Source organism: Dermacentor andersoni, chromosome 2, assembly GCF_023375885.2.
Source record: "Dermacentor andersoni chromosome 2, qqDerAnde1_hic_scaffold, whole genome shotgun sequence".
NCBI classification, from domain to species: domain Eukaryota; kingdom Metazoa; phylum Arthropoda; class Arachnida; order Ixodida; family Ixodidae; genus Dermacentor; species Dermacentor andersoni.
Genome location: NC_092815.1, coordinates 48,875,623 through 49,019,801, shown reverse-complemented (window position 1 = coordinate 49,019,801; position 144,179 = coordinate 48,875,623). Strand labels below are relative to the sequence as shown.

At 47.0% G+C, this 144,179-nt stretch overlaps 2 protein-coding genes across 3 annotated transcripts; one reads left to right on the top strand and one right to left on the bottom strand.

The window, feature by feature from the left end:
* Window positions 1-27,941: 27,941 nt before the first annotated feature.
* Window positions 27,942-120,028, bottom strand: LOC129387818 (uncharacterized). Its single transcript, XM_055077394.1, has 4 exons — window positions 119,726-120,028; window positions 99,292-99,392; window positions 32,318-32,501; window positions 27,942-28,084 (listed from the first exon to the last, which is right to left on the bottom strand). Exons 1-4 carry the CDS (start codon window positions 119,814-119,816, stop codon window positions 27,942-27,944), a joined length of 519 nt encoding a protein of 172 aa, XP_054933369.1. The 5' UTR covers window positions 119,817-120,028.
* A 450-nt stretch (window positions 120,029-120,478) lies between these two features.
* Snup (snurportin-1) lies at window positions 120,479-143,700 on the top strand. 2 transcript variants are annotated; one of them, XM_050189372.3, is made up of 7 exons: window positions 120,480-120,756; window positions 120,818-120,956; window positions 124,519-124,623; window positions 127,390-127,486; window positions 135,043-135,140; window positions 137,600-137,767; window positions 143,422-143,700. In XM_050189372.3, exons 1-7 carry the CDS (start codon window positions 120,599-120,601, stop codon window positions 143,686-143,688), a joined length of 1,032 nt encoding a protein of 343 aa, XP_050045329.1. In that variant the 5' UTR covers window positions 120,480-120,598; the 3' UTR covers window positions 143,689-143,700. The 2 variants fall into 2 exon arrangements, with proteins under 2 accessions (XP_054933146.1, XP_050045329.1); XM_055077171.2 differs by lacking the exon at window positions 124,519-124,623 and having other exon boundaries at window positions 120,479-120,756.
* The last annotated feature ends 479 nt before the right edge of the window (window positions 143,701-144,179 follow it).

Genomic DNA, 144,179 nt, shown 5'->3' with positions numbered 1-144,179 from the left:
CCATCGACTTGCAGCAAATTGCACGGAATTGGCGTCACAGATTCAGATGAGCATGCGTAACTTCTGGCCATCCAAGTAAATTCGGACTATACGACTGCATTCGTTTCCATATTATATTGTTACCTGACGACCGTATGTTTCTCTCGCAACGTTTCCTGCGACAGTGATCGCTTACTCGGCAATCAGATCTGGGTACATAATAGTGAAATGCGTGCTAGTCGGCGCCTCTAAATCTATCTTCTTTTTCTCTTTTCTTGAGTTTTATTTATTTTGATTGCTCTGCGGCAAGTTTATACCAGCGCCAATGAAGGCATCAGCCTCTTAACTTAGTATCATTAAAAGAAGAGCTATGTCGCGCCGTCAAGCTCGGCTTGGCGGTTCCTACGTGGGACTAGCCGGGTGGCGCGGGGTCTTCCCTGCGTCTTCTCTGGACCGAAATAAAGTTATTTCACTCATGTCGCGTGTAAACTTCGAACTACTTACGACTTACGAGGTAACCAACCGAGAGAGAGAGAGAGAGAGAGAGAGAGAACTTTATTCAGGAAAAATAAAGTTAAGGGAGCCGGAAGTTCGGTCCTCAGTCCAGGACTCCAGTGGCCACCGCCACACGCCGGGCCTCGTCGAGGAGGCTCAATTGAGTCTCGAAAGCGCTCAACTTACCAGCCGAAAGCAGCATGCAGCACCATATCAAGTTACCATTAATGATGAGTGAGTGAGTGAGTGAGTGAGTGAGTGAGTGAGTGAGTGAGTGAGTGAGTGAGTGAGTGAGTGAGTGAGTGAGTGAGTGAGTGAGTGAATGAGTGAGTGAGTGAGTGAGTGAGTGAGTGAGTGAGTGAGTGAGTGAGTGAGTGAGTGAGTGAGTGAGTGAGTGAGTGAGTGAGTGAGTGAGTGAGTGAGTGAGTGAGTGAAGACTTCATTTGTACCATTAATGATAAGAAAGAAACCCTAATTCAATATCACCGAAATCAAGTTGATACCGCACGACAAATGAGGAGACAAATTGGAGTCTCGCTAATTCTCGTGACATCGCGACCACGTGATGATATATAGCTGCAAGGAGGCGCAAACTCAATACCGGATAAAAAATTGCACGCGCAAGTCTCTTTCAGGTTACGGAAATCTTGCCCGAAAATATATATTTTCGAAGCTGTTCTCGCACAAAGTCCACTGTAGATATATCCGACGGCCTACGACATTTACAATGCTTTCTGATAGTTTTGTCGGGCGTTGGGTTTTACTGTCGCCCCGTGTTTCAGCCCCTGCGCGTCATTTGTTTAGGTATGCGTTCCTCTTGAAGCGGGTGATTGTTTTCGGCGTTTCCGAAGGGAACGGCCCCGGTTTCACGAGAGCGGACAAAAGCTTGTTGCTAAGCAGACAGCTTGCGTTGTGGGATTTCGCGATTCTCGGCAAAGAAGGAGAGCCCTTCTGGGTGCCAATCAGCCAATCAGGAACACGCGATTTCATCAAACTCGTATTACAGAGATCGGAGAGGAGAAGTAAAGGAAAAGAAAGGATAATAGACGAGTTCAGGCCACGTTCGACTCTACCAGGCCTAGACTCAATGCGCACAACAGGCATTTTCGTGGAGGAAGCATTAAAGAAAAAAAAAGCAAGAAGCAAAAAGAAGCAGCGAAAGAAGAACGGCGAACCCGTGAACTGGAGCAGCGAATATTATTTTCGTGGCAGCATATTTGCGGTTCCTTTCCTACTTCGCTTTCCTTCATTTTCTCTTTGCTTTTCAACCAATTTTCGGCGCAGGGAAAGATGGAGAAATCGGGAGAGTAAGGCGAGGAAAGTAATAAATAGTAAAAAACTAACGCCTAAAATAAAATGGGACGTAGGTGGCTGGAGGAGGCTGAGCACTTCGACAGCGATGCCACTTTCACGCAGCTTTTCCGGTGATGCTATAGATTTTCAATCATCGTGATCCAACACCGTTGATCTTTCTCTGAAGAAGAGGGACGCCAAAAAAGACCTGAGAACGTCTCGATCCCCGGAGTATGGTCGCACATGAAAGAGTAGTCGCACAGCCTCAAAGAAAATAGAAAGACAGATGGCAACGTGAATTAGGAGAGAAGAGGGAACGTAGAACGGATACATCTGAAGAAATAAACTCTCGGCTACAAAATTTGTCGCACCGTTCTCTTATTCTTAGACTTCGCTTGAGACTCTACGGAAGCGCTGTGTTTGAAACAGAACGGAAGGACCAAGAAGTAGAAGAAACGCGTTAAGCAAGGAAATCTGGAGACGACAGGCTTAGCCTGGTACACTTGTGCTACACACGCGCACACGCACGCACGCACACGCGCACAAACGCACACCTCCTTGTAGAGCAAAACGTCATATATAGCAGGACTCTCCTGTCACACATAAATAATGCTGCTTAAAGAAATGTTGAAAAAACAGTGGTGCACGTGTCGCTTCACCCATTAATTTCACCGAACGAGAGCTGCTCTATATTTGCGCCCACTTTCTGAGGGCTTTATGGCGATGCAGCCGGTCGCCTTCCCACAGGACCCCCCGCAATGCAACCGCTGCTTTCTTTCACCCAGTAGGCACAGGCCTCCCTCCGCGTGTTGTTTGATTTTGTTTGTTCTTTTTTTTTTCAATTTCTTGTATGAAACCACTTGCCTTGATGCCAGAAAGCTAAGCGGAGTAGAAGCACGAGAAAGGTATAGGGAGGTAAGCAGCTTTCTCGCTACGACTCGACCCTCAGTTCAAAACTTTACGAGCGCAATGCCCCGGAGTGGACTTTTACTCACCAACTAAAGGAAGTGTCAGCCGTGACAGTGTTTACCAATGAGGCATCTACCATTTATCTTGAGGCCAGAGGCACTCCTGGAAGGATAAGTCTTCTTTCTTTTTTTTTTCTTGAGAACCTCCGAAGTGATGCAAGTGACTGCTGACGATGCAGAGATAAAAAAGAAGACGTTTTTCGTGCCACGGCTTCCCCAGCCTATGAGACTCATGCAAGTACTTCGCCAGTAGTGATAAAAGCACACATAAAGCTAAGGTGGAGCACGCATATATTGAGCGCAAGAAACAAGGTTATTCCTGCAATAGTAGTATTGCTATTTCGCTATTGAATAACAAGGAGATGCATTCAGAATCAAGTCGCGGACTTGCTTACAGCATTTAGCGCATTCAGCTTTGATCAAGGAAAGCAGGTCAATGTACAAAATCTAATAGAAGAGACGTCTAATGATAAACTAACATAACATACAGAGAACTAAGGGAGGTAAACATTAGTTTACCTTTTCCGAATAATTCACAGAGGAAACAAAGATTGCAGGAATATTTTTTCTGCCTAATTGTGTTAGCTGTGTCAATCTACGCGGAGCTTTGTAAGCGCAGCTACAAACAAAGTTGAGACGAGCGTGGAAACGAAATAGAAGAGGATAAAATTACCGAAAGGCGTGCGGATTTTCTCTAGGTATGCGGACGATGAAATGTTTCGTGTAAATCACCACCCATACATATTAGCGCAAGCTGGCTGAACAAAGTAGTGTTTGATTATTGCATAGCTGAACTTAGTGTATTCAATGCCCACTATGCCGCACCACCACGTGCCGTTTCCGCAAAAGCTCATGGGCACGAACTTAAGTGAAAACGACACGGGCGTGACACGAAGATGGTCTACACGCCGCACTTCTTACTATCTTCTTCCGCGCTATTTTTGTCTCTCGCTAATTTGCATGTTATGATATTTATCGGGCTCGTTCAACAGTACCAACGAATAAGGCCCACATCCGTTTACAAATAGACGTCCTACGGAACGGCAAACAAATAATAACAACAACGTCATTGTCGACTCGTGGGAACGAATTCTAAAGAAACGAGTCACTAAGGAAGGAACCCGTCGTTTACTGGCGACATAACTAACTGAAAGGCAGATGAATAAAAACTGTCAGAGATACAAGTTTAGAGAAGAAATCACGCTACGTAAGGTAGCGAGGCCACAGTGAAGTGCTTAAATGAAGTACGCCTGCGGAATCCGCATAATCGAGAAGCACGAAGAGAATTTTACCCGCGCATGTCGCTGTGACACCTCGGGCTTTGTATGCGACTGCACTGCGACACTACATCTCGAACCCAAGTTAAATGTAACACGTTGGAGAACACCCCGATCCCTAACAAAACACGACAGTATACAAGCCATATCCGCAACTGCAAGCCTCCAACATCCGTGCTCTATAACCACGTTTAAGTCCGTACTTACCACGAGAAATGTCGCACGGCAGAGTTGTTAATGCAGACGAGCGCATCACGCTTGCTCTCCATTCAGTGCGTAATCCTCGCGGTTCGGTTTATTTTCTCGATCATAAGCGCCGCAATCGCTCATGTCGCGCGGCTTGTCCAGGTCGCAGGAAAACTGCTTGGCAAGGCGAGCGTTACATGTTAAACGTGGAAATATGGCTCTCAATTTTATTGCCGCATATAAGTGGAGAGAAAAACAAGGCAGTGCTTATCAAGCACGGTCATGAAAGATCAGTAGTACGATTGTAGCGTTTACTGCATATTAAGATAGAAGGCTTTCTCACAACGTAACTATGCAATCCCTCGCCCCACTCTTCCCATTGTTTTCGACCCGAGTTGACATTTTCGCAAAAGTGGCAGTTATATTAATGCGTATGGTCGATAAAAAAGAAGCACCTACAACCTTGCTTAGATTTTCTGACGACTAATTCTTTAAATACACGCAACATGTTATGGTACCTGGAGATTAGTTAATGTAGTTAATATATCTGTTGGTTGATCACAAGCGTAGACAACTGTACGTAGCAAACGTAGAAATGCGTTTCCTCGATGTCATCATTCGTAACTGTCGCGAACACGCAAAGTAAGTGCGAGCGTTAATTCGCGACGTCGAGCTTTAGGCAACAGAAGCGCTTTCTACACAACTGTAACACGACGCATGTTGCGGTTCCGCCGTGTGGAAATTCTAAAGGAAATGAAATTAAACTTGCTCCTCCTCGATCAAGTGTTGGCAAATCGCGAAAAACGCTAATATATGAACATAATCTCATAAATGCTCTATCAAAGTTTCTTTTGCCGCTGCAGTTAGTCTGAAGGACGTGTGTAGCCAAGTTAGAGCTAATTAAAGGGGACAATAAAATAAGTCCCGCGCCACAAGAAAACATTACAGTCGGTTCACAGTGTTATTAAAGGAGATAGCAAAGGCCGCCGTTCCCACAAGTTGTGCAGTCTGTAACGAGATAGCTCACCTCAGCACCCTTTCATGCCACGTCCAACGCTGCGTGCTTCGAAACAGCTGAAAAGTCTGTGACAGCGGCGCAGCCCGCACCAGGCAGATGCAGGGGTCTACATGTTGACGAAGACGCGAGGCAACGGCAGTCTTCGCACCAACACAGTCTCCTCAACCAGTTTCGCCTTCGGCGGAGCACATTGTACGACGACGCGAGCACCCGGACCGCGAAAACTTCGCCGACGACAGTTGACGCGCGCGAAATTGCACGACAGTCACGTTCATCTGTCGCAGCTAGCGACCGGAAAGGGAGAAGAATCGACTGGTCCGGCGACCCACTGTCAGGAGTGCTTCAGCCGGCGTCGATGCCAGTGCAAAGAGTGATCAAAGCTACCGACTACTTCCCGAAGAGATCACTGCCGCTCGAGCCCCTCTTCCGAAAACGGCGCTCCAATTCGACCACCGCCACGGTCAGGAGCTCTCGAGAAACTGCAGCGCGGGATTGCGGGCCATGAATTAGAGAGAGAGAGAATGAAAGAGAGGGAGAGACAAAAGCACGCACACACAGTGCGGCCGTCCTCCCGCGATGACGATGCTGCTTCCCGGATGAAGCCGAGGCGCGCGGGAGCGCCGTCGAACGCAGCGGACGACCGAGGCTCTCTGCGCCTGCGTGTCGCATTGATGCGGTGCGTGTGCGGGAATGCTTCCCTCGCCAGCGCCGCCGCCGCCGCTGCAGCCGGCAGCCAGGGAGCTCCATCCCACGCGCCCTTGCGCTTTCCCGTTCCTCCGGACGACCCTTCCTCGCGATGTTCGGGCCCTCTCTACTTCTTCACCCTTTCTCAGCGTGCTGCCCTCCCCGCATACCGGAGGAGACACAGTGCTCTCCGCAAACTGGGTTGCTTTTTTCCTCTTTTCCGTTGCTTCGAATTCCTTCTTCGCAGTTCCGTCTTTCCTCCCTCAATAAGTGCGAAGCCTCCTTCCGTAGGCAATCAACGGCTGGAGAGCAAAAGGCAGCGTTTTATGTCATCCATTCTCCCTGTTTTCATATTCTCTCCTTCCCCTTTTCTTTTTGTCTCTGTAGCATTAGCCACTAGTATACCACCACCTATATCCCCTACCGTACGCCCTACCCCCCAACACACAAACGCACACAATTGTCAAGTTGGAACAGCTGTTTGCTGTACCGAAGGCAGGGAACGCAATCCTTCGCAAAAACCTATAGCCGCCATCCGTCCCCTGCAACAGCAACCCCTCGCTTGCGCATTGCTTCCACACAATCCCGTCACCACGCGGGGGCACTCTCAGGTAATGGCGCTTCGTCACGCTTGTGCACCGTTTCATTTGGCCTGCGCAAGGTCTTCCTCCTCGAACTTCCCCCCGTCACCACCATTTCACAACCCTCGTGATCGTCCTCCGTACTACGATGAGCACGCCGCTCGCCGCAGCGTCAGCTCTCTCTTCCTCGGCCTCACATACTTTCTCCTTGCAGCCCCTATAGTTGGGAGGCCGCCAGTTTGCGCTCTGGCGATGATAAATTTAATTTCAGTTTCGATCAGATTCCCAGAGAGGGTGCGTTTGAACTAGGTCCTTTCCTAGAGGGCGTGTGAGAGGGGGGGGGGGGGTGCTGAGGAAGCGAGTATCTCGGCGGCGAGGAATCGAAACAGAGCGATACGTCGGGGATGTAATGCGCCCTGTATGGCGGAAGCGTGAGGGAAGTGGCTCTACAAGATCAGGCCATGCGGAGCGGCGTCGGCACGAAGGAAGACCGAGTTTTGCGGAGCCATTTTACGCCACAGACGCGGCGGCGGGGTAATTTCCCGGCGACGTTTCCGCCATTTAGCGTGGCTATTTTTGACAGACAGACACGTCATGCGCCTCAGCTCCTCCACCGGCGCCTCTTAGACGCCGCCGGCCGGAAACAAACAAAGCGTTCGCTTGTACACAACCAAATCGCGCGCGCGCGCGTATCGCTGTTATGCTAATGACTGGAACGAACTCTCGGCAAGGAATCACGGCACGCCCCACCGCCACAGGCGTGCGGGTCATAACAATGAGGCTCGCGCACCATTTTGTGCTTGCACGTTGTACTTATTTTCGGCACCGCCCGCAATCACCATTAGGAGATACAAAATGTCGTTTCCGACATGCTATCGTCCATATATTTGCTTGCAGAGAAATGTTTGTTCATTTTTCCTTTTATTACTACAGAGAACAACCCTGGCGCATTAAAGCGATTTGGTGAGCTGAAATCGAGACATTTCGGCAATCTGTCACATCAAGCTATTCGCGCTGCTGCAACTGAGACATCATCATTGTCATCTTCATCATCAGCATCGTCACCATCCGCCCTTTTCTTTTTTTTTTATCTGCACTGCAGGACGAAGGCCTCTCCCTGCGATCTCAAATTACCCCAATCTTGTGCTAGCTGACTCCAACTTGCGCCTGCAAATTTGCTAATTTTATCACCCTACCTAATTTTCTGCCGTCTTCGACTGCGTTCCCCTTCCCTAGGCACCCATTCCGTAACTCTAATGTTACACCGATTATCTACCCTATATTGCATGGCCTGCCCAACTCCACTTTTTTCTCTTAATGTCGACTAGTCGACTATACCACCTTGCTCTCTAATCCACACCACTCTCTTCTTGTCTCTTAACGTTACGACTAACATTTTTCGTTCCATCGCTATTTGTGCGGTCCTTAACTTGTTCTCGAGCTTCTTTGTTAACCTCCCAGTTCCTGCTCCATTTTTTAGTACCGGTAGAATGCAACGATTTTACACTTTTTTTTTCACCGACAGTGGTAAGCTCACAGTCAGGATTTGGTAATGACTGCCGTATGCACTAGAGCCAATTTTTATTCTTCTGCAAATTTCCTTCTCATGATCAGGGTCTCCTGTGAGTAATTGACCTAGATAAACACACTCCCGAACATATTCTAGAGGCTGACAGGCGGTCATCAATTCTTTTTCCCTTGCCACGCTATCGGCAAGGGAACAAGAATTCGATTGATACATACAGTCGCGCAAACTTAGAGGCAAGGTAGAGAAAGCAGAGACTTTCGTGTGTCAATGGGGCAGCAGTAAAGTAAAGTGAAACAGGGGTGCTATGCAGGATGCACTATGTCTAGCGAAACTAGGGATCTTCACGAGCTCTGGCAACGCCCCGAAATGAAAAAGCTAATGGTAACAACACAATGTTTGTCCCTCGGCACGCCTCCAGTTTCACCGGTCTATCTAGATTCGCTCTGTGTGGCTATAATCCCTTGGACGTTGCCTTATGGATGTCCGACAAACTGGGGCTAATGAGATCATACCGTCGGTGCATGGTCGGTGCCTCCTTTCACTTGTCGTTCAGACGAGTGCATTACATGCACAATTTATAAAATAAATGCATTTAGCATTATTAGCCACTTTAATGTGGTTTATAAGCACATTAAAGTTTACAAGACGTACACTGAACCTCTATTAGACCAATTTGTAATTTATTAAGCTTCGCGTTATAACACAAAAGAACACTCCCCCTCCTCTTTTCTTTGGATTGGATTGGCGCGGCTCGCTACGTGCTTGCGCTTACATTTCCGAGCACAGATTGTTGTGCGCCTTGTTTTCACACTGGGCTTTCAACAGATCGCTCATTGCTCGCGCTAAAGTAAGGCTGCGAGATGAAGTGATAGTCAGCTAACGCGAAAGTGATTTGCCCCGCGCTTACTGTGTAAGCACGCAGGAATGCCTGATAACACTCATACAAGCAAAGCGTCAGAAAACTACGCTTTATTTTCTTTTACTTCGCTATGCACCTTCATGCTGGGTAGCGCCAAGCGATGGCTTCTAACAACCACAGGGAAGAGTCTTCATAGTGTATAGCCCCGAGCGATCCATGGCTTCTAACAAACGCAAGGAAGGGTCTTTGCAGCGCACGTGGCCGTTAATTGACTGCCACCACATCCACGTAAGGTGGGACTCCAGTAGCGGTGCAGTTACCCTGTACCCGTCGCTGACGAGGTGGCGCTTCACTTTTTGACAATAACTTTTTATTTTTGAGTGTAAGCGCCCCTGATAGCGTCCACAAAGTTCACGCTGTGGTTGAATAGTCTCAATGCGGATTGAGGGTTGCCCCGTTAGCATCCAATAAATGTGGGATACGGTTGTATGCGGCCCATTCGTCACTGTGAATAATGGTCTGCGGTTGAACATTGTTGGGGCCTATATAGCGTCGCCACGTCTCGTTGGTCGACCTTGACCGCAGCTCCCGCGTGGTCCCGCAGACCATGCCAAAGAATCACGGTTCACGATCTGCAACACCGCCGTAATTTTGGCGCCTCGGAGGAACGTTGTTGCCCGTCATCAGGCGGCCTCGACTGTACTTTCGCTTGCCGCGAAGAAGGCACTCGCCAATTTGCGCTGTCATCCCGGGGCCACCGAGTGGAGGTCGCGCCAGCAGCTCGTCCCTCATGACCACACGGGCGCAGTTCCTCCAGTCGGTGACGGCATGCTCCGACAGAGGGAACAACTCGCCGGTCATCTCCTTCAACAGCCACACGTCTGCGCTTTTGCTCACGCAGTACGTGAGCCATATCACTTGCCGCCTGGAGAGGCGGACGCTCGGACGGCCGAGGCGGTCCGTGCTGACCAAGTAACTTCCTTCGCCTCTCTGCCCGTGCAGTGCAGCGGCACCGTGTAAGTACGACAACTGCCTTAGGCATGCCTGTTGCCCCGGAAGGCAGCCCGGAGTCCATTCTGAGTCTTCCATGTGACCACTTCGCCTTCCCAGGCTGGTTGGTCCGGGCTGAACCCCATGTCCTTGCAGGTGACCCAGTACTCCGATGACGCCGCCGGACCTGCCCTGGCGCTATAGGGCGCGATGAACACACAGCGCTTGAAGCCAGAGCGAGTCTAAGCGATCGCACGAATTCTTCCTCCGCAGCCCAGTCCACATCAATCTGTGCTCGGAATGCATAATTCAGTGCTGGAACAGCCATTTCACCTTTCGGCGCAGGCCCTGGTGCAAGCAAAAAGGTGATTTGGCGCAGCAGCAAGCATTCTTGGCGCAGGGTCAAAGCCATGGGTGCTTCCCACATACCATACAAATTGTAACTTACATAGTCCATATCTTGTGGAGACGGGCTCTCGCGACGTTTACCCTGCAAGCGCGGTCAGGAAATGGCGTAACGCTCTTCCACGCCGCGACGAACGAATAGCGCTACGTCAGGTTCGTCGATACGGCACAGAGAAGGTACCACAGACAGAACGTCAACAAACGTGCGTTTATTAACCCAGGATAGAACACAGTGCAAGAGTCACGGCTTCTGCGCAAAGGCTCACCGCAAGACCGATCGAGTACGCGCGCCTGCATTGAACATGACATGACACAAATTTATGCTGTCTTCTTCAGTTGGGAGGCCAGCTCTTGGCGCAGTTTGGCGCCATTGACGCAGCTCTTGCATCACTACGTAATTTGCCCACCACGCTGTCTATGCAGTCGAGGGTCTTCGACTAACTCGTCACACAGCCAGCGCACTGACTTTTGGGAAAGGCGAAAATGATGCTGAAACTCTACGTCTGTCATGTAGGCGTAATGGTCAAGACGGTCATATTGACGCTTGCTGCCGCTGGATGCGATGATACAGGCTATTGCTTATTATTATTATTATTATTATTATTATTATTATTATTATCATTATCATTATTATTATTATTGTTGTTGTTGTTGTTGTTGTTGTTGTTGTTGTTGTTGTCGCAAGAAAATGAAACAACGTAAAAACTGGAAAAGGACGCCGGCTTTTTTGTGTCTAACACAAAACCAACAAAAATAATAAGAGCACTCAGCCAGGACAAGCACCGAAGCAAATGTATAAAAACGGAAAAGCTTCGTCCGCCAATAGCAACTAAGCAAAAGCAGCATTGAGAACAGGTAGAGAGCACGAACGTGGACGACAACACGCAACAGTCCTGCACTGACGCAGTCCGGCTGTTCACCGTTCCATATACGTTCCGATAGGCCTTGTCGTTAAAGAAGGCACAGGCTCGAAAATCTAGAAGAAGCGATCCCAGACGCATAAATAAGCGCAAAGCCTACCATGGTACTTGTCATCTCCACGCCCGAGGGAGCCGGCAAACGTATAAACACGTAAGCGAAGGAACGAACAAACGAAGAAGGAAGGAAGCAGACTTCAAGTTTGGTCGCCACCATCCCCCGGTCAGCACATTCGACGTGAAGACGCCCTCGATTCGACGTCGACTTCGTGCCGGGGAACAAAAGTTCGATCGAAAAGGATTTGTTATTGAAAACGTCAGGAAAGTCGGCCCCGGAATGCAAAAGAAAGAGAAAGATCCGAACGATAGGCATAAAGCACCTAAAGAACACAACGGCGAACATTTTCGATTCGAGCGCTGACGGAGAGGAAGAAGAAAAAAGAAGAGGCACGAAGACTGGAGTAACAGGAGACGAAGCAATGGCGGAACCCAGCCGACGAAGGACTTCAATACGCCTTGTGTTGTGCATCAAACCGGGAGATTCGAAAAGTGGGAGCGCTGACGAAAACTCCCGTTTGTTTTGACCGAAGGAGCACAGAACTCACCAATCACAAGGAAAACAAACAAAAGTAAATACACCGCTCAGAACTATTCTTGCAGCTTCACAGCAACTCCTAAAATGCAAGGCTAAAAAAGTTGCAAATACAGAAGACAATGTTAGCTAAGAGTTTATATATATATATATATATACCAACGTTCGAGGAACTGAACTTGCAATATCCCTTGCTTGAAAGGGGAAAACAAGAGGGGGAGCAGGGGAGGAGAAACGCGAGGAGAGGCGGAGTGTGGTTCTCTGGTGTTAGATTTCACGGCAAGAAATCAAAATGACATGCGACGAGAGTTTGCGTCCGCACAAGAATACACCGTGGTATTCGCACGCACGCACGCACGCACGCACGCACGCACGCACACACACACACACACACACACACACACACGTGTATAAATGAGTGCAAGTGTTCCTCAAAGACGTTTTCTACAGATTCTGTGCTCAATTACGCGATTCGGGTAAATTACGGTCTGCTGTGGCTATCACACTGCAGTCTGTTCATCTTTCTCGAAGAAACCTTGGCAGTCCACGATCAGTCCCGTGGTGTAGGCAGTTATGAAATACGACCGCTGCAAGCCGCCGGTGGACGTCACAAGAAATAAGTAAAATGGTTTCCAGTCAGGGAATGCGTTCTTTCATGCGTGTCTTCACACTCGTACGTTATCTGAAGTTCTAAATCATCCGATCTAAGCGGCGCCAGCTCCGACGTAATTACTTTCTTCAAACCACCTTGACAGTTTTTTTTTCATTGAACCTTCTGGCAAAATATTTCTACGGCCCACTTCATTCGTTTCACAAGCGCTCAAGAATACGCAGGTAAAGAATTACGTCGTAACAAAAGGGGTAAACCATACGCCCGCTACAAGTTTGTAGGTTGTGCAACATTTCCGACCGGCAGATACAATTGGTTAAGGCAACCTCGTTATTTCAACAGCATGTTGGGACAAAGCCGGACGGCGCTATTCTTGAAGCCACGTGCCGTCTGCTAACAGACAGTACGGTTCGGAGGCTATAGCGAACAGCTTCGCAACCAGAGCCAACGAGAAATTCTCAGGTTACAATACCATCCGGATAAATTTACGCAACCTAGTGTCTCCAGAAAGCGGGGGGAGGGGGGGGGGGGGTATTCGTCAACGCGCGCCTTTCATTCGTCGCTCCCACTGAAAGCCGACCCCGGTAACGGTGAAATAAGTCTGCGCGTCTTGATATCAGTGGCAGACAGCCCGACGAGCTAAGTGCTTTCGGCACGGTCCGGTCCTTTCTTTCGCTTCTTCGCATTTCTGCTTAGCTAGGTATATGACGCGGGAGCTTTCAGGGAGGGGGAGTGCTAAGACAAGCGCGTGTCACCACGAAGCATGACTTGCGGCTCGATGCAACCCGAGACTCTTGGTACGGCTCGCGCAGCAAATACACAGTCGCCTCCTACCCCCATTCACCTTGACGTAGCGTCAGGCTGAGAGCTCCGCACTAAAGAGCCACCGCCGCCGTCGTGGCGTGCGTGAGTGCTACCGTGTCACAAGGCACTCCGTTGCTGTCGGCTATATCAAATATCCCGCGGTCAGCTTTTGCCATGGCAACAGCGGCGGCGGCGGCGGCGGCAGCAGGAGGAGCAGCCGCAAGGGCCGCTTCTGTCACCGTATATAGCGCGCGCTGCCGACTGGTGTCACACAATCTCGTCCCTGGCAGCTCACCGCTGCCCTCGTCTAAACAGCTGTGCTCTGTTACGCGCCGCCTCGGCACGGAAGGCAAAAGTACAGGGTGGCCCAAAGAGGGGAGGAAGGACGTATCTGCCCCTGAGTGCGTCTCCTTCTCTGTAACACAATATGACCATCGTGGGAGACAGGTGCTCAGGAGCCTTCGTGTCGGAGAGAGAGAGAGACTGGCATTACCGCTAAGCACATCTCGCCTTAACCTCGTTTTCTCTTACCCAAGACACAGGCTGCCGCTCTGTGCGCGTCTGTGCGCGTGGGCGTGAGCGCGCGCGCTATTGCGACTTATCCCTTTATGCAAGCGCTGTGCAGCGGGCACGTGTCTGTTTCTCACCCCTTCCCCTTCTTTTGCGTGGCTGTTTTTCTTTTTTTTTTTTCACTGCGCACGCATAAATCGTCTGCAACTCCACACCGACGCACAAGAACGTTAATTATTGTTTTTTTCTGCTCCAGTAAGACTGAACCTGTGCAGAGTGCAAAATGAAATGACGAACAAAAGCAATGTTTCCGCCGTATGTCGGATGTTCACAATGTGGCAACATAACTCTGTCGTTTCGTTCTGTCGTGGAGTACGTACGCGTACACAAAGCGTATGTATAAAAGCAGCAGGTGGCACAAAGATATTTTCACAGCGAAGTTGTTAACGCTAGTGCAACGCCTTACTATGTCTTAAAAAGAAAGAGGGTAGTCAGAGACAAAGAGAGAACGTGTACGAAAATGTGTTAAAAAAGAAAGAAAGAAAGAAAGAAAGAAAGAAAGAAAGAAAGAAAGAAAGAAAGAAAGAAAGAAAGAAAGAAAGAAAGAAAGAAAGAAAAGGCGTCTGTACCGAATGGACAGCTAAAAAGCCAAAAGCTGGACGGGGATTAAAATGTTACAGGAACATGGATGACATTACACACCGAATATTAGGAAATTTTCAAGGGTGTGTGTCAAATAAAGGAGGCACAAGAAATTAACAAACTAATGCGGTGTCCACTAAAACGCCGAAGCCCTTACTAAGGGGTGAAATTAGCTAAACAACATTGCTATAACTAGAGGAATAAGAACCTGGAACTGAAACCTCAAATAGGTATAGCTGAATCCATCTACAAGAATGTAGAAAATGTGGACATTGAAATTTGCCCAACAAAATCGAAAATAGTCGAGTAAACCTGGGCGTGCACTGAGCGGTGACGGAGGAGGAGATATCACATGAGTATCTCTGTCACAGGGTGGCAATTGTGTGCAGAAAACGCAGTACGTCGCGGTAGCGTAGTCTTATGGTAGCATCGTCCTCACTGGCTAGTAAGCGTATAAAGAGTCTTTGATAAATGATTTTGCAATATTGCATAATGTACTGAGGGGCTTCATCTTCTCATTTACGAACACCACACCTATATAGATTGGCTTCAAAGTAGTCTTTTCTTATACATTTAAGCAATATAACATTGTTACCACGCTTAAAAATCCTGCTTTGATGTTTTATTAAAATTTTCAGAAACGAGAGTGGCCGCAGCCCACATAATGGGCAACTATTAATTCCAGGTTATGGTCCATCATTTGCTACTCAATAAAGAAATTGTACTACGCACTAAGCTTCACGAGATGCTGCCCTCAATATGTACTAGAACCAAAACAAGATGCATAAATGAATATCGTTGGCACAACAAGCTTCTGGCGTGTGTAAAAAGCGGCAATCATGGGAAACTATTCAGAAAGAGCAGAAATGGCACTATCTGTTCAGAGAAGTATGCAAGTACACGAAACGTTAAACAAGCAGGCGTCGCGCCGAGCGAAGCAGCTTAACTATAGACGATGCATGTCAAAGTCCAAAACACTCACCCTTTCCTTTGTTCTCTGTAAAGAAAAAGATGTCCACATTAGTCAACACTCGTGCACTTCCTAAACTAAAGGGCGGGGTGGTTAAACTAAATTGAAGTTCAGAGCCGGAAACAGCACGCCTCCATTTACTCAACTTACTCACTAGGAAACAAGAAATATGTACAAAAAATTGGAATCACATAAAGATTAAACGTTAGTTAGTACATGCATGTGCTAGTAAGTGAAGAAAGAAAAAAAAGTATGAAATAACTGTAAAGGACAAGATGAAATAACAGCAGCCGCATCAATCACGTCACTATACATATATGTGCAGTGGCTCGTCCTAGTAGAGCGACGTCACTAGTACTTGGAGTACAGCTAGCGCTCATTGCTGCGCTATAGGCCAGGGCCCGTATTCACAAAAAATTTCTTACGCTATACTTGTTTGCAAGAAGCAATTCCAGACAATCCTAATGCTGGCCTCATCATTAGGATCGAAATATGAAATGAAGAATATGAAATAAAACCACGTGGCTGTGCTCGTGCTCTATCGTAATGCAGCGCTCTCAACCGCGCTTCGTGCGAAAGAACAGTGCGCGCGGACCGTGGCGAAGTGAGCGGTCGCGGCTCTAGGCATCGGCTTCACAGTGCGTCAGCACCTTAGGCGCTGACCATAGAGTTTCTCACCATAACAACTAGAGGGAACTCTGGCGCTACCGTCTATGGGAGTTTCCTAAGGGACGCTGTGCTGCCATGCGAATGACGGTATATGTGTCTGCGAGGATTGTGTTGGCTGGTGTTGTAAAAGGCTTCGTCTAAAACGTGGATATGGCTACACAAATAAGGCGTTCTTAAAGTAAAATCTTCATAAAAGCTTTTCATCCACGCACATTACATCTTCCAATGAAGTTTACTTACCTACAATGCATAACCAGGCGAAGAAAAGCAAGAACAGACGACAAACTGTTCCAAAGCGAGTGCGAATCTCGTGGTCTGTCCTGCAATTTTAGCGGCCCGATAATACTTCTTACGTTTCATATAAATGTGCATGCAATAACAAGTTCTCATAATTAAACAAAACATGTTCTTGTGTCATAATAAAGCTAAAACAGCTTTTTACGTGCTGTTTTAGTAGAACATAAAGCATTGTGAGAGACCGAACGGTGCTTGCCAGGTGCGTTTTCAAGGTGTCTTGGCTCTTCGAGAACGATGCCAATCCGAAGTCACAATATACCGGCACACCCACACATACCACAGCGCAGCAGCGCCATATTTCCCTCTAAGTAATACAGTGAGAAACTCTATGGCGGTGGTACACGGAAAGAAAGCGCCGTTCGTACCTGATAAGCAATAAGCTCGACGCATGGTTCAGAGCGCCGCAATACGATAGCACACGAGCGCAGTCACGTGGTTTTATTTCATACTTCGCAGGCTTTCTTTAAACGCCGAAAAATATCGCCACGCAGCACGTACGTTGCCACAAAAAATTTGATCAGTCCTTTCTGAATTCCCTCTACAACGCAACAAAACGCTCTTGGACCTAAGTGAATATTCAGAATATTGCAATATTCATCTTAGTTCATTAACTGATTAAGCGGAATATAAAAAAATACTTTAAGAAGCCCCACATTACGGCAAACAATAAGCCGTTGATTTCAGTCGGCTGCGGTTAACCACTTATTTTTTTTAAATCCTTGGTTCATGTTACGTGAAACACTCTGTATAGAGACCGTACAAGGTCCGAAAAAAAAAAAATGCGACAGACATCACGCTGGAATGAAAGCGCTGACACAAACGAAGTCAGAAAACAAGGTGACATGTGCGCTTTTTTTTTGTGTGTGTGCATAGTACACTAACATTAGGTAACCAAATCATAAAACCATGCAAAAAGACAAAAAGATTGCGCAGCAACAACAACAAGAAAAGCGCCCAATAAATCAAGCGTTTGACGAACTGTACTCGATATTAGAGAACTAAAGAAGCTTAATTAGTGAGAATTGGAGTGCGTGGAAAAAGGCCGCGGTAGCTCAAAAAGGCGTAATCAGGAATGCAAACGAGGGTCATGACAGAGCCGTTGTCTTCTAAATTGCCTTTCAAAGAAACATTAATGAGACTAGCCAATACAGCTTCCCCTCGCGGGCAACTGAAAGCCAGTTAGAACAGAAAATGGCAGAAAGATCGCCGTAAGAAAAAGAAACAGATGAGCTACACATTCATCGATAAACTTTGCAACGGAGATATGGAGGGACGTGAGTTGAAAATCAAAAGAGAGAGCGAGGGAGAGTGAGAGACAAAGAGAAGCAAAGAAACATTCGGGAATCGAAATACAATACTAATCGCCGAAGTCGTGCATAGTAAATGAGCGCCTTTCCAAGCACAGTGGTGCGCTTCGCCCGAAGAAGAACCGCTTCGGCTTCCCCCAACATCCTGAATTGAAGGCTGCCTCGCCTCGTTTTCTCCCCGCACAGAACTCGATTGGTACCGTGCTCCTCGCTTCCAGAGGAGAGCGATGCAAATTTAAAACAATTAGCGAAGGCCCCCGGTCTAATTTCATTGAGAAGTTCCATCACGCTCCCAGAGCACGCTGCTTATACTTGCAAGTTTCCTACGCGCACCCGCAGGTCTTTGTAAAGGGCGATTCTTTGCGGGGCGAGTTAAGCTAGATGCGATGTGAAAGGCGTCCACGCATTGCTTTATTCTACGGGTCGCATTCTCTAGTGAGTTGCCGGACGAAACACGGTTGCGAATTTAGAGCTTTGCCTCCCAGTAAATTGATCTCAGAGGCGAAGAAGAGGTTGTGTCGTTGTCTGGTAGCGACGCCATGTGCTCCGCGCGTATGAAATGTAGAAGCGAGATTAATGAGTGAGTTGCATTCGCACCACCGTCAAAAATGAGAAAGCTAGCTTCTTTCACCGACGCGCATCAGGGACTGAAGAGCTGTTTGTCGTTGGACGCCTTCGTTGATACGTGCAACGTCACAATTCCCTGGCATCTTTTCCTACGAATGGTTCGCGTAAGAACGTTTCATTTGTGTGTGGGTGAGTAGGGAGCCACAACCCAACAATGTTCTTTTCATGGCGTGAAGCATACGCGGACGAAAGAAAAGTGATATCTGACATAATGACATAGAATGATGCACCCTACTTTAGTAAAAGCGCCTATATACCGTAAGCATCCGCTTTGAAAAGTTTGATATTTGTTGTGCTCTTTCATTTATTCCAAACGTTTTTTTTTCGTTTTCTTGCCAAAAAACCACACATAGGTTCTTATTGCGGCATCTATATTCTAATCCGAGAAGAAAACAGTGGAATTCCATTCATGCCACTGAATTTATGCGTGTTGGAGCCAATGCACGACTTGTCGCAAAACCTATGCACTAGCCAAGTACTGAAGGTTTCGTCCACCTTTCCCGCTCTTCTGAGCCGCAAAGCACGACGCGAGTCATTGAGTCGTCTGATTATCGACATCTTTCCTTTAACTCAAGGAACAAAAATGGGAAATGCTATGTTCGTTTCAGCGTTCAGTCCCGTTGATGGAGCTTCAACAAAGAGCCTCATCATCGATACACCACGAGCCACAAGGCATGCAGAACCGCTCCATATCTTTCAAGCGGCAGACTTCTTGCTGCACAACACGCAGGTGAGGAATCAGCCGCGGTCAACCGGACCAATGTCCCCATCACTTTCTCTTCTCGCCGTGCATCGCGCACCAAGAAGCCTGCCTGCCTGTGCTCCCCCTCCAAGCCGTTTTCGTCTCGAAGGGAAGGACGACAATGTCTCCGCGGGGCCCACCGCAAAGTGAAAATCAGGGATGCCACTTCGCGTACTCCTTGCCATTGTCCACCGACCGCTGCCACCACCCGTGGCTCCATTGAGCGAGGTCGAAACCAATTTGGGAGGCCCACGGCTCCCGATGCAAGAAAAGAAGGAAGCGAGAAGGAACGTTACAGAAAAATAAAAGTGCCACATCCAGAAACAGACAGGGCTCACCCGAAATCGTTACATCCTAGTCACAGTCTTTTTTTTTTCTTTCTGTTTTTTATCCCGGAAACATCCCGAGACCTGCCTTGGTAGCATCGCGACGCAAGCAGCAGGCTGCCTAGGAGGCCCGACACGTCACCAAGACTGCGTTGTCGCTAAAAGCGAAAGGGAAGGAGTTGTCGCTGGAGAGAGAGAGAGAGAGGGCCCGCACGACTACCTCCTGTCTAGTACGTGTGCGTTAGAAAGAAAGAGGAAGAGAGACCCAGAAAAAGTGAGCAGAGAAAGAGAGGAGGACAGTTCGGCGGCGGCGGCGGCGACGGCGGCGGCGGCGACGACGGGGCGCGAATGAATGGGGAGACGGGAACAAAAGATGAGGACCGGAGGAAGATGCTGCGCGCCGCCCATGGGATCAATGCGGGCGACTACTGCTGCTGCAGTGCGCCATATGAGGTCGCCGCCACCGCCAGCCCCGTCTGGATTCCAGTCCCGTGTCCTCTTCCTCGTCTCCTCCTTTCCTGTCCTTCCTTTCTTGCCTGCTTCGTCATTCGCGTTGTTACTCATCGACGAACGACGATACACCGACGACACTTCGTTGCTACTACGGCAGCGGCAGGCTGCCTGGGGCGCACCATTTCGCTCCGCGCTACGCGCACTCTCTGCCACGGGCTATACTCAATTCTTTGTGAGACAAACGTACTTTCCCTCCCTTCAGAGGAATTCGATCGCTTGAGGGTAAACTAGCATCCACGGACACGTTGAACAACACGCAGCTCCGAGCCTTTCCACATAAATCGATTGGGGGAAATGCATGCCTGAAAACTTTAGTTCGAGGAACACTAGGTGCGGACGCAACGCAAAATGGGAGGTGTGTTTTGTAACTGTGATGCCATCCGGTACCCCCTCCTACAGCCCCTACCCCTGAGTACACATAAAAGCGGCAGCCGTCGCCAGATTTACGTACACAAATACGCAAAACGGCATCGGCAGAGTGTGTGCATGCCCATGATTTCTCCTTCCTTATTGCGTAACGACGGTAACAGGGGCGGACAAGCGGTTTCAGTTAACTTTCTCCTATTTTCTTTTTTCCTATACGATCAGCTGGTCACAATGTTTCTGAGAAGTGCAAGAAAGCCGATGACACGCACAACGTATATATTGTTACGTCCCTCTTCTTGCAAAACTACTCAGCGGCCTTTCAGTGGTCTTTCACTCAGTGATCTTTCGAAATGCCAAGCATAAAAAAAAATATTATATAACACATACGGCACATATAAAATAATCTTATATGATCATACGAGAACACATATAAACGATATGTGTTTTCATATGACACTACGAGATTATTAGATATGTGACATATCGCCATATGTGCTCTACATATTATATATATATATATATATATATATATATATATATATATATATATATATATATATATATATAAAGCAGCCCAGGCACGCTCCACGTGAAACAGCCGCCTGTTCATCATGGGCCAACCTTCCAAAGAGAAGGTAGTTAACGAAAATGAGCGCTACAATACTGAGGTCTCTTCAAGAGCAATTTTCGACTGAGGGCGGCGCGCTTGAAGCCCCGGATGAGCCACGGTGGGCCCGTGTTCCGGTCGGCGTAACGACTTCCAAATTGCGAGCGAGGACTCGCCAGTCTCATTACGAGAGCACGGAACCTCCGTTCTCCTCGGACATTCTAAGAAGACACCGCAATTAATGTGCGCGCGTGTCCAGTTCACGCCGCTGTGGCGGGCGCAGGGAGTCACTCTCCACGCATTCCAAGAGGACGACTCTCAGAGAACGTCGAAATTGGGCGCAATTTTCGGGGAGACTGTGAGACGAAAGCGCTGCAGCGACATTATCAGTCGCGGCCTTTAGTGATTGCCAAAAAAAGAAAAAGAGATGTGCTTCAGAAGGACAGAGTGTCCCCTGTATCACAGCTTTTTTTTTAAACGTACTACTTTTCTTTCTCTCCCTTTGCATGGCGCTATTACGTATACGTAGAAATATTATTGTATTATAGATTATTGTTTTATTGTATTATTGCATGTATGCAATGCTGTTTTGGAGAGTAATAGAACGCTTTAAGTTAGAGTCACTATACTCCGCCGTTACCGTCCCAATGCCCACTGCTGTGCTGTACGTCATGTTTTCTTAGCAGGATATATTTTAAAAGCACACACGCACAGAGGCACAAAGAAAGAAAAGTCATGCCTTCGCGTCAAGCCAACGCTGCGCTTTTTGAAATTAAGAAAATAGTAGGATAACAGACGCGAAGAAATAGAAACGAACAAGCAAACGAGTTCCGCTAGGCGTGTGGGATCTATAGAACAAACTGCCTCGCAACAGGGACGCGAACTTGTCGGCAGCATAGAAGAGCCGCGAGGCGGTCAAAATTGAATTTTCGAGCGTCGGAAAAGACAGCGTAGCAACCCGCTTATCTATACATGGTGGAATAGTCGCAGTGAAGGCGTTTTTTGTTTCGGCGCAAGCCACGAGTCAGCCGTTCCTTCGGAAGATCCAGTTGGGAAATCGCCGGCGTCATCTGTTAGCTCCTACACCTTGGAACCATTGGCCTCAGCAGTGGGCGCGAAGAAACAAGAGTTCCGCGTCTGTACGCTCGGCTCTGCCACCAGGCTGGAGCGAGTTAGGGGGGATTTACTTTTGGACAGCGTCTGCCAATCCCAATTTTTCTTGATCCCATACCTTCAGCTCGAGACAAAGATTTTCTCCAGCGTAAAAAAAAAGGAAAAAATTCTCTACCGCAGGTTCTATTTGGAGCCGAAGTATGAAACCTGTGCGCAGTGAAAAAAAAAAAAAAAATGTGCGAACAAGGGAGCGGAAGCCTCCTTCTGCACTTTATTCTAAAATCCAACGACCACAACGCGGCAGACGTGGGATTTCCTTTAGAACCAAATTACTGCAGACTGACAGAATAAAATAAAGAAACGCAGAGGACAGCCTGTTGAGACGTGCTGGATATTCGACTGTTCAGCCGCTAAGGTTGCAAAATAAACCAACTTCTAAATTTTAATTCTACATTGAGTTCTACGTATGCCGAGACCACATGATGTACTCCTCTTCTCGTGGCAAGTTATATGTCGCCCTCAAAGATTTCTTCATTTAATTGTGGCTTTTTTAAAGCTAGAAACTGCTGACAAGGAACCGCCTTCTGAAAGCCTCGACGCTGCATTGGTATCGATTCTGCTTTTCTTTGTTGCCCACAAGGCTCCTGGCACGTGACGGCGCCTCCGTAGCGCGGCCTACAGCCCTTGTGTGCGCAAAGAACTACCCACAATTATACGACTCTTTCTCTGTGTTCCGTTTGTTTTTTCGTCTATCGAGACGATGACCATTTTTTTTTGTTTCTTTGTTAGTACCACCTACCAGTAACCGGTTATGGGACCACTAAAACTAAAGCCAGGAAGTGACTAATTTTGCTCTTCGTTGACTTCTTTTGTTTTAATGCTTTCGAATCTTCTCAGAAGCTCCGGACAAGCTTCGTCGCCGGAGTTCATTTGAAATGCAGGAAACGTTATGGCCCCCGGGGCGCACTACAGCGCAAATCAATCGCCCTAACTGCCTCTTTTTTCTTCCTCCTCATCAGGTAAAAAGCAGAGGAAACTTTATTGAATTAGACCATTTTGCGCAAGCGGGGGTTCGGAGATTTTTCCAGGCGGCTCCAGTGCGCAGCTCGCGTGGAAATAAAGTGGTGAGCCACAGAAATCGCTTACCCCCTCGCCACTGACTTCGCATTAACGATGAATGCACGCAATATGCAAACAACGTGTGCTTCGTCTAATGATCGACTCAAGCGAACGTGGCACACAAAGAAAAAACATACGTGGAGGGTGCGTTTCGTCCACTATTCGAAATCTTTAGAGGCGCCTCACCGGCTCACTGACCACGGCACTGCAGAGGGTATATGGCCTAACGACGCAAAGCTAGAGTTTAGCTCAGGTTGATGTTAACAAATGTGAATCTCGCCAAAAAAGAAAACGAAAGCAACGACTTCCTTACATTAATATCAGATCAAATGGACCAAGCCATAACAAATCCTTAGCTGCCTTTTTACGCCTTCACGCAGCCTTTCTACCTTTTGCCACCTCTGATATTGTGATTCTAATATCCCAGCGATCAACCTTAATAATTGTCAGCAGAACCAATCCAACTCTCTCCTTCGCATGCCTTAAGTCGGTTTTAAGCAACCTCCAACAGCTCGCGGTAACAGCTTGCGATAAAGCTTTCATTTCTGCAAGCGCCCTCAAATGATGTAACATATCACGTGGTCAGCGGAATCTACCGCTCGTTGCAACAATTTGCTTGTCTTCGACAGATCGGTCGTGCAATTCTTATCTATTATCCTGGCGGAAGAAGCCTCCAGCCTACTATATGGTTCACAACGCAACCTCAACAGGGTGCGGTTCCAAGCGCGATCCCCTTGACCTTCGTGTCGTGTTGCACACCGACGCCCCACTTAAGCAATCGAGGACGATGTACAATAAGAGAGTTGTAGCCTGTAAGAGGAGCAATAGCGTTTCTCGAAGTTTGACTTCAATCAGCCACCAGATCATCGCAGCCTGCGAAGTCAAATCGACACACGCTTACTTCAACAGCACACGTCTGGTGATAAAACGCGCCCAGAAGTCGTTAGATGTGTGTGCATGAAAGTGCGCACAGGAGATGAGGAGGGTGTCCGGCTTGCGAACCCAGTGTGTGCGTAAAACATGGTGCAGCAACTTGCAGCAGGCTAGAAACATCAAACTAAGATTAAAATTACCTTTTCCTGACCACTTATCACGTAGCACCGAATCACTTGATTACCGAACTTCATCGGTGCGTTTTCGCAAGATTTCGCTTTGCTTTTTATTCCAATCATGACATAAACTTGCGAACTGAAGACCGAAGCTTCAATTTTAATAAATTAATAAATAAATAAGTAAATAAACAGATAAATAAATAAATAAATAAATAAATAAATAAATAAATAAATAAATAAATAAATAAATAAATAAATAAATAAATAAATGCGCTGTTTCCATGACCCGACTTATGAATAAGCACTATACCCGCACCAGAAAACTTCACTTTTCGCCGTGCGGAATTTTGAGCCTTTCACGCAAATAAAGCGAGAGGCAGTGCCACTGAACGTAACGTCTCCGCCAAACTTATGAGTAGTTGTGCGTGACGCCAGGTGAAATAAAAAAGAAAATGTCGATGCTTCGCACGCGCATTTCCGAAGGCGGCGCCCATATTGTGGACACTGGTGCACGCTTGAAGCAAAAAAATACTAAAAGAAAGTCACGGAGAACAAGATCGCAACGCCATACGCGCAACCACGTTCCTACGCTCCCTGACATCTAGCAAAAAGAGAGATGCCGAAACGAGAGGAAACAATGGCACGTGCTGCATAAAACACCGTCGAAGTTCACGTAAACGAGCAGGGCGCGACAAAGCACTGCGGCTTCACGCAGCATACGGCTCGCTGCTCGCGTGCAGCAACAAAGCGAAGCAGAACGCAGCCGGCGCGCCCGAATGCATGCAGCACGCAAACCGCACATACATAAAACGATGCGGGAAGACGGGAAAAAGTGAACAGAAAAAGAAAGCGGAGTCTGGTCGATATGAGAGCGATTTGCGTGAGTTTGCTGTGCTCAGGCGAGGCCGAAGCTAAACCCCACCGAAGCGTGCGCGCAGTTTCTTTTCAGCCTAGCGCGCTTCGCGAGTATTCGGGAAGGAAGCGCGAATTAACGAGCACGCAGCTGTCGACGTGTCTAGACTCGGAGGGGAGCAATATAGGAAGTACCAGAGAGAGAGAGAGAGGGGGGGCAGGGAGAGAGAGAGAAAAGAGGCAGGATAACAATTAATGAGCGACTGCCTTTCTGTTTCCTTTTCCTCACTCCCAATATGCCGAGCTCCATTCTTCTTCTTCTTTTCTTTTTCTTCAAGGATAGAAACGGCACGGAGTATCCTCAAAACAAGCGTTCTTTCTCTCACGAGCACAAGGAACAGTTCCAGCACGCCACACAGCGCCGGCGACAGGCACTGATTTCACTGCCGGCGTTACTACTTGGCATGCGTAGGGCGGAGGACGCATAAGATGGAGCACATGAAATCGTACACCCGTCACTCAGCGAAAAACTTCGCTTCGATGAAGGAAAGGTCCTGTAGAATTGCACGCTGCGATCTCGCAAGGAACGCTCCCGAAATGCTCGCAATTTGAGCGCGCGTTGCCGCACGTATGCGTATAGTTCGGTGCGCGTCCGCTCATTTTTTCCCCCTATACATTTGCAAGCCAAATACCTTGGTGCGGTGATTTTTCAGCTTAAAGCAACAATGCACCCGGGCGCGCACGCAATAACTCGCGTGGCGATTCGTCAATTTAATACGCACGCTACTTAAACTCGGAAATTGAAGGTAACGTTGACACTCACGTGCATACATGCAAGCAAGCACATGTAGGGCGACTCACAAACTTAAGGCTATCCGCGGACTTGGCTCGCACACGCGTGCCCACCTTGGGCCCGCAGGCACTTTCGAAGCACAACTTTCAGGACACAATGCGCGAAGTTGCTACTCATTGCACTCCCCTCGTCTCGTTAACTCAAAAGTTGCGCACTAATCAGCGTAGCTGAGCAGATGCGTGATAAACGTGAGCGTTTCTTACGAGCGCCGTCGGCCCGGGCAAAGACCCGCATGTAAAGAAAGTGCTGATAGCTGATCTTTCTCATTCTCTTTGAGACACGCACGATCGTGCACGAACGCACAGAAAGAGAGAGAACGCTCCGGTAGCTCCGTTCTTGAAAAACAATCTCCATATTTCAAAGTGGACCCTAAGATACTTGGTGCAACTGTATATTTATATTGTTCTCGAAGATGCTTAAAAAAAAGTTACGAATGCTTAACAAATTACCGAGCTCAGCTTAGGCATTATGCTCTCAGCCCTAAAATTATGGCGAAGGATCGTGGAACACGATGTAATATAGAAAAAAAAAGCTAGAAAGATAAAAACCCACAACGTGGCAACTTGAAAAGAAGGGAGCCCTAAAGCGGTCAAGTGCATTACTAAAGCATTCACAAGATCGAGGGCGAATTGCAAAGAAAGAAAGAAACTGGGAGGCAGGCAAAAGAAATCGGGCCAGATGGAGAGATCCTTAATTGAAACGAAGAACCGCAGCGTTCGCATTCCAAAGGAACGAAGAAAAGGAAGCCAGAAGAAGTTTTCCAGGCCCAAGATGTTTCAACAACTGCGCCGTTTTCCAGAGTTCTTGAGTCCCCGCTGGGGAGAACTCAGGAAAGGGAGTGGCAGAAAAGAGATTGGGAGGGAATGAGTACAGAGAAAGAGAGAGAGGAGTACAAACGGTGCGAGAGCATTCGCGGACGCCATTAGCGAAGAGCCCCTCTATATACACAGCAGGAAGCGAAGACCACGCAGGCACCGTCAGGGAGGAACGCCGCGCAAGGAGCACTGGTCCAACTAAACGGCGCGTTCGTGTCCCCTTTACCACCAGCCCTACCCATTTGCCGTTCCCCGTTACGCTGCTTCGTGCTCCAACTCGCTGTTTAAAGGCAGGTCTCTCCATCCAACTAATGGTCCCAGCTAAGCACTGGATGGGACACGCCAAGCTCAAGAGCGCTTCAGAGGGGCCGAAGCGCGCATTTCAAGCGTCACAGCTGTCGTGTAGAAGAAATGGGAGCGGAGACCGCTGTGCCACATGAACATTTCGACTTGATGAATCGGAAACTAGGCATGCTTTAGCAAGACCTTCAACGGAATGGTCGTATAAAATAGCGTCCGCGGAGAACACTTAACACGGAGGCGTATAATGGTGCTAACTATGACGTACTCTCAACGGACATGTCCTATTGGCCAGCCAAACGTTAACAACTTCTTCAGTGGCAGTAGCGACACATAAAGTGCTTGAGATTAATGTCGAATGAGGAACCTTAAACTGCAAGCACCTGAGAAGTAACCGGCAAGCTGTCCTACGGGCAGCGCACTGCGAATCTGGCTTCTCTGCATACAGACCCTCTTACAGGAAAAGCGCACTTTCAAAAGCAGATTGATTTGGACGGCTTCTTTCCACCACACTAGCTGCTCGTATACGTGGGGCGCGGGCGCAAGTAGTTTAAATGGAGCGTCGTTATGTATAAAAAAGTCCGTTTGAATATCGCAATCACTAGTTCACCAGGGGCAAACAACTTATGCTCATTTCCCAAAGAAGAAGCGTGAGAACGGAGGATGTCGCTATAGACAAACGCTTTTTGACTTCGTAGTTGAAACCTGACAACAATTTGGAAATGCAAGCGGAAAAAACAACGAATGGTAGTAGTGCCCACACACAAAGCACACATACTCGACTCCTTGGAAGCATGCAGACGACGAAAGTTCGGCTTTAGATTGTCGCGTAGACATGCAATCCTGCGTGCTATTTGTTTATGTGTAGCCTAAAGCATGCGCGTCCGCTCTATCCCATCATTTACGGCTAGAATGCAGAAAACTTTACAATGCTGGGAGAGCAAAAAAGTGAATTAAAGACGGATGGACAGCGATGTCAATCAAATAACGTTCCACTAGTTACCATATGTCGCAGTAGAGAAGATAAGTTAGGGGAGAAAGGGAATGTTTGATGATCACGTGAAGGGTCACGCAATCACAGGCGGATCACTCGCATGCGCCGTTCGATTTCAATAAGCACAGTGGCTTCTTCAATGCCTCGTGGGTTGGCGAATGTGCCGGACACGGATCCTGCTAAGGCTCTCGTGGAGCTAAGCAATGCCCGTCGCAACGGCTGTACTAAAGAAAACACAAGCAACAACAGTGTTTTGGAGCAAACAACAACAAATAAGACAAGATCAGGCTAGATTCGACCACGTATGCTAAATTCAAGCGTTACTCAATATGGCGAAGCTTTAGAATAGTGGCTTCAACTTAAAACGGGACCCCGCATCATAGCTGGTGACGCTAAGCAGAGCATTTTTCATGCATACGACGCAAGACCCCTTTTTCATACTCATGCGCATCTGGAGACCTCATTCATCACTCTACGTCAAAACTTTAATTTCAGGGTTGGCGTTTACCGAAGAACTTCATAGGAGACAAAACAGCGGGAAAATCTCTAATCTGAGTGAGGAAAGAGAAGCCAGAGGGCCTCAGAAGGCTGCCTTGCTTCGCAAGGCGATGAAGTTTCAAACGAATTCGAGATAAAGGAAAGCTCTTTTCTTTTTCTTGCTTCCCAGGAACCCGTCAGCCGACTGTTTCAAAATGTTAGTTTTCCTTTTGTTGCAATTTTGGCTGTACCTTGGCAAAGCCATTTTGTTTTATTTTTCTAAACCATATCTGCTTAAAAAAATTCAGAAATATATATTAAGGCATAAAAAGTGGTCCTCCATGCATGGAAAGCGAGAAAAAATTACGCACTGCAAAACTTCAGATAGAAGTCTCTCGGGCTTCAAGCTACGCAAATTTATCTTAATTATCGGACCGGTACTTCAAGCACGTTGCACGTCACTCCTGTTTTCCTTTTTCTTTCACTTTCTTCTCAAGACAGCTATTGGAGGCGCATTCGAGAACAATGAATTCACCGTGCACGCTTTCGTGTTCTTCGGTTTGTTATCGCTGCAGCTGCTGCGTACTCACAGTTTCTTTCCGTTTCGAACAGCTTACTTTTAAATCCCACTAGTGAATCTGAGGTATTTAGCACTTTTATGAACCTTAATATTAGTAAATCTCTTGACATTGATGATATCCAAACAAAACCTATCAAGTATGTTTTAGAATACATCACTCCAGCTTTAACGCACATCTCTAATCTAGCTTTACAGCCTGGGGTGTTCCCAGAAAAAAAATTTAATAAGAGTAAAGTAACTGTACTGTTGGAAGGAGACAGCAGAAACGACGTGTCAAATTACAGACCCATCTCAATCATTCCAGTATTTTCCAAAGGCTTAGAAAAGATAATCTTTTTCTAGTTTCTAGTTAATTATCTACTCACTAAGCTATCTGAAGGGCTAATCGCTAATTGCCTAAACATAAACTGTACAAAAACTAAAGTAATGTTATTTCGCGCAAAAATAAAGTTCTCACCAGTAATCAAACTTTAGTGTATGCCAGTAAAGAACTGCAAATTGTTGATGAATATAAAATATCAGATGTCGCTTTTTCTTCGCACCATTACTTGGGATAAACATATTGAAAATATCTGCAAAACTCTCTACTATCACAGGTATTGTGGCTCGATGTCGGTGTCTTCTTCCACCCAAAGCAAAACATAACATTTATTATGTCTTACTTTCTTGCCATTTAAATTACTGTCGCTTAGTGTGGGTGGCTACAAGAAATACGAATATTATTAAAATCCTTTCTTTGCAAAAGAAGATGATTCGGCACATTGACAACATGGGCTTTCTGGAGACAAAGCGGTCAGCTTTCTTGAAGCATCAAATTATCTAAATAGAATATTTGTACACTCTTCGCCTTCTAAATTCGTTTTATTTCTCAAATACTGCTTTCAAGTATTTTCTAGAGTCTACTGTATCTTTGACGCCAAAATTCATTTCTACCAATACAAGAAATAGTGATACGTGGCATGTTCCTTTTTTTTTCTCTTGGTCTCTATATCATATTCGGCCGTGTTATTGTGCATTTATGTAAGTAATTAATTTATTCTGAGTGTCTAACAATGTTACGATTTTTGATGCAACCACCATGTGTGCGTTGTAACGGACCATCGGCCCAGTGAAACTGTCTTTACAACAGCTTTTAGCCTTTGGTATCCGCCAGAACTCTTGTATTTCTGGAAATAGATCTGTATTGTATTCTAATACAAGCACACAAAAGTCAAGTCAACGAGACTTGCTGTACAAGGAGACCTGGAATGTTCAGAAAACCAACGATATAGCTGGTATAACGAAACAATTCCTTTCGTTCGATTCTATACCGTTCCCATGGTCAATCGTTCACGACTGGCCGATTCACGATTTGAATGCGGTCAAAACAAACTATGGCTATCTTGCTCACCAAAGACAAGCGCCGTGTCCGTTCTATTATTGTTTCGGACGTATATGGCTAAATTATTTAGTTAGAGACGTAAAATGTGTCGGTATACAACACTTCGAACCACTAAAGATAAATACTGCTTTGAAACTCCCAGTACTGCGCAGTTCGGTGCGACTGTCGTTATATGATCTTTAACGTAATTTTAAGCGAGCGCCTGCAAAATAGCAGCAGTGCTTGCACTCTGTATGGACGTCATAACACTTTTGCGTAAATTGCGCCTCCTGCAATTTCCTTTGGACCGTTCCCAAAATGGAGTTTCCTGTGACAACTACGAGTGTGCTTCAGCAATCCACGAGACTACCGTCGCTTGGTGTATGACCTAAAGAGCTGAAGACCTAAAGAAGTTCACTTCTGGACTTTCCTGAGCTCAAGCACATGTACACGTAAAGCCTTTAGTCAAGAACACGCGCTCCACTCGGCATGTGGCAAAAGCCGTCACCGAACTTATAATGGTGCTCCTATTGCATCATCAGAGCTCCAAATGTCGGGAGGCCGCGGAAACTCTCATCCTTGTTTTAAGAGCTCAGGCGGCTGGAGATGCAAATAGGAGAGCCGCAACGCGGAACGAAGTCAACTTTGACCATATACAGAGTGGGCGATGTATACTTGTGACACACGGTGCGTGTCTAATCACGACGTGTAAACCCTAACCTTTTCTGTAGGATACACTTTAGAACTAGAGAAAAAATGTGCTTATTTGGTATCTTAATTAATGATGGTGAACGCAGAAATTGCGGCTGACGATACTCAGGCGTCCGGCGCCCGCGTCACGCGTCCAGCGTCCAGCATCGACCGTCCCTTTGACAAAAAACATTTCAGAGCATGCATACCCAACCACTCTTTTATCATCCAAGTTGCTCGTACCTGGTCTTTCATTCTTTACAAAATTACTCCTCGGAATTTTGAGAATGACAGCCCACACACAAACGTCATGCAAAAAAAAAAAAAAACACCGACAGCACATACCTTTTATGTTACATCTTCTCAGATTGAAATATTAAACGTGCGAAACAGTAACACGAGATCGGCCCACGCAAGAGGCTGCGTTTTTACCGGAAAGCTCGCCTTCGTGCGTAGCGTTCGCCGCCAGCGTTTCCCGGTAAACATTACGGGTACATAAACTGCACTTGCCGGGAAGCGTGAAAAGCAGTCAGGGATCTTTGAATGCTGTCGGCGTTCCACTCTTAAAGGCGAAACTTAAGCGTCCTCCAAATTTCTGCACTGAAGATATTTACGTACTGTATGCTGTTCATAAGTGAAATTTCGTATAGAACAGAGCCAGTAACCAGCGCATCTATAGATATAGTAGAGACAGCTCTAAACTCCACAGACTTAACAAAATCCTTGTGATGAAATACCTTTTAAGGATAGTTCTCGTTGTCAACCGGTCTGTCACGAAACTGGAAAACTACTTCCTTGATCAGATGGCACGGACACATGCTCACGTCATGCATGTAGACAGGTTTAACATCACATGACGGTTTCTCGTGTTCACTTTTCATCCTGGTTTGCCGCGTCATCTAATGAAATTTGAAATGTACGACGCATTCATTTATTTTTCGGTCAGTAGCAACGCAGCGGTACGTCTCACATGAAGTATCAGCCTTCTCGAAAACCAGTGGCAAGAAAAAAAAATTGTTTACACCCTTGAGATGTAGTGTCACGTGCATGTTCAATCAGAATAAGTCAGCCTACTGTTTCACGTTAAATTTTGTAAAGGATGAAAGTCGTCGTCCACGGAAGAGGACAACGACTTTCAACGGCAACGATAACGGGCACGGAGGATACGGCATGCGTACCACATGCCGTCTCTTAGCGATTGCGGTCACAGACCAAGCAACTACCCATTTATTCAAGAATGGGATCGCCGACGAGAAACTAGCGCTTAAAAACAAAACAAAGGAGAACGTTTTCTCCACAAGAAACGTGCACACCTTGCAGATAAGCGCTTTTGCGAAGACGCACACGCACCTTTGGCGGCCGCGGATGGGCGGCTCTGCGTCTCGTAGGGCGTCGAGTAGAAGTCGTCGTCCAGGGTGCCGACGACTCCGGCCGCCGCGGTGGCGAGAGCGGCCGCTCGACGCCGCGCGCCCATCTCCTTGCGGAACTGCTCCTTCAAGTCGGCAGGGTCGCAGTAGTCTGGTACCAGCACCAACTACACCAGACACGAAAATAAAGGCAAGGGGAGAGAGAATCAGCTTTAGTGGGCATCATAAACGTAAATTAACTAGTAGAGAGGATAAATGAAAAAATAAACAAAACGTACGCTCTCGAAATACAAGCGACACACACGTGAGTTTTCCTCAATGTCTATTTCGATCGCTGCGCTGAAAGTCACTTGCTCCTTCTATTCGTATTTGAAGCCAATATTCTGCAGGAGGAGACAAAGGTAAGGTATCGAGGGCACACGTACGCACGCCAGTACCTTACATTTGCTAAGACACGTACAACCGACAACAACGGCATCAAACACAAATGACACGAAAACTAGTACAATACAACTGCGTGCACTGCGATCGGGGAACGAGCTTTCTAGTAAACAAGACCCACCTCGCCGGCAACGACTGCTCTTACAAATCGAAAAGTTGTTTCCTGTGTCCACCGAAAATGATTTTTACGGTCAACGAAACAGCGCAACCATTCCAGCAACTTCGTCAGCGCTGATGAAGTCCGAGTGTAACGATTTATCATTACGCGCGCTCCTCATTGACACGACGGATGAAATTTTGGAAAGATGTGCGCGCATTCTGGCGCGCATTAGCGCGTTGGCACGCCCTGGTGCCAGCACTGTTTTCGTCATCTATGATAGCCCGACGTCCGGCGCTTTTGCACGCAATAATAATAATATTAATTATAATTTCCGCGCGAGCGCCTCTATGCGGTCTCCGTCGCTTCGACGACCACCGCCGGCTGCCGTCAAAGCAGGGGGCGTTCAACGAATGGCGCCCAGCATGCCACGAGCCCAGTAGCGCGCGCAGCAACTACGACGCGCGAAGCGCGACCAGAGGCGCATAAAAACCGGACATCGCACTTTAATTAACGACCGAATCACGGACGCCCGCCGAGCCGTCGTTCCGAGCAAAACCCCCCAGAAGCCAAAAAAATACCCGAATGTGTCTTTCCCTTTCTTTTCTTCTTTTTATTAAAATTTTTTTTTCGATGAGGCCCTGGCTGTACGAAAGAACCGCAAGCGTTCGGTGCACTGTCGGGTGGGTGGAGGGAAGGCAGAGGTGGTGGCAGAAAGGGAGGGATGGGAGGACGGAGGGGATGCAGTGCGGTGAACGCTATAGTCGTTTCGACAGACAGGCATACTACGCTCAGACAGGCGGACCCGTCAGGCGAACTTGGAGAGAAACGTCGCGCCGTTCCCGCGCCTCCTTCCTCTATCGGTGACTGAGCAAGACGCGGCCGAGCTGTGGCGCTGCTTGGAATCTTCCATCATCTCGCGGCGTCGCGCCTGCCGCCAAGGGAGGATGATGGCCTGCCTGCATTACTCAGCTTGATTGCGCGCTGTTTGAGGCAGCCTCCGTTCCTTCCAGCGCCTCACCGGCTTGGCCCCCTTCAGCTCTCCCCAGTAGCCCGTCCGCTGCGGTCGCTTGACACAGACACGCGGTCGGCCCGCGGACCATACGCTCTGGATGAGCGCATCCCCCTCCTCCCCGCATTTATTGATACGGAAGTGCGCGACACTCAAGCAGGCCATGCCGCGAGGCCCCCATGGGTGTCTCTCCCACGGGCGCACGGTGCAGCGCGTGACAGGCTCGTCCGGGCGGACGTTGCGTCGAGATCGGCCCCGAGCGACGGGCAGCCGAGACGGAGGAAGAGGATGTAGGGGCGATTCACTGACAGCGGCGCGTCCGTAACGTGCGAAAGTCGACACCTCTCGATGGAGCGCCTCCATATATGTTATATATACCACCTTAACACGCCTCCTGCGGAAGCTGCTTGAGCTGCGTGCCTCCGGTCAGTTCAGAAAAAAATATACAGAAAGCAACGGGAAGGTGCTGATAATCATTTGTGTTTCCTGCGTATCTATCTATCTATCTATCTATCTATCTATCTATCTATCTATCTATCTATCTATCTGTCTATCTGTCTATCTATCTATCTATCTATCTATCTATCTATCTATCTATCTATCTATCTATCTATCTATCTATCTATCTATCTATCTATCTATCTATCTATCTATCTATCTATCTATCTATCTATCTATCTATCTATCTATCTATCTATCTATCTATCTATCTATCTATCTATCTATCTATCTATCTGTCTATCTGTCTATCTGTCTGTCTGTCTGTCTGTCTGTCTGTCTGTCTGTCTGTCTGTCTGTCTGTCTGTCTGTCTGTCTGTGTCTGTCTGTCTGTGTCTGTCTGTCTGTCTGTCTGTCTGTCTGTCTGTCTGTCTGTCTGTCTGTCTGTCTGTCTATCTATCTATCAAATCTAATCTTCGGCATGCTGACGTCACGTCCAAGCAAAATAGCATTTTTCGTAATCTCGTAAAGAACATGACTGAAAAAGAAACGAAAGAAAAAGTCCAAAAACGCCTTTTTAAACATAAATTAGGCGCATCTTCTACGCTGATCGAAAGTGTTTTCGAAAGTTCTCCTATGAGGCTGGAGATACATTTTATTTGTAGGAAAGACTGAGAGGGCAACCTGAGCTGGTGCTCTCTATATTGGAGCAATTTCAGCGTCACAGCCACTTGTTTCTATCGCAAACAATATAACCACCAAAATTCGTCATAAAATGATTGTGGCACCTTAGGCTAGTGGTTTCAGAGCCTTCTGGCAGCAGCGCTACAAAGGTCAAGTCAGACGGCAACTAACGTTTACTTCGAGCACAAGCAGGTTGTAATGGTTACAAGAAAGTGTGATCATCGTTATTACAGTCCGCTTACTTTCGTTAATACTATTTGTATGGTGTTTTCTCACGACTCTCTAACACGACTAGAGCACTCTGAAACAAGCAGTCGATGGTGCCATTAGTACTGCATACACTCGAGTAAAGGCAGCGCTCGTGTAAGAGCCATACACACGAAACTTGGCGGCCCAAAATTCGAAAAGGTATTGTAAAAAAAGAAAAGAAAGATCGTCGCTGCAGATTGTCGGCTCTTTGACTCTGGGCGCGTGGCATGCGGTGTCTACGGGCATTTTTGCGAAAATATTTAAAGTCGAAGGCACATCTAACGTCATGGATGACACGGAGGACGACTGTATCCAAGAGTGCGTTGCCCAGCCAAGCCTGAGCAGAGGCGACATCGACAGTGACGATGACTACAAACGGGCACCAGGTCGGCGATGCACTTGCGCGAGCAAATAAATGCACTGTGAAAGCAATAGCTTTCGCTCTTTCGGTACAAAGGGACTGCGTGTATTACGCGCGAACGGAAAAATTGGACCAAGATGGCGCGCCGTCGTGTAAGGGCTGCACTTTGTGAAGGTCGCAAAAAAAAAAGCGAGTGCGGCTCCTACATGACTGTATACCACATATCGGCAGAAATATTTCAATCCTCTAACGTGTTCTCCCACCCGGTGTCACCTGTCATTTGCAGGTGCACCAATAGTTTGGCCACGAACCAGCCGAGACGAAAAGTTTCGGAAGACCAACGACAAATAACCGACGAGGCATATTCGTCACTCGAAACGCGCGGCAGCAGTGGACGTCAGCCACAATGTACGTCGTTTCATCAAACGCTCCCGTGGGGCAGAAATTAATCGATGTAGCAGAGAGCAGTACAGCCTCGTAGTGATCCCAATGTTCGGCCCTGGCAACCCTGGCAAGGAACCTGCGCTGTTTCTCTCCGTTCAGTGAGCCTCCCCGAAAAAGAGCATCGCACGATACTTCCTGCCAGAGCGCGCATCTGCGGGCTTCAAGAACGCCGAAGTAATGCGTCGTTTTCCGTTCGCAGAGCTGATGCCTCGCTCGGCTCGATCCTTGTGCTGTGCAGTTGAGAAGCAGCGGCGGCACGAGTACGCGCTCACTCCTGTGCTCGCTCTCTCTCTCTCTCTCTCTCTCTCTCGTTTTCTTGTTCTTTCTACTCAACCGCGTCTGCTACACAAACACTTCGTTGGTCTCTGTCGTCGCTGGCACCATTGTTATTGCTGGCAGCGCTCCACCTTTGCCAGCGCAAGGGGCCGAATCAGCAGTGACAAATGGATCGGAGAACCAGCCGATGCCCTCCTCCTCCACTTCTTTTTCTTCCTCGACGGCGCAGAATCCCACGGCGCGCACATATATACGGGAGCAAGCACCGCGCCGGCGCCCAATCCCTCATCGCCATCGCGAGCGCACTGTTGCCGCGCGCCGAGCCGCCGTCCCCTCCCCAGCCCGCCCTCTTATCTCTGTCCCTTTTCGTCCCTCTGTACCACCCGCCATCCGTCTGTCTGCTTCCTTCCCTTCGCTTTTGCAGCGCCAACGTTTTCCTTTTGCCTGCTCGGACTTTTTCGTCAACTGTTCCTTTCAACGCTCACAGTACTACTGCTATCGCACCGCCTCCGCCTAGGCGCCCCATCGCTGACCGCTCCGATGTAGCGCTCGGGCGAAGGTTCAGAGAAACAGGCTCTTATCAAGAATGAAAACCTGAATTACGACTGTGTTCTTATAGTGCCTACGAGATAGCTGTTCGTCCTTTTTTTTTCTTTTTTTGTAAAAAAAAATGTACTGATGGACGATTGGTGCATTTGGAACAAACGTCAAGGCCTTCAGCGTCCGCGCCAAGCCGGCTCACAGCGCAGAATCAGAGCGCACTTGCATAATCTCGGTGAAGAATCACATCAGGGGCTTGTAATTTAACAAGGAAGACCAGCAGAAACAATAGAATGCTCAGTTTCTTACCTTAACATCCCTCACATCTAATGCGCCCTTAATTAGAATTCTCGAGTTGTCAAAACCACTAATCTGCCCTTACCACCCTGGATTGGTGGCCCATGCCCACATCCAGAAATATCAATTTTCCCACTAACACGGCTATGGCAAGCGAGTTCTCTGCGAAAGCTTCCTATAACGGGATAATAGAGGGACACAATAAATCAGGTTAGACTGGTAGACTGCCGTGCTGGAAGATGGGCAGAGGGCGAAGTAGGGGCGCTGCGCCAACCGCGCACGGGGGCCATCAAGAACGCTCAATTAGTTTGCAACCGCTTTTAGCCTGAGGGACTCCTAATTTCTGTTGGAAATAACAGATTTATTTATTTACGCATTGATTGATTGATTGATTGATTGATTGATTGATTGATTGATTGATTGATTGATTGATTGATTGATTGATTGATTGATTGATTGATTGATTGATTGATATTCTGGGGTTTTACGTGCCAGCTGCACGATATGATTATGAGGCACGCAAATGCGGAGTCTGGATTGACTCCGCATTTACAGCGACAATGAAGGCCAAACTACACTTTTAAGAATTCAGCATCGACAACGCGGAATACCACGTTTTAGCTGTTGCGCGTTGGTCCCATGTATGACATTACAGTACTTTCATCTGTTTTGCGCAAGGAAAAAATTCCACTGCTCTTGTGATATTGGTATCTCTCTCGATTACGTAGATGTGCAGTACAGCACTTTTAATTAAACACCTAACTAGCATTCGTAAGACGTTGCAATACTCTACGGCGACACGGGAAGTTGGTGCGAGATTTTCAAAAGTGAGTTGCAGTCAGCCTTACACTTGTGCTGCTTTGTCTCACACACAGACTTTGCAGTCTCACCAATGGTAATCTAGCTTGTGTTCTAGGAGGGTAATCCAACAACGCATGCTATCTTAATATTTCATTTTGACTAACAACGCACGCTCATTTGAACTACGAAGTACGAAGAGCATGCGCAAAAAGTCATTACCATACACTATACTTTAACAACACCTGCAGACGGGCTAGATGGTGCATTGCAGAGTGACGGAAAATAAGCGCACAGGAAGACACTCACGAACAGCCGAGAAAGACACAGGACAGGCGCTATCCTGTGTTAGCGCGTGTCCTGTGTCTTTCTGGGCTGTTCGTGAGTGTCCTCCTGTGCGCCTATCTTCCGTCGATATACTATACATTTATACAAATCCAATCAAGCACTGCACTTTCTCGAAAAGAGGCTCAACAAAAATACTACAAAGCGTTTGCTATGAGACATCAAGAGTGCAAACCTCACGCGTCCGGATGATAAACGAATGACGACGTCCGATGGTCGTCCACAAACAGTGTCGAGGAAGGCTTCTAAATGCGAAATGCGTAAGGAAAAATGCTTGCACGGACTTTCAGCAAGCATTTCTCTCTTTCTCTCTCTCTCTCTCTCTCTCGCTCTCTCGAAGAGAACGCGCCGTATCGTTGACCGACACCATCCTTCTTCTTTTCCCCGCGAAACACGAGAGGACGCCGGAGAGCAGGACGACGAGAGGCAAGTGTGACACCGCGAGAAAGCACTTTCGCGAGCAGTTTCCGGTTTACGACCCATAAAGCTTCCCAAGGGCAAGGCACAAAAACTTCCGCGAGCGACAGCGAATTCCTTGACCACCACCACGCCCTTAAGAAGGGGACGAGGCTGCGCACTCATCCCAGGGGGAAAAAACTCACGAGGCAAACTCCACGAGGCACACGACTCCTTGGCACGCACGCACGCACTCAGTAGAGGACGATGATGCGCCCTTCCGAACGCAACAGAAAAAAAAGAGAAAGAGAGAAAGAAAAAAAAGCAGAAGGGAACTGAAGCATCGGGCGACGCGGTGCAGCGACACAGAAGCCCTAAAAATCACCCACTCTCCCTCCTTTTCCACCATGCACTATACAGCCGCCAGTCGACGTCAAATGAAGGATGGCAGGCAAAGGACGCATCCCAGGGCGATGCGCACGGAGATAGGTATAGAAAGGAGGATGCCATACGAGTTCTTCTCGGGCCATTTAGGTCCAGCACCTCCTTCTTTCTTCCAGGAGGCTCAAGTGCTACGCGTCGTTGTGCACTTACGTTTTCTCCTTTCGAGACAACGCAGTATAAAGCATTTCTCGAGGTGAAATTCTCTCGACACCATAGACAAATTTCGAGAGCGGGAGCTGAAGCACGTCGCGTCGTTTGATGGCTCTGCCGAGACCTTACCTTCTTCATTTTATGATTATGATTACATTTCCTTGCTTTCGTTTTCTTTAGTTCTTCTTTTTTTGCGACACGCGCTTTCCGAATGTGAGGAAGAGAGCAAATGCTGCGTTACACCTTGAAGAGCATGGAATCGCCAGAGGAATCCAGGCGTCGCGATACTGTAATGGTATGTACGTAGCTACGGGCTGTGGTGCGGGGAGCTATACGTTGCAGTCTGCCGCAGTGTGGCCGTAACGTGGTTATGTTCAGTACCCCTTGAATATCGGGGGAATCTCCTATTGGTGAACGCGCCTACTGACACACTCAAATTTACAGAAATTGTTTGAACGCGGACCACTGCCGAGAATGAAGCTTATTTCACCATTTGGTGAAGCATATTTCGAAAACGTTGTAGTGCAACACACAGGATCACGATAAAGAGAATACGGGCGGGACGGGTGCTATACTTAAGAACTGTGAACCACGAACTGTGCCCATATTCTCTTCCTTGTGGCTCTATATTACGCGCTTCAACCTTCCCCTCCTCCAAACAAGAACATATATAAATATAGTTATATCATAAGAAGCTATAAGAATCTTTCATGTCATTGTTTGATGGCTTCTTATGATTTTACTAATAACTATTGGGCCCCCAAGTTTCCATTCTGCTCGTTCAACCACAGCTATAACGACAACATTAATACACTAACGAATTCGTTACCGCCTTCTAAACGCTCAAAACAATTTTAAAATAACTAACCAAGTGCTACGTTATTCCTTTAAGAAAACACCGCTGCTGAATGCAGGCATTACGATACCATACCTCACTGTATAATAGAAAGTTTCAACAGGACACAAACCGTACGAAAATTGAAACTCGTTAAGCTTGTTTAAAATGAGATGTCTTTCTTTTTTTTTACTGGGTTGTGGCGAGTTAAAACAAACTCAATTTCAAGTCACAGCTGGCGGGTGCAACGAAGACTCCTTTATTCAGCGCGCCCTCAAGGTGTATTTAATTCCACGCAACAATCACTTGGCCAAGATTCCCTCGTGTTTCTGTGCAATTGCCTCCCTTCAGTTCTCCCTTGGTTTGTAATGGACTTGCTCGAGATTCCGAGAACAAACTTCCCTACACGGCAGAGCCCGTCCATCGTATAAAAGAACTGAAAGAAGAAAATAAGAAGTGGGGGGGGGGGGGGGGGGGGGGGGCGGCTGAACTGTACGGAAAATATAGCTGAACTTGCGTCGCGCCCGAACGCGTCGCTATTTATCAAAGTGTGCGCTCTACACTCGGTGTGCAAGCCCGCCTTCACGGTTCATGCGCCTGCACCAGTTTGGTCCCAACGCAGAGCAAAACGGCATCGCGGGGCATCGGTATAAGAACCCTTTGCTACATGCCTTTTTCTTTCTTTTTTTTTTCCTATCCTCTATTCCACGCTTCGGCCCCAGCTCTCCGTTTTAGCCAAGACCGCCCTTTCTTGGCCTGGCTACGAGCTTAGCGAGCTCTATTTTCGAGCGCGAACAACGGAAGGAAAGGTCGCAGCTCCGACAAAAACTATGGCAGCCACTGCGCACCTGCGCCTTTCGTATAAGGCGCCATAGTATAGCTGTTGCTTTGCACTGGCTGGCCAGGGCGATTTTTCACGTCGCAAATCGGAAACGCTGAGGTGTCCCCGCACTAGTATACGGCCGAATTCGACAACCGCCGTCCTCCCGAAATTGAGAACAGTCAAGATTATGTCGAACCTCTTTCTTGCGATGGGCACACAAATCGATGTAACAAACAGCATCAAGTCGGGTTCGGGGAAATAGCTTCTATACAGTTAGCCGTACGCTTTCCTACGTTCCTTTCCTGCTGCAAAAAACCCATCAGTATATACTAGAATAACAACAACTATAGGGAAAGCTCACTTACACAAGTATCGTAACAACATTCCCAAGGAAAAGAATATCACGGCTCCACGGGCACGCTCAATCTTCGGCTTCGATAAATCAACACAGTCCCCCAAGTACGCGTAAGTGGGAACCATTCTTAACCAAAAGACAAATGCTCAAAAACAATAGTAACCACACGCTATATGTACTGTAGATACCAACGTTCGCTTGTTTAAGCGGGCGCCATGTAAAAAATAAAAAGAAAAGAAAAAGAAAGAGAAGGACAGCACGTCGGAATGCGAGCGTAAGTTATTTTTCACGCGTTTTTACGTTGCGTTTGCAACTCCAGTTCAGAGGCTCCCGAGTCATGGTATCGGGAAATTGGAACAACGCCAGCACGCCGTCGCGATTCTAGCGGCTGCTGCCGCCGCCCTCCAGAAAATGAAGGCACATAAAGTTGCGCCACTGCGCCTTTCCAACGAATCGAAGCCGAGGCTGGAAGCAAGGCGCTCGTTCTATATCGCGCCGATTGATTCTGTTCATCATTCACGAAGGCACGGTCCCACAAACCAACATATCGCGAACTCAGAAACCAGAGTAACGCTAACTTATACATACATAGCTGTCTGAAGGACAAACCGAAATAAAAGAAGCTCTGGCTTATCTTCAGCTGGATGTACAGCTGCTATAGGACACAGAAAGAAGATAATCGCGTTCAGCAGCAGTCGCCCAGACGTACCCTGTTGCTTTTTATTAGACGCGCAGTACAGCAGAGTATTCAAGGCGTATTCGTCATAGAGTATGCACACAGATGTAGAAATTTAGCGCTGTATTCTCGCGCGTAGCACACTTTGCGCGGACAAGGATACGACCCAAGGCTGTGGGCTGTAACGAGGGAAACTGTGGGAACACTGTTTAATAATACGCTTCATTCTGAATGGCGCCTGTTCCCATGCAGGTTCCATTGAAACATCCGCAGGATTTCGAATTTAATGGCGGCACCACGTAGACAGACACTACTGCTGCCTGTTCTCGAACCAAGGCTAGAATAAATTTAGCATTAGGTGTATACCCTGTTGATTATATAATCAAATGTGAGTCAACATTCTAAGAGCTCAGCAGATTATAAATTCGCAGGGAGTGTAAACAGACAGGGCAGTAAAGTTATTCAGGTGCGCCAACTTTCCCATCAGGTCTTATAATTTAAGGTATGAGGACACTTTGCAGAGAAAAAATTTATTTTAGGGGATAAACTTATGGCGCTGCTGTCCTTTGTTAGGAAGACCGTTTTAATGCTATTGATGCGTTTAAAGCTACGTAAAAATATTTTATGATTTTTTATTCAATGGTTATCTTCAAAAAGTGCCAAATATGTACCCGTCGTGCCAACATTCGTTCCTTTGAAACCAATAAATGTATCCCATCATGCATTGGAGTTAATGCAGGGATGCTTATGGGCTGTGTAATAAACTAGAAAAAAAACGTGATGCGTGTTTGGGGAGTTCACCATTAAAAACACACAGAAACACACTTTGCCAATTATGATGACTATAATTTTTATTGGCGCTAATTGAAACGGGCCGGCAACAAATAGTCAACCAGCTTGCTTGAGCTAATCAGGTTTTACTATGTCTACAGCGGTCTAGCATTTTGCCTATATTTCCTGGATTTTTTTTCTTTCTTCACTGAAACTTCTATCTATATTCTACAGATAGATGTGCCTGTAACATCACGGTTCTCTCAATCTCGTGCCTCCATTTGTTTTTTGTGCCAATACTCTAACCATCTCCTGTTTATCTCGAACTTTGACGAGTGAATTCTGCCATTCGCTTTGAATCTCGGCGCTTCTGGTGATGGGCCGTTTCCTCGGGATCTTGTCGAATCAGGCCGGCGAAGCGCCTCCTTGTGTGATGTTTATGCCAGAGATTAAACAAAATATTGTAGGATATTACGTCTCTGACAACATAGTATTAATATGAGCAAGAAATAACACTTTACATATTATCGTTCGAAAAAAAAGGAAATATATAAAACGTGTCAGTTTCGGTTTCACCAAGTACGGTGTACGCCACAAATTATCCTGTAAAATTTCGAACGTCCCAATGTAGAGGCCCAATTATTTTTGCTAAAGGTAGAGGAGTTTGCGGGGTCGCACAAAAACAAAAAAATTAGAAAGTCAATTTCATGAAGAACATTGGTATTTCAGAAGTGTCTTAAACATACGATCCCACCTGCACATGCACTACGCGCAAAGCAACATGACACATAACGGGTATCACTTTTCTCGAAAAACAGCGCAGCAAATGAATGTAAACAGCAAAGTCCAACGCTGTCCACTGTTAAAGGGACACATGAGTGTAGAGTAGGTGGTAATTTTTCTCTATAGCAAGTGTGCAATGCACACGTCTTTGTAACAGACGACTTGTGGTTCGCTGCCACCTTTCTACACACCTGTGCAGTGCATTGACCTATAGCTGCAGCCGGGTCTTGCGGCTAGACCGGCAGATTAGTGTGTTCCCTTTAACATTGGACCACACTATATGCCACCAAAGAACCCCCTCCTCCCTCCTTCCCTCCCTACGGCCTCCTCCAGCATTTCTTTTAATTGTTTCGCGCGTTTCAAGGGTCTTTGTGTTCTTCATTGCAGTAACGTAGCTGTAAGCCACCTCTCCCTTCCTTCTATTCCTCTGTCTTCTCCTCATTCTTTTTATTCTTACCGCCTTTATCGTCTGTGCTCCCAGGCTGACACCGCCAGAAGGTTTATTCGCTAAGTCCTTAACCCAAAAAGTGTTTCCTTGGAACGTTGTGTTAACACTGTGGTAACAAACGACAACCTTAAAACAGGACAAAAACGTTCATTTCTCTTCATTACGAGGAATGCGGCGACACATCCGACGCATGCTCGATTTTTATTCTACTTTCACTTGTCAAAAAGGCTTTCATTTGTCAACGCACGCGCACCCGCATACACACACACCTATACGCTTCCTTCTGCTTCCAACATCAAAGGAGATAACAGACCGGGTGAAAGTGTTTCAAACTCGAGTTAACAAGAAAAGACGAAAAAATATTAAAGATGGAAGAAGAAGCAAAAAATTTCAGTCGTGTCGTTGATTTTCTCTAAACGTATGTACACGCTTGTAACACTATGCACAGCAGTCCAACATACGCCTGCCATTGACACATCGCGTTGGTCCCTTACCAGATGAACGCCCATAGCAGGCACGATGAGCATGTAGTCACGGAAGCAAAATGCCCTAACCGGTTGGTCCAGTTGGGTCAAAGTAATTTCTTCTCGCGACGTATTATAACTAATGATCGTCACAATGGGTTGAACAAGCAATGACAGAAAAATGTAAACAAGAAAATTCGTGTTACCGTTTACAGCTTTACCACGAAATATATAAATATTCCCTTCACACGGTAATATGATCTCGACCTGGTGAAGTGGGTCGTCACCGCAAAAACCAGGAAACGAAGACAAAGGCGGGAATCGCGATGATGAAAGAAAGCACGAAAGAATGTACTCACTTCATTGGTACATGGTTGTGACTCTATCCGAGTCTCGAGCGGTTCTGAGTAACGCGGGGGCCAGGACGACCTTAAATCACTGTGCGCCTCCTGCTTTAAACCTGCCAGTTACACGTGGACATCCCAATTGTCATAACGACGCCACGTATAAAACTATACTAATAATTTTGCCTCGTCAGCGGACTCAGCTGTCTTCCATCCCTGTAGACAACTCTGACTTCAGTACGTGGGATAAAAATATGATACGATGCGCCTCAGCAGCTTTTTTGACCAAGCTCTTTGACAACAGCCAGTAAGCTAGCTGTGACAGCGAAACAAAGCCATGGAGTCGCGTTTACAGCGCTTGACATACATGTGTGAACGACCTCGGCACGTTTCTTCTTCTTTCTCGTTGTTTCAGAAGGATGATACAAGAATATATGTGGCAAGGAAAGGGAGCTCTTGCGCTTTAAGCGATGTTAGATGCCTTTCAATAGAGAAGTTACGTCGTCGGTGCCTTCACAGCAAACAATTCAAATATATAACACCAACTTTACAACTTGTAACTGCGACCCACGGAAAATAAAGAAAGAAAAAAAAGGTCGATGCAGACAGATGTAGAGAGATAGAGAGAGAAAGAAAGACTGACAGAAAATACGCAACAATTTCTCGTCAGCCATCCACCTGGGTGCAGTCAACTGCACCAAAAAGCCATTTATAATCATATCGTGAGCGAAAACAAACCGAGAGCGCACCCCTTAATTGATATGCACGAACGCGCAACGGGCATTAATCGTGATCGCTTAATTTCTCATTTCCATTCCACGTACAGTTGTCCCCTTTCTGGATGCAGACGCTCTAGGTCTTGCTTTCCCTTCTGAGGCGCAGCAGGACGAAAAGAAGGAAGAAGAAAACGTCGCCATCAACAGGCACTAATGTTTGCAGCGCCGTCATTACAGCGGCACACGCCGCGAAACCATTACAGGGAGACGCAGTTTTTACGGCTACGCATGACCCCTGTGGGAGCCATTCTCAGAACATCTTTTCTTTTTTCTTTTTCTTCCACATGTTTCTCTGCGCTCTAGCTCTCTTAAAATGACAAATGGTACAAATATAACATGAATATTAATAGTTGTTCCTTGCATGCCGTAATCTGCGAGCACTTTAGGAACCAACCGTGGCTTGCACGGTTCGGAACCAATGCTTCCACACTAACATGTACGCAGTGGGTCATGTATTGCTGAGCTAGTTGGTTAATGAGTTAAAAACAAAAGCTACAGCGCTAAGCGGACGAGGACTAAGTGAGACAAGTCGTATATGCCGTTTGTGTCTCGCTTCGTCCTCGTCTGCTTAGCGCCGTAACTTTTGAAATATCACCAATCACGACTTTTCTGCTCAGTCAGAACCGCGCTCCACGGCACGTATGCTGCCTTTATTCGAGCGGCGCCTTCATCGCGCGAAAGTGAGCAGTTGCACCAATGCCAGCGTATAATGCGAAAGTGTGCAGCCAGTGCAGCACCGTACGCGTCAACGTTCTAGATTCCGCTGCTGAATTCTTATCGCGATGATTGGTTACAAGGAGAATTTATTATCATTACGAGCCAACTTCCCTTTGCAACCCAATGGAGGCCAATAGCGACGATCATCTGGTGCTCCTGCCACATCTATACGGGGATATTATGCCTAATCATTTCCTAATGTCGCGACAAATTCAATTGGATACCGCCTTTTGTGCTGATTTTCTGAACATAACGATTATCTCTAAAATAAAAAGACTGCAGGAATACAAAACCAGTCCCGACAAAATGCGATCAGCGCAACTTACTGTTCGCCAAGGGGAAGCAGCAAGAAAAAAAAATGATTTCCCGAGAACCATCTATAAACCAGGATAAGAGATCACAAAAACCGCAGTTCTTTTCAAACGCCAATATCGTCCATCGTCGCCAAAGGGCATCGCAGAGCATTGAAGCTCATTCTCGGACAACCTACTTATTGCCACACGGTTCAAAACAGCCATTTATATATCATGATGTTTCTCCCCTTTCTAACAGCACTATATGACACACTTGTTTTAGCATGCAAAGGCCAACAGCATCGGCCCCGCGGATCTCGCCTAATTTATTCGAATGTCCCCGCCCCCTCCCCCCGATTCGAACGACGAATATCTGGCGTTTCATCCCCATCCGCACTCCTCTCCATACTTACACGCCGCTGTTTCTGCACACAACCATTGTATTTGCCGCGATCTCCCCATAACAGCGAGGACTATGTGGCAGCCCAGGCGCATTTGAGCCCAATGCGCGTTCAGCCCAGTAGCGAGCGTGGGAGGGGTCCAGCAAGGCGCCTACACAAAGTACATACGCAAGGCTTGGAAACATACACGTACGGGTTGAAGGCGAGCGCACAACGCAACGTTGTCTGAAGGCACGCGTGCAACAAATGTATTCAACCTCGGCGGGCTATAGGCTTCGATGCCCCCAGGCCAAGCTCCCACACGCGTATGCATGCAGCCGATTCGCGCGACACGAGCCGCTATTCATTCGGAAACACGCGCTCTCCGCCCGTGCAGTACAATGGAGGAAACGTCCGCAAGCAGCGAGCGTCATCCATTCAATGGAGGGGAAAGGCGCGGCGACGACGGGCGGCGACGACGGGCGCCGATTGAAAACAGGAAAGAAAAAAGAAAAATCCCCACTAAAGCTGCAAGAAATGCAAGGCGACATGAAGGTGATAGCGGAAACAGCACACATAAACGGAGGAGCAGCAGATGCAAATAGGCAACCAGTCGAGCTGCGAAAGAAAACTACCCCTCGCCCCCCCCCCCCCCCCCCCAAAAAAAAAAAAGAAGGACCGTATTTTTATGCATCCCTGAAGGTGCAGTCAAGGGATAAACAAGTAAATAAAAAAAGGAAGAAAGAAAAAAAGGGTGAACAGGATGAACTTCTGCGAACGAGTATCGAGCTCAAAAGCGCCCGTCACTCTCTCTCTCTCTCTCTCTCTCTCTCTCTCTCTCTGTCTCCATGGAGGCTTGACTCGCCGGAGGCTTTGCTTCAATCCTACTCTCGGGTTTTGAGAGCCTTCTTTGAAAGACTTTAATCCCCATTCGCATCGATGAGTGCCTGAAGTCACTGCGCCTCTTACGGCGAAATCGCATTCGACACGAGTGCAGTATGCCAATCCATGAGCGAAACACGCGTCGCTCTTCACGCTGCTAAAGAAAGTAAGGCTGGCTTCCCATAAGGCGCCCGACGACAACTGCTATTAAGATACATCATCCCGCTTGTATACCACGTTGTATATGTGCAACAAGAAAAAGGAAGAAACAACGAGCTCCTTCCCGTTTGTCACCTCGCATTATGTAAGAGAGAACGCAGGTCCCCTCTCATCTATCCCAAGAGCTAGGGTTGAGCAGCCTATATTTCGTCTCTTCTTATGCAACTCCTGAAATGTTGTGTTCACACAAACCGTAGGGGGAATGTCGGGCTGGCGGGAATGGTTGTTGCGAGGGAAAACATTTCCACAAAGTCCGCATTCTTCGATCGTTGCAAGAGCCTAAGCCGGCGCGATCGCACTCTCCCGCTCGTATTACGAGGACGTTTCCTACGCATGCACAGCAAGCGAGTCATAGGAACAGCCGCACCTGCTACAGCAGAGATAGAGACTGCCCCTGCGGACAATGCGAGCCGCTTCGTACAAGTGTGCGTCCGCATACGCCTCCTACATCATCTCCCTTCCGTCCCACGTCGCGACCCCTTGCCGTGCCTCACATACAGCCCAGCATACGCCGATGACGGGCAACAAGAGAGCACAGCGGCAGGAGCATTCGGGCATCCGTGCGTGCAGAAGACGGCCGAGCTGTTTGCGTAAGCACGCAAGCGTGTGCGCGCATTGCCTATGTAATCGCGCTGTGCACAGGAGTCCCGGGCTCGAGGTCGAGACCCTCCTTTTACAAGGATCGAACTGCAAGCGCAGGCAACTGTCTTTCTTAGGGAACCCGTTGTCTTTCAGCGTCAGTGTCGTTTTCTTTTCCCTTTTCCCCCCTGCCATCCAAGTTCTCCCTCTCTCATCTTCCTCATTTTGATGCGCTTTCGTTTCTCCTTTTCGTGCCCCGGGGTTTCACGCAAGAGCATCTCGGTGGCTCGATACAGGCTGAGAGTAACAGCCAGCTTGCTTCGTATCCGCGATTCTCGAGCTGCTGCCCTGGCTGCTTCCTTGCGATGCGGAGCAAGCGGGCGTGAGCTACCGGGCGTCGGCGAAGCGAAAGCCACACAAACACGCTCGGGCAAGCAGCAGAGTACAGCTACAGGGACAAGAAAGGTGCACTCAAATGCAGGAAGACTGGCAGGGAATATGTGTAGGTATATATATAAACAAAGGAGGAACGACGACGGCTAAGTATATGCCCGTCTCACGAAATGAGTTGGCCAGGTTCAATTTCGCTGGAAGGAGCGCTTCCAGCAGCGAGACTATTGCCGAATGTGAGGCTACGGAACAGTGTCCAAAGTTGTTAATTCGTTAGACCGCTCGCGTTAGTCAACGGTCTGTCAGCGCGATCATGAATAAGGACGCGAAAGAGGCTATAAGCGCACATGAGATATGCACTCGTAAATAGAAGAAAATGAGCGATTCCATTGCGTGACAGCAAGCTGTTCAGCAAGGAACTTGGAAGATATTTAAGCTTCACCTTTAAAAGTAGAACGCCCGATAGCATTCAAACATCCCTGACTGCTTCTCACGCTTCCTGGCAACTAAAACTTATGTAACCGTAATGTTTTCCTGGAAACGCTGGGGCCGAACGCTATGCCCGAAGGCGAGCTTTTTGGTTCTTTCTTTTTCCTTCCCCCCACACACAACGGGCGCCGCCGCTGTCACGGGTGCATGGAGACGAGCGCCATCTGGATGGCGTTGCAAGGAACCGAGCGGGCATGCCACTCCTGCTAAGACATACCTCAAACGGCAGCTGGAAAAGGGGTTTGTGTTTGATTTTCTGCGTAACAGAGTCTTGTTTTCTTGTATAACAAAATTACAATCCAACGCTATCACGTGTAGGTTGTGTGTAAGTCGTATTTCACGAATTTTCTGACGCATATTACTTCGAGAAATTCAACTAATTCAGCAACGCCTCTGGCCACGCGGACGGCCTGCGTGGTTCGGGATGATTTTTCTCCAACGGACAACGCCGACACCGGAATTTCTGCGACACATGGCCCTAACGCTATGGTGCTAAAAATGAATATTAAAAGCCCATACGCGAGACAGAAAGAAACGGTGACTGCATATATGCTTATCTTGGCTGATGGCTAATAAACTCTGTTGGCAATTATCAATACCTTGTCCGAAGCCTCCAACAGCAAAGATATCATTCCAGCGCACTCAGGTATGTCAGCAGAGATCACAAAGACAACGCAACATAAATGTTCATTCTCGTTGTTTTTTCTTTCTTTCTTTTTGCCGCAGAAGGCGATCCAACAAGGCGTCTCGTTCACGCCCTGTGGACGCGCCGGCGCCTCACTAAAGCGATATTAATAATAGGTCTCTCTCACTGATTTTGAAAACTTCCAAACAGTATGCGAAGTCCAGCTGGCACCCCAGTTTTGTACCCTTTTGAGGACCGTACAACGCGTAATAGCCTCCACCATCCAAAGGAGACCATTATCAGCGCTAATCCAATGCAGAGAGAACTGCCTCATTAACAGCGACCCCTGAAAGAAACACCTTATCGGAGGAAAGCAAGCCCCGAACAACGCTTCCCTTAGGAGATACTGTAGCACTAAAAGCAAACAAACAAATAAGTGTCGGGGCAGGAGGCAAAATAAGGCCTCCTAGAACGCGCCAGGGTTGGGCGCCAAAAAAGAAGTTCCCCGGCGCCAATGCGAGAGCTGGCGACAGCCGCGGGACGTGCCCGCCCGACCGCCTTCTTCGTGCGGCGAGGCCTGAGCACCGTGCCACGGAAGGCCTATGCGCGGCGCCTATCCGATGCACGGGGTTTGCCGTATACCGATTGTTGGCGCACGGGCGCGAGCGCCAGACGGGTCCCGTTATCAGGCTGGCGCTCCTTAATTGACGGCCTTTCGACGGGCCCGACCCTAATGGGATGGGCGTTTAAGGGCAGCGCCAGGTTCGGCCGCCTCGGCTAATTGTTACCCGAAATTGCCCCGCGGACTGCTGCAGAGTGTCGCGTACCAGCACACTTGCGCGTGCCTTGTGCGGCGGACGAGGTGTCTGTGCGTGTGTGTGTGTGTGTGTGTGTGTGTGCGCGCGCTGCTGCCTGTATGTGTGTGTGCGTGTGCAGCACTGCGCGCGCGCAGTTCATCCTCCAGACACCATCTGCTCGATGACTGCGTGCTTGGCTCTTTGCTGTGTCGTTCTTTGCTTTTAGGCGAAACTCTGCAAACCGCTCTCGCAGCGCGTGTATTGCGGCGATGGCTGCGTTTATGGCGGCTGCGATGACGGCGGGAAGTTCTTCGATGAGCCAAATTGCATGATACACGTCGGGGCTGGGCCACCTACTTTTACTCTCAATATAGGGTAAAAAAAAAAAGGACAGCAAAAGAGGACCAGATGCTGACATTACAAAAGTACTCAAATACAAGAGGGGCGAAAAGACCGCGCCACTGCTGTACCTATTGCTTCCACTCCAGACAAAGAATTTTGCAAAACTAAGAAAACTGTGAAGCTTTAATTTGATTGTCGGAGAATATGGTCCTCGGGACGAAGCGACCGCCTTAAATTTCGGCAACGAAAAAGCAGAACAGAATGAACAAGAAAGAAACAGTGAAGACGGAAAAAAAAAAAAGATGACCGAGAAGAGCAAAAGCGACGAAATGAATTCAACCGTGTCTTGAAGAGAAGAGATAACGACTGTGGGCTGGAGACTGTATACACTGATGCGTAGGCGTGAAGTCGACACAGTGTAGTAAGTTTGCGCCAGACATAGGTGACACACTTCCGACAGCACTACCTTAATTAACGATGATAAAAAAGTAAAAAAAATGTACAACGCGCCTTCGCCCCCCAGACGAATTTCCGCAGACGCACCGCTGAAAGAGCCAATCACTGTCTTCCATATCTGTGTTGTTTTATACTCCTTGAGGAAAGAGGGAGGGGGTGCCTTAACGGTTCACTGAGTACGGGGTCATATTACGCCCTCTAGCGCCATTCGCACGCATCCTTATCTCTTCGCGAGCCAGCTTCTTCCGTTTATTTTTGTCACCGCTCTGGCAAGCAGAGGATTTTCTTTGGCCTCTCGCAGTCCCCATTTTTCATATCGTGCGGGGAACTGTACACTCACTTAGTTTTTTATCTGTCCAAGTCGAAGAACCAGCGCGAAAAATAAGCGAAATAATTCACCGGCAGGGGATAATGGAAAAAGGAATATACACGTGATCTCTCGGAGGCCGCAGGCGAAGCAAGAAAAGCACCAAAAAACGAAAGACGAGGCGTTCGTACCGTCACGCCATAGTCTCCTCTTCCTCAGTCTATACTACGCGCATGAAAAAGGGATGAAATGGAGGGAATTCTAGCACCCACGTGCACAGACAAAAAGCGTCATTCAGGAGCGCGAATCGAGGAGGTGAAGAAGTCGGGGGTGCCGAGCGGCGTCGTCTTAATGAAGACGCCGACGTTCTCCCCTCCTTCGAATTTTCCGGCCCACTTCGCGTCCCTCTTCTTCTTTCAGAGCCCCGCGACACGCACGGGAAGAAAATGGCGAGGCTGCAGCGCGAAGGGCGCAACTCGAGCGGGAGGCGGGAAACCGTATCGCCTTGTCTCTCGACTACGACCTGCCCCGTCCTGGGCGAACAGAACACAAAAGGAAAAGAGCAGCCCGGAGATAAGAGGCTGTCGCAACCGCTTGGTCGCTGCGGCATTCGAAGCGCGATAGGACGGGGCCTTGCCGAAACCGGAGCACCGCAGACTACGCATACCACTCACTGTCTTCATATCTTTACACGCTCTCGTGAATACGAACCAAATGGAGCAATAGTGTCTGACGGACTTCGCATTGTCACGAGGCGTATTGTAACGCGGTGTCGGGTTGCCTATTGCCTTTAGAATGCACTGAAACGCGACCGCAAGAGGCCACATAGGCGGACGATGTTTGCGATTTCACCGCTCTGCAATACGCAGTCTTCAAATAAAAGTACGACGGGCAGCCTTTGCATTGGTAGATTACCGTCACTTTCAAAGTTCTCCCTCATGCATCGTTACGAAACACAAAGCGCATTCGACGGAATGGAGTATTGGAGAAGCTAGGCGGAGATCGATATTTAGACGGGGACTCGCTGGGATTACACGCTGCGGGGTATTATTATTTTTCTTTCGTGGTGGTTAGTACTGAAAGAGCAGCCAATCAATCAATCAATCAATCAATAAGATAAATCCTGTCTGTCTGTCTGTCTGTCTGTCTGTCTGTCTGTCTGTCTGTCTGTCTGTCTGTCTGTCTGTCTGTCTGTCTGTCTGTCTGTCTGTCTGTCTGTCTGTCTGTCTGTCTGTCTGTCTGTCTGTCTGTCTGTCTGTCTGTCTGTCTGTCTGTCTGTCTGTCTGTCTGTCTGTCTGTCTGTCTGTCTGTCTGTCTGTCTGTCTGTCTGTCTGTCTGTCTGTCTGTCTGTCTGTCTGTCTGTCTGTCTGTCTGTCTGTCTGTCTGTCTGTCTGTCTGTCTGTCTGTCTGTCTGTCTGTCTGTCTGTCTGTCTGTCTGTCTGTCTGTCTGTCTGTCTGTCTGTCTGTCTGTCTGTCTGTCTGTCTGTCTGTCTGTCTGTCTGTCTGTCTGTCTGTCTGTCTGTCTGTCTGTCTGTCTGTCTGTCTGTCTGTCTGTCTGTCTGTCTGTCTGTCTGTCTGTCTGTCTGTCTGTCTGTCTGTCTGTCTGTCTGTCTGTCTGTCTGTCTGTCTGTCTGTCTGTCTGTCTGTCTGTCTGTCTGTCTGTCTGTCTGTCTGTCTGTCTGTCTGTCTGTCTGTCTGTCTGTCTGTCTGTCTGTCTGTCTGTCTGTCTGTCTGTCTGTCTGTCTGTCTGTCTGTCTGTCTGTCTGTCTGTCTGTCTGTCTGTCTGTCTGTCTGTCTGTCTGTCTGTCTGTCTGTCTGTCTGTCTGTCTGTCTGTCTGTCTGTCTGTCTGTCTGTCTGTCTGTCTGTCTGTCTGTCTGTCTGTCTGTCTGTCTGTCTGTCTGTCTGTCTGTCTGTCTGTCTGTCTGTCTGTCTGTCTGTCTGTCTGTCTGTCTGTCTGTCTGTCTGTCTGTCTGTCTGTCTGTCTGTCTGTCTGTCTGTCTGTCTGTCTGTCTGTCTGTCTGTCTGTCTGTCTGTCTGTCTGTCTGTCTGTCTGTCTGTCTGTCTGTCTGTCTGTCTGTCTGTCTGTCTGTCTGTCTGTCTGTCTGTCTGTCTGTCTGTCTGTCTGTCTGTCTGTCTGTCTGTCTGTCTGTCTGTCTGTCTGTCTGTCTGTCTGTCTGTCTGTCTGTCTGTCTGTCTGTCTGTCTGTCTGTCTGTCTGTCTGTCTGTCTGTCTGTCTGTCTGTCTGTCTGTCTGTCTGTCTGTCTGTCTGTCTGTCTGTCTGTCTGTCTGTCTGTCTGTCTGTCTGTCTGTCTGTCTGTCTGTCTGTCTGTCTGTCTGTCTGTCTGTCTGTCTGTCTGTCTGTCTGTCTGTCTGTCTGTCTGTCTGTCTGTCTGTCTGTCTGTCTGTCTGTCTGTCTGTCTGTCTGTCTGTCTGTCTGTCTGTCTGTCTGTCTGTCTGTCTGTCTGTCTGTCTGTCTGTCTGTCTGTCTGTCTGTCTGTCTGTCTGTCTGTCTGTCTGTCTGTCTGTCTGTCTGTCTGTCTGTCTGTCTGTCTGTCTGTCTGTCTGTCTGTCTGTCTGTCTGTCTGTCTGTCTATCTCAATAATTGTATAATCTCTGCAGAGAACGAAGAAAGACGGACAGCAGTGCCCCGTTACTTCGTATGTTTTGCAACATTACGCCAAGTGCGCTTCCCCAACTGCCGTGCGGTGTTACTTTCTGCGCATACTGCACTAATGAGTGTTCTAACGCAGGATAAATGTCACCTGAAAGCAAGGACGACGCATAATGTCATGGGGAAAATGAAAAGATTACGAACGCTTACCAACAAGTCCGACGCAGCTGCTCGGGGTTTTCCACCAAGCATGCACGCCGGCGAGGCCAAAGCGCAGAAAATAACATGGCGGGCGTGAAATCTTCCGACCCTTGCACCGGGCATCAGAAATTTATTAGAAGCCGGCTCTGACGATGAGCATTTGCGCAGCAAAGAAGAAGAAAAAGCGGCCGGAGAAGGCGCAGTGACCGTAGAACTGCGCGCGGATATATTGCGTGCGGTTTTCGCAACAGCAACGAGGAGGCTGTCGCGAAGGGCCGCGGTAAGAGCGAGAGAAAACACAAACAGTCCAAGAGGGAGGCCAAGGTATACGCGTTCGTTAACGAATAAAACATGTCGGCGACAAAAGCGCGCTGTTGCCGGAGCGAGAACAACCCATAAGAAATTCATTCCAGCGAGCCTGCCTCCAGCGTGCGCTTTAGCAAGGCTGCTGCTGCGTTGTCCCGACCCCTCTAAGCGTTTGGCGCTCGGCCTGCATGGGGCATCCGCTCTTCGACGAGCCCACATTTCGCCAAAACGAAGATGTTACACGGCAGATACCTCTCTCTGAGCTTTTCTTCCTCTGATCTATTCTGCCCCGCTTTAAAAAAGAAGGAAAAATGTGTTTGTAAAAACAGAAATAAAGAGCAGCTATACCAAGAAAACACTTACGCAACTAGGGAGGACCCGCAGGCCTCAGCTAACATGAGCAAAATAAAAAAAAGAAGACATAAGAATGAAAAAGAAAGAAAGAAAAAACGTGGATACGCTCTAAGAAAATGACCCACGCAATACTGAGAGAATAGAGAGGAAACAACAAAAACCGAAACGGCAAAGGAATCAGCGGACAAGCAAGCGCCGCAAAGTGGAAATGGCCGCAAATCCATCGCAGACACCGACCGCTTCGCTCGAAGCCCGGCGCGGCGGTCGTTTCGCGACGACGAGATGAAGGGGGGCCGAGAAGCCAGCAGCAGAAGTAGCAGCAGTTACAGCGCGGGTACGAAGCCGCAGCGATGTCTTCAGAGGCCTGCAGTGTAGAGGCGATATAGCGCTTCCTTCCTCCTTTTTCCAGCGCCCGCGAAGCGAGGAGGGCGACCACCGATCGCCGCCTCGCGAGTGAAGAAAGCAGAAGAAGCGCGCCCGTGCCAGAGCCGCCGCGGTCCCCTTCGTCCATTTCAGGGACGGCTTTTAACGTGCTCCACTATACGGCAACAGACCGGCCGCTTCGAGGACGAAGGCGCGTGGGCCAAGCTCGCTACTACAGGAACGGCGGTGACCGTCGTCGCGGACCTCGTTTAAAACAATGCCGCCTTTTTCATGTCCTGAGTGGCCGGCAGGGCGAACGGCTGGCTTGCTGGCTGACCGGCACGCGGTGCGGTGGAAGAATACAGCACGGTTGGTGGCCGCAGATGTTACGCAAGACGGAGGAGGAGGAGGAACAAGGGGATGAACAAAGGGCGTGTGTGGGCGCAGAAAAGAAGCGCGCTTGATGGAGGATTCAAGAATTCCCACGTCGATTCTTTTCTTCCCTTACTTTGGCCAAGGAGGGCAGCGTGCAGGCCGCACTTTGGCGTCATGCAAGCTGCACCTGCTAACTTTCGTTTCCATCTACCGATTTCACAAAAAGAGAACACAGAAACAAAGGCGCGCACAGACCATTTGAGGAGGAAAAAAAAAAGAAAACTCGATGAGAAGTTACGTTTGTCGGTCTAGGTTGGACATCGTTCTCGCAAGATGCTCTCCATAGGTGGTAAGAAGAATTAAGACGCAAGGACGGACGAGGATGCTACAAGTCAATGTGAGGCTGCAGACAGCGTGGAACACGGACACGAACCGGGGTTTCTCCAAGCTGCTACACGGCTTCGTGCCCACGCGGCGGATCACAGAATGGCGCACCGCAAGTGCACAATTTCTTTCCAACTTTTAAGCAGGGCCCTGAAGTTTCCGATCAGAATCTTAAATAACTGAGAGATAGCTTACTGAAGCCCCAAAACATGGCTCAACATGAATTCGGAATATTATAAAGCCACTGATGTATACACGACATTGCGAAATCTGCGTTAACGTGCGCCTCCCTTCGCCGCGTGAGCAGCCGCACTAAGCAGCATGTTCTTTGATAAAAGACTCGTGAAAGGTGTTTCTTATTTTATTGCAGTTACCGCTCTCGGCCCGAATGGTATCGCGAAATTCGCGCAGGTTTCCCTGAGCAGTGGGTTTCGGCAGTGAACACTGAATGCTCGCATGAAAGCATGCGCAGAAACAATTGAAATATACGACCGCAGTTACGCGCGCACGTTGAAGAAGGACTGAGATAAAAAAAAAAATGAAATCTGCGAGTACAATCGTCTCCTTTCTGCGAGCTTGCACGAAGGATTCAATTAGGCACGCGGATTTCGACAGCGTTTGGTGTCAATGATCATTGAAGGCAAGCGTGTGACTTTGGTGTAAAGCAAACAAGAACGACAAAAACGTTACCCTTTTAATTTCACCAGTACACGTACGGGACGTCTCCCAACACTCCTGCGATATATCCTAAAAAGGAAAACTCTAAAGGAAAGAGAAAAGCCACAAGGACCTTCAAGATATCCTAGGCTTCGCACAAAAGTTTCCCTCACAAGCGCATAGTACACCTTCTATTTTCTCACTTCAGCTTCTTTCGAAAGACAAGTTCAATTTCACCGGCATCGCGTCGCCTTTCACGTAAAAGAAGAAAAGCGAAAAGGCTCACAAACGAGGGCACGGAAATTCGCTCAGCGCCCACACGGCCCCACGTGGACATTTGATCTCGGACCTCCATTATGAAGACGTATATGTGTGGACGAAGACGGGTCTTTTCCAAAGGCGCTCACCGCGCCGTGACGCAGTGGGTGATGAAATTTGAGAACCGCGAGCCAGGCAAAACTCGCCCCCATCGTCGTCGTCGTCGCCTCTGCATGGTCTAGCTGACTTAGCCCCGCGGACGCGAGCTCCGAAGCCTGTCGCCGCGCAAAACACGCATGCCATGGGAGCATACGTGACCCATAGGAAATATGAAGCACGCGAACGGGCAAATAGGAATAAACGAGGCGCAAAATGAAAGTGCGTCGAAGAAGATGAAGTTGGGAAAGACACACAAAGGGGCGCCGACCGCGCGGACACAGAGAAACTGAGAAAGGACAGAAAGCGCCGAGGCTGCAGAAAACTTCTCGATAGAATGAAGCGGGTAAAAATAAACGCCCCCGCTATATAGCCGACAGGGGATACTTGTTTGCCGAGGAATGGAGTTCCGAAAAGACGGCACGGAGGCAAACTCCTTTACGTCCACGTATTGCGATGACGAGAAACAACTTATAAAAAGATCGTTTATACACCCACAAGCGAGCGGGTAGAAAGAAAAAAAAAAGCGAAACAGTAAACGATAAGAAAAAGTAATACGAAAGAAAGCAGGTCACTGTCCTAGTTCTTATTGGATCGCCGCCGTTGCGGGATACGACATGGCGCGAACTCGCTCTGGAGAGGAACACAAATTCTTGCGCTCACGGTAACAAAAACCACACGAGCAAAGCGATGAAAAGAACGGACCGATAGAAAAAGAAAAGAAATAAAACTTTGAACAAGCACGATTCGAAATACGTTTCCGGCGTTGTTTGCGATATGGCACGCAGTCACCCTCCCACATAGGACAGACAATACATGGTTACTACGTTCAGATCACGTCGCCGCTGTCTCGAAAAAACGTGGCGTCAGGACTATAAAAGGCTGGCGCGAGGAAGATACGGGCTGCCGACCGCGGTGTAGCCAAACTTGTTGCTCTTGCAGTCGAGTGCTGTAGCTATTGTTAACTCCGCAGCTGCTGTTGCCATTGTTGTTAATTCGTAAGCGATAATAAATATAGGCCACCTTCAGAGTCTTCTTTAGAAGACGCATCGCTAACGAAGCAACATTTGGTTAGTGTGAAGTATGAAAAAAGCTTACGGAAACGTACAAAAATAAACTATAAACTAAATTGACATACGTCACATAATTATCTATTAATGTTCGATAGCTAACTAATGAACTAAATCATTGTATTTCAAACGGTCACTTGATCATGCAATAAGTCGCGTCCATGCCACTTGAATAGATACGACGAGTACCTATATATAAAAAAAAAGATGCTTGTAACAAATAGAACATATAAGAACAAGAGTCAGCCAGTATACACATGTAAAATAATCGCAATACGTGAACAGCCCCGCGCCCCAAGAGATACCAAACGCACTCTGAAATTAATACTAAGGAGGGCGAAGAGATCGTGCCACGGAGATAGATGTAGAAAAAAAAAAGGTTAAGTATTATCAAGTCCGGCACGCCATGCCCACCTGTAGTTTACTCACAAACCGACCCTCACCCAACACATTTTGAACGTGCTGTATAGCGCTCGCATGAAAATACGGTTACGTTTGGCGGTAGAGCGAGGCAGATTATCCGAGATGGTGGCTGGAAGTTGAAGGGTATAGCGTGGAAAATGCGGATAGCAGCTTGAAGTTTATTACAAGGTTGTAGTTTATTTGGAAGTACGGTTATTTGGACTAGTTGTTTAGATACAGCAATGGGGTTCATAGCGCTAGAAGACACGGACAAGAGCGAGACAACAGGACGAGGGCTAACTTTCAAGTGAGTGTTTATTCCCAGAAAACCGCCGCATTTGTAGAGCCGCACACCGAAAAGGCCCAATCCCCGCGCATGAAAACCATCCGCTTCCAGGAACGCAAATTCATTTGTGGTCAGAGCAACGGAAACGGAAGTGACGCAGTTATGAGCGGCCCTCGCTATCCATGTGTTCTGTGCCTTCCTTGTCCGTGTCTTCCAGCGCTATGACCCCCATTGCTGTAGTTTATTTCCTTACTTTCTGCTACGAAGGCAACAGGCAAGCAGAATATTCGCCCAACATTCATAAATACAATCCAATTTTACTTTAATTTATCATGCTTTCAAAAGCCACGTGCGCGAAGGAAATAAATGCACCCAAAAAGACAAAGTCTATGGCTGTCTATTATCCGTTTCGTTCAATTAGCGAGCACGGACAGGAGGGCGGCCTAACACTAAAAGACAAAAAGAATGAAGAAAGGCAATAAGATGATGGTATCAACGACTGTGTAAAACAAATAAAAGAGAAGACAGAGGAGCCGAAAAAAGAAAACAAAAAGAAAAACAAAGAAAAAGCAGAAGCACCAAACGGGCTCCGCCCTCAAATCACGACGGCGAAGAGACGGTTGATTAAACGACCCGCCGAGAAATGCCGACACCGATGGCACTGAAACGCGCAATTTAACTGCGCGATTTGATTAACACGCCTCATAAGGGACCCCGGCGGCGTCTGCACGTTCCACTGCTGCCACCAGCCTAACGAAGTTAGCTCTGAAAAATCGCTCTCCTCCATTCACCTCAAGATATCGCGCGGAATATATCCGCTCCCTTTAATATATTAAGGGAGTAAAAGTGAAGCGAGTTACCAATAAATCACTTAATCACATAACAGGCGTCGTCAGTGCGATCTGTAATCCCCATAGAAGCCTGCGTATAATATATAAGCTCAATCAACGGAGGGAAATTGGGAGGCAGCCTTTTCGAGGCCGCTACAGTAGCAGCGACACTTAGCTTCCGCGTCCCTTGTGTCCCTTATGACACTGATTTTCAAGGCGGCATACGCAATAGGCCGAATCTCAAACCACGCAGTTTATTCATCTCACAGAGAGTGAAACAAATCCAACGAATTCTACATTCTAAATGATATAATCAATGCACTGGATAATGGGAAGAGTCGGCGCACATTACAAACGCAGGACATGCGCAGGCAAAAATTTCGGGGCACGCTCTCCGATCCAGCACGTAAGAAAAACGGCTTGACGGTGTGTTGTATGCTATATCTTAGCCGGTGAGTTGCTACACATGCTACGCCAGCATGCGATGAATGCCGCACGAGTTATGACACCTTTGTATACGAGGAATAGCTGTTCAGTCAGAATCATTATGCAGCGAACAGGTTAAATTGACGCTCGGCATGCATTGCAGCCACACGGTTACAGCAATATATCTAGATGACCAGAAAGCCTGCAATACGTATGTATACCGCTTTGACGTCAATGTTATCTTATCGTATGGCACTTATGTAAAGAGAGGCTATGCGTGGGTAACGTTCCATATGGTGAAGAGACAAGCGTGGGGTCAGCGCCAGTAAAATAATATATTACAGATGGCGCACCGCATCGAAGGGGTCGTCCGGATTTTTAGGAGGCTCGCATGTGCTCTCTCACACCCGATGAATACACGGTGCAGCTGAAAAGAGGCTTGTGTTTGAAGTATGTCGCACGACGCGGGGCCAATGTCACACCGAAAGTGCATTCGATACATGCGATAAAGGCTGCAACGTCGTATTAGAGTGACACATTGGCGGATACGAGACTCGCTGCTATCACATTCGTGCGAACGCGGCTTGCGACAATGGTAAAAGTTAAGCTTATAGGGCTTTACGTGCCGAAACCGGCTTATAACCGGATTATAAGGCCCGGCGTAGTGGTGGACTGCTGATTAAGTTTTACTACCTGGGGTTCTTTACGTGCACCCAATGCACGGTATACACGGGCGTTTTTGCATTTCACGCCCATCGAAATGCGGTTACCGCGGCCGGGCTTTGCCACGCTTCGTGCTGTTACGATCGGCCTGCAGGAGTTCCAACCTGCAAAATTTTCCCGGCCCGCTGCGACGACTCGCTTTGTAAAAACAACAGTGCGCAGCCTCAATAGCCCAACGGCGCCGGCATGTATAGCCACGTTCGGCGGACCGAGTATTGTTGGTCGATTCACTGTCGCCTTCACGGTTTGCTTGGAGCGGGGGAACTCCTGGAAGGGAATGTTTTGCGGTGCTTTTCCACGGGCCCCAGAGGTCGTCACACTCAATAGACAGACGTGGCGGCTACTCACTGCGGGGTCAGCTCTGGGATTAAGAGGCGCCTGCTCGGGTCAAGACCCCTGTCTACAAGAACCTTCTCACCTCGGTGTGTTCAGTGAAACCAAAGTGCGGAAGTGAGTGTGTGAACCCTCCCCCTGAAATGCGGGTCGACTACGATGACTTTGGACGCTTCCACTGGTCGAAGATTGAACGGCTGTTTTCCCTCACCTAGGGATCTAGGGAGGACAGAGTTTTTAAGCAGCCGTTGTTCAGTGTGTTTTCTTCCTCAGTCAGGCTAGACTGATGAAATGTAACGTTCTACACCCTCATGTAGATTCTGTAAATAAATTCCATATTCCTCGTTCTCGATGAGAACAAGTCCCTTCCTTCAACAACGTCCTCAGCGTGGATGAGTCAGATGACGGCATGGGCCAGCTAGCATCTATTTCATGCCCGACCCCAACTCTTACAGTGCTTCGTAGCAACGACGCCGCTAGCAGCAACGCCAAAGCCACTAAGCAACCACGGCGGGTGTGATAATGCTCATGGCAGCAATTCAGTGAGTGCCCAATGGTTATCGCGTTGTAGAGAACAAATGGCAAATGGTCGAAATGAAATAGCGAAATAAGACGCCAGAAACAAATGTAAGCAACGAATCGCACGTGCACGAGACAAGCACGTACACGTATGTGCTTAGAAAACATCCTTTAGCCTGTAACTTGCTTCAGGCGCTTACACAGCAACAGGACACGACGTCTCTTGTCTACATACCACAACGGTGATGGAAACAAGACACGCGCGGAACTTGGCAGCCATGGACTATACCCACACATACACCCGTCACAGTGTTTTCAACGAAGCATTGATTGCAGGGAATATCGTAGTAAATAGTATATTTCGGGTTACAAGTTTCTTCTCGACAGTAGGCAACCATAGAACCGACGCAGCGAGGCTCAACTCGGACACGAAACAGCTGGCTGCATATAGCAGGGCGCACTACATCAGCAGAACCGAACTCCCATGACCTGCCCTTAAAAACAAACAACAAAATATAGTCGAAAGTATAGTGGCTAAGAAAACTCGCAAAACCAGATGCGAGAGTTCGAGGGTACATAAAAAAAAGGAAGATGAAGAAAAAAAAGGACGCAAATGAGGCAGGAGTCGTAGCAATGCCCCGGTCCCCCTAACTGGCCGCAGCTTCCATTCCGCGCAAAACCCACACGACACGCAGACTCGCCGCCAGAAGGGGACACGCGCGCGCGGGCATAGTGCCGCGACTGCAAATGTCTTTTCGCAACGCCCAATCAAGCGGCGCGGCTGCAATCAGAGCTCGTCAGAGAACGCGGATACACACAGCACGCGCACGCGCCCACAGAAGCATGGGCGTGCGCCGCACTCACGAAACTGCGGCCGACCGCTCTCTACTTTCCACCGGCTTCCCCAATTCGGCTTCCCCGAGATAGCGACACAGCGGGGGAGAAAGGGGAAAGGAACGAATACCGAAGGGTCTCTCTCTCTCTCTTTTCCTTTCTCTGTCTTACTCTTCAACTTACCGGTGCACTTTTACCTCATTCCTTGCTCCTTTTGTTTTTCTTTCTTCTTTTTTTCCCTCGATTATTTCGATACGAGCAACAGCAGTCACAGGAGGGTCAGCGCTGGCAAACTGCGTGCTGTCGCCGGTAGCGGGAGTGGGCAAACAAGTACGCGCGCCACACACACATCGTCGCGACAGACCCGCCGCTGGTGTCGAGCGGGAGCAGAGCTGAACCGCTATGTGTGTGCCGGAAAAGTGGCAAACATCTCTTCCCCTCCCCAATTTCTCCCTGCGAGTTAGGTTTCAGTGTCGCTGGAGCCTGCGATCTTTTCCAATAGGGGCCATGGGACTCGGGGTTCTGCGACAGCGAAGGAAGGTCTCGACCGGCCCGCTCCCACGAAAAAACAACCGCGGGAAGAGGAGAGAAACCGCCAGATGTCCCCCCAAAACGTCACCGCAGTTCCCAACCCATGCCGGCCTGCCAGCGCAAGCAACGTAAACAACACTGCCGAATTGCGTTGCTCGCCCTGGCCGGCTCGTCGGCGCGGCCCCGGCTTAGCGTCGTCCACCGTGCTCTGTGTTTCTTCTGACACTCATTGACTTTTCCCGAAAAGCCAGTACCGAGCGCAATCTGCTGTCGTGTTCTCCTTTTCCTTTCTTCGTTTCCTTTTCGCGCTGCGGCGTTCCTGTTGCTCTTACTGTCATTGGCTTCTTTTGTGTTTCTTGTGCCAGCTCAGACGGCGCCTGTTCGACAGGCTTCAGCTCCAGAGTAACAAGCACTAGTTTCTTCGTTTTACAGCGAAGCTGTTAAAGGCAGTGTCGCAGCCATTCTCGTGCGGCGAAGGCCGGCGTGCGGCGGCGTGCTCAGTATCTATGAGCAACGCAACCTGCGTTGGTAACTCAAACGTTTGCTTTGAAACAGGATTATCAACTATTATAAGATAAATGTTAGCTAGCGCATATACACATCGCACGAATAGACAACACCTCAATGCGTGGTTTCTTTAGCCGATAATCCGTCATTTTTTTTCTCCCGTAAGTGTTTTGCCAGCTCCATGTTGGAAGCCAGCAGGGAATTTGTACGGCTGCGGCGACGAAGGCTGACGGCATGGTGTTGCGTACTCCAGGGTAGCGTATCGTACTGCTGCCGAGTTGTAGCGACGCCTCCCTATCGAAGCTCGACCGACGTTACTATTGGGTAGCGTGGCGTTGTCGGCGGGCTGCAGGCATCCGGTAGACCATGGCGACCGGGCAAGGACGAGACGATTTCTAGTGAGAAACTTGCACGGTTTATTCAAAGGTTGATGAAAGATGAAGAGAATGAAGTGGTCAAAAGTACATTTCGGAGCCCCTAAATAGGCTCCCTACAATCGTGGGAGGGATCTTGATTCCGTCGACGTCACGTGACCGGCACCGAGTGTGATTGGCGGAAAGAAGGCCCCGTCTCCGGTTATACCACGCCTCGGTTTATACCGAGCCTCCTGGAATTGTAGACGCTTGTCCGCCTCTTTTGCGCGTTGCTGGTTCGTGGAAGTTCTCCTGTAGAGTTTGACCATTCGAGGAAAGGGTCCCTCTAAAGTCGCACACACACACGCAAAAGAGGCCTGTAAACACTGCGGGGCTTCCGCCAGACCGGCAGACACTCGAAATGGTCACGGCGAATTAGGAAGTCACGCTTCATTTCGACGAGGCATGGAGGGTGAAGGTCGGGTGAGAGAAAGTCCTTTCTGCACAAGGTGCGGGACGCCAACCTTAGCAGGAGAAGTCACGCCTCATTTCGACGAGGCATGGAGGGTGAAGGTCGGGTGAGAGAAAGTCCTTTCTGCACGAGGTGCGGGACGCCAACCTTAGCAGGAGAAGTCACGCCTCATTTCGACGAGGCATGGTGAGAGAAGGTCGGGTGAATTTCCTTTCTGCACGTGGTGCGGGACGCCAACCGTAACAATGGTCAAGCAACGCAGTCAGCGTGGGAGACCCGAAGCTTCCGTAAGACCGAGGCATTGGTGATGAATCATCACTAAGAACACCCAGCAGACAGACCTCCAGAACTTCTGAAGGATGCGAGATCTCGCTAGTACAGCTTCGCTGTCTCCTGATGTGGTTCCTCAGATTGGCACACGTTTGCAAAGGATTTTCTTGTTCAATTTCTCTTTACTTGGTGTAAAAATTGCAAAAAAAAACTAAGAAAGAAAGAACGCCTTCCAAGCAGTCTAACACAGACAAATGTTGTTTTGTCTACAACAACAAACTAAGTAGCTACTTGCTTAAAACTCACTCGTGCTCATATTCGTAGCAGAGCAAAAAACTTTTGAAACACGCACATTTATACGTGCACCGCAAAAATTATTCGCAACCAACACCTGCCATACTGGCATGCGTCACATCCCCGAACATGCTCCAGTTTCACAGAGGTCAATCGTCATGCATTTTAAGGTGTTGCGTATTTCTCCAAGCAGGCTATAACTTTCGACTTTCCAAACTTCCACCCCTCCGTTCCAGCCAGCCCATCGTTTCATCCTATCAACAGGCTGAATTGCAGCCTAAATAAACATATGAATGCCTCATACGCAATTTGCATCGTGCGCAAATGTATGCAGATTTGTGCGGTGGCCACTATAGTACACGTGCATGCACCATGCGCGCCCTGTGCGTGCGGCGAAAACACACATATCGAGAAGCACGGTGGCCTTCTCGCAGTTATTACGGGCGGCGAAGACAGGGAAGAGACTAACACGCTCCCACCTGCAATAACGGTGCAGACAGAGGCGTACCACGTCAGCCCGCAGAAATACATGATGATCGGGGGTGGGACATGCGCTTATGCTTTCTAATCTCCCCTGCCGCGATACTTCCCAACTCGTAGCGTACCGCAGAGCGCCATAGCGTACAATTATCACGGAGACAGATGCTCGTTAAATTTAATTTACGCGCGAAAATTACGCCGCGTTCCAGCCGCGCGAGAACGCCGTATACGCCAACAAGACCAGCCGCATTCCTTTATCCAAATTACACATTCCCCTCTCCGAACACGGGCACAGGCGCGCCCTCACCGGGACGAATCCCATAACCCCGCATTGCCGCACAACGCCGGATCTAGGCGGCGAAGCGCAGCGTACTACACGAGGATAAATTGTCTTCGCCTCTCGCGCAGCCTGCGCACGAAGCAAGGCAGGGATAGAGCAGGAGGAGGAAACAAAGTCGGAGCCGGTTGGCTGTGCGAAGCCTTTTGGCTAGACTCGAGTTTGGACAACAAGGACGGCGAGGGGCAGAAACAAGCACAGGAGAGGGGGGAGGGGGGGCAGGGATACGGGGAGCCAGAGCTGCCCCGGAAGAAAGGCGCTGCAGCACGTAGCGGCCTGTGCGGCCCATCGCTCGCAGCGATTTCTCTTTGCGAGCGCGCGTTCTTAATTACACTGTTCTCGCGTAATTAGGTAGCTGGCTACGGGACCGGCCGGTCGGCCAGCAAGCGACAGAGGTAGGGAGCAAACAAGCAACCAAGCAGTCAAACGCCGCCCGGGCCTTTCTCCGGCTCTCATCGATCGGATCGGCCCACGGTTTGCGCCTGGCGGTGCGAATGCAGAGTCCGCCAGTGCCTGTTGTATGTTTCGCGTGTGCAGCTGCAGCGAGCCAAACGGACTTGCTTCTTCTTCGCAGGCTCCGGGTGGATAGGAATAAGCTTGTATATGCGCCGCCAACATATATAACGGTGCAGGCATAACCACGGTGAAGGATACTGAAGAAAAATATTTGAGCACGCAATCTCCGCTGTACGTACAGGTATGATGTAACGCCACGCTATAAGGCTGCAAATGTTCGGTCTGCCACACCTGTTCTTGCGCCTCTCACGCGAAACGTTAGATGTGCGCGGTGTACTTGTTCGTAAGGTTACCTACGAAAGACGTAAGCGCGCTTTCTAACCATCCCCGAGTCCCCCACTGTAGGAATTAAACTGAAGAAATACCGAAATGGCTATTTCTGTGCCGCATGCATGGTCGAAGGAAAACAGGTGCTTTATGACAACATGCAAAAAAAAAAAATTATAAAGGAAAGCAAGATACAAATATTGGAGGGAACATATAAGAGTAACATACCATAATTTAGGATCAATTATAAGTGTAATTATATAATACAGGCCTCCTCCGGTTGCGTTTTGTGATCCAGTTACAACGAAACTAAGTGTGCTTGCTTGTGCGTGCGTACTGTGTATGCGTGGACCACTCCATGTATCACCCATGTCATTTGGAGTAGCATCCTAGAAATATAGCATGGAAAACATTTGCACACATCAAAAAGCGCTTCTCTCTCTCTCTCTCTCTACGCCGCGGCAAAGGCACCACCAGAGAGAAGGAGAAAGAAGAGCTGGTAGCTGTACAGAACGCCCCGACAACATACAAGGACAACAAAAGTTCGCTTACATTACACCATCATGCAGTTTTAAACCGCACATGTAGTCGTGCTTCCCACCATGACAGCGCCACGCACGTACGCTGTTTATGTCGTCGTAACGAAAGAGAGGAGCACGTCACAGGCACTCAAAACCGGAGCTTCGTACAGCAGGCATGTTCGTGATGGACGCCTTACTACACCGCGGCACTATCCTACATCCGCAGCACCGAGTATTCGTCTCGCTTCTCTCCACCAGCCCCAACCCATCCAAAGGCCGCCATGACATCCAACATCCCAAGCAAAAGCTTCAAACAAGCCAAAACGTGACAGCGCGACAGGCGGCCGTAAGTAGATAGGTATTCGGGTCCATGCGCGGCGCCCATATACAATTCCGGGACTGCCATCCAGAAATCCCTGCTCCTTCGCGCCAATGATTTTTCCCAGCGTGCGAAGCGCTCGCTTCCCGCATATGACGACCGCGCAGCCGTAAGCTGCGAGGCAGGCGCCGTCGTGACCGATGGTCCGCGCGGGCGACGCTCTCTCGGGCAAGTCGCCTGCCTACCTCCGCGCGCTCTCTCGTATATATACGGCTAATCTCGAGACGAGTTTGCTCAAGGAGGGAGAGCAAGAGCGAAAGAGAGAGAAGGGCTCGCCAGCGGCATCCGTGACAGTGATCGAAGGGGATCAACTCCACGGAACTCGGGCGACCGGCTGGAGGGACACGTCTACGACAGCCATGGGCGCCGACGTGCGCCGCATGCGCGAAGCCTCGCCACCGTCGCCGTCTTCGCTTGATCAACGGGCTGCGCTCAGCGAGCTCCGGGGTGCGGCGCCGGTCCACCCGCGCCAAGAAAGTACCTCAGCTAGGGGAGAGGGTGAAAGGGCGTGTGCCGCCGACGTCCGGTAGCCGCCGCGGGTGCTCACATGTTATGGAGCCGCGCAGTGAAGCGTACGTGTGTGTTTCGTGTCGCCAACGGACGCCGTAATGCGGAGCACTAAATGCCTCCAGGCTTGAATCTTCTTTCAATCTCGCCCTCGTTTTCAAAGGGGAGTATGTGCCGGCTCATACTCGGAACAGCGCTAAACGACAAACACGAGGCAGCGCTGTTTCGTCCCGCCCTTCCATACGCTCGATCTCCTGGCGCTGTTCCGAAGATGAACCAACACCAACCCGTCCAACTTCCAGTACTCATGTAGAGGCTCTCACGGAAGTTATGTGAGCCATTGCTGTGATAGATCGAAAGCCAGAATATGTTATTTTACCACATATTTATTTGTTCCCAAGCGCAGGCTCTTGTAGTGTTCCCTGTAGGAAGGTCGTGCGCGGTGAGAGCTGTCAAGTGACTAACAATTAACAAGGAAAGCAAGCGATTTTGTAAAAGCAAGTAAACTTGTCTCAAACAATCGCAGTGTTTTTGTTTGAAGTACACTTTCTGCGGAGTCAAATGAAATGTTCGTGTTTTTCATTATCTTGTTTCTGTCAGTTTACATTCAATACTTTCCTCTTTCTTTTTCTGCCATCCGTTTCATGGGCATCGACTCATAATCGAATCCGGATGAGATTCGAACGAATACGATATTATTATCTGCAGTGCAGTCATCAGAAACAATCAGAAAGAAACAAGAAAATGCGAAACTCTGTTTGACAAATTACTTGATACCGCGGAGAAACAGCACGATGTCTGCCTGCTGTAGAGCAAATGAAAGAGACGGAGAAGAAATAAGGTTATATAGATACGTATCACTCCCCAAACACCGCCTTCGCGCTTAAATAGATTTGTGCTAAGAACAAAGAGAGCTTTCTTTACATGAAAGCACGTCTCACGGTTAAGATAGGCGCTAAGTGTTGTTCATTCTTTCATGACCTGGGCAAGGGGGTTGACGCTTATTTTCAAAGCCAGCTTCCGGAGACCACCACGCTTGTGTACCGTAAAATACAAAACGAAAACAACACGCCCCTATCTACCTTGAGAGCGCGGAGCGCGTTCATTCACGCAGGTGCCCGCAACGACAGAAGGGCTAAGCGAGGAAGGGCAAAGCACGAAGTCCCGTATGAGCCTTCATTTTCGAGACTCGCTACTGAGTTCGCGTACTATCCTCTTGATGAGTGCACAGCACTTACTGCCCCAGCATGGGCGCCCATTAGTGCGCTGCTCGACTCTCGCGCGCCCTCGCTGCGGACATTTGGCCGCCTCGCATTATCCCCGCAGTAGCACAGTCCACGACTGCAATCATCGTGACGGGACAGCGCGGTCCCACTCCGCCCAGCTCGTTTTCCTCGTCACGTGCTCCAGGAGTCGTGCGCGCGCGGTACACATGCGGCCGATAGGGAACTACGATTAAAAAAAAAATCAACATATTGTAGCGAAAGAAACTGCCCGGCCATAAGACGCCTAGACAGCATTGGTCGTACGGGGCAACGACAATGAAGACGACGAGGGTCCACCTCGAGGCACGCGTTCTCCAGAATGATGAGCTCACGCTTCCGCGCCGCATTTTCGATGCGTCGCGCACGATAACGTGTCGTCTCCGAGCTCCGAAGGTGTCATCGTTTCTTCCACCACTGGTGCACTGGAAACGTGGATGTGGTGAGGCTTAACTGCTTGAAGAAACACGCATACGCTACACGAAGGACACCCTGCAATGACGTTCTTCGTTCGAACCTGGAAGCGTGGAAACTTCAAGCAGTTGTTGGACACTTCAGCTCCTCCGAAGTGCCGCAGTCTGTGCGGCATGCTAATCAACGTACAATGCGTTCTTCTGCCGTCGAAACCAAAATCATAGGCAGAAAATAACAGCAGACAAAAAGACATCGAAAACACAAAACACTGTAAATAGTGTATACCATAATGTATATGTATATATCATAATGTATATCATCAGTAGGAAAGTAACCTATTCGACGACCTCCACTAAAACTCAGTTAGGGATATATACGAAGATCACATACAAGGGCGAATATATGCCGTAAACAAGGCCTTTCGAAGCAATATAACGAAGTCTGTGGCGTCTGCATAATGACCAATAGCAACACTGAAATTCACATTCGGTACGCGTGTCAGCCAGGGCAGTAGCTTCCTTATCAACAATATATAGATCTAGCTCGGCTTTGACTGTAGTGAGCACACTGACACAGATTAGCAGGGAGGGAGCTGTGAGGGCGAGATGCATAGAACTCTGCATAAGCACACCTTCTGGAGTTGGTGAAGACGGATACTTTCTGTAATATTCGTAATCCAGTCACAGAGAGCAGCTATACCTCATAAATATCGGGTGTTGCCAGAAGACGTTTTGCAGCGCTTGTAACCACGCATCAGACAGAGTAATGTTCTTGTTGAAATCCCTGCTGCATCAATTAAGACAGGAAGTTGGCACACACGAGTGCTCACAAAGCCCCCCCCCCCCCTTTTTTTTTTTTGCTTGATTTAAGTGACTTAATAACCTGCAACGCTGATCGTAAAGGCTGCCCATTTTTTATTTTAGTGTTAACGCCCTTGCAAAGTGAACAGTTCAAAAGAGAAATACTTTCTTAACCGGAGTCCAAGGCATCCTTTCCAAGGAAGCGTGGTAAAGTTGAGCAACCCCAGAGCCCCAGCTCCCGTTTTTAAAGCCAAAGCTAGCAACGAGGAATCGCGCACAGAAGCATAGACACGTTGGCGCTCAAGTTCAAGCCTTCCGGGGCGCCGAGCGTAAACAAGGAAAACGGCACTCTCGAGATCGGAAATGCATCTCGAAGAAGCGACAGAGCGAGCGGAAGCAGCAGAGCGCTCCAAGCGCTTTCAGTGGACTGTCGCGTGTCTAATCAAGGAGCAGACCTTTCCCCGTCTCCCTCGCCCCCCTTCCTCCCCTTTCGCACAGCGACGCTCCTGTCACACGTGGTTCCATGTTTCGCACGCAAGGGGACGTGGGAAAGATGGAGAGAGAGAGGAGAATGCACACAAGACGGGAGTAGGATCGCGTGTAGTCTCTATCGTCCAATGCTCAAGTATCGCAAAGGATTCGCCCCTTAATCTCGATGGGGTAGCTAGCTGTATCAGGCAGGTTTCTCCCGGAGCCGTGAATGAAGCCGAAGCCAGCGGGGTCCGGCGATTAGAAACGGATCGAAGGAGAGACGGGTCACCGTAGATTGCGCGAGGTTCCCGATCAGACACGCACCTGTGCGACACAACCATGCACTCCTGTGCTGCCCCTAATGAGGATGGATCGGGGTATCGGATAGGGATAACAAACGCAGGGAAACTGCCGCCGCAGGAAGGAAAAGTGGCAGGAAGGGTTTTAAGTCTGTGGATTAATTCATTTGGTGCACCGCGACGCCAATATCGGTGCGAAGGGCCCACCATAAGAAGCGAACGATGGACCTTCCAGAGAGCTCCTGCTGCGCGCTGCCTGATCTCGCAACGAACACTGGCAAGCGACATCAAAATCCGATGCTTTCGTGCGATCGCCCGCTTGAAAGGGCAGCAACTGCATCTGCAATATCAACATCGTTAGAATCATCACCAGTAACAACAAGAATGCCGGTGGGTTCAAAATGCAGCAAATTGGCAGCTGCGACGCTAAAATGCTTGCATCATTTCTCTCGCTCTCTCTCTCTCTCTCACACACACACACACACACACACACACACACACACACACACACACACACACACACACACACACACACACACACACACACACACACACACACACACACACACACACACACACACACACACACACACACACACACACACACACACACACGCGCGCGCGCGCGCGCGCGCGCCTATGTGTGTGTGTGATATACTTACCAATGAGCGCTGCTTTGAACGCGTACTCTTGTCGACGATTCCCACAAACAATTATACTTATATATATATATATATATATATATATATATATATATATATATATATATATATATATATATATATATATATATATATATATATATATATATATATGGTTTCAGCCTAAACTCTACTCTAAGTCATGGACTCCGATGTGTGGCTCCACCGATAAGCATTAGCGGCAACGATATTCAGGGGATAAAATATAAAATTGTAAACATGCGTAAAGAAGGCCTCGAGTCTTCAATTTGTGAAAAAAAAAATCATGTACTAGTTCGAGGTATATTCGCTCATTTTACTATAGCCCATTTTTTTTCTGCTTTCTAGCACAAGAACTATATAATTAAAGAAAGAAGAAACTACTGCAGACAACGTTGAGGCGGGTAATTAAAAACTCAACCTATAATAAAGAAAGGACGCTATAGCGCCGTATTTCTCTAAATTAACTCTGTAACATATCGTTTTATAGCGCCTTATTTTTCGCTGCTGACTGAGCTTTAGCAAATCGAATTAGCGGTGGAATATTGAGTTTCTCATACGAACAAAAAATTATCATTACAAGGCCTCGCAAGTGCGGGAAGTTAATTAAATGGCTCGGAGCATTCTATTTGTAAAGATGAGCAGGGAAAGAAAAGAACAACGAAGCACTTCCGTTTCTCATACGCCACTTATTCGCGGTGCCCTTATGGCTAATTAAAACGTTGCATATAGCGCGCAATGAAAGAAGTACAACAAACAAGAAAGTATGAGCAAGAGCTTTAAATCTAGAAAGCCCTGGGGGTGATGAGAACTGTACAGCAGTTAGAGATCCACACGGACACGTACCTTGGGGGTTCAGCTGCTGATCTATACGGATGAAAACGAACAGGGCGGCAACCATTGTGTCCCCGGCTTCTCCACAAACAATAAATTGTTCAATAATTAAGGGACGACAACATGAGATAATATGAGAGCGTTCCGGCAATACAATCCTCCTCGAAAACGTGCTTGAAGGGACAATAAAGATGAGTATCGAGTGTAGCTAGATTAAAAGGTTATGCTTCTGGGGAGAAAATGACGTAAATGGAAAATAGGAGTGGCGCCACCTGCTGTGGGCTATGCTACCTCTCATGTGACGTCAGGACCGAGTGATTCACAGTGGCATAGAGGGAGGTCACGCGGCGATTGCGTCAACTCATCCGCTTTGGCGCGGGCACTTCAAATTGATGAGCGGCAGCAGGACCTTCGCTGGCGTTTCAGTACGTAACAATGTGATCTACTGGCACACAGAAAACAATGATAGACCTCTAGGCAAATAATCTATCGAATTAGTTCGACTTAGCGTTTTGCTTTAGTGTGCCTTCGAAGAGTCAATGTAGAAATATAGATACATATATCGTTTTTCCTTAAGGCATACACATGCTGCAGAACACAATATAGATACGAAGCCAACACAATCCGAGAGAGGCATTCCGCCTGGAGCAGAGGACGAAGACAGATCTGTCTGGCGTGCAGGCTGTCCACCACCTTGGTTGCTGCAGTGTACCTCAGTGTAATACATAGCCTCGTGTCGTTTTACGTAAAAATATTATGTGAGTTTCATCAGCAGTCGCCACGGTCTCGGTGACCACAGCACGTGCATTGACCATGCCATGCGATTTTGGTGCTCGCTAAACAACCATAGACGTGCTGAAAACTACTCAGCTACGCTCAGTTAAGGTGTCCTTCGGAGCTCAGGAATGGCTTTAAAAACTTCCATTCAACCAATAATATCACTCGGCATTCGATCACTTGTTATTCTGCTCAAGAGTGTCATCGACCCGACAGTAAAAAGATGCCCTCTAACGCAGAATTTGTAGTCTTGACCTATCGTTATTTATGTTAATAATGACGCATTCGATTAATCAATCCGTTATTTGATTAAAGGACGGTGATCAATCGGGTTAAAATTTTATTCGACGAAGAATTGTACTCTCAGTGGACTTCAAAAGAAAGAAAGAAAATGCACACAGTGTACAGTAAATAAGTACATATAGCGAAGGATATGACGTGGGGTCTAGGTGGGAACTATGCTGCAAGACATAAAACGCGGGATCGGAACGTTCTACGGGTGTTCAGAAATAAAGGCTTTGCATTCACTTCGCTTTACCTTCCCGAGCTTAAAGTACGGGCGCTCAATTTCAGACAGGCAATATATACTGGTTGCTCAAAAAAAAAAAAAAAAAGAGAAAAGGTTGCTCAAACATGAGCGCAATACTGCGGAGCAAGATGCCAAAATCGTCCATTAAGCAATCAGGCAACGATTAAAGTGAATACCAATTATTACGAGCCTTGCTTAATTATGAGTGTGTGTGGGTATTTTTTTTCTTTTTTTTTTTTCTTTTTTTGCTAGGTTAGGGCACATTGCAGTGGAGCTTCTTATCGCCGTCATTGACTCGGAGCCGCCGAGTCTGTGCCCTCTTTTATTGTTTTTAACAAACAGCACAACCATTAATTTTAACATAACTTAAACAACAATAGTCGCGAAGCAAATAGCTGAGTTGAAAAAGCGACGGCTTGATTTTCAGCGCTCATCTCCAATGACACTTGCCAGTAACGCCAAGAACTCATCCAACTCAACTTTTACCCCTCTGTATGTTAATTGCAGTGCCACTTATATATAGTATAAAACATATGTACGAACTTTGACGCAGACGGAAACGTCAGGGGCTAAATCCACATGGCTTTCCGTTCGTAAGTTCTCCTCGTCATTGGTCGGGCACTTTCGCCGGGTCCATCATCAAGATTGCCTGGAATTCGCTCTTAAAATTCTGGGGGCTTACGTGCCAAAACGACGATACGATTGCGAGCCACGTCGTAGTAGGGACTCCGGATTGTTTTGACCACCTTTATTACGAGCATTTTTTTTTTTTTTTTTTTGCATTCCGCCCTCATCGGAACGCGGCCGGGATCGAACCAGCGACCTTGAACTCAGCAGTGCAACGCGTGGAATTTCCTCTAACGACGCATTCTAGCGTAAAAGCATTTTGCGAATAAGGGCCAAGGTTCAACTGCGCGTTTTTTTGCAAAGCGGCCTTTCTGGCGTCACTCCACCAACACGAGGCGCGGCAAAAGCAGAGCAAGGGGGCACACATGCAGAGATGCAGCAGCAGCAGCAGCCAAATCACAGAGCCGGGCAGGCTTTTCCCCGCGAAATCCTCAGCCCGCAGGCGTAGCAGGATAAACACGTCGTGACGCACATACATCATCATCGCACGCCGCGGCGTCGCGCCGGGCGAGCTGCGAGAAAAAAAGGCCCGTCGGTCTTTAGGCCTCGCAGAGCGGCAGAGGCGTGTGCCACCACGGAGCGTTATGCGTGCTAGCTTCTTCGTTTTTTTTTTACTGTCAGCCAACAGGACATAACCTGCCGGTCGCTCGCACCGTAACGACGCTCTATAGAAAGAAAGAAAACGAAAATGGGACAGACGCGGCACGGTGGGTGGACTGGCCATGCGCGACACTGTTGTCAACAACACGTCCGCCTGCCTACGCAAGACGCGCAAGCGTTAGCGTGAGCGTCCGCTCGCTCGGAGCGGGCGGGAGAGCACGCCCCAACGGATGCGACTCCGCCCTAGTGAGCGTGCCGTGGCGCCCCGGTCTTCGGTTCTGTGCGCCTCCTTCGGCGCGCGCATTCAATCAGCCGGAAAGGAAGCGTACATAACACGCTCCATTTAGAAACGCGCCAGACGTGAACCGAAGCAGGGGAAGAAGGGGCCTTCGACGACAACGATGACGGTGAACGAAGCAGGGAGCGAAACGCTGTGGTCACAGACAGCGTGTGCGTGCGTGCGCGCGTGTGTGCGCGTGCGTGTGTGCATCTGGTGCAGGAGTGCTGATTGGCTGTGGCGCCTCGCTTCCACGGATGCGCAGCCCAGCCCTGCCAATCAGAACTTCAATAGCAGACGAAATTGACATGTTCACTAGGTGGACTCTTACAGAATACCTCCCCAGTAGTCGGTCTATTTTGGTCCTGTAGTCTATAGTAGCCGGTCTCTTTTGGCTTCACGTCAAAATAGACCGACTACTAGACCGACTACTACAGTATATAGAATCGGAGCTACAGAAGTTGCTCGCGGAAGTTTTCAAATTTGTTTCCCGCGAAAGAATCTCTGCTACAGGTTACTCTGCCATAACGGATCGGCCCCCCTCTCTACAGGCCGCCAAACATTCATAAGCCCGACGTTCCGGCACAGCCATTCGTGGACTACACACGCTCGCCGCTGTATGAACTGTCCGGCTACCTGCACCGCATTCTCCGGCCGGTTGTAGGGCTAAGGCCCACCTTCATCGAGGACTCCGCTTATTTCATTGAACAGCTAAGAAGCGTCCGCATTCAAAACGACGACGACGACGTTATGGTCTCTTTTGACGTGAAGTCAATGTTTACATGTGTGCCCATTGAGTATGCGGTTGAGTGCTGCAGGAAGCTTCTCGAGGCTGACTCTTCATTGCCCGAACGCACGCCATTCGAAACCCACGACGTGTGGCGCCTTCTAAAAATCTTCCTTGAGAACGCGTAGCTTTACAAGCAGGTGTTCGGTACAGCGATGAATGCATCTGTGTCCGTCGTTTGCGTCAATATTGCTCTGGACGATCTGGAAGGTGCCGCCTTGTCTTCATTCGGGACGCGACCAAAGCCTTTTCTAAGATACATTGACGACTGCTTCTGTATTGTACGTCACCGGCACGCAACACATTTCCTCGAGCACCTGATTTAATTCAAGCCGAGCGTATACAGTTCACGGCTGAAGAAGAAACCAATGGGCGGATTCCCTTCCTGGACGTCCTTGTGGAGAGAACTTCTAGCGGCTTTAAGATGTAGGCAAAAACTGCAGGCTGAGATAAGGTACCTGTTAAACAATGGCTACCCTCCACAACTGCGCAAAACACGGGAACGCGACACAGTTAAGCCTCGTTTACCTTACATTTATCTTATCCTTGTCGAGTGTGCCTTTCCACCAGTATGTTTCCTTGCCAGACGAGTTTTCGCCAAACGCTTGACTGGTTGTGCTATTTCTAACTATAGAACTATAGAAGCAAGAATAATCACGCCTGTCGGGGCAAGGACGAGACCTCGCTTGAGCGTATTTATTTATTTATTTATTTATTTATTTATTTATTTATTTATTTATTTATTTATTTATTAACGCAGCGAGGTCCTGGGAGCAAGTAGCCGCAGTAACAGGACTACTACAGCAATACGCGCAGTGACCACCAAACTTGCAAAAGCATCAGGGAAACGTCAATGGCAAAGACATTTGGTACATGCAACTGCATCAAATTTTGTGGAGCGCCTTGCGAGTAGACGTCATACGGCAGTTGCATTTGTTTCGCCATCTATCGTGAAATGATTTAGCAAACAAGGTCTGGTACCTTTCATCTTCGACAGGCGGTCTCACAAGTGCAGCTTGTCTAATGTGTTTCGTGTGTATCTAATTATGACATTGCTGTTCGAAGTCCTCGTTTTTCAACATACCCATACTTAACACTATAACTGGCAAGATAAGAAATAGTTTAGCTAGAATGCATAAGACTGCGAACCATGAGCGCATTTTGTAGCTTTTTTATTTTGTTAGTGCGTGCCTGTGTGCATGCATGCCTGCGTATGCAGACCGTGACGTGCAAATGCTTGCCTATAAAACTCAAAAATATGTTACGGTCGTGGCATTGCAGTTATAAGCTACATATGCCAGTTAACCAAAGGCCTGCGCGCTTTCAGTCTTGACGTCACGCGGATCACAGGCCCATTATGCTACCAACCTTGGACAGTATTTCCCCTGGCGTCGATAAAAATATTCCCTAGACTTCCCTAAATTTCTGAAAATGTTGTTGTTAGTTTCTCAACAAGGTTTTCGCAAAGATAAATTGTTTGGATTATCATTCTAATAATGAAGCCACCGACCCCAAGCTGGAATGATGGCTCAGTAAGAGTTCGTATGATAACAAAAAGAACACCTTCTGCTTCACGTTTTCAAAAGATAAAACGACGGCAGGTTTATACTTTGTTGTCGTACAAACTTGTTTTATAGGTAGAGCGAATTGTCAAGATTACACGGAACTTTATTATTCGAATTGTAATGAAGTTGGGCACCGGACCTCGCTTACAAAATGTAGCAACGTCAAAACAGTATGCCACTTCACGACACCAATGTGTGTGTATGTATATATATATATATATATATATATATATATATATATATATATGCATGCCGTGTACTGACGTATCCCCACCAAATCACCAGACTTACGCGTTGGCCGTAAATGTCCCTGCCTCTCTTCTGTTATATCAAACACACTCTACAGCATCCCTTTGTACTGAAGGCCACCGAGAGAGAAGGAGAGAGAGAGAGAGAGAGAGAGACAGAGGAAAGGGGAAAGGCAGGGAGGTTAACCAGATGGGAAGATCCGCGGTTTGCTACCCTACGCTGGGGAAAGAGGGGAGGGGGAGGTAAAGCGATAACAAAGTAGAGATAAAGAAAGAAAGAAGCACAGACATACAATCACAGTGGTCACTCTCGCCGCGCACTGTCCCCGCACAGCAAAGTAGCACTTGCAGCACTATGAACATCTGTTCATGCTACAGCCTCTTGTCCAATTCTGTAGCCCTTAAGAACTGCAACAGTGCCCTCGTCGCCCTCTGCTGCGATGGCTTGTGATGACGGCATTTCAAAATAAGTTCCTCTGTTAGAGGTCTTCGGTCGAAGCGCGCTATCGCGGTTGCGAGCGATCGTCTCTGTAAATTATAGCGAGGACAGTCACAGAGAAGGTGCTGAAGAGTCTCCTCGTTACCACAGTCATCACACGAGGCGTCGTCGGCCCAAGCAAGACTTGGTGAACGCCACCCCTAGCCATATTCGACAAAGCAGGGTAGCTTCGCGGCGGCAGAGTCTAGCTGGAATGCAAAGACGTAGAGAAGAGTCTAGATTGTGCAGTCGGTTGTTTTGAAAACTTCCTGCGTTCCACAAGGAGAACGTGATATCACGGCTGAGCATTCGAAGTTTTCTTGCGGCATCCGTCCTTGATAACGGTATCGGCTCTTCTTCGTCGCCTTGAAGAGCCGACCGAGCAGCGTTATCGGCGTGTTCGTTCCCTATGACGCCGCAGTGACTTGGAAGCCACTGAAACGTCACCTGGTGTCCTTTAACTCGAATACCAGTTGTTCGTGTGGTCCACGCCGCAGGGCTGATAGCAAAGACTGCAGTGCTGCCTTCGAGTCATTGAATATTGACCATCTTCGAGGTTGTTCTTGGCTGACTAGACGAAGTGCAGCGCGAAGAGCTGCAAGTTCCGCAGCCATCGGTGTCGTTGGGTGACATGTCTTGAAACTGATGGTGGTGGCTTTCGCTGGAAAAATCACGGCTCCAGAGGAACACAGGAGAGTTGCCGATCCATCGGTATAAATATGCACGTGGTCGGCGTACCTCTCGTGCAAAAGGAGCAGAGTTAGTTGTTTAAGAGCAGGTGATGAAAGCTCAGATTTTTTTCCTGATTCCTGGTACGGTGAGGTGCACTGCAGATCGAGCTAAACACCATGGAAGGCCCCAGACTCCCTTCTACAGCTATTAGCCGGCGAAAACTAGCTCAGTATTTAAGCACAAGCCCTCATCCCTCCGTATTTAGTGGTCGTCCCTCGTGGCTCGACCAGGAAAGATGGGGTAATGCTACGCAGGTTTCGTTTGGGCGGCGCGCCGTAATAGCTCGCCCCGCGGAAAAGCGAAACAAGCGAAACAACAGTCCTGGTGAATCCTGCAAAACGACCTTTAGTTGCCCTCTCTACACCTGCAAGATGATTAGCCCGTAGGCGTATCATACTTAAAGGTAGAATTACAATATAGCCATGCCTCGTTATAACGAAGCCACGTCTGACTCGAAAAATAGTAACTATATATACAAAATTGCAAAGATTACAATCTAAAAAAATAACAACGCTACAATGGAAGCTAAAGATACTAAAATTTGGCGAAAAATACTGCAAATTGTTCATTATTCAATATTTCTACTGTTTATTAAAGGTTCGCAGACTTTGTTTCGTAGGGAGGGGGGTACGGGAATAGAGCAACAACATACGGCAACAAGCGAGAATGTTTATGAAGTTCATTAATGCAATATTCACGTAACTGTTGTCGACGATTCGGTTGCCATTATACGTACTGGTTCTGTCAGTTCTGCAGCTGCTGCGTGGATAAGTTCACCTAATCGACGAGTTAGAAAAAAATGGCCAAATAAAAGATCACTCAGCTATACTCTATCTGTCATTCTTTCTGAAATAGGTTTTGCCAACCCAACCGCAAACGCCGAATCCGCAAACGAAGAATCGTAAAATACGTGTCAATAAGACAATCGTAAACGAGTGCTAAAAATTCGGGCATTTTTCGATAAAGTCGTAAAGGTTGGCAGGTATGTAGATATTAAACATAGGCTAGCTATACGCATCAGTACGTTACACGATAATATTGGCAAGAAATTTTTCACTGCTACTTCGTCATATCAGATAGCCCGTTTTATTCGTGTTCGTAATATAATGGTTCGACTGAATTTTGACGTTACCAAGTTATGCCGTACTTGTTGCGGACTTGCTCGGCTATACAGCAATTATTATCAAATTGCAAATGCAAATCAAAATGCAAGATGAAAACGTGCTTTCGAAGAACGCTGTAAACGGAACCATGCATCGCATGCTCGCTGCCCCCTTTCATCTCGGGAGGCCCGTTTGGACTCCCTACTTTGAACGGATGAGCGTGGCGATATTTTTACCCAAAGCCCCCGCAGGCCCTCAGGCCATCCCCTCAAAAAAAGACGTTTTTTGTTACTTCTATACTTTCTTTCTTTCTCTCTCTCTGTACATCTTGTTTACGCATATGTTTTAATTACGCTACGCGATGAAAAGCGCCTGACACCCCTCAAAAGCACCAACATCTTCACAGGTATAATTAAATAAGGAGGAGGAGGAGGAATCTTGTTTATAGAAAGGCAGAGAGCTAGGTCGGCCTGAGATTATGCGCGCTAATCTGCTACTCTGACCTGAGAAAGGAGACAAGGGCACGAAAACGGGGTGGAGGATGATGGTGAGAAGAATGCATTAAAAAATACAAATGTTTAAAACTGTCGGTCATTCAAACTTATTCCGGAAACGATTTGCGCTGAAACGTCCGTTCATTTTTGCACCTTTAAGCGCGAAAATGTATCGCATCGACGTCGCGTGTTTAACGGCTCGTTTCTGGCTTGCCTACCGAGGCAGCTACCTTGAAATGACCGAGGCCATCAAAATTTGATTCGTTGGAGTCGTTCCAAGCGATTTCAGGACAGACAAACTGGGCCGAGAAGGAAAAAAAAAATTCATAGGTAAACAAATCACAGACAGGCTGGTACAGTCGAGACGAATACAAACACAGAAACGAGTGCCCATTAACGCGACACATAAAAACACAGCTCCGATCGTTCCACAGTTACCCATCTGCAAAGAATTGTGCGCAACAATCTTCGCGCCACCACTGCCTTGCGCCAGGTTCACTCCAGCCGCGTCGCGACACTGGATGCTCGACAAAAGAATCAAAACAAGATTTACACAGTTCCGCGGTAACGCCTCAGCACTCAGCAGCCCTTTTAAAAACGCTCGCTACAGCCCATTCTCCTCTCGAGTTCACCGACCTCCGCTAGCATGTTTGCAAGAAACAACGCCTAAGATACGCGTGCTGCTCGCCAATTTTTATTTTCTTTATTTTTTTATCCGCTTGAAGCAACAAGTAAGCAGCGAGGAGAAGCCAACTCAAGCGTTATTTACACGCTCACCCCATTTAAGCAGGCATCACTGGTCAAACAAGCTCACGGGTCATCGGACACGTCACGGCATTTGCTCCCCACTCCCTTCCTGGTTGTGTTAAATTTGTTTTTGTTATTTCTTCTTTATCGCCTTTCATCCAAGACACAGAAAAAAAAAATAAACGCCGCGCGGCGTTTCGCTTGAGCTACGACCGCAATCTTAAGCAAAGCATGAGCAACTCTTAACGACAAAGGCGAAAGAGAATGACTCAAAAAACGCTGGAGATACAAAACGCGCTTCGAGAGCTCGGTGCGGGTAAAGTCGCGTAGAGAAGAAGAAGAAAAGAAAAAAACGATCTCGACAAACATCCTTCACTTGTTGACTCACGAGCACGGCACACATATTCTTCCTCGCCAGCGGGAGCTTTTAGGATAACCGCTCGCATTGAGTGCTAGAAGAAATAACAAACAGAAAGAGAGAGAGAAAGAATACCACTGAAGCCATCGTGGCTGCCCAGCAGCGAGCGCATCGCAACGAACATACACGGCGTGTTCAGTAACGAGGCAATCTCCCTCGCAGGGCCCCGGGCACGCTCTTCCAGGACTAAGCCCAAGTACTGCGTTATACTGTACTGTGTAAGGCACAAGCTCGCTGCGGGGTGCTTCTCCTACCCACGCGCACGATGGAGAAACGGCACCCAGTTTGCGCGCGCACAAAAGCCGAAGGAGGCCGCGAGTTGTTCCGCAGCCGACGACAGAAACAAGAAAAACAAACAGCCTTCGGAGAAGCGGACCGGCTGAATGCGCTGCGTCTTCCCCAGGTTCCGCAGCAGGCCGACCACACGCGGCCCGCTTCGCGGCGTCTAGAGGCCAGCCTCGCAGTTGACGCAGTTAAATGCCATACAGCGCTACGCGCGCAAAAGTCAAAGGGAACGCGCTCCTGCGATCTAAGTCTATATATACAGGAGCGCGACTCGAAGCGGAGACTGGAAGGCGCGAGTTGGCAGAACTATACGCACGGTGTCTCGCGAGGGCCACAGGCCTCTTGCATTCGGCACGTCTCAGGCCTCTTGCATTTGACAGGCCTCTTGCGTTCGGCATTCAGCACGACAACGCGCGTATTGTTTATTTATTTTTTAATCTCAGAGCCTTAATGCGTCTACTTCAGGCGAGCATCGCGTGTACAAACACAGTCGAAACACATTCCGGCTACATCATGAAACACGCGCGCACTGAAAACATCGTACATTAGAAAGCTGATTGATTGATTGATTGATTGATTGATTGATTGATTGATTGATTGATTGATTGATTGATTGATTGATTGATTGATTGATTGATTGGATTTAGCGTCCTAAAGAAACACTGACGTTACATAAGACGCCTAAGTGAAAGGCACGAGACTAAGCTCGGCTGCATGGGTTTCTCAAACGTGCACCTAAATAGCGCACCATGACGTTCTTGCATTTCGCACCCATAAAACTGCGGCCTCCGGGGCCAAAATTCGAGCCCGTGACCTTGTGCTCAGTAGCAAACTGTCATAGCCACTGAGCCACGCACGACGGGTGATGAGCCTAACAGCGCTGCCTCATTACTCCATAAGAGTAGTATTTGCCAAAGCATCATTAACGACTCCTGATGAGTATATTTCTTAAATTACTACAAAAACAAGCTCTTACTACTAAACTGACTCATTAACCACACGAACCAACATTTACTAGCGGACAGTATGGCAGCCAATATCCATATTTCGTTCCAGAAAGGCTCCCGCTGTGTGACAAACACATGAAAATGTAATGCGGCTCGCTTCCCGGCAGGGCCGACATAATATAAACAGCAGCGGCGCGTGAGAATAACCTCGCTCTGCGAGCGTGTACATAAGTGCGGACGACAAAGTGGAACAGTTTGCGACCTCGCGGCGCTACGATCAGCGTTGAGTCAGGGCTGCTAAGCTCACGAAATCGTCGAGTATACGGAAAATCGCAGTCACGGCCAAGCGACAGCGCGGAAAACAAAGAAACCGTTGGCATCAGGCATCACGATCGGCTAGCTTGAGAAACGTACGACAGCTCCTGATGCAGATGTGTTATTAACGCTGTTGTTACTTTCCATTCGTTTTGCTTCCTATAAAATTCCAAATAAAGTTTAAACAATAGCGGCATACCTCATGCCAGTAAGCGACCGGCTGCCACACCGACAGGGTTTGCTGCTTGCAGATAACAATCTAAATTGCACTGCTGGCCTTGTATCGATAAAGTTAAGAGGCAACCATTACGAGGCATTTCTTCTCTCATGCCCCTGTGAGCTCAACCCGTCGCGGTGGCCTGGCTGGCTTAGCGGCTATGGTGCTGCGCTGCTAAGCACGAGGTCACGGGATCGCATCCCAGCCGCGGTGGCCGCATTTCGATGGGGGCGAAATGCGAAAACGCCTGTGTCCCGTGCATTCGGGGCACGTTAAAAATCCCCTGGTGGTCAAAATTAATACAGAGTCCTCCACTACGGCTTGCCTCATAATCAGATCGTAGAGTTTTGGGACGTAAAACCCAATAAATCATTCATTCTGTGAGCTCATTTTTTTTCCTTTTTGCCAGATTCATCTTTTTATTTCATCGCATCTTTGCCGTAACTATCGATCCCTAAGCGTAAGATGTGGAGATTACAAGGGTTAATTCGCAATTGCGACTGCAGTCGACGCGCTGGTTTCTTAATATGTTTGTAAATAACCGAAGATGCTATATCATGTGCTTGAAATTAGAAAGGGTCATCCTGAAACTGGTATCGGGTTTCCTATGTGTCTGGTTACATCAAGCGGCCAGAATTACCCCATGAAAAAGTTAATTAGCAAATATTTGTTAATCATTTAGCTTGCGAGAGTCACACACTGACGTTCGCCGCCACTGCCTGTAAAGCTCTCTGCCGATGACATCATTATCTCCACAGCACAGTATGTGAATATTTTGGCTCTTCCCATTTGAAGCACATGGCGTACGTTTGCTATGTAAAGACAGTCCTTCAACCGAGATACGGTCCGTAAGACGGACTTGGGAGTACATCGATAATACAGATTGGCTATTTTCAACTCCCCAAGGTTAGCTTCACACATCACATAAAATCAAGATGAATGCTCGTGATTTACTTTTATTTGAAATTTCATTAACTATTGCGTATATATCCTCATAATGTTTGGATATACACGGCATCATAAGGTCTATTTTATGACTGTAGCATAATTTTGCGGGATTTGTAAGCGGAAAATTTAGTTTTTAAGGTGCCCGAAAAATTTATGATGACCTTGCGTGACCTTGCTGAGAGCGTCCTATTTAATTATTCGCATTAATTACATTCTGGAGTTTTACGTGGCATAACCACGATATGATTCTGAGGCACGCCGTGATGGGGGACTTAGATTAATTTTTATAACCTGACGTTATTTAACGTGCACCCAGTGAATGGTACACGGACGTTTCTGCATTTCGCCCCTATCGAAATGCGGCCGCCGCGGCCGGGATTTGATCCCCTGCCCCGGGCATAACGGCGAAACGCCAAAGCCACTGAGTTACCGCTTACAGCCTGTGGGTCACTGTTCAGTCCCGCCCGACTTGCTTTTACGCATCTTTCTTCCTTATTTCTTGTGTTAAAGTCCTCTCCTAGCCGTACAAACATGTCCGTGACATTGAAGGTGCATTCCCGAAGAACTGCATGCGTACAGTTGTACACGCATCTCCTGGCCGTCTGATGCTTGTGTAATCTAGAGAATTGCGCGCGAGGAGAATAAAAGAATATTAAAAAAAAAAAAACTTCTAGTGCAACGGCGCGGCCGTTGCGGATGGATGGATGGATGTGAATGGATGTTATGAGCGCCCCTTTGGAACGGGGTGGTGGGTTCCGAAACCAAGGTCTTTTTATTTTATTACCTAATGTCATACCTATGTTAAAAAACAAAAGAAAAGAAAAGAAAGAAAACACGATGAATTAACCTAACCAAAGTTTCTGAATTCCTATTGTGAACTTTGTTTTTGTACGCCTCTGTTGTTTCTCGTTTCCCTACTTTTATTGCCACTAATCCTCCAATCGCCTTTTCCTAATCTCTTCTGCGGACATGTTTACTTTCGCCCTGCTCTCATTGAACTCAAGGGGTTCAAGGAGGCCAGTGATTCCCAAATCGACCGCTGGGCAGATATCTTCACATTGTAATAACACATGATCCATCGTTTACCTATAGCTTTACCGCAGCAAGCAGATGCTTCTTCCTTCTTATATCTCGCTTTATAAGTGCGTGTTCTAAGGTATCCTGATCTCGCTTCGAAAAGTAATGAGCTTCCCTTTGAGTGATCATAAATTGTTTCTTTCCTGATTTCGTTTTTTACTCTTAAGTAGTTACTCATGGCAGGTTTCTTTTCCATTGCCGCCACCCATGAGATTATCTCAACCTCTCTGACTTTCCGCTTGACGTTCTTTGTTGTTCTGCTGCTCACGATACAAGCCGCATGCTTGCTGGTAAGCTTCCTAGTTCTTTTCCTCCACAATGAATCAATGTTATTCCTGTGCAAATACCTGAACACTCTCCCGGCCCATTTACTTTCTTCCATATTCCTCAGTCGTTCTTCATATTTAATTTTACTGTGAGCTTCTCTCACTTTAAAACTTGTCCAGCCCATATCACCCTGCACAGCTTCATTTGTAGTCTTCCCGTGAGCGCCCAATGCGAGGTGTCCTACTGACCTACGGTCGCCATCGAGTCCTGACTGCACACCTGAATTCAAGAGAGCAACCGTATTTCCAAATGTAGATCCTGGGACCATTATACCTTTATTAACACATAGCGCTCTGTGTTTCATTATGGCCGCATCTCTCTCCCCCTTTACTGTTATTGTTTTTTTCCTCTGTTTCCACATATCCATTGCCTTCGTTTATTCATATACCAAGGTATTTATATTCTTTTACTCGAGGTATTTCCTCGCCCTGTATTGTCGCTGTATTTTCGCTGTTTTTATTGAATACCATAGCATCTGATTTTTAACGCTAAATTTCAGGCCTAACTTATCGCCTTTCTGTCTGCAGATATTAGCCAGACGTTGCATATCACTTTGCTTGTTAGCTAGCAACACAATGTCGTCTGCATGAAACAAACCTGGAAGCTGCTCTACTACCGTACCCGCCTGTTTGGACGAGAAATTAAACCCGATATTACTTCCTTCTAGCGCCCTCTTCATCATCACCATGTACATCATAAACAGCATAGGGGATAAAGGGCACCCCTGCCTCAGTCCCTTGTTGATATCAACTTTGTTCTCGCTCCTCACCCCTCCCCATTCAACGCCAACGGTATTTTCTAGGTAAATCTCTCTCGAAAGCTATAGACAATCGAAGCCTGAGCCTTCCCTTTCCTGAATATCCCACAAAACGTTGCGGTCTACGTTGGCATACGCTCCTGCGGTGTATAAAAAGGCCACATGTAACCGGTCTCCTTTCTACTCTTGATATTTCAATACACTGAGTAAGGACAAATAAGTTATCGTCCAAACGCCTACCTATTCTGAAGCCGTTCTGAAGTTCTTCCAAAATGCCATTATTCTCTGTCTATGCTTGCAGCTTTACCTTAATTGCCTGTATTGCTAACCTGTATATTACTGATGTAATGGTCAACGGTCTATACGAGTAAATTCTGTCTTTCTCCCCCTTACCTTTACAAGTTAAATTCATTCTACCTTGTCGCCGACTGTCTGGTATTCGTCTAAGACTTCTTTCTACTGCTTTCAACAGGGCTTCCTTACTTTTTGGTCCTAGTTCATTAATCAGCCTAACGGGAACCTCTTCTAGCCCTGTGGCAACGCGAGTCCAAAGACGCGCATCGCCATCTACCGCGAGAAGCCGAAAACGAAATGTATCGATCAGATGCTGCGCGTGGCGTGAGATTCAAACGTTTCAAGCGAACTAAGCGCTGACGCGCCACGACCGAGCGAGCTTCGCAGTGAAAGAACAGCAATCACGAAAAGCGATGAGGTCGCTTTCAACGCAAAATAACATTTCACCAACAGCCTCCCTTTCTCCGTGGTAAGCAGAGCACCGGTTATTGCATGTTTCAGCGTGAACCGCGCGGACACAGGCATGTATTTGAATCCCTCGTTGTTAAAATTACGCAAATAAATGTGAGAGAAACCCGCACCACCAAAGCACGGAGACAGGGAGTTTCCGTCCAGCACGTAAGCTACTGACGTATATTTTGCGTATAGACAAACTGCATGTTTGTAAGGAAACGGGCACAGTATATATAAACAGGCAAAAAGGGCATCTGATTACGTTGCCACTGCATCGTGGTTGCCGCTTCGAACAAGTCTATATAAAGTACCTTTGTACACTTGGCCACGTGTATAAATCATGCCTGCAACCAAAATTCGGGTCAGTACTGTATGTGAAAAAAAAAGATAATTTTTTCCTGTTCACGAGGAATGTGACGGCAGCGCCGCAGCATGTTTGTGGAGGCACGCAAAGCAGTTCGCCTAGATATATACTTAAAGGGACACCAAAGAGAAAACTGATTTGAGCTATACGTAAATTATCCTTGCACAATGCCAAAAAGCTACTCTTACGGCAAGAGGACGCATTACGAAGCCAGACAAGAAGCAAGAAGGAAATACGGGTGGCGGTATACGCCGCTTTAAAATTCCTTCTTCAACACCTCTGCTCGGGCCTCGTGGCTTTTAGTGGTAAAGGTGGGCTACATCGCATTATAAGGAGGCCAACGAGTGAACATGGAAAGTTTCAGAAACTTTTACTGAATCACAAGGGCTGAAATAAGAGATGGAAGGAAGGAAGGAAATCAACTTTATTCAGGTCCTGCAGGCCACGAGAGCTTTGGGCTCTCATGGAGTGGGCGTCTCCCACGACGGAACCGGGAGGTTGAGTTTCCTGGCGGCGTCGTGGACCTGCTGGACGGCCCAGAGTTGGGGAGCGAGTTCTTCGCTCCGGATTGCCTCTTCAAACTTGCGCTTGTCCTGTTCGTAGTTTACGTGAGCTTGCGAGCACGGCCAGAGTAAATGATAAACGTTAAGGGATGTATTGCAATTGGTGCAATAAGACTTGTCGTAGAGCTCAGGCATGTAATGGTGTAATCTGTTTTGAGTGGGGTATGTGTCTGTTTGTAGCATTCTGAGTGTAACCGCTTGAGCTCGAGTGAGCGTGCGGTGTGGCGTGCTATATTGTCTGCGTTGTAGGTAGTAGTGTTTAGTGACTTCGTTGTATGTAGTGGGCGCGTCCTTATTCTCCGAGTGGTCGGGTGAAGCCGCGCGGTCAGTGAGCGCGCGCGCAGCCTCGTGTGCCGCCTCGTTAAGGTTGGGGACGTCGCCGAGCTTTGGTCCTAAGTGTGCCGGGAACCAGTATATGAAGTGTTTCTTAATCTCTTTCTTTGAAACAATTTTGAGAGCCTGTGCGCAGACCGTGCCCTTCTGGAAAGCTCTGATAGCGGCTATGGAGTCGCTGTAGATATGGGAAAGATTGTCGTCGGTGAGCGCAACAGCGATCGCAACCTGTTCGGCCTGTTCAGGCTTCCTTGCAATTACCGTGGCTGCATATCTTGTGGACCCGCGGCCGTCCACAACCGCCACTGCGGAAAGCTTTGTTTCCCGTGTATGCCGCCGCGTCCACAAAAGCTGAGCGTTCACGGTTCGCCAAGGCTTGGTTAAGAAGGAATTGTCCTCTCGCTTGTCGTCTGCCCCTGTTGTTTTCGGGGTGTATGTTTCTGGGTATAGGGCGGACCGTGATCCTGGCGCGTATGTCCCGTGGGAGGTCCGCAAAGTCTTTTTCTATGTGTCCTTGTGCAAAGCCTAGCTTCTCTAGGATCGTGCGCCCCGGAGGCGTCGTCGAAAGCCTAGCAAGCTGGGCGCGCTGCTGGGCTTCGGCAATTTCTTCCAGGGTGTTGTGCATGCCCAGGTGCCCCAGCTTCTCGTTGCTGGTGCTAGTTGGAATGCCGAGGGCTTGCTTGGTGACCTTTCTGATTTGGGCATTCAGTCTGTCTCTTTCGGATCGTGTCCAATTGAGCATTGCCGCAACGTATGCGAAGTGACAGGTGACGAACGCGTGTATGAGTTTGATGAGATTATGTTCCTTGAGGCCCCTGTGTCTATTGGCAATTCTTCTGATGAGCCCAATAGCGTTGTTGGTTTTGGTGATGAGCTTCTGAACTGTAGAGGCATTGACGTCTTTAGTCTCTACGATCATAGGAGATACTTTGCAATCCATGACGTCACTATGACGCGCCGGCGCTGGGGTTTCGGCGCCAAATTCAACAATGAAACTTTGACCGCAATTTTTTTTCTTCAAACGATTAACATATTACTGTGAAATCAACGAAAGTAGAATTCTTAAATAACACTTTATCAATCTAAACTGATGCACTGTTTCACTTTAGCGCTCCTTGAACTATGGCTGGCTGCTACATTTTTTTCTCATCTGCACGCGTCGTGGTTGTGCCAGTCGTATTTCACTCGCATAATGATGTACTACTGTACACGTCTGTACGATATTATATTACTTCGCTACGTGGCCGTTAAAACCGTGTTACGCGATCAGCGCTGCAGTGCTTCCGCGCGAACAACACACGGTCGCAGTATTATTGGTTATATTATAAGTGGTTTTGATTGAACTCGACCACTATTTCTCCTTCCAACCGCCTCCTTCTCCTCTAGCTGCACTCTCATAACCAGCTAAACAGAGCAGGAAGCAGTAAATACACGAAGAAAGAGAATCGAGACTATTTGAAAAACGCAAGAAACGCCTCTGGCGTGCCACTCTGCAGCCCCGCGACCGCAGCGTGCAGTTTCGAAATTCTCTTCGCTCGCCTGCGCTCGTTGCCACAGCAGGCAAAAATGTCACGCGTCGGCGCCACGACCCCGCCCAATCGCAAGGATCGAGGTTGTGCCGCCAAATGCGGAAAGGTTTGTTCGTACATATGTATAATAACGTTGCTTCCGGCAACACGACACAGCTGTTAGACTGACACGCGGACTTTTTGCTCGTACGGCGACGCCAGGACAGACAAGCATCCGGTTTATTTTGCAGGGCAAAGGTGGCGAGTAGCGCGTGGGCGCGACGGGTGCATATACGACATTTAGGGCGCGATTTTTGGATATGCCACATCAGAAGCTTATAGTTGGTTTGCTATAGCTGTGATGCCAACAGAGACAGAAAATGAGGAAAATCGCCTTGTCAACACGCAACAGCGAAGTGTCGAGACAAGGCCGGCACTCCACATGTAGTATAAGTACTATCGCGCTCGGTACAAGTAGCAACACGGTTTAACCTACCGTTTTTATTTCGCTCAGAACAACGGAATGTCTACACACTTGCGATTATTCTCGTAAACGGGGCGCTATCAATAATTGGAACGGCGTTTACTGCACCAATTAATGTTTCGTACATTATTACTGTGATGCAGTCTAGGAGCTCCTAGGGTAGCACGGGCTCTTGTGTTGCAGTTGATACTGAGCGCGATAGTACATTCCATGCAGACGGTACGGCTAAATGTTCATCTTTCTAGAGTTGCAATAAATTTCCTATTGGCGCCATAAGTTTACAAGCTGGCATCTGCGAGAAACAAATTGGCAGAACCCCTCATTCCAGGACTGTCGACGGTAATGTGTGTAGCACTGAGTCAATATAGAGATACAACGCATTGCCACTGTAGAAACTAGTTATTTATGAGGCGTGTACTGCAGCGGGACTCCTCTTTCGCGATTCGACGATGATGGTTTATTGGCGTCCCTCTAAAATGGGGCGGTGACAAGTAGTCACCTGGCCTGCTTGCCTAAGAACACTGAGCGCCATCTAGCGGCGCCGCCACGAAGTCTGCGCGTGGCCTCCGAAATGCATGGCGCGCCGGTGCGTCAGAACGCTGAGAAACGCGTCATGCGACATCCGGGCTCCTATCTCGCGCTTCTTTCTGGACACGCTGTGCCATTTGGTGGCGCTGCTGAGTAGTCAGCGCGAGCCCTCCACGACGAGAAGCCTGGAGCGCCGATGTTTGCGAACGCGGATGACTGTTCCCTCGCTTGCCGCACACACAGTGGCACATACTCATATATATATATATAGAGAGAGAGAGAAATAGAAGAGGGTAAAACATAGAGGCATATGCAAGCTGGCAAGACGTTCAATGAAAAGCGGCACATATCCAGTGCACTTGTGGCGCAGCCTGCTAAAGTGCCTTTGAGGAACCCGTGTGACGTGGCTTCGATTCCGCCCAGCATCGGAGAAATTTAAATGGTCTTCTTTTGTCATGGTAGAGTGGTACGTTCCTAGTGACACATACCTATAGCTGCCCAAGTTTGCACCAAAGACGTTCATTGAAGAGCGGCACACAGTTAATGGCTCCCACCTAGTTACTCAAGTTGTCATTTAAAGAGGTCCATTGAAGACCAGCACATACCCAGTGCTCCGAGTCTGCATCAAAGGGTTTCATTGAAGAGCGGTACATACCCAGGCTCATGTGCACACATTGCCACGCACTTAGTGACCCAAGTTGGTCCGACGATTGGTTTCAAACCCTGTTCCCTCAGCACAGCGGCATGATGCGCTGCGCATTCGACCATTAACTACCCAGTGACCGAGGTAGGCGAGAAAACGGCTAGAGACATCAAGTTAGCCCCCGGAAAGTGCGTGAAGTACCCTAAGAATGCTAACGCTTAAAAACTGCATTTCCGCAAAGCTTGGGCGAGCAAACTGCCATTCGGAGATACGCGCGCATATGCTAATACACGCATGTACGACGAACAGAGTTATCAACTGCTTTAGAAGATACCACACCCAAACCGCGCGAAAAGTCAGTTCCTTCGAAAAACCGGCTGCTGTATAATCTTTCAGCGGCAATGCTGCACTCCTCAGCTGTCCTTCATCACCCACCCACAGGGCAGAACTGTAGCTGCACATGCGCAACGTAAGAAAACTGTTACAGCCTTCAACTACGACCGTATCGTATCAGCAAGAAGCAGAGGGCACTCTGTCGGCTACTCGTTTTTTTTTTTTTTTCTTACGTCTTCAGAAACTCGCAACCGATAACCTGTGGTCAGAACGCGCCCAAAGCTAGTTGTTACGCGGGAGCGCTGCAACGCTGCTGCAATTACGTCTGAACAGCAGCTGCCGGCGATAAGCGAACGTAACCCAAGGACGTCATGCTCAGCTAGCGACCGCGCAGTTCGCTTGGACCGAAATTTTATGCAGATCCGGGAGAGGACAGACACGAAATGAGCGCTGCTGCAGTAGTTTCAAAAGGAGCTCGCAAAGCGAGAACCGGCAACAGCGCGAGCGACAGCGACCTTGCGAAGGTCACAGGCGTGGAGGCCGACGACGCCTGACTCATGACCCTGTCCGAGAGAAGCTAGAACAAGAAATCCGGTCCCCCAGATGAGAAACCAGCTGAGGCGGTCCACGCGACCAGCGAATAACCGGGTGTACACAGAACAGAGGGGGGAAAGGGGGTCGTCCGTGCCGTCTGTGCAAAGAGGGCTCGCCTGGCTAGTCGAGGAAGGCACCTTACAGCTCGCCTACGCTGCTCTTCGCAGACCGGGGGCGCGATAGCAAGAAAGACAGAAAAAAAAAAGGGAATCCGGTCTGTCTTTCCCTCGCCCGAGTGTGGAACACCGAGACAGGAGCCGACTTGAAACGGTCTTAATCACGCAGATGCAAGAGAGAGAGAGAGAGAGAGAGAGAGAAGGGGAAATATGAAGAAGAAGAACCAAGAAACCGAGCGGAAAGCGCCAACACCTCTCGGGGGCACCGTACTATATTATAAAACAACAACATGAATAAGCGCGTGCGCAACACACACACAAACTCCTGCACGGGCGCTCCGTTCCTGGCCAAGTTTTCAACGTCACGAAGCTTCGCCGACAGCGCTAGTGTCATCGAGCCGCTGCTTGCTTCCCGACTCCCATCTGCTGCTGTGGTGCGACAGCTTGCTATTTTCTGCACAAGTTTCTTTTCTACGCAGCCCTCTCCGCATCCTCCCTCTGCGGCTTTGCTAGCGCGTCTTACTTGTTCTTTCTTTCTTTCTCTTTTAGCCGTGGATTTCCCGTTGCCTCTCGCCTTTCCCCTCTAGTCTGCGACCGCCTGGCCCCGTCGTGGCGACAGCTGCAAATCATTAACGACTTCGAGGAATACGGGCATACGTGGTCTGCTCGCCACACCAAAGAAGGAAGCCACCCGCAGTGCGCAAGCGCTGCCGTGTCTCTGCTGGCCGAATGCCTGCGTACTCGACAGCGTGTTCGACACCACGAGGAGAGGAAAAGAAAGAAAGAGAAAGAACATCTCTGCGATGATGCTCCTCGGTGGGCGACAGTAGATACAGCTGCGAATGAGCCGCGCATCCATGGAGGCACCCCCTTCACCCTGTTTTTGGGCCCTGCCTTTCCTGGCAACGTCACAAGGGACGGGAGCTCGCTGAATTAACGCTCCATCTGCTACCGGCCGCCGCTGCGATGGTGTAGCGAAGATTAAAATCGCCGGGCGGCCGAAACACACCTGCCGTCGAACGCGTTCAGAATGCGAGCCACGCGGGAGACGGCGCCGCGAGATTGTGCGTTTCCAGAAATGCGGAGCTGCAACTGAGAATATTGCTTCTGCTTCTGTGTAATTTCCCGTTTTGTTTCTTCTCGGGTGCACACAGTACTGCACCTTTAGTTTGGTCAGGTCGACTCATCGTGATTCCCCGGAGCGAACAGAAACAGTCACATTTGTTTAAACAGCTACGGCAGTGAATTTCGACGCCTACGAGACAGCTCAATGAAAGAAAAAAAAAAAAGTGCGAAGAACGTTAACCTGCCGTTTTGAGAGACCTGCCAAAGAGTGATAAAGAAATCATGCCACTCGCTGGCGCATATTATATCTTAAGAATAGTAACGCGAGCCAACCATGGTCATTAGCAGAAAGAAAACACGCGCAATTAGCAACGATTTAAACTATAGGCAAGTTTTAAACGTGTTTATATTCACACATTCACGCAAGGAAATTTCACGTCCTTTACTTGCGCGTGAAAATTCATCAGCCGCATCTCGTGCTTCCTGACCCGCTGACGCCACAAGCGATTGCGAGGTCTGACCTCGATTGCGCATAGCTCGAACAAAGCGGGTCTCCCTCGAGCATTGAGGTCAAGCACATGAAAACTCCGTGTGTGGCTCCCGTTCATTGCATTAACATTGAGAAATATATTTTCTGCGTTACGCATTTACGTTGTTCAAAGAAAAGGTAAAAAAAAGATCTCTTCCTCGCACAATAGTGGCTGAGTCGTCCATTGATGTCGAAAGGAATTTTCTCGTAAACGCGTGATGCTTGCCTGGAAGAATGCCCAAAGGCATTCGCGTATTTCGCGCCAATGCGTGCGTTCCTGCAGCGTCGTGTCCGGATAATGAAGAAATGCTTGCTCTCGCTGCCAGTCGTGACGAGCGCGATGATGGCCTTTTCGTGCTAGCGAGTCGGCGAGGCCTCGGTGTATTTGATCTAGCCTCAGTAAACGTAGGTGCCATCTCTTAAGGCTCCCACTGGGGATGGCGTTTCTCTTTTTTTTATTTCTTGGTTTTTATCATTTTGTGAGTATGCATACTCGCCCAGTAACCCTGCACTACGAACGCAGGCTGGTTCGTGCGAATAATCTATAGCAAGACCTATTCGTTATTTTTCTACAGCCTGAAGTCATCGCGTACTAACCTCAGGCGTCTGTAGTACAGTGCAACTCAACGGCGAAGGCATATCGCATGTTACGCGTGATACCTGAAAAAGAAGTCTGACGTTTTCGTAGTACACGTTTTCGTCGTCATTCATCCGTCTGGTTGCAAGCTAAAGTATACAACCATGCACAATTCTTCGTTTGTTTGTTTGTTTGTTTGTTTGTTTGTTTGTTTGTTTGTTTGTTTGTTTGTTTGTAGTACGATACGAGAGGAAGGAGGATTAGTTTTATGCTGACGTCGTTTGGGACCCGCATACCAAATCAGACATTAACGCACTCGAAAGTGTTCATAGAAGAGCGATAAGATTCATCTTCAACGCGTACGGCAGGCACATATCGGTTAGCAATCTCATGAGAAGAAACGGCGTTCCAACACTCGAAAAGCGACGAAAAATTCATCGGCTACAAATGCTCTACAATATAATCAACAATAAGACTAAACTTCAAAATCTGTTCACAGTTGTGCTCAGTAATGGTGAGTAATTAGTTGCCTTTTTTATGTTTGTTCGTGCATGAGTGCTTTTGCTTACTTTTTGTAAATTGTAATTGCTGTCCTCATTGGTGAATTCTCAAGTGTTGCTTAACTCCTGTCAACGTTGTTTGCTCTGTGTCATGGACAGTATTCATTTTGTAACTTTATGCTATCGCCAGTAGTGTATAGCCCGGAATACATGGAGCGAATAACCGGCGTCCGAGCGACGAACTTCCTTGGGCGGCGAACGCCCGACGGCCGGCGTCCAAAAATTTGACGGCCGCCGCCGATCTGCCTGTCCAAACATTTTCGTCGGGCCGCCGGAAGCGTCGAGCGCGCAGCGGCGGACGACAGCCAATCGGGAGGCGCCAGTTCCGGTCGCTAGGCATGCTGGTCTCTCGCGCGCGGGCCTTTGCTCGTCTTCTGCAACCACGTTGGTGTCTGCGCTAGTGTTGGTGTATTTTTCAGTTATAAAAGCGGTATATGCCACCTTAAAAAGCGCTTATATTTGTTTCATCATTTACCACAACGCGTATGCACAGTCTGATAACACTGGCGCCAACACGGCGAACTCGCGGCGGCGTCCGCCCGCTGTTCGCCTCATGTATTGCTATGCAGCGCATCTTCGACGTCTTGCCGCCGCGCCCCTGTTCGCCGCACCCCGTTCGCCGTGACAATTCGCTCCATGTAGCCCGCGCTTATGTTTGCTTTTGCTCTGCTTTCCCCTTGTATCCACTCCTGCCTTGGTCACTAATGGGCAGCCGGCAATATTTGATTTAAAAAAATATATACTTGCGCTGCGTCACTAAGCGTGTGCGTCCGTTACATCGCCCCGTGATGTAAAATGTAACTTGTTAAAATACCCAGAGCTTGCAACAGAGAACACGTCTTTTCTTTACCGTTTGAAACGAACAGCGACGGCTTGAAATGTACAGGGAAACGAGGAAAGAGCTGCTGACCGCATCGTAAATGTCTAACCTTGAGATTGACCCGTCAAGAGCGGCCAGCAGTAAGGATCGCACGGGCTATGGAAGGAAAAAATTAACAAATAGAAAGAAAGTAGAGGGCGATAAAACGGAGAAAAACAGAAGGACTACAAAATTGAGTAAGGTGCAGAAATATCTATAAAGACGTGACTGCGATAAGGTTACTGAATAATTCGCGTGTCAATGACGCCTTGATTGCAAGTAAGGCAAAAATTAAATGTACAAGACCTGCAAGACTCGGGTAGCACTCTCGATCACATTAGGTAACGCCTCTGAAAAAATAACGGCATGGGTTTTGATTCCAGTCGCATAATCTCGACAGTTGTACGAAACGCTCGTCTCTTTCCAAAGAGTTAGCGCAAGCGTTCTAGCGAAAGTCACTCGGCTGCAGGAGAAGTGTCAGGATTAATATGTGATACAGTCCGCATGGCCGCTGGCAAAGCAATTAAGTTACCGCATAACACGGCGCTCATCTACCGGCAAGCATAGCGAACCCCCCGCCCGCTTTGGTAGGCGGGATGTATACATATGCGCAGGGGTGCAGCGAGGCAGCGCGACCACACGAGTAATAACACATGCCAACATGGCGTGCGTACCAAAGTGCAACCGGGAAGCTCAGTTCCGCGATGCTGAGATGTAAGGCACGCGCCAAGAAACGAACGCGGCGCGCTGTATGTGGCCACATGCCTGTCACGTCGGCGAGATAAAAGGGGCGCGCGCTCGGGTAGTGCAAAGGCCACATCACCAGGAAGGCACGGAGCGGAGCAGATAGCAATGGCCGGGAGGGGTGCGGTCTCGTGGTCGTATAACATGCGCCATGCCGCCTCACCCTGAGAGTGTGCTGCTAAAAACTGTGCACCATCGCGAGAGCTGTAGAGGCGCGCCTGTCCAACCAGCCCCCGAGCTCAGAAAGTCCACGTTCGGAAACAGTGCGCGACTGGCCGGACAGCGTGTGAGTGCTGTCCACTCACAGTAACTGACGGCACCATCATAAAGGCACCGTATAGTTTACTTCGAAGAGAACGTTCGCGGGAATAATAAACTATCGTTTGAATGCCAAAAGAGAAAGTTCAAAGCTGCAAGGAATTCAGCTAAAAGTAAAGACCTTACTTCTCCGCATCATTGTTTCCGGTGTTTTCATGTGAACATATGCCAGTTATATAACTCCACCAAAGCTTAAAGTTAAGAGAGTAGGTGCATTACTGCAAGAAAGAAATCGTCTAACTTGCACGAACACCGTGTCATAAAAATACAGACTGGCGCTGTACTTTCAGTTAAAGCCACAATTAAAAAAAGAAAGATACAGACGCACTGTAACATATATAAGACTGCAGAATCCAGCGTCGTATTCCCCCACTCCCTGTTCCCGCGTGTTGCACGTCACTTCCTGCAATTTCCCAAGTGGTTATCCATGCACTCACCCCGTTGGCGTGTTAAACAGATAACAGTTTGGACTATTTGACTTACGTTTAACAAGGATGTTCTCTTTGCACTTGTCCGTCGTATTCTAAGGTGATAAGAGCCCCTTCCTATCTACGCATTTTCTTTATTCAAACTCACTAGGTCATCGACCTATAGCGCCGCCCTTGGTTCTCTTCCGCTAGTTCTATGCACGCGTGCATTCATTCCTTTCTCTTCGCGCAATTATGAATTCACGACACTGCACGGATTTATCGAGATGACATAGCACACACAATGTGGGCGTTTGCCGGCACACGACGCCACAGTCTATAGGAGGACGCTAAACAAAATGAAGGAAGTGTGCGGGGAAGGGTGGTGTCGCCAAGGCGACACCGTCTTCTCTGGGCCACTGACCTGAGTGTCGTCCTGGGAACGGTGAGTCATCTTGTTGATGGCACGCTCTTCGGCCACAGCTTCCAGCAAGTTGCTTTCGCTGTTGCAACGGATGGGCATACCTGCACGGAGCGCAACAGGAAGTAGAAGGGCATCGTTAACGACGTCGCACGGTCTTTTACTCGGCCCGTGTTGGCAGCGGGCTCCATTAACTAAATGGTGACAACGCTACCTTTGGCGGCCAGAGGCGCCCTGCAGGTCAACGAAGGCGAGCCACAGGAAACAAATGAGCTCCGTCAACAGAGGGTACCCGCGGTAGCGCGACACGATTTAGTGCATGCTTACGCATGCCGTTCCCAGGGGGCCGCCTGCTTCGGTCGCGGAATTAATCAGGTAGAAACTGTCGGCGCATTCATAGAAGATTTGCAGTCCGTAACAATACCTATACGTACAGCCTTTGTCAAAAGTGTACGGGTTAACCCGTGCCTTCGTTATAGAGTCGACTATTGTTAATTCGATCCTTGGGGGACAGCGAGATTTGCCCGAATTATCCGAAAGATCGAATTAACGAACGGCACCAAAGTTAACGAATTCAAATATTTCTTTATCGCTTGAAATAGTCTGTATTTTCATTTTGTTTCTAGCACTTGAAGCGAGACTCGACCAGCACGAGGCCAAGAGCGCCGACATGTTTAACGCTGTTTCAGCGTGACACGACACGAAACAAGTGGGAATGGGTGCTTCGTGGGTGGAAGGAGCCTCGGTGCCTAATCGATAAATATAAGTTCAAATAAAACAGCTCCACGACTAGGGAAGCTGCAGCACCATCTGCTGAGTCTGTTGTGTGTAAAACTATCAGCAATAGCTGCGCGCATCAGGGCGCACTGGTCGGGGTCGAATTAACCGAAGCTACATGCTTTCGAGTTAAAACTAAAGATTTTCTTCCCTGTAGAAAGGTATGGTTTTTAACCTGGACATTCCAGTGCGTTCTAATTAAGCAAGAAGTCGAATTACCCGAGGTCGATCTAACTGGAGTCGACTGTATATGTCATTCGGCTATGTGGTGCGATTTCCTTGGTGCTCCTGACAATACAGGCCTCTGGATGGTAATTACAAAAGCCCTTTTCATTCTTCAGTGTGTTGGAAATTACGGCATACCACAAGAACTGCCTTAAACAGCCTGTAGTCAACCTAGCGGTCACTGGCAAGGTAGCCCATATACTTTTGAGATAGACTGACATTGAATTAACGCAGCTTTAAATGAAAAAAAGGAAGAAAAGACTGATGAGCACATACTAATGAATGATCGATAAAGATGGCATGAAAAGATGGCATGACATGGCATTTGCCTATACTGCGGTTAGTGGTTAGCAACACGAGCTGAAATGAAGTTTCCGCTGGTTTTTCTGCTCAAAAGCAATGACATCGAGACCCAGTTTAAAGCGAGCGGATCATAAAGAGCACCGACATACCTATAGTATACATGCATAAGCGTTTCGGGCTCCTCGGTAAGAACGAAATCACCTTATTCGAAACACCACCTTGATCAAATACTTTCATGGAGCAATCAGCACTAAATCAGCGTTTGTGGCACACACGCTCATGCCAGAACACCGTATATGTGTGTGAAATATCTGACTTCTTGTTGTCTTTTTATTGTTTTTTTTTTTTTTTTTGCGGCGACTAATATCTCTGACTTACAGTGCGCGCGAGATGACTGTAAAGTATATGAGAGCGCCCACACATACGCTCTCCTCGACGATTTGATTCATTGATGGGCTTCAAGGTATTCTCAAAGCAACGCACATGCTATATAACAGACGCCTTAGTTAGGGTGAGACCGGATTATAATTTTGACCACCTGAGGCTGTTTAGATCCTAAGCGCCCTACACAGTCGAACGCTTTGGCCTTCCGTTCCATGGGAATGCGGCCGCCGTCAGGAACTGAACCCGCGACCTCGTACTCAGTAGCAGGACGACACAGCCAGTCGAGCCACCACGGGAACATACGCGCGATCACGTGTTTGCTTGAGTGCACGCTGTTTGTTTTCTTGTTTGTGAGTGCGTGCGCTAAAGGAGCAGGAAATTATGTTAATGCTCGCAGAGCATGCACTATGGTAAGGGGGATATCAACCGGCTGGCCAATGACGTATGCGCTATATAACAGGAAGTGCTTCGACGAAGAAAGTCCCACGCTCATTCAGCGATGGCATGAATGACGTCTCGTATAGAAAGAGACATCCTTCAGGGAAGGGGGGAAGGGGGGGGGGGGCTCTTGAAGCACACAGGTATACGATTTCCAAAGAAAGAAAGCACAAGACAAACTGCAGCCACAATATATACACGTTCCCGCTGGAGGCGCGGTGATTGTCGGCGCGTATCTGTGTGCCATCGATGGCCGCCCCGAACGCTGTTGTTACGCTGCTGCCTGATTTTTCGGAACACGCCCATTTGTCGGCCTCTATATAGCATAATAGGTGCGTGCGCCAGCTCCCGAAGCCCAAGCGCGCAATTCAGCCAAGTGGGTCCCTGAGCTGCCCCGGTTATTTTCGTCCGTTAGACCCGAGGCAACGACGGCGAACGGATAGGCACTCGAAAGGTTGGGCGACCGCGCGCACTGATATAGAAGAGGGTATCTGCAGCAGAACGGGCGCCTTCGCGCTGATCGGCCTTGCGCACATAGCTATTGCGGAGCGGAGCGATGCGAACGGATTTAATGACAGAGACCGAAATACACGAACAAAAAGAAAAGTAGGAAACGAGAGATTGTCTATGCAGCTCGGAGTAAGCAGCAGTTTCTTCCGCCCCGCTTTATTAATTTTTTTCCCGCTCGCACCACGTAACACCGACGCGATGTATAAATATTCCAGCCGACATGCATGCGGAGTTTCGCCGCGAGTATGAACGCGTATGTGTGATGAAGTACAGCTCATATTTTTGTTGTCGCGGTTATTACTTTGCGCCACGGACTTACTTATATAGGTGAGTGTGCTGGAGTCGATACGAACATGGGTGGCTTTATAGCGGCACGTTAACAGAGCTGTACTTTTGTCAACCGCGTACACAGACAGGAAGAAAAAATAAAGGAAAATGAAACATTCATGTCTGTGATAGAAGCACAACTGCAATAGAGATTACTACACGTTAAGAAGGCCATTAGCTTCAGCCACATACGGTCAGGAGAGTGGCCTCTTCAAAGCAAACTCCGTATGCTGGAGGCTCTGATGAAATGGTGTGGCACCGTCGCGGTCTATACGGGTGGAAAAGTCTGAACAAAACTTTACTGAACGAAAGAAGGCTCATGGCTTATTAGAAAGGAAGGGGACTAAAATGGGTAAAGATGTTTGTCTCTCTTGTGAAGAGCCAGACGGCGCTGGGTCAACTTATCTACTTATTTATTTGGTGGCGAGCGTACCTACAATTGCATAAGGGCGTCTCTTTCCAACCGCGAGGCACACATCAGTATTGGCGAAATCACATCGGATACATTTAAAATGCCTAGCAAAGGAACACCTCAAGGAGCGATAATATCTCCACTGCTCTTCAACATGGCGATGTGTCGTCTCGCGCGCGATCTGGATCGAATACCCGGCCTAGGTTACACGCTCTACGCGGACGAAATCACGCTGTGGCCGAGCAGAGGTTCCCTAGGGAATATAGAATGTGCACTCCAAAGCGCAATATTAATTGGGCAGAAACTTTCCCGAGGAAGCGGGCTGAAGCGTGCGCCCAAAAAATCCGATCTCACCCGGATACACGCGAAAGGCTACAAATCCAGAGGGTCGATTCACATCGTGGTTGACGGCCATACGGTCCGAGATACCTACGATGCGAGTCCTGGGTTTGTGTCTTCAGACCGACGGGAAAGCAGCACAGACGCCCAAAACCCCCAAATCCGCAACCCTCAAATCCGCAGCCCTCAACACAGCCCAAACTGATACGTCGAGTGCCATATCGAAAGGTCGGCATGCTAGAAGACACCGACACATGCCTTAGTAATTCATCGAATCACGTATGGCCTACTTTACCAAATCCTGAACAGGGAAGAGGAAAGGCAGGCCAACACGATAATTCGAACCGCTTTCAAGGCGGCTCTGGGCCTGGCTAAATGTACCTCCACGAAGCACATGCTAGCTTTGGGAAGACATAATAGTTCCGACGAACTCAGGCGGGCCACTCTGATGCGACAGGTGGAACGCATCAGCTTCACAAAAACTGGTAGGGTAGGATAAGAGGGTACAGACCGTACCTCTCTTTCCTTCGGTGAGATCTAAAATTACGATAGCTCCAGTTCCTAAGAACATGCATCCCGAGTGCAACAAGGAAAGGCGCAAATCATGTACGCGCACAATATATTCAATTTATATATTCTAACCTTAGGTACTATACGTACGACACCGACGCAGCTACACCGACGCAGCTGCGTATGCAGAGGTGACCGGGCAGCGCTACCAAAGGAGTTACACCCTGCATGGCAGTCGTGAACACGACCTGCCCGCAGCAAATAACCGTGTCGTCCACAGCGGGATTGGGGGCGAGCATATTTGGAAACTCTATGGGGGCGAGGACTTACGGAGTCGCCATCTGTCGGAAGTGCCTCCCTTGCGTAGTATGAGGAGTAACGCGGCGCGTTTTTCATAGGTTTCGCTTACGGCGCTCAATAAAAACACCACGCGGCAGCCCTCCTGGACATTCATGTAAGTATACTCCCAAAACGAGGGAAGTTTTTGACTGTCGATATAATAATCTTGGGCAAACTGAAAGCACAGAATCCTTTACAGACGCTATCTCTTTACCGAATGCGTACAGTGAACGCCACTGCGCGCGGTCGTCGCGATGGGGTCTCCCGAACCGGCTTCTTGCGTGAAAGGTAGGCAAACGCTGAGAGTAAACTATGTGAAATATGTTCTTATAGTGGGCTGTCTGTATAACTAAATGGAGCATAACAGAATGAAGCCTGAATGCAGCGATCGCACGGGTTCGCAGCGACCGACTGCGCGTCTACATGCACGTCCGCAGACAATGTTTTGCTTTCGCTGTGAGCGCGTTTTCGCACCGTGCCGTCAGCTTTAGGCCGCAGCATATGAGCATTTGACAGTACACTAGCAACCATTGTTGCGTGGACGCTGTCAAAACTGTTCAAAAATAATTTCATTGAGGGACTTCGACGCATACGGCGACTGTGATGTACCGTCGCAACGATTCAATTTTTTTTTTTTGTCTTCTAAATTCTTGGACATTTCAATATTATTTTTCAAGTTGCGTAGCACTGTATGCTTCTTGGTCTTCTCAGCGTGCGAATTTCCTCTGCTTCTTTTTCTTAGTCCAGTGCATTAATTCATCACACAAATATGACCATATGCCATGCCTTTTTTTAATGTGCGTCTTACCACTCCCTTTCCGTTCCAGTGAACTTGCCAGTATCTAGCATCAACAAGTCCATAGACCAAACCGTCATGACATTAGCCGGGCAGCGGGCGCGGGCGACCGTCTCAGTGCGCGTTTTCTGCTACTCACCGAACATCGCAGTCCCGGCGCCGTAGCAGAGATCTCCCTCGCGTCTGTGCTTGTTGCATACCCCAGTTATAGCCAATGGCTGTTTACCGGTTCTAAGTTTCGCGAGCCAAGCTTCACGCAGCTCCTTGTCCTGCGGCTACGTGTGAATAAGGCTGACACCGGGCTTCGTTGCGTACGTCCGGCACTGCGGCACCGAACAGTAGCCTACCCTGCTGCACGCCTCCAAAGGCAGCCACTAATTATTATAGTGCTTTAAATCTTGTCAAGCAGACACCCAAGGCGGGAAAGCCTCACCACTTAATCAGAACCGAAGTGCAGGTGGGACTTTACACTTTCGTTTTCAGCTCGCTTCGGCGCTTCCGAAGCAGCCGACGCGGCCACTGTGTCCACGTGATCCCTCATGCCACGTCACGCCGACGCTGGCGACAGCTTTTCCAGTGGTGGATCTCGTCCCCAATACCCCACCTCGGCCGAAATGTTAGCAGTGGCGATCGTCCTCGCTCACGCAAAGCGTTCGCAAAGGGACTCGGCCGTGGTCACGGAATCCCGGGAAACATGTCGCATGTTCTTCTGTGGGCACGTGACTGCGGTTAGCCTTGCGGTAATCCCCAAATCCTTCAGCCACCGTCGTCGCCTACTCTGGTGTCCGGGACAAGCGGAGGTACAGGGGAACCAAGAGGCTGACGCGTTAGCTCGAGGGTCTACCAACCGAGCGACAGCGTCCTCTTCTAACCCCAACCACTCGCACTATCCCTCACAAAATACCATCCCTTCAAAAGCCAAAGATTTCCTTGCTCGTCAGCGCAGAGTCCGCGGAAAATACCCACCGTCTCACCCACAACATAGCGGGGAAGAGGCCGTCGATTGGCACAAAATACAGACTGGAGGTATTCCCCCATCTAAAATTGCTAAACTACATGTATCCCACTCGCTATAGGGTCGAATTCTCTTGGTGCAGTGGCATACTCACCCTAATACATGTAATCTGGGAGTGCACTAAGCGTTATCATAGGCCAAATAGATATAACACACACACATATTCTATATATATATATATATATATATATATATATATATATATATATATATTGTAATGTTTATGACCGCGAACACACGGCGCCTTCGTCAACACATCGCTTATCAACTCAAGGTCAGGCCAAGTGCGAAAATTACAAAGGCCCTCCGAGCGGTGTTCATGCACACGAAGCCACCGTTAGCCTCGTTATCCTCTCAAAAGCAAACGCCAGGAATCAAAGGCGCGGGAGAGAAGCAGCGGCAGTTGCGGCTTATAGGGGCCTGTTGCTGTCCCGAGGCAAGGGTCTAACGCTGCCACGCAACCTGATACCGACCGAACGAAGCGGCGACGCCTTGCAGTCGCGACGCATCTGCCTCCTTCGTCTTATCAGTGTGCCCAGCACCGCACCCGCCAGATCGGTTTCAGTCCCCACGAAGTGGCAGAGAGAGAGAGAGAGAGAGAGAGAGAGAGAGAGAGTATGTGTGTGTGCGTGTGTCGCGCATCCTTGTGCTTCCCTCCACTGCATTTCCGCGTCCCAGTCTTCGGCCCGAGTCACACGGTGTGCACTCAACAGCGCTTTAGCTATATAGGTCTTCTTTCCCCGTGCTTTACCGAGATCTATGAGGTCAAAGGCTGAACGGAAACTGCACAGCGATTTCTTTAAATAAGTGGCGAAGGTCCTCGGCTGTAATCTTGCGTTGGGGCCCGGCTTACACAGCGCAGGCCTTACACGGCCCACCTTTGACGTTCACAATCGCTTACACGTAAGCGTCTGTTCTGTCGATATTCTGTCTTGTGCGAAATAGGACGGAATGCTGCTTCTGGGCTATTTCGTAATATTGCAATTGGTTTCCGTCCGCTCATCTGACTACTGGCAAGTTCACTGCACTGTACCAGAATCGAAAGGGGATCCGGGGTTTTCGCTTAATTTCCTAGGTATACTTGATTGTGGCGCGAAATACATTTCGGGCCATAAAAAAGGACAAGAGGGCCCTCACAGTACAGGAATGCGAAGTCGTACTAAGTGACTCGCAAACGGCAGTAAAGAATTATGCCAAAGGTGGAATTTCCAAGGAAGCCCTGTCCATTCTGGCCAAAGCGGGCAGATCCAAAACCGCGAGCTCGAGGATCATATGGTTCCGCGCGCACGTCACCATGGAAGGCGACGCGCTCCCGAACCTAAACGAGACGGCGCACCGCATGGCGCGAGACATGACCCGCCGCGCCGAACAGGGCAACGCCTCTCGCACGACAGCGAACGCTTCTCGAGCAGAACGGGAAAGGCTCACCAGATACAACGACATAACCAGTGCATATTTGAACGCCAGAAGTATATACCCACCGCCGAGTCCCCAATTGAACAGGAGGCAGGCCGTCGCCTGGCGACAACTCCAGACGAACACCATCCCTAATCCATTCCGTCTGAAACGTATCTTCCCAGATAAGCATAAGGACGACACGTGCAAATTGTGCCAGGAAGGACCAGCAACACTCAAACACATGCTGTGGGAGTGCAATGTAGTTATAGGAGGGATGGCAGTTACTCCGGAGACCCTGCCGTCGAGGTGGACCACCGCTCTGCGCAGCTCAGACCTCGGAATCCAGACGTGGGCAGTCCAGCAAGCCCGTGAGGCGGTGTTGAGGCAGGGCCTTGATGTTCCCCCGTGGGAGACCTGAGCCCGGGTCGCGTTAAACCTTGCCGGACGTACAAGAAAGTTGAATCCATCCGTCCATCCATCCATCCATCCATCCATCCATCCATCCAAGGGGACAAAAAAGGACAAAAGGGGACAAAAAAAATGAAGACAGCGAAGCGCCAACTGGCGCTTCGCTGGCACTTTTCGGCGCTTCGCTGTCTCCTTTTTCTGTCCCCTTTTCAAGAAATGCATTTCGCACCACAATCAAGTACCTACGGAATCTGAGCACCAACTTGCCCAAGAATAAGTCCTCTCGGTTTTCGCGTACTGTTGGTTGTAGATCAGGCTACATATTGATACATGTGCGCATGGCTTCCGAAAGATGTAGCGCGTTAATTGTAGGGTTCATGAATGATACCTGGCGATAATAATCGGAATGCTTCAAGTTTATTCACCGCAGAGACACAAAAGATAATCGTGGGTAAAACGCGCACTGGCCAACACGCATACACATGGTATGAGCACGTGCATGCGAGGCCCTATACTGTAGGCCGGCATGCCATCTGGTGTTAGTGTTGGCGTCTGGCACCAAGTGCAGAAAGGAATTTCATCCGACCATCTTCGTCGAAATGAGGCGTGACTTCTCCTGCGATGGTTGGCGTCCCGCACCACGTTCAGAAAGAACTTTCTCGCACCCGACCTTCTTCCACCAGGCCTCGTAGAAATGAAGTGTGACTTCCTAATTCGCTATGACCATTTCGAGTGTCTGCCGGTCTGACGGAAGCCCCGCAGTGTGCAGGCCTCTTTTGTATGTGTGTTTGTGTGTGCGAGTTTAGAGCGACCCTTTCCTCGAACAAACTACAGGAGAACTTCCACGAACCCGCAACGCGCAGAAGAGACGGACAGGCGCCTACAATTCCAGGAGGCTGGACGGCCTCCTCCTTGCATCAGACTCGGTATAACCAGAGGAGGAGGGGCCCTCTTTCTGTGCCGGTCACGTGACGTCGACGGAAGCAAGATCCCTCCCACGATTGTGGAGAGCCTATTTAAGGGGCTCCGAAATGTAATTTTGATCACTTCATTCTCTTCTCTTCATATTTCATCAACCTTTGAATAAACAGTGCAAGTTTCGCACTAGAATTCGTCTCGCACTTGCTTGGTCGCCATGGACTACCGGATGCCTGCAGCCCGCCGACAACGCCACGCTACCCAATAAGTAACCTCGGTCGAGCTTCGATAGGCAGGCGCCGATACTACTCGGCAGCTGTACGATACGCTACCCTGGAGTACGCAACACTGGGCAGCTTGAGGCATCGTGCTACAACAGGCCAGTATCGATCAGTGCACCTAAGTATTCAGGTGTATCGAGCAGATTTCGCAAGCATCATGCTAAATAGTGTGTACCTTTTACCACTAGTAGAAACTTGGCAAGCAACAAAAAAAAAAAAAGAAGAAGAAGCTGTGCAAAAGTGAGCACATGCCATGGTGACAGGTACAACCACTGGACTCCTGCAACAGCTTCAGATTATGCCATAGTATACGGCGACGACGGTCGAGGCAAGTTAATTGTTCATATACATTATAATCATAATTTCAGTGGATTAGAAAAAAAAACACTAAAGACTAAGCCTGACGACTCTGGTTACCTTAACGCACGGGTGCATTCAAACGCTAAAGATTACACCGCGAAATAGGTGACGACACACTGAGGTCACCGGCTAGGCCGTCCTTGCGGGAAATTGGATCAGGAAAATTTTACCTGTAGGTTTTTCAATGGTAGTAAGCCGTGTTTACCGTTCAACAAATTAGGATTACGTTGCGAGAAAAATCATCTACCCAACCAGCCTAAAAGCGTTCTTTTAGAATTCTGCTGTGCATAAATTGCGGTGTGTTTCACTTCCATTGCATGCTCTAGACCCCCTAGTAAAGGCACAAATTGTTGTCCCATGTGGAGGTTTTCCCACCATCACATAATTTTTTGAAAATCTGTATACGACACTGCTTCAATCATAAACAGAAAACTATCGCGCTTGTCGTGTTGGCTAAAAACAAATAGCCTCACACTGAATAGTTCCAAAAGAAGATATATCGTATTCCACTCCCCCCCCCCCCCCCCCCCACGCATTTATTCTGATAACTGTCTCTTGGAAGAGGTTGATTCTATAAAATATGTAGACGTTACATTATATTTTAATTTAAGCTGGAAGGTCCATATCGGTAACGTCTGCTTAAAGCTGGCGTCAACATTATTTGCACTTTTGAGAAGGCGAACGTTACTTCGATACCCAGGTCTTAAAAAAAATATATTTATTACTGTCTTTTTCGCTGTCACTTAATGTTGCAAATCCTGTGGTTCTAAATTTCGGTTTCATGTAAAAGTCATCATTCGACTGCAAAAATGGACTTTCCGCACCACGTTTTTCCGTACAAAAGGTCATCGCAGCCAACCACTTTTTCAAGAACTTCGAATACCACCATTCATGTCTGTCTTTGAAGTAAAAGCTTTAATAGCAATAAATGACACCATATACAGAAATCATCCGCTATCTATTACCCCGTTTACTGTACCAGCAATTGAGTAACACTGGGAACGCAAACAGCCTTAATTTTAATTTGTCTGCCACGCGTAACGTACACTGCGAACGCCTTATACAACACCATGGTGCAAAAAATATGGAATGCAACACCACTTGAAATTAAAATAGCTCACAACATTTCTCTAGCAATTAAAAGGTTCAATTCCGCAAACATTTTACACCACTGATGTTATTTCATTGCTTGTCACTGTTTTTCTTCTGCTTCAACTATTATTTAATGTCATCCATATGATATGAGCGTAATTATAACAAAATTGCCGTTTTTGTATATGTGACTGTTTTATTCATCTGGCTTCGCTTTTTACGGTTTTTGTACACATACTTTCTTGAAGATCTCTATTTTTGGCTGCATATTACTGCACGTGCCATTAGATTGATTGCTTAAATGTGATCTCATAACTTAAATACTTAAATGCGTTACATACTTATTATGTTACATAATCTTATATGTGTTGTGCTGCAAATTAGGTGTGAACATGAGCCTCGATTAGCTTCGGGTTTTGGCCCAACAACTTTCTGGTGTACTCTGCTTTTGGGGTAACCTAACAAAATGAAATGCAAATGGAAATATCTGACCATAAAGGATGTAACTACGGTCGTAGGCGGCGGGAACTTGCATGGACTGCCGGAACATTATCCGTGCAATCTAACTTAACCATTTCCTCATAGTAGTGCGGTTTTTCCATGCTCATACTGAACTTGTTTACTTGATCAGAACACCCAATCTGCCACACCCACTACGGCATAAGGGGGCTGGGTTGCTAGATAAGCTAGCGGCTCCTCGCACCATCCCTTGTGCACCCTGGAATGAGCCACAAAACACTTCACCAGCGTTCCACATATGCGGGAAAGCTAGCTAAAGCGATAAAGTTACAGCCTGAAGCTCCGAAAGGCCGCGTCATTCAACGAAGACGCGCCATACGCTGACGCGCTCAAGGACGAAAGCAAAAAAGCGGAAACTCTTTCTTGTTCTTTATCACGCGACGCCCTCCACACGACGAAAGAGAGCAACCAGCGGCAAGCCGGCCAACTTCAGGAAAATACGGAGGAGATAAGACGACGCGAACACACGCTCTAGGGAATTCCGAAGCCTAACAATAAAGACAAAGTACGGAGCAGTCACTACGCACACACACACACATACACACACGGTACAAAGAAACAATAGAGGGATAAGTAAAGGTTGGAAACCGCGCGAGGTGCTTGGAAAAAGTTCGAAGAGCAGCCAGCGAGCATAAGAGTTCGTAGAGTCTGACATTGCCATCCGTTGACTCAAACAACGTGTAAAGAGTGCCTCGAGACGAAGAGAACATGTTATTTTCTGGATTCGTTAACGCAAAAAAGTGTTTCGTCTACGTCGGCTGACCAGTGCATAGCGCAGAAGTGATCTCACTGCATGTGCGCTCCTGAGCAGAACCGTCGTCCCGTTTCGACTTGGTGCACTCAAAATGCCTCAAGATGGCTCATCACCCCACTGCTTCTGCGTCCATTGACTCTGCTTTGGGGGAAAAAACCAGCCACAAGCTTTCTTTATTTTTTTTCTTCCTTTTGCTCGGCTGAACGAAAAGCGCGTTTATTGCCGACTTCCCTTTCAGCGAAGTAAATAAGGAGGGCAGGTCCCGTACTCAGATGTTGTGTTTCCAATGGCACATGTCGTTACTATGAAGCAGAATATTAATTCAAACGAAACTATTCATCTTCCTTCCTTCCTTCTTTCATTCCTTCCTTCTTTCCTTTCTTTCTTAATTTCCTTTAACGTTTCTCAACCGGCTGATCTTGATTTCTGGGAGACATCACAGGCTCGTGGCGGTAGATCTAGTATTACATGCGGTCATTAAACGAACGGTCTGAGAATAGTCATCCGATGATGGTACATCAGCTGCAAAGCCTGCGGTGACAAAAGCTTTCAACGTAATCATCACTCCTCTCTCGCTGTTCCCCTCGGATGTATACATGCGCGTTGTCAGCGCGATGTCAGAGCTCCGACTTTGCGGACCGTACGCATCTCCCGTAGCTGACACATTTCCATGTCCCATTCGTGTCATGGGGGTAAGTTTCGCGCGCTTCGGCACCTGCCCTAATACTTCCCGTCACTGTCTGTTGCAAGAAGTACGATATTATGCGATATTGTACCAGTTTGAGAGAGCAAGAGAAAAAAGCTCGCTATCACTTTATTGCTAAGCGTTTCTTATTCTTCGCTGTTATTTACAGCGAGTGATTTCAGCTCGAGTATAACGTGACAGAAACGGCGGCAGAAAATGTTTGTGATCTGTCAAGACGACAAAATACAATTTCTTAACATGTTCAGATACAGCCAGGCTATACTTTGTTGTGGTTTTCCGTCTGCCGTGTTTTAATTCTCCTTCCTCGGGTGAAAGAAATAAAAATAATATAGGAACGATTCATTGTTGCGCACGTTTGTGGTTATAAAGTAACCAGTACCTAATACTGAACATGTGCCATGCAAACGGGTCATTTTTTTGTTTTTCTGAAGCCTGTAAGCACCACCCGACGTCCTTTTGGCTCTAGGGAAAGTCGAACCTGATAAACGCCGGGCGTCCATTCCTCCTCCTGACCTTACTGGTCAGTGCCATCTCTGTCATGCCCGGGGAAATAAATAAATAAATAAATAAATAAATAAATAAATAAATAAATAAATAAATAAATAAATTTAACAACTCTTTTGCTTTGTGGATCAGATTTGTGGATAAGAGCTTCCTGAGCTTGCACAAGCACTTGTGCTTGCTGTAGGACAACGTATAGCCTTGCATACACGCCAGCAGCGATTGCTTCTACTGAGACATTGCGCGGCGGCTCGAGAGAGAGACGGGAGACAGCTGGGAACAGTGCGGCGCTATAGTGCGGGCGGCAATCAGAATATTGAAACGGGGAAACGCGACGTCTCGCATCCATGACGTCACTCCACGCCTAACGAAGCGCCGATGACAACAAAAGAGAGGGGTCGAGCAGGAGACGGTCCGGGGAAGCGGATTTCACGGCGCAGAGGGGCGTCAGCTAACCGAGCACTTGGGCAGCCAAACATGAAAGCAGACAGAAAGGCAGATGAAAAAAAAAAAACAGAAAGAAACGACAAGCTAAACAAAGTAAGAGAGAGAGTCAGACGCAGGAAACTGTGGCGCGCGCACGGGACGGAGACGGAGCGTAAATTAAAGCCGGATCTCCCTTCTGGAGAGTCAGACGCCGCGTGCTACCCCGCCTGCTCACTCGAAAATAGACTGAGACCCGCCGCTAGCCGGGCGAGTCCGCGTTCGGAAGAAACGAACGGGGTGCTGCTGCTGGCAGACGGAGCGGAAATTGGAAGTTTGCGAGCGAAAGGCGCGTGACAGAAAATGGCAGCAGCAGCAGCAGGCAGGAGATCGCGCCGTCGGTTCCGCTTGCGCCGCGCATCGCAACATGCGAGTGCGGGCGTGGGGCTCCATGTTGCCCGCTTTGGTGAGCGTCAGTGATCGTTACGTTCGTAGACGAGAACGACAGGACGCTGCTGGCCTCCGAAGACATTTCACCTGGTGTGATCTTACTCGCTCGGTGGATGATACGGCGGATGATGGTGATAAGCTCGTCTCGCGGTCACATCTGCCCCTCGTCCCGCCAAAGGAAAGGATAAATAAATAAACAAAACAAAAAACTTAGGGCGATGATAGGAATGGTGTACGACAATTAAATTACCAGCGAAGAAAAGTCACCGTGCATCGACAAACAGAGCATTGTGCGCGTGTTAAGCAAATGGTTGATCTCTAACCAGCCACATAGACCCGTATATGAAACAGTTCGAATGTCCACATTGCAACTCTCGCATAACGGGACTACATTCTGTAAAAGTGCATATTCTGTAAACTTCACAAAACTCACTGAAGAACTGGAAATTCTTAATCTGCTCTGCAGCTCCGTGAACGCTTTTCATTATTCTGAATATGCAAGAATATGGCGAAACTATAAGTTTTCTATGGAGAGAATTAATTGACACCCGGAGGGGATATATACATGTATGCTCTAGTGGATCTTAACTTGGCTTCCCCGGAGATATAAAAAAGTGTATATATATATATATATATATATATATATATATAAATTCTCTAAAATCTGGGCCCTGTGAAGAAGCCATAGGTTTTAATTTACCAAAACCAATTTTTATTATATATGACAACATACAGCGACGTTCCCGCGTAACGCTTCGCGAATTTCACAACATAGTAAAAATGCCATGCACGTACGATGCAGACAATTTCGCAATATGATAGATGTATATGTATAGAGTATATAACTCCACAAGTACAATAAAATTATAAAGTAACAGTAAACAACCGTCCTATTTTGCCAATGACGAGAAAAATCGCGTGCGTGCGTGTGTAAATGAGATGCAGGTACCCCTGTATATTATTCTTATATTAGCTGTGCGCCGTAAAAGAAGCAGAACTTGTAAAAGTAGCGGCGGGAGCTCAGCTGGCAGGTAAGGCGATGACATCGGCCAACACGGCACGCTGAACCATTGGCCTCCGAAAGTACGCGCTGACTGGAAGCCAAGGTTAAGCTCGCTTTCATAAGTTCAAGCAATGTAAATCACAGGTTTCTCTTGCTGTTATTTATTTCGTTTCTTCTTCCTCTCTATTCCTTTTTTTGGATGCCAAGCTTGTCAGCACACAGAACAGATGACGAAATCTATTATATTATCTGCGCGCACCCTAGCTTTAGAAAGGCATTCGTAAACTGCGCGCGCAGTTTACGAATGTGCGCGAATGTGCGCGAATGTGCGCGAATGTGCGAATGTGCGCGCAGGTTGCGAATGTGCGCGCACACACACACACACACACACAAACGCGCGCGCGCGCTCACGCGCCGACATGCACACATAGATGCGGTGACTCAGGGGCTGTAGCGTTCCGCTGTAGAGCACGGGTTCGATTCGCATGTATAGTATATTATGTCGCGCTATTACACATTGGACGCGATTTCCTACCAGCCTGTTGCGTGCGCGCATCCAACACCGCCTCAGTACATACAGAGCAAACACAATGATGCGACCTACAGTCCGCACGCTTGACACACAAACGCATGCGTGTTTCGTTCAGCGCAACAGCATCTACGGTCGTCCGTACATCGCCAGCGGCGAAGACCCAGGACCAGATGTCAGAACGCGCGGCACGACAATAGAACGGCCTCGTTCTGAAGACGCTGACAAGGGTGCACGGGATCTGACTGTAGAGCCCTGCCCAAGATATAAACCACCCGGCGCGCTTTTGGCTTCTGTCCAGGAACCGAAAGGGGTAGCGCGTCCGCGGCTGTAATAACGGACGAAGCATGGTATCGGCGAAATCTTGAGATGCATACAGGGGAGAAAAATTCTACCGACTGTCTTGAGAGAAACCATGGCGCTCGCCTTGTTTTCGCCGAGTTGCACGCAAAAACAAAATAAATAAAGAGAGAGAGAGAGAGAGAATTAAAAAAAATACAATAATAAGACGTCACTGACGGCAGCCGGCCGTGAGCAAACATATTTCAATTTTTATGGTTTGCTTCATTCATAAAAGACGTTGCAGGTGCACACAATTAAAGATAGAAATAACGCTCTCCATCGTATAGTCGTTCTCTGTTTTGTCTAGAGATGTGAAGCATCCGAAAATATTGAAAGCGCGAGAAGAAATATTAAAATTACAATACAAGCCAAGAGGCCAAGCCAATACAAACCAAGCCAATACAAGAAAGAAATACATGGAAGAATATAAATGCGATATCCTAGCATATTGTTACATAAAAGAAAACGCTGACGACGACACATGCAAGAACTTTTTTACTGACTACGAGTGGGAGTAAACTAAGTGTGAGTTAGCGTGGCGTCACGCAGCCAGCATTCGCAAGTGAAATCCCCGTGAAACAGACCCCTTTGTTTTTTGTTTTGTTTTTTCTTCTCTCTCTTCCGTGCCTCCAAAAGTTGGCCCGGCACGTGACCCCGCGCGCTCGGTGTACCATGTTTTGCTTTCTGTTTTGATTTCTCTCCCCCCTCCCACTCCCCTTTATATGCGGCGGACGAGTGTATGGGATTCCCGCTACGTTTTGATCGGTGCGCATATGTTCGGGTGTTTTCCAACCGCGCTGTGCACATTTTCTCCCGACGTGTTTGTGCAACTTCGGTTTGCTCGTTGCAACGTAAACATTTATCGGCTGCCAAGCACGAGGTCGCGGGCTCGAATCCTGGCCATGACAGCCGCATTTCGATGGGGGCGAAATGCGAAAACAGGCGTGTACTTGGATTTTTAGGTGCACATTAAAGAACCCCAGATGGGTCAAATATCCAGGGAACCCCCACTACGGCGTGCCTCATAATCAGATCGCGGTTTCGGCACGTAAAACCCCGCAATGTAATTTAATTTTAACGTTTATCGTCTTCGTTGCCACGTGCGTGTTCGCCAGCGCCACGTTTATCTCGCACCTGTTGCGTCTACTTGGAAGATCGCGCGCCGACTGCGGCACTGGAAGACGCTCAAATCTATCGCATCATGATCACACGTGTCGGGTCGATTATTTAATGCGTTCGCTTCATTGCTACAGTGCGACGAGAAATGTGCCGAAGGCGGTGTAGAGGAATTAGGGGGATGTGGTGATTCTGGTGAAGGGGTAGTGAAGAAGTGGGACAAGCAGTCTAGCGAGGGAGTGGAGGAGGAATCGCACGCCTGCCAGCGGCGCGCGTCCGCAAATATACCTACATTCTAGACCTTTTCACTGTTTACAAACATAGGCCCTGGACGACTTCCGGTTTTGCTCACCGACGTAGCCCGCTAAATATAGCGAGCAAGAAAAGAATAGGCCGCTATGTCGAGTACTGAGCAGTGCGTTAAAATCTAAGCCCGCCGGTTTTCAACACTTTAACTGAGTAAATTACGACTATTTTACGAGTCAACATTACCGCAAGCTATACGAGAAATTCTATGTATTAATATTAAGGCGTTATGCGCATGTCATTTATCTCGAAACTTAAAAAATAGACTTTCCGCACAGTGGAAGAACTTTTATTAAAAACACGCCTTGTGTTCCGGCGAAGCAGACTGATGAGGCCCGTGACCGGAAGTTTTTAATGAAGCGTGAAAGTTATATAGTGATTATCGATGGTTTCTGTCAGAATTTTTTCGGCTTCACCCTTATCACGAGGGGCTCCTTCCTAATATTTTTTTTTTCGCCTTACCTCCACGCCTTTTGCATCCAGCCATGAAAGCTACTCTCTTTCTTTTCGGCAATGGAGAAAGAGAGAAAAATGGATATATATATATATATATATATATATATATATATATATATATATATATATATATATATATAAATATATATATATATATATATATATATATAGAGAGAGAGAGAGAGAGAGAGAGAGAGAATGGCGCGCTGCCTATTAGTCATTCAAAGCAGTTTACACGGACACTGTGTGGCCCTGTCGTGAATTCCATTCAGGTTACTGTCGTCAAGCATCCTGGCGAAATTCGTACCTGAACGGCGGCAAACAACGGCTAGACATAAACAAAGTTCATGTTACCGCCCCGCTTGCGGCCACTGTTGTAAGCATATGGAACTAAGAACCAAAGGGCTCGTCTAAAGCATCATCATCATTAAAAGGAAGAAGTTCGTCAGCTCAAGCTGCGCAAACGCCGCAGCCGCCATGGAAAACGACAGCATGAATTGTCTTCAAGAGGAATCACGAGTCAACCGAAACAAAGAACTTCCTATGGAACTTTTCCTCGATAGAATAAGACCGAATGTCAAGGCAAGATTGATGAGGCGTTCGAAAGTGCGATCTATGTCACCTATGATTTTATTTATTTATTTATTTATTTATTTATCAATTACAGCTAGCCTGAATACCAGGCCTGAGGAAGGAATGTGTGTTACAGAGGAATGAGTACAATCTCATCAAGAAAAAGAAAGGAAAGCATCTGCAAGGACAATTCCATACATACGCTTAGTAGCATTGTAAAATAGCAAACATCGACATAATTAAGAAGAAAAAAATGTTAGTGGTACGCTTTCGTCAGTTACAAGAAAACAACCACATGCGAGATTTTTTCTTCTTTTTTTTTTCTACTTCCAAGACACTTTTTTTTTTTTTTGTGCCAGCACGGCGGGTCAAAATGAAACTACAAAAGAGAGTGCAACGCTCTGACAAACAGACGGAAGAACAACACAGCATACATTTTCCCGATGTCTCAGCTTTTACGCTGTGTAAGGTCAAGGATTAATTCTATTCTTAGCTCCAAACTAAACTGTCTGAGGCTTTCTTCCCTTGTTACATCCGCAAAACATCCCTCCCTAACAAGTGATGGGTGTCGAGCTGGGTACTTAACTGCATAGCGGAACAAATATGCAGATATTGCGCACCATATTACCTAAATAATATTACATAAAATTATGGTAGTCATTTCATTAAAAATCGCGAAGTGTGATATCATAGTAGATATTGTTTTTTTCCTTCGCTTTTTTTTCTCAAGAGGAAAAAAAGTAGTTTCCTTTAATAAATTCTGCTCTTTTTCCCCAAGCCCTCGCCTCTCTAGTCGTATAACACAAAATGTTATTAAATTCGTAACGCGAGTATTGGGTCTCTAAGCGCTACGCGTTCTACGACGACCCATTCATTCACTCGTGATAGATCGAATGTGCACGATATCTTTAACGTGTGTGAAAACTAGAGATTGCAGGTCTCTTGAGTTGTAAATCGAAAAAAAAAAAAGCGACGCTAAATATTAAAACGAAGAAAGCTTAAAAAGAAAGAAGGAAAGAAAGAAAGAGAAAAATAGGAGCGTGCGGCCGTTCAATGGTGCGTTTTCGTCCTTGCCATTGCCTATTTTAATTTTCATTTCGTTCCTTTCATTTTTATTCAGATCTTTTAACCCAGCATATGACAAAACAAACGCTTAATTTAACCTCATACTGCAAAACAACAATACGAATGGATAGTGTCCATATTCTATGGTGTACTAGTAATACATTTACAAACAAATCCACGCCCTCTCGAATCGGATAGGCGAGTCGACGTTTTGTCGAATGCCAGTTAGTTACGCAACACAATCCCTTCTTTTGGTAGGCGCGCAGAAAGCACTCACTTTAATTTATGCATAAATTAATGTTTTGAAGCCTTATGAAGTCCCCTAATCTCGTTTATTTTTATTCAATTGCATTCCTTCACATCGCGCACTTATAGCGGCGCAGGATAACGAACGCTAGCTTTGACTTGCGGCAAAGGTAAAATAAGCGAGGCGCTGTGATAGAAGGCGACCGCGCGAAACACGCGGAGAGAGCGATATGGAGACTCCGCATGTGCAACGGGACCTGCTGTTTACGGAGGGGGCATCGCGAAAAATATACAAGTGGGTCGCGGTTATGCCGTTGCATGCATATCTGTGTCACGATCGAGGAAAATTTGGTCTCCTCTCGATGAGCGCACGCATCAACTGAGGCTGGCCGGTGCGGAAGATGACGGATAATCGTGCCTTGCTCGGAAGTCACTCACCCCTCCCGACAAAATCGAAGATACGGACGCGCGCTCCTCCAACGCCGCATGCGCGGAAGCAGCAAGCGCTAAGAACCGCGGCTCCATTCACTAAAGAAAGGAGAGGAACCACATGCTTCTCTGCGCCGATGGAGAATGTTATTAGTACGAATACACATTATTAGTACCGCACACTCACCTAATCCCAAGTACGACCGCATATTGTAATCCACCCGAGGAGGCATCGGCGGCTTTTTGCCGAAGCCGAGGTGCTTGAGGATTTTGGCCATCGCCCGTTGTTAAAAAGGGAGGCCGGTTAGAGGTGCACAAATAGCTTACAGCCGCCGAGATCTCACAATGCACACGCGGCCATCGGTCACACAATCCGTGAGAAGCCCGGTGCCAAGCGCCGGTGCCCGATGCGTTCTCTTTCAATTAAAAACACGACGGGATGCACTTGACAGCTCCAGCACACGCACACACGGGATCGCGTACGGACAGAAACAGGATCGGATCCGCTGGTTCTTGTTTTGGCCGCCAGAGACGCAAGACTAATGAGTGTTTAGTTTGTGTAAGCTTCCCTAGATGGCGCGTACAAACATACCAGTGGGATACCTTAGTTTACATTTGTAATGGTCCAACTTCGCAAAAATAATAATAGTGCATAAAAAACTGAACTTTTGTGAATACAAGTGTTTTTTACACAAGAAGTTATAATTATCGTTTATTGAAACAAAAGAAAATTCAACATTTTTGTATTTAGCTGTTTTCTAATTAAATCAATTGCTAGCTTACTGCTGAATAAATTTTTGAATGTTTTTGAAGGGTTTGGTATTACTATTTGCGCTACTTTATGTCTTCGGTGTCTGTGACAAGTTTGTGTATTATGTTTGAAGACAGTGACTCGAGTGCAAGTCGCTCTAGCAGTCACTAGATGTTTTGTTTTCATTTGTCTAGTGAGTCTATAAAGCATTCGTTTAATCATGGTGGTTTCGTTCTTCGCTCGTTTTCTCATTGAGCGTCTCAACTGTTATCCCTTTTGAATTGCATTGAATTGTGTTAGTCTGATACTATGGATGGACTTTTGGATAGTCTGTCGGCAGGATTAAGAGTCACTCTTGATGAAACTAGTACTTTAACTCCTCATCCGAGGTTTGCGTCATATAAGTTGAAATACAGCGCATCATCGCAAGAAGCGCGGAGGCTGAAGTTTTTCGAGGACCAGAAAAAGTGAGTTTGACATGCACGCTCGACAAGTACGCGAACTTACGTTACTCTTTCGTTGTAACAGGAAACGGTCCGACCTCTTCGAACATGCACGCCGGCTTGCTCTTGGTTCTGACGATCGGGGTCCCTCGAGGAACGATGAGCAAATGGACTGTTCCGTATCGCGGCCTCGGAACAGCGCGCCAAGGATTTACAAAAACAGGGTGTGTTCTTTGCTTTCCACTGGAGACGTGCTTTAACAGCAGGCCTAGCGTCATAAAAGGATCGCACTGGTCTCCGCGCGCACGCTGCATTCACTGCAGGTAGGTGCGCGAACTTCACAGGCGCACGCTTATGCATTTGCAGTGCTGCTCGAGTGTGGCGCACGCAACAACACGATCAAGCGTTGCCCTGCTCAAAATCTAGTGAGTTCCTGTTAGTATGAAACGATGATACGGCATGCTTTGACAGCAATGCATTGTTTTGAACTTTCAGTCAAAGTAGTCAGCACTTACCACGGAAAACTGCGATATTTAATGTGTCAATATATGAATGCTTGAGTAATGCAATTTAATGCCCCAAATTAACACCTTCACCGTGACGGGTGCGGTAGTGGAGGGCCCAGGGCAAATTTTGACCACCTGAGCCACATACTCGGTTCATCCCTGGTGCAATAAAGGTGTAATGCAGACACTTAGTAAAACCTATCAAATAGCTCATATAAGTAGCACTCGCACTGCTTTTGCAGCAATAGAAATAAATTAATAAGCTCCCTGCCATGGGCTGTCTACTAGATCGTCATTGTCCAGAGAGGCTGTCTCTCTGATAAACACGTACACTGCTGCTTCGCATAAAAGAACATGCAAAGTAGGGGCAACCAAGCTAAGGTTGACAACGTGCACACAAATGGTACTTAGTGTCATCATACACATTTCAAATAAATGTGCGTAACATACAAGAAGCAATTTTGATTAATTATTTCATTGACATTGTCTACTCACTGACTAGTCACACACAATTTGTTTTAACTGCTGGCACAAATTCGTAACCTCTGTGCAGCCAAGCAGCTGCACTGTGGGGGTAAATTTAGACCACCTGGGGTTCTTTAACGTGCACCTTCTTATACGTAGGCGCACGTTAAAGAACCCCAGGTGGACCAAATTTCCGGAATCCCCCACTACAGTGTGCCTCATAATCAGATCGTGGCTTTGGCACGTAAAACTCCATAATTTAACTTGCGTTGCTAAAAGCTTGCTATTCGGTGTGTTCACAAAGAAATGAAGCTACTTGCTGTTATGAAAGAGTGCATAATTGCAGTGAGTTGTCTCTTTTGCATATACACCATAGCACTCTGAATTGAATTCTGGGGTTTTACATGCAAAACCACAATTTGATTCTGAAGAACACTGTAGTGGAGGACTCCGGATTAATTTAGACCACCAGGGGATATTTCATTTGCCCCCAATGCATGAGACATGGACATTTTTTCATTTCGCCCCCAACGAAATGCGGCCGCCGTGACTGGTATTTGATCCTGTGGCCTCGTGCTTAGCAGCACAGCACCATAGCCACTAAGCCACCCCTATACAGTGTTGATAGCAAGAAATTTGAAGCCTTTCACAAGATTCATGCTGCCTTGCACTTATGCTTCATCTTTCTAGCTCTTTGCTACAAATATCTTTATTTATTATTATTTCTTTATTTTGCAATGCTGCTGACACCAGCAGGAGTTGTTACAGAGTAGGTAACAAATGATGAGTACATACACTACAACAGTCTCTCAAATAGAGAGCAGTTGTGGTAGTATCAAGAAAAAAAGAACAGGCATGTGCAAGGCAACCAGGTAATAGATGTTTGGAAATTTGATATATCTTCTTTCTCAAATGTGGCCGAATCGAAGTTATCTTAATCCATGATCATTCATGAAGAGAACAAATGCTTAACACATTGTTTTTCAGCTGAAATGGAGCTATCGAATGACTATGTTACCCTTTAACAGTGTAACTTGTAGATAATTTCATGCAGTTAGATGTAGTTAAATGTCCTTTAATAATTTTTAAACATGGAGCGTAACCATGCAATTATATTCCTATCTGACGTGGGCTTTAGACCAGCTTCTGCCACCAATCTTGAAACTGATACTTGGCCATAGTGATTAAAAATAAATCTCACTGCTTTATTTTGAACTCTTTCTAACCTATCCATATTAACACCAGTAAAGGAGTCACAACTGTAATGAAGAAGAAAAGCGCACGAACACGGTCAGCCAAATCGTCGATTCAATGCTTGCAGTACAGCCACTGAGCCAGCCGGATTGCCAGTGCATGGTGTGAGTCAGCAGCTGGGGCTTCCAGCTGTTCCTGCTCTGCACCTCTTGAATGCTTGCTTACTCGTGATGCTACCTGCTTAACTGTTGAATACGCCCATATACAAATGGTCTATGTGCTGATAGAGTCAGGCATTGACTGATGGCAGAGTCCGAGACCAGAGTTCCAGTGTGGAGATGTCCTTGAAGACCCAGCCCTTGTAAAGGAGTATATTCAACAGTTCAGCAGACAGCATCAAGTATAAATGAGCATTCGATCAATGCAGAGCAGAACAGGTGGTAGCTTGAGCAGCTCATACTCACACCAAGCACTGGCGATTCAGCTGGCTAAGACACTGCACAGCAGGCATTAAATCAACGATTTGGCTCACCTTGTCTGTGTGCTTTTCTTTTTCATTACACAAACAATATTAGCATACTTAAGAATGCATAAGAGTCTTCTATGCTGTAAGTTTTGTTTCTGGTGGAAGAATTCTGAATGGAATGTTTCAAGTAATGTGGTTAAGGGATTGCTTGGTTAGTGATTTAGGTAATGTGATCATCGCGATGCAAGATATGTTTCCATTCCTTATGCTGTCAAATAACAGTACACACACTGTGTTTTTTTACAGACATCACAATGCTTTTCTTATAGTTTACTGACATTTATGATGCATAACACCACTCAAACAGTTCATAAAGTTATCTTCAATTAGAGCTGATCGTTAGTTGGGTACCCAGCAGTAGAGAGAGAGAGAGAGACAAATGGAAGCAAATGTGAAGTTGCCTGGGTTTAAATGATATATTGATACCTCGATGCCGAGTACAACTGAATCCAATTACAAATCATACTATTCTTTAAATTGCGGCAATGTTTAAGTAGTAGTTTGGGGTTTGAGAGCTTGTCAGATGCCTTGGCTAAATCCACAACAGTAATGTAGACTTGATTATTTATAGCTAATGCAAACTCATGAACTACTTCACAACTAGCTAACGGTGAAAAAATCATGCCTGAAGTCATGCTGCACCGTTCATATACTAGCGAGGGGAGGGGAAGACATTGCACTTCAGGCTTTCTGATGGCATGGAAGAGCCACCAAAGTAGAACATGTTCATGGTGCCCGATACTTCTGTCCGATTCGGTTGTGTTTGCCTGAGTGTACCTGCCCTGAAGGACTTACCAAAATATGCACATGATAATTCATCTGGCAAGAGTTGTCACAAAAGTGTTTGGATGACAGTGGAGAAAGTGAAGTATAAAACCTGATAATATGAATCCACATGATTGCATATAAATGCCTTGTAGCTGTAAGAGTATAATAAGCAAGTCCCATTCACCGACAGTTGAGGTTATAACTGATTGTAGACATTCAGGACATGCATTCACCTTAACAAAGACCAAAATTTTGCTATTCATGGTCCATAACAGAAAAACAGAACAAAAAAACACGTGATGTCTTACTCATATTTTTTTGTTATAGCTGATGCTGTCAGAATGGCTTGTGGATGTGCCAGAAGACTTTGCTGAAAATTGGCTCCTGGTTCCTTGCCCAGTTGCCAAGCGCTGTCTTGTTGTGTCATCAAAGGTACATTATTCCTTTTTTAGCTTTGCAATCTATGACCCGTGTACTTATATTTAGGTGCACGTTAAAGAACCCCAGGTGGTCGAAATTTCTGGAGTCCTCCACTACGGCGTGCCTCATAATCAGAAAGTGGTTTTGGCACGTAAAACCCCATAATTAGCTTTGCAATCTATGAGTTAACCTCCAAAGCAGTCTACTGTTGCACAGTATTGCCACACCCAATAAGTATAGAAGAAAAATAAAAATGAAGCAGGAATACATCTCTGAGTGTGGCCCTTGTGTTACTTTAGATCTCGATGGCTACATGTGCATTGCGCATGTGCTTGGTTCACCCTTAAACCAGTTTGCTTTCACAAATAAACAACCTCTTGCAACAAGCAACAAAGGCAAAAAGAAAAATTGATGATTTGAGGCCCATACAGGTGCTTCCTTTATTTGTGTAGGCAACTTTGAGCACCATCTCAAACAGCACCAAAATGGCGTGCCCAAAAGGCACATGGCTGCTAATGTTCTCACTGAACTTTATGCTAACACAAGCCATACCATTGTGTGGCTAGCGGTGAGTATGATCAATACGAAAAATCGGGGAGAGTACCCCTGAGGGTGCTCATAAAATAACACAGAGCATATTGATGGTGTCGACGAGAACACAAATGTGCTTAGAAAGGAGCTCTTCTATCACTGCCCCAGTTCACAATTGCTGGGAAACAATTAGTTTATGAAGAAAGGAAGCAGCTACTGGCAGTTGTCATGCTTGGCAGCTGCCTTTAATGGTTATGCAGCAAAGCAAGCACCTCAGACTTGAAATTTCAAACATGCTGCCCAAAAAGAATGGAAGTGAGTGACCTGTAATATTACAAACACACCCTTTAAACGTGTGATTATGCATATAAAAACAACAATAGAGAGCAGGTTCCTCACATTCACAGGACATAATGGCGTAAAAATCACTAGTATTGTCTTTGTTGCTATTGGCACAGAGTTAAGCTGGGAGAAAAAGTGGCAATCGCAAGGATGCCGCCATGTTGCTACCTCTCATTTTTGGAACACCAAAAATAATCAAAATATGATGCAAAAAGAAGCATTTGCATGTAGCACATGTATAGACATTGTGTAAAGTTCTTTCGGTATATTTTTGAGAAAGATCTTATGGCTACTTATAAAATTCCTATGAAAACTTACAGTGTGTGAAAGAATGCATTTGAAGTTGTTTGAAGGCGTTTGAACTAGATGGTGCCATCATACTGAGGGAGGCTTGGGGCTGCTTTTATTGTGTGTGTTGTCAGAACTGCGTCTCGTCGTCTGCTCCTCCACTCCTGTCGAGTGTAGCAACACAGCAGCACCTTTGCTGTTGCCGATTTCAATGCATGGGCGCTATTAGGAGCTTTGCCTCTAGCTTCGTAATATTAACTCTATGGGTAATGGTAAAGCTTGATAGCACTTGCTCTCAACTTTATTCTTACAATTTTACAATGTTCCTGGCCTCTTCTACTACATGCTGTTCTTTTTGTGTGTTCTTGAGGGCCCTGTAATTTATGTAAAATGTGTGTTTGCTTGAATTTAGTAAGCTCCAGCATGAGTTGATGGGCATCTTGGTTTGACATATTAAGGCAGCAGTGCAAGGACAACAAAGGACATAAGAATGTAGAGCTGATGTTACAACTTCAGTGTTGGAGAAAGCTTTTCCTTGGATTGAGTAGCGGTTTCTTACAATGCAAATTTCTTTAAACTGCAGAATTTTCCAGGAACATTTCTGAAAAGTGGTGCATTTTCCCTTTCCTAAATATAAAAAATTGTAGAACCTTTTGTATTTTTCTATCACTTAAAAGGAACCGTGCTCTTTTGATTCGAACTATAGCAGGCAACATGAGTTCATTTCTCAAGTGGTGCATTGTGCTTCTCCGCAGTGCACCAATTAATGTGTAATGTATACACTGCTTCTGAGAAATGTCCCGATTATAAATCACATTGATGCTTGAAGTACACACCGCGAGGTGAGATCAAACAGACAGCATTGAAAGTTATTTCGAACTTCCAAGCCAAGTTGTGTTTATCAAGGAGCTTATCGAGGCCAGAAAAAAATGTATCAACATTATTATGTTTCTTTTTTTTTCATGACAGCCTTTAGTCACGCCATAGACACGACAATACGTTCTCTAGCGTTTATCACATTGCATTCACTTTTAGAACCGGCCTATGTTGCGGATCTATGCTGCAAGTATGCCTTGCAAAAAACCCAGTAATATTTTTAGCTAGGCTGATTTTCTACATCTGTGTGAGCTGTCACATAAATATTCAATGTCAGCATTGTACTGTACCATACAGTCAAACATTAAAATTTCGTAACTTTTCTGGTGTCATAAGCTTTGATTGGTGGGTTTGCAATGCAGTGTTTCAGGATTTCAGTTAGTCAAACAATTGCACCACTCTTGTCATATGCAATATAAAACCAACATTCATTAACTTTACCATTATGGTAGCTGTGGGACATGAAAAAATTGGTTAAAGTTAGCCTGAGTTCAGATTGAAAGAAGTACTGGAATCTTTTTAAAATTTCAAGGTTAATTTAGTGGAAGTTAACGTTCAAATAATTTATTCCAAATTTACAGAAACTTTCTTGCTGTGTAACTTTTGACTTTTACAAATGAACTTTAATCTCTTTATTCATTTATTTATTTTTAATTTAGAGGCTTCATATTGTTCATTATTGCAGCTACTTTGCTGCTTTGGTATCTTCTTATTGTCTTTTGTTCTACTTTATTCTTTTAGGGCTCAACAAGATCCTATGCAAGAAACGGCTATCGTATTGCTGTCTTTTCATCCCTACTGCCTGGTGGAAGCAAATCTTCAGATGGGAAGCACTCAGGTTAGCACTGTGTAGTTAGGTATTTCTTTTCTTTTTTTTTTGTGCGCTTTTGTGCAAACTGTAAGCAGCCACTGAAAGAGCGTATGAAATAATATCGAAAAGAAATGCCAGGCACAGAAAAAGAGTTACTGTTGTGTACAGATGTTAACGGTAGCTACAGCTTATGCCACCAGACATCTACACTGCAAAGCAGAGTCTTCTAACACATTTTTACATGACTAAAGGAAATGTAGCTGCCAAGAAACATGATACCAAACATGCTGTTATTGTCATTTCTCTAAAGCAGGAGCAACATATTGATCAGGAAAATATATCAGTGAGGACCTAATTTAGTAGCTTCACTTTTCTGCAGATATGCTGATGGCACATGTGTCAGTGCGGCTAAGCTATGCTGCATCAGTGGCTGAGTTGCTATGACATTCCTTGGCTGTGGATTCAATGCCTGTTGATAGTGGGGTGGCCGCATTCCAAATTGCACTGCTTTGTGAAAATGGTCTCTGCGCCAAAACTTCACTTCATGGTAAGCCACCCCCGATGGTCAAAATGAGCCTGTAGCAACACGCTGCACTGCTTATAGGAAGCACAGCTTTTAGACAAAAAATGACTTATCTGATTGAGTTATGCTGCCCCCGTCATAGTGCAAGAAGACTATCATCACTAAAGTTCCATGGACTGCCTCGCTTAAATCACATTTGCCTGCTTGATGCATATTTGTCTGTGAATTCTTCTGCAAATCTGATTGCAGGCTGAGCTGTTGTTGGTTATTGTAGGATTTTCGTTTTAACGTATGCATTATTAATACTATGTCTTTTGCAGTTACTATATGAGTTTGATAGAGTGCACTTCAACAGCAGCAGCATCTAACAATGCGAAGTTACTATACACATGACCATTCATTGGCTGCAAAGGTGAATATAGTGATATCATTATTCTCAGGATGATGAGCTTCCGTAAGTACTATGCTTAGAGTACATTAGAAAGCATCTGTGTATCCATTCATGATGCCAGCCACTTGTACTTACATCAAAATGAGACTCCACCACCAATGACAAGAGATGCACAGCTGCATTGGTTGTTGGCTCTGTTTGGCTTCAAGTACAGCCAAACAGAATCTGGGCAAAGAGTTGCATGCACTTTTGCATTAAAGTGTGTTGCTGTCCAGCCATGTAAAGAACATGCTATTGGCTCTTTAGTTGAAACAGGACATTTGTGTTTCTGTCAGCAATGAGAAGTGGTGCCTCAAAACAACAACATGTACTATTAGAAGGTACTTCCTCCACTCGCTGCACTGTGTGTTCCAGCAATGCTGGCAGCAGGAAATTTTATCTCTTTTTCTGCACTACTGTTCCATGTGGGAGCATATCTAGTATGCCTATAGCAATTCATCTGTAAGCTAAGTGAGAACCTTCAAGTTTGACAAGCCATTGGCACCAAAACTGGAAGTAGTGGCCATTATAATTTCAAGAAAAACTTGACAAAACACCACATCACACTGATCCACAATTGCAGCTAGTCAATTAGGCCCGATGGCATGCCCACTCCATTGACTTGTGCATTCCTCTAGTAGGAGGAGTGGGGACACTGTGGAGGGGTTGAAGGATTCTTTGATTCCTGGTGGATAATCATAAAGTAACGCCTTCTAATGCCAAATGCATTCCACAACATTGTCAGAATATGTTTTTGATTGTAAAACAGCACAGAAAATGAAGGCAGATGGGAGAAATGAGCGCACACCACGAAACACTAACTGAAGGACTTATTGCATTGAGAGCAAATAAATAGCATTATCAACTAAACAAGGGAAAGCTAGGGCACATTGTATGAGAACACACTGCGTGATTAAACTAAGGAGGAGGAATGCTTAACAAAAGAATAACAAAATATGTACAACCTTTGGCATGCTGATTTTACTGTGCACTGTCAAAGTGTGCGATCTTTTTTTTTTTTTAGTTAGTGCTAAGTATCTTGTGCATACTCAAACATCATCACTTTTGTTAATTACCTGCACTTCAGCAATATTTCATCTAATGTAAGCAGTCAGGCAGGCAAGTTCATTAAATAGTGTTGCAGGGCTTTATGACATGACTTAGGTGGTGTAAACCAGCTTAGCCATGCTATCACAATGTCTCCTGAAATGCTCTGTCACTTGATCCTCAGCTCACAGAAGTGGGTTGGAAGTGGTTGCTAATGGTGATGGGCATTTCCTGCTCTGGAAAGCATAGTGACTGACTCACTCAAAGCGGGCATCTTCCATGGCAGCAGGGTACCCCTGAGTGCTCGGCATTCCCAGGTGGGGGGGGGGGGGGGTCTTCCTCCTAAGGACTGACTTAGCTCAATGCTGCTAGAAAACTCGCAAAAAGAAAGGAGCAGGACATTACTAGTGGCCACAAAATAACAAATAATACTTCTAGTTCAACTAAAGGTGCAAAATGCTTCTGCTAGAGATGTAGATGGAAAGCAAAGTGCATTTTGCAGCTCTTGTTGCACTGATTGCACTGGTGATCAGGCACTTAAACCTTTTAACTCTGAAAAGGCTACTCTGGCAACTAACCCATTCCCTGTTCATTGCTGACGTGCTGTGAATAGCGGCACCATAACTGATGAACAAATAAATGTAAATCAAGGACAGCTGAGTGTATTGCAGACACAGTGAGGATAACAGAGTGCGGCATAGCAAATTGCCACTTCTTTTTTGGTGATGCAGCTGGTAATGATGAGCAAGAAAAAGAAAATGAGCCCATTAGACATACATGATACATTATACTGGAGTGAAGAGGAGAACAAGGACCTTGACGAACATGGCAGATATGCATTCGGATATGTAGTAAAGGAAGTTTTGGTGCTTACATAGTCGTCTATCACCTTCTGCATGTACATCTTTAGCACTACACTCAAGCTCAATTATAACATTATTGTTTAGAACAATATATCCAATGTAACAATGGTAGACCATAAAACTATGGCACCGTCAACTTCATAACATGTTCTGTGGTAAAATAAACCTGTTATTGCAATACTGTCAGACCAAGTTAGTGGTAAAAACAATTGAAAAAGTATGAGCAAGTGGCAAGAAAAAAACCTGCAAGCAACTTCATGCTTGGGTGAGAACTGAATGTAAAAGTGAGAGCCATTGTGTTTCGAGTGCTGAGTGCAATAGTGGTGTTCTCATAGAACCCCACATAACTATTGAGAAGCACCTTGCATCACTACAGGGGAGCATTGGGGAAATTCCAGTGCCATCAAAAAAAACTTATGGACTATGTTAAGAGGCTTTCCTGCACTGTAAAGAAGCATTCAACTTTCATGTAGCAGTGGACACATGCTGTACACTACGCCATTCATTTCCAAGCAGAACATGTGAAAAATTCCCAGTGTGTAAACTCCTGGTAAGATAGCATTTACTTAGTGTCATTTGATTCTCGGCTGATGTTCCATTGCGGGTGTGCACCACAGCTAGAGCGAAAGCTAATCAAATAAAATTGCCACATTAGACTGTGCGTAGCAGGCTACTGTGGCACAGTGTACGAGACGAGCCAAACAAAAAGAATTTTGCTAAGGTGGCAATAGTAAAAAAAGCAGTCAAGGCATAATTGTGAAAATATTCAGTTTGCAGATACAAGCCCCAAGTCAGATACCTTATCTGTAGGTTTTTTGGAGATGCATTTGTGGCCTCTGAACTTCAAGGGTTAGCTGACGATTGCCGCTGAGCACTGCTGAATCATCCATGCAATGACTGTCGCTATTTAAATTTGGGGCTCTGAGCTCCACTTGACGGCACCATGCCACATGTACATTCATATGTTCAACACACTCCTTACCTCCTGAAGCCCTAGCTGGTCCAAACACAGAAACGAAGTAAAGATCTTCCCAACAACCTTGCCACCACTCTCCTCTTAAATGGCCTCGCGTTCACTGCGTGTACTGTTCTCGTCTTTGCAAGGACAGGAAAGGCAGGCAAGGGTCAGAAGTTCACATGGGATCCATGCTTCCCTTGTATCCCTTTCAAGCGCATCTCGCATAGTCTGGTAGCGTTGTAGCATGTGCTTGTTTTCACACACACTTGTTACCAAGCTGGTTTATTCAACAACCAGAGAGCCCATACAATGATGGATGCGCTTTTCGCATCACCACTTGTACTTGAGTGCAACAGCCAAGGAAAAAGAAAGTGCACAGCACTACCTGCGAAAATGAACTAGAGAAACACCACAGATGGTAACAAAGGCAGTGAAGTGTGCAAATTGGTATACAGGATAATGGACTCTCACAGTTGACTATTTCAGAGGTTATTCATTCTGCGATCAAGCTACTTGAGAACCAGATCTTGGACACCTTGGAAGGTTAGGAGCCAAGGAGCCAAAAAATGAAGTTGAAAAGGCACTGTGCCAGAGGTTTCTGAGCGGCTTGTGCACAGTAGCTGCTAATCAGGATACAGATTCCAACAGAAGGGTTGGATGGCTGCATATATGCATCGTGTCCAACCAGGTGGAGGCTGGACCAATGCGTTAAAGACATTGACTTTTGTACAAGGCCATCGCCACTTGTAATATGGGCCAAGTTAACCTGGCTTGAACAAACGTTGTCATTTCTTTGACATTTACGCTGATAAGGGAAATGTACAGTGGTGACAAGACGAGCTTGCGTGTTTTTTTTTATGCACTCCCCATTGAGGAAATATGCCTTGGAAGGGGACTCGCACCAGGTGGTGTATGTCACTATTTTTATTTGTTGCAAGTTATGAGGGAAGTAACAGGTGCCCCATTTTTGTAATATAGAAGGTCAAGAATTCTTGCTGTCACTGTGGTGTTGCCAGAATACCGGTTTGCTACTGCCACAATGAGGAAGCCTGGATAAAATGAACTTTTCCACAAATGGGTCACAATTTAACGGCTGATTGAGGTGCAAGGGGAGGAAGGCGGCTCACTTCAGTTAATTGCAGGGCACACCATGGTGTGTCCAAGATAGCAGTTTTGGTGATTTTCCTCCTCCCTGCAAGTACAACTGAGGTTTGCAACCCATGGACACTAGAGTTATTGCTATCTTAAGCCATCTTAAGCAGAGTTGTGCTGAACATTGGCATGGGCAGTGCAGGAAAACCACCCATAGCTTGCCGTAAATATTGGTGTTCTGATAGCGACCCTGTTCTTGTTCAGTGGATAGATAGCCAGAGGTCCAACATTCTTGTATATAAAATTCCTTCAGGAAGGCGATCTTCGTTCACAATCCCATTAATCACAGGCTGTTTAAGATCATGCCAATGTGGTGGTGGTGGAGCTGTGGTCCTCCATAGCTGGCATTGCATCAGCATTAAAGCATTTTGTGCATGCGGATTACAGTCGACACATACTGGCATTCAAGGGACGTAATTTCAACCAGAGTGGTACGCTTGGACTGTGATGGAAGTGATGAGAGGGACGAACACTGCCATCTCAAGAATCTCTTCATATGATATAGCCCTTTTCATCGGGCGAGGAGGAAAGGGCGCGCAGCGAGCCTTTGCTCCACTCTGGCTTGTGCAATCCAGTGCGGCACTGCTTGAAAGTATTGCTGTCATGTGCTGCGAAATGATTTCAACATGTTTTAAATTGTACCTTGTCAAATTTGCTCAATATCCGGTCATATAAGATCATCGGGGAAGCCTTTCGGTGCATCGGTAACTACAGTAACAGAAATATCTCTTGGGGGTGCAAACATGTGACGCGCATTATCAGCCACGGTGTGTGTATGTGTTGTGTACGGTGTGTGTATGTGTTGTGATTTACCAGCATGAAATGGTAAATCTGCTTACTATCTGATTGCTTGTCATAGGAACTAAAACATAAAACATGCTCATGCTCGTTTACAGCCAACCTAAGGCAACTACGAAACATCTAAGCGGCAGGCGCTATCAAATATTTGTGATACACAGGCATTGTTCTCGCGCATTTCAAGTCTAATAGGCTTGAAATCACTATATGTCTACGCTAGCGTTTCTGCATGAGGCAGATGACGCTGCTCAACATAGTGATCACTGCGGTTGGTGAACCAGCATGATACATATATAAGCTATGCGCTTCGGCATTGCCTTTTTGCCCTGTAAAGCCATGATATATGAGAGGGATCGCATAAAGAGAATGTGATGGCTATTTTTGAGGACAAAATTTCCGTAATATGTGTGAGTGCATCGTAGAAAATGGAATGAACACAACCGAAAAAGAAAAATTCAGTTATCACCCTATTTCTTGAAAAAGAAAGAGGAAACGAGCTAACGCCGCAATACAACCTCGCATAGTCACACCGCACAACGTTTATAGATCTATAAACGTTGATGCCATATGCTTGGACTATGTGCTATATACAGAACAAAGATACCTGTAATCCAGCACCTACCATTGATTAGGATTACGCAGTTTGTAAACGGTCGCTTTGCTGGACCAGTATAGTTCACACTCCAAGGCATGGTGTTATTATTAACCAAAACTATATTATTCATGGGTGGAAACCTCACCCACCGAAACAAGTAGTCAAGCAATGTAATCTGCAGCTAGCAGTTTGAATGCTTGTCAAAGTATAACAGCACAGCTCCTATCGTAGCAGAACAGTACACATGCTGTTACGATCGTCACGTATGTCTCATGGCTCCTAAACTGCAGCTTAGAACCAAAGATGAATACAGTACTGCTATAAGGTGACATTCGTGAATGGAAAATTCAGGAATACACATTTGATCTCTGAAGCTTATTGTAGACTCAAATATGCGCATAGATATCGTGCTGCGTGCTCTGTCTGCCTCGATGCAAGCAGAAAGTCCGGTCACACCACCTTAGATCACTTCAGTAGGTCTTAAATAATCGTTTATCACATAGAAGACCCCACAAGCACAAAAACAAACGCCAGAGACTACTGCTGAGCGTATACCTGCCATGCAAGACGGAGTGCTCACTCAAGCCAGCATGCCAACTGCCCATAGATGGCGCCACTGTGTAGCGATATGATGGCACCCATGAAAAAACGATATATACTCCCTCTGCGGCTTCATTCTTATAATGGCCTTTCACTGAATCATGTATAAAGTCTGGATGTATTGTAAAAAAATTCAAGTTGTCTTAGTGTTAATCTAGCCAATCTGGCTGCGGATTTTTTGCTCAGAAAGAAAGCACCAAGGCATTCTTTCGTGTCGTACAGCGATAAATACTTTATGCCTTTTTCCTGGCTTTTCTCCTAAGGAGCTTCAGTGTAACAATTACTATTTACAACAGTCAAATTTTTGTGGTGTCTAAATGTTGTTATTAATGTACCTGACTGTAGCCAAACATGAAATGAACTCAACTGGATTCACATGTTGCAGGCACTACTAAATATAACTCTGTGCTTGGTTATCGTAGTAATACATCATTATTTGTTGACACTACCATGGGCATGAGAAATGAACTATTTTGTTTTATGTATAAAGAATTAATTTCAGTAAAAGTCTACCGCAATAAGCACATTTAAATATGTTCTGCACAATACTACATTCTTATGTCTTCAGCACGAATCCTGAACGTTATAATTCTCAGGGTCTGACTTCTCTTTATTAGATTTCTGCCTGCTGGATTGTGTCTTCTCGGAAGTGCATCGGACATACTACATTCTGGACCTCTTGTGTTGGAAATCCCACCCTGTCTGCGACAGTGAGGTATCCATTTATTGATGTGGTGTTGCAATGCTTGACACAGAGCTTAGCCCACCATTCCTTCTCGCACATGCAGTGTTATTATGTAGCTTCTATACCATCAAATGTCATGCAAGTATCTCCCTTGTGAGGCATCTGATACAAATTTCAAAAGGCCCCACACCAGGTTTGGGCTTTGCAAGCTAGCACTATGCTGCCATGACATGGTCACCTCACTATTCTCACTTTATCATATTTACTGAAAGTAAAAGGACCAACGTGGTTATAAGTACATGCACACAAAAAGAACTGTGCTCTCAGCATACATTTTAACTCAAAATTTCCATTTGAAATTGCTGCCTTTAAGCCCCTTCTTTCAACAGCAACCGCCATATTGGGATGGCTTATGTGACGTCAAGAAGTGCTGTGTCTTCTGAGGTGATGGTGCTCGCTAAGGTGATGGTGCTCGCTAAGGTGATGGTGCTCATCACCCCAGTATTGTGAGATGCCTAATAGCTGGCAGTGCAATGTTTCTGCTGCGCAGAGAAGTTTTTTTGTGTGCAGTGTCATGCCAACATATCACCCCCACGTATTCTTGCAACAGTAGCTGAAGGCTTGCTGTTGTAATGAGATTTAATTATAAATGGGATAATCAGTTTAGCAGCAGGCTGGGTCTTCATCGTACGGGTCGTCATTGTTGTCATGAAGCTGCCACTGAATACACGTGGCATGTCTGCTTCATTACACTATCACTTTCACAAAATTGTTCAATTTTTATTGTTGCCATGTCCTAAATTTTAAGACAAGTAACATCTTTTGGTCGGAATTTTCAGAAAAGAAACACTGAATTGGTTTAAGTGATGCAGGGGCTTGCAAGTTATATCTATCCACAGTCACTAGATGTCCTGAGTTTGGTATATTATTGTGAGTAAACTTCCATTATTACGACTCCGATTAATTCGATATTTTTTTTTTCAATCCTGACCGAACGTCCCGGACAGCCCTCACTCGATGATTTGAACTTGACCAGTCAGCACACATGCGCCTGATTCCTATGGTGACCTCAATCGCTACTCCTTTAGTGGCAGCATCTGTCTCGGTGGAGCTTGGAGGACAGTGAATGCACTGAACACACGTCATTGCCCGTCAAAAACGCCTATTATGGGCCTGCAATAATATGTTTAAGTAATAACCGTAGTTCACTATGTCTGATTGCGATAATTCCCCAATTCTGTCGCATGCTTTTTTTTTTCTTTTCTTTTCAAGAAAATTGGGCCACGAATTGCCTGTGCGCGGCAATCGGACACGGAAGTTATGTGTAATAAAGAACTCTCGAAACAAAAACAAAACCGCCTTTGTGGCGTTTGTATGCTGTGCCGCATAACACAAATATATTGCGCTGAAGCAGACCTTTGCAAAAAAGCCGTGCGGCAAAGCTGTCTTTAAAGAACCGGCCACCTTTGTGCAACACATATGCCCTTGCCCATTTTTCTTGCTAAAAAATTGGGTGAGCATTAGATTTATACTTTGTTTAAGAGCTTTAATGTCATTTATATGTTAGCTTTTTACTTGGGACACAGAAAGTGTGCACGTGTTTGATTCAAGGGCATATTATAATGGGGCAAATACTGCGTAATGAATCAGCAATATGTTGTGGCATTTTTTTCTGAACCTAGTTTAATTGGGCCCACCAAGTAACTTGATCAATTTCGTTGGTTCTGTCACTGTAGAACTAATGCAAGTCAACTATTTGATTTTTCATTTATCGCTGTTGGAGCTGATGATCTAGCTATTGTAACAAGTATGTATATATTGACATGACTGCACAGCGCAAAAGGTGAGGACAGAAGAAAAGACACCACACAGTCATGTCGATATTGAATCACCAGCTAACCCCAAGCTTCCACTTTTACAAGTATATAGCACTGATAATTACTACTTTCAACTATACAGTTCTTGATGGGTATTAATGACTCAATGGCTCGTTTCGATCACTGCTCACTTCATTACACTTCTTCGTTGCAAGTTTTCCATATATCTGGGCTTTTTCAGTCATTCTCACTGCATAACGTCTGTACTTATCGTAGGGTACAACTTAAGGAGGCAGGAAAGGCCCCAACCAGATGACTGAAGCATGGCAGCCGATTGCCTCCATGACTAAAGAAATAGCCGCGATGACGTGACTCGACCCAGTCTGTAGCGTGGGCTGCCATGTTCTCCGTCAACGGGGTCACCGTCCATTCGCCTTATGACGTCAGTCTAGAGTGCGCGCTCTTTGGTGGAGGCTTGTGTTATCTGTCTTTGAGGGGAAAGTGCGCTTCCTTCTAAAGTTGTACCCGACTATAGGCCCTTTCAATACTTCCCTTCAATAGTACCCTTCAATAGTCTTTTGAAACATTTACTGTCTCCCTCTTTTTTGAAGGCAAACGTAGCATGGTTAATATGCACTGTCAACAGTTTCAATGTTTTTTCTGCAATTGCAGGCAGAGTTTCGTTTCTACTGGCTTGATGAGAAATTAAGTGAGGTGCCGCAGATCAAGGAGACAAGTGACGATAATAGGCGCTGTCGGTTTGTGACATTGCCACGGTATCCCTGCACCACGGAAGCCATTTCTGCTCTCATGAACTCACCTCTTCCTTTTGAAGACGAGGTATGGCTAAACACTGCATTTTTAAGGTGTACTACTATATTATTTAAAAGTGCATTGTAGCTAAAGCATTTGTAAGCTTCTTGTTCACATGCTCATTATAGAGAGTGCTGCATTAAGCTTTTTGTTTCAAAGGATCACTAAAGAAAAAATTATTTGGGTTGTATTAGTGAGTTACCCTTCTGCAGTACCGTAAAGGCCATTCTTATTATCAAAAGAATCTTGGTAGGCCGGAAAAAAAAATTGAAACTCTAAAGGCGATGGTGACTTGAAAAGTTTCCACACCATCTTGGTGTGACGTCATGGATTCTGACGACATCTAGTTGGCCTTGTTAATGTTTTTCGGTAAAAATAGACTGCATTGTAGTATTATTGAAGAGGCAAAGACTGAACTTGGGAAGCTTCCAAGTACTTTTACTGAGCCACATCGGCTCAAATACAAAGGAATACTTTGAAATCCTTGAATTCACTCATATACTAGTGCTAGTTTTTGTGTGCAATATTAGAATGTAAGTTTGATATTCATTTTCTCTTCTAATAATCAACCTATTACAGCAAAATTAGGGAAAATACAGTTTTGAAAGAAAACTTTACCAATATAAACTGATGTAGTGTTTATTTCTGTATCTCTTTAAGCAAAATCTTTCACCTTAAACTTTGAAAGTGGCTGTTGCAGATGCCACAGAATAATGCCAGATTCTGAATCTATAATTGATGTATGCATAACAAGTCCCGATTCAAGTGATGTTTTTCTGGCAATTCTCACCTCTGATGTAAGCGATCATTTGCCAGTATTTTGTTTTTTGCCACAACAGAACAAGAAAGGTGTTTTTGATATCAGCCTTTGTTCTGTTGCCACTTTAACCAAGAGAATATCAGTGCTTTTTGCTCAGTGATAAAGAACACAGACTGGTCTGAAAGGTATAACGAAAATGACCCAAATATTTCATCATCATTATCATCAGCCTGGTTACGCCCATTGCAGGGCAAAGGCCTCTCCCATAGTTCTCTAACTACCCCGGTCATGTACTAATTGTGGCCATGTCGTCCCTGCAAACTTCTTAATCTCATCTGCCCACCTAACTTTCTGCCGCCCCCTGCTACGCTTTCCTTTCCTTGGAATCCAGTCCGTAACCCTAATGACCATCGGTTATCTTCCCTCCTCATTACATGTCCTGCCCACGCCCATTTCTCTTCCTTGATTTCAACTAAGATGTCATTAACTCGCGTTTGTGCCCTAACCCAATCTGCTCTTTTCTTATCCCTTAACGTTACACCCATCATTGCTAGATGATGGGTGTAACCCTGTCATATCCTGACATAACCCTGACATATACATATTTGGTATATGTTTATTCCGGTAATAAAGTCGTGTTGTGATGCTGCTTTCCCATTAGAACGAATGAGGTACAAGAAAGCTAGGAAGCCGTTAGTGACTCCAGAGATGTATAAAAGAATGCGGAAACGTGACAACTTATTTGATACATTTATTCGCTGCAGGGATCTTGATGTATTAAGTGAATACAATAAAATAAGAAACAAGTTTACTTCAGGCCTCAAGAAAGCTAGAAACAGGTACTATTATGAACATATGTTTTCCACAGTATCAAACGATCCGAGGAAAATATGGAGTGCAGTTTGCAAGGTTAAAGGAAACCAGCAAGACACATACCCAAATACAGTGACACCTTTTTGGCTGACAAATTTAATGATCACATTTTACTGGCTGGTGGGACATCGCTTTCTAATGGTTCATTAATGGAATCTGAAAAATGTGCAAACTACGAGAGCTCCAGTTCCATTTTCCTATCACCTTGCACTGATGTGGGTGTTTTTTTTGAGGCCTTGAAAAAGGATACTGCAACAGGGATTGATGACATAAAAGCATAACGAATCATAGCTGTTGCTGATACTGTCTCGGCTCCATTATGCCATATATGTAACAGGGCTTTAGCCAATGGCATATTTCCCGATTCAAGGAGAATTTCCAAAGTGATTGTATTGTATAAAGGAGGCTCTATTGCTAATTTAAATAATTACGGACTAATATATTCCTAGATAAAAAATATGCCCTTGTGCATCAACAGTTTAGCTTCAGCAAACATAGGTCTACTGACATGGCACTTGTTAGGATCAAAGAAAAAATCCATAATTTTGAGAACAAGTTATATGCAGTGAGTCTTTTCCTGCATTTCAGAAAAGCGTTTGACTCCATTAGACATACCATTCTATGTAATAAATTGACCTATTATGGAATTCGCAGGATTGCTCTAACCTGATTCAAAATTACTTCACTGCTAGACTACAATACACACGTTATAATGGAGTTTTGTTTACAAAAGAAAAAAGTAACACTTGGTCCCTCAAGGATCAATTTTAGGTCTGCTATACTTTATTATATATGTAAATGATATTGTAAACATGCTGCATACTCCAGATATAGTCTTGAACGCTGATGATACAAATTTGTTATTCTCAGGCAACAGCGTACTTTGCTCGAAATTGCAGCCAATAATTGGTTAAAACAACTTTTAGTTTGGTTAGCAGCGAACCAGCTACTGTTAAGCATTAATAAAGCCAAATATGTAGTTTTTAAGCCTAGAATTAAGCTTGATGACTGTGCTTCTTGTGTTAAGTTCAATACAGTTAAAACCCGATATAACAGTCGGTAAAATCGGCAATTTGCTTTATTATAGCGAAATTTGGTTCTATTGAAATTCAACCTTTTGTGAAGTTAACTACAGTCGCCAATCGATTTTTCATACATGGAAAGGCGCCACAGAATTTTCCGAATTACCGGGCAATCGAAGAAAGCAAATTTGAATGAGAAAACAATTCAATTTGATAAATTTGGGAGTTTGTGACAAATGATACGGTTTCATGCCACGTGGATCGATGATATCTTCTTGTCGGTACGAATTCACTGAAGCCAGACCCGCTTTCACGTGCACTCCGCCCTCCCGGCTGATAGCATCGCCCAAACTGGGACAATGCTATCAAGAAAAGCACCGGCAGCGGGGAGGGAATGTTCGTCTGCCTCTCACTCCAACAGGTCACCGAAATTCAAGATTGCGCAATCTCCTAGTACTAAATGCGCAGCAAGACACCTTACATGGTGCCATGCCGTCTCAGCACGCCCACTCTTTTCACACGCGGCAGATTACCTCCAAAGCAGGGTGCGCGGCTGCATACACTTGCAGCAATGCACAGTCACGGCTGAGATGCACACCAATCACCCCCCTCCCCCCCTTGCCTCCTCCTGCGTGCTTCATCGCGTTACTGCGAGCTCGCTCCCCTCCCATCCTTTCTCTTTGCTCGCGCAGGAAGGCAGTACTTGTGAAGCCACCATCTTGTCTCGTCTCACCATTTCTTGTCTTACCCTCGCACACTTTCACTCGCACCTATAGCACACAGCGCGCAGGGCGTGATAGGATCTTTATACTGAACATGATGCGGCTCCACTTCGGCAGTCGCTCTTGTTGCGTGGGATGCGATTTGGGAGGTGCGTTTGCAAGCAGCCGCTTGTAATTCAGTCATTTGACCACCTGCGTCCGCGGAAGTTTCCATTTATTGTGTGGGCATTCCTTTACGGCGGTAGTGAAATTTCGTTATATTGAAATTGCGTACAAACACACTTCATTATATTAAGGTTCTAAATACATGGTGTTATATGGATAAGACAGATGAAAAGTTAAATATTTCGTTATGTCCAGAACTTCGTTATATTGAAGTTCGTTATATCGAGGTTTAGCTGTAGTTGTGTAATCGAGCAGACTTCAGCTTTTAATTTTTAGGTGTTCTTTTTGATGAAAACCTGAGTTTTACACCTCATGTAAAGAAGATTCATTCTAGTATTTGTAGGTCAATAGGCATATGCCATGTTTTTCCCCATATAGCCCGCCACTGCGTATAACCAACACCCCCAATTACAACAGCCGGGGGAAAAAAAAGAATGTCAGCACGTATAACCCACGGAAACAACTGCGTGCAATGACGCTCGAATCTTTTTGCGAAAATAGTCCACTCACAGATGCACGACTTGACCATGTCCACGCAGGCCAGCGATTCTGTACCACCCCTTTTCGGTGTTGCTGCTAAAACTGGGTTCACACGACGGACATGATCGTGGACGAATCAGTCATGTGATACCTGAGGCAAATCGGATCACTTCGCAGGTGCAGCTAGCATTCGCGTAACAGAGGATGACAGTGCTGCCAGAGCAGTCCTCACATGAGCAACGCTGATTTCGCTCTCCACCGTATCGCGAAGCGCTTCACATGGATCGAGGGAGTGCCGCAGGAACAGGTGACGTACGAGTTTGCCAGTGCCACATGCACTATTCGCTATGTCAAACTGACAAAGAGGAGGAGAATGAACAATCACGAAAGAAGGAAGAAGGGAGCTTCGACAGTCAGGGATGGGGGATAGAGTGGGGTTCTCTAGGAGACAATGAAACTAAATAGCTGAGAACTTTGCCTCAAGGTGTGGCTACATGGCAGTGTGCGCCACACCCCCAGGTGAAATTCGCATATGACCTGCAGCCCAACTTTACTGTTAACTTTTAGAATTTTTGGTGCAGGTTATACGCGCAAAAATACGGTAGTGCAGGATTAGGTATCATGTTCCTGTTTGGTTGAAATGCTGTCTTTATCATGCATTAATTCAGTCCCATCTTAGTTATTATATGGAGGACTAAAGGCCAATCAAATTTGGATCTACTTATATGTCTACAAAAGCAAATACGAGTTCACTGTATTGAAAAACATTAGACATCACGATTCTGTTCCTCGTTTCCTATCCCCCAGTATAGGGTAGTCAACCAGATGCATTTCTGGTTACTATCCCTGCCTTCTCTCTTTCTTTCCTCCACTTCCTCCTCCTTGGACACCGCAATCACACGGCATATTTTTTCTTGAAACATGGTCTTTTAAAAATTAATCACTTACATGAATTTAAGCTAGCTATATTCATATGAGGTTAACTCGAAAACGATGCACTAATTTTTAAATTCTAGTACCTCTCAAGTTTCACCCAATACAATTTCAGGCATGACCATTTTAGAGTTCCCTTTTACAGAACCACCTGTAGTACAAAACAGCTAACATATTTAGTCCCATCCTTCATAAATGCACATCCAAACATAATCACTATTGCACAATACTCCAAATCATTGAACTGCTTAGTAAATACTATTAAAATATATTTGGTTTCCCTTTCTGATTGAGACTGTACCATAAGTTTCTTGTGTACATTATGTATAATCATTTTTGTTAAGTCAGTTTCATATTGTGCTTGTATATATTTATCCATTTATTTCTTACACATAAAAAAATGGCTGTTGGACCTAAATTGATCCTACTCAGGAAATTGTGTAATGAGATACTGTATTTAATGCACGTATGTCTGTAATGTATGCTATTGATATGTATGTATGCTACACTACCATGCCATTGGGCAACGTGTGGGTGGTCTGGCCTTAGTCAGGCAGACAATGTTCTCTCTTTAGCCTTGCTATCCAAGACCTTCACTGTGTCTGAATCAATGCTAAATAAATAAAAATGAAGAAATAAACTACATTTGTCAAGGGCTAAGGTGAGCAGTGGCATCTTGAGATTCAAGAGCAGCACTATTAAGTTGCAAATTTGTTTCTTTGGCAGTTGGATGGACTGTTGTTTTATCACAAGAAAGCCCATTACTTTGAGGGCGTCTCACCCCTGGTTGGCTGGCTCAAGCCATACATGGTACCTGAAATCCTCGGAGCCTCCGTGGACCCACGTTATCTTGAGAAACAGCCACAGGTTCACCAAGTTGGCCTCAAGGAGAAACTAGAAGCCAAGAAGTCTCGAACTAGAGATAAGGTCAAGATGGCACAGTCGAGTGCTGAAGACTGCGATACTGAACCAGCCACTGTGATGGAAACATGATATTCTGCTCTTTTGGTTGTTATGTGTCGTTTTGTTGAATACCATTGTGCAGATCGTAAAGTCGAAGTGAAAATTGATCATTAAGCAGCAAGCTGCCTGAGACGGGTACTGTACTATATGTCATTAGCAAGTGAAAATGCAACCTTGAAAAGACCTCCTTATAGAGAATCTTTAAGATATGGAAAATTATTGTTGTTTCTGGTATGTGGAATCTAGTCTGTAACTTGTGTTCTAATTCATTCTTTTAGCTTTTGCCAAGGTAAAAATTGGTGGTGCATCCATCCTTAAGAGATGATTGATGACTTTAATGCCATTGGCAATCTATGTTACAGTTGGTGGGCAATGCTTATGTTTTGCATAACGATTATTATGACAGGCGGTTTGTGTCCATTCACACGCACCCACCGACCCAAGTTGGCACCAGGGAGGTTAATGCTCAGTGACACGCACCCAGTGGCCCAAGTAGGCATCAAAGCAGTTTATTGAAGAGC

Coding starts and splice junctions, on each gene's coding strand:
- LOC129387818 (XM_055077394.1), bottom strand. CDS start 119,816: ATGGCCAAAATCCTCAAGCACCTCGGCTTCGGCAAAAAGCCGCCGATG. Junction 32,502..99,291: donor GTTCCCAGGACGACACTCAG/GTCAGTGGCCCA, acceptor TGTCTGGTGTAG/TTGGTGCTGGTACCAGACTA. Junction 28,085..32,317: donor CCCATCCGCGGCCGCCAAAG/GTGCGTGTGCGT, acceptor TGTTTTCTTTAG/TACAGCCGTTGCGACGGGCA.
- Snup (XM_050189372.3), top strand. CDS start 120,599: ATGGATGGACTTTTGGATAGTCTGTCGGCAGGATTAAGAGTCACTCTT. Junction 124,624..127,389: donor GTCTTGTTGTGTCATCAAAG/GTACATTATTCC, acceptor TTATTCTTTTAG/GGCTCAACAAGATCCTATGC. Junction 137,768..143,421: donor CTCTTCCTTTTGAAGACGAG/GTATGGCTAAAC, acceptor TTTCTTTGGCAG/TTGGATGGACTGTTGTTTTA.